Below are 144,179 nucleotides of genomic sequence, written 5' to 3'. Positions count from 1 at the left end.
TCAGACAAATAAGATAGAAAGGATACACCAGTAATTAAGTCTTAAACTGCCTTCTCAAATCTGCTTCACTTCCAGTGTCAGACATTTACTTGTCTTTTCTAGTTCAGGCTTTATTCTTGGGAGGATGACCTGCCTCTGATATTGGAGCTCATACAATCTTAAACAATTCTTCTGACTTACCCACCCTTGCTTCACACCCACTTTCAATTCAATTCTCCCCCTCCCTACCTTTCAAAATATTTAATAGAAGCGTTTAACAGAGGTTGTTATCTGATTTAGTAGAGTCATAAATGTAACAGATAACAATTGGCTTATCCATCTTCCTTGCATTTAAAAATGAGATATTCTTAGACAGTAAATTCCCTTCCTGTTTAAAAATGTATATTGTTAAGACATTAATAATAAAAAATATTATCAAAATATATAATGTAATGTATATATATAAATTATATCAAAATATATAAATAATTTTCTGTTGTAACTGTTAATTACTGGAGAAATATACCTTATTCTTCTTTTTCTTTTTATATGGGGTTACTATTTTTTGCCTGATTTTAATGGCCATTTGCCTTTACTGATGCCTTACCTCCCCATTTATCCAGGCTTGGAAATGGCTGCAAAATAGACTCTGGGGTGCTGGAGAAATATACCTCTTTGGGTTTTATGGGACTGAATTAAAGTTAACACCAGGAAAAGCACTCATAGGAAAGCAGAAAGCCACCGGATGTTCCAGGCCAAAAAGACGGGAACTGTCTTGTATACACTATAACATCTGCTCCTTCCTGTCCTGGATCTACATAACCTCATTTTTTCATTTCTGGACTCATTTGCTCCAAATACGATTGCTGCATAATTCTGAACTGGTGTACTGGTGCATGTTCAGAGGCATTTTGTCTCACCAAGACAACCTATGATAACAAATAAATAAGGATTTCCTCTCAAGGACCCCAAAACTTCTTTTACCACTGTTCAGTGTTTTGTTTACAACTGTTAGATTCAATAAGCAAAAAACTGTGATGTGGTATGTAATTGAGACTCATCTAATTGAAATCAAAACAAACATATTCAGTATTGTGGTTTATGAATATAATGTTACACTCATGTTTATTAAACGTTGTGAACTGGGACCCGAACACAGGCAGACGGACATCATAGTTTCACCACACACCGTTTATTTACAAGAATATGTACAATTTGGCTCACGTGAACCCCTAGTGCCTCTGCACCGTTCCCCCAACTGTCCAGGCCACACAGTCTCTATGCCTCTCTCCTGGCCGCCTCCCGTCCTCTCTCCAGCTCTGTCCTCTTCCACCCGACATCCACTGCTGACTGGAGGGAGACGGCCCCTTATATGGGAACCCGGATGGGCTCCAGCTGCTTCCCGGCAATCAGTCATATCCACACCCCAGTGTGGCGGAAGTGCCGGCTGTGCACCCGGAAGCCGTCCGGGTGTCCCCTGTCGTCTTCCCCCCAGCACTTCCTGGTGTGGCGGAAGTGCTGGGCTCCAGGGATATGCAGGCATTGGGGCGCCGCCTGGCGGTGGCCACGGTCCCTACAGGGCTGGGCTTCCAAGCCCTGTACCCGAGGCCCCCAACATAACCAGGACGGACGCCCCCTCGCAGTCTGGAGGAGGCACAAGCCCTCCTCCGGTCCTCCTGGAGCCCGGCCAGGGACCACAAAGTAAATAGATTTTTATTCTAACAGTGATAGAATCTTTAATATCAAATAATGTATATTTTATTAGAAAGCATATAAAGCTTACATTATAATTTTTAAACTAACCTTTGTTCTGCAGTGGTGTGAAAAACTATTTGCCCCCTTCCTGATTTCTTATTCTTTTGCATGTTTGTCACACAAAATGTTTCTGATCATCAAAAACATTTAACCATTAGTCAAATATAATACAAGTAAAAACAAAATGCAGTTTTTAAATGATGTTTTTTATTATTTAGGGAGAAAAAAAATCCAAACCTACATGGCCCTGTGTGAAAAAGTAATTGCCCCCTTGTTAAAAAATAACCTAACTGTTGCAGCACCCAAGATCGCTTCAGCTTGAGTTGACGAACAGATGGCCGGACATTCTCCTTCAGGATTTTTTGGTAGACAGTAGAATTCATGGTTCCATCTATCACAGCAAGCCTTCCAGGTCCTGAAGCAGCAAAACAACCCCAGACCATCACACTACCACCACCATATTTTACTGTTGGTATGATGTTCTTTTTCTGAAATGCTGAGTTCCTTTTACGCCAGGTGTAACGGGACATTTGCCTTCCAAAAAGTTCAACTTTTGTCTCATCAGTCCACAAGGTATTTTTCCAAAAGTCTTGGCAATCATTGAGATGTTTCTTAGCAAAATTGAGATGAGCCCTAATGTTCTTTTTGCTTAACAGTGGTTTGCGTCTTGGAAATCTGCCATGCAGGCCGTTTTTGCCCAGTCTTTTTCTTATGGTGGAGTCGTGAACACTGACCTTAATTGAGGCAAGTGAGGCCTGCAGTTCTTTAGACGTTGTCCTGGGGTCTTTTGTGACCTCTCGGATGAGTCGTCTCTGCGCTCTTGGGGTAATTTTGGTCGGCCGGCCACTCCTGGGAAGGTTCATCACTGTTCCATGTTTTTGCCATTTGTGGATAATGGCTCTCACTGTGGTTCGCTGGAGTCCCAAAGCTTTAGAAATGGCTTTATAACCTTTACCAGACTGATAGATCTCAATTACTTCTGTTCTCATTTGTTCCTGAATTTCTTTGGATCTTGGCATGATGTCTAGCTTTTGAGGTGCTTTTGGTCTACTTCTCTGTGTCAGGCAGCTCCTATTTAAGTGATTTCTTGATTGAAACAGGTGTGGCAGTAATCAGGCCTGGGGGGGGCTACGGAAATTGAACTCAGGTGTGATACACCACAGTTAGGTTATTTTTAACAAGGGGCAATTACTTTTCACACAGGGCCATGTAGGTTTGGATTTTTTTTCTCCCTAAATAATAAAAACCATCATTTAAAAACTGCATTTTGTGTTTACTTGTGTTATATTTGACTAATGGTTAAATGTGTTTGATGATCAGAAACATTTTGTGTGACAAACATGCAAAAGAATAAGAAATCAGGAAGGGGGCAAATAGTTTTTCACACCACTGTATGTAAACTTGTTATATCCATCTTCTTTTAAATCACAATTTTGGGGAGCTTAATGTAGAAACTTGTCAAGCACAGCACATATTTCATATTAGAAATGAAAGGCTTAAATGGTCCAGATTTAAAAAATGTATGCATAGTGATAGCAGTTCTGTACCGCTGCAGAACAGAGCACGGATTAACACATACTGTATCTTCAACCATAGTTCATTACCTAAAGCTTCTAATCACAGCACCTGCATGCCACAGATAATCTGTGGGGACTTTTTACTTAAATGTAATTTTACTGTTAAACTGAGGAAAAATATTTAAGTGACTAGATTTTGATTCTTAATATTTTTAAACATTTCCAATATTTTTTAGCTCTAGTTACTCCACCAATCATATACAGTATATAAGCATAAATATATCCTACTGTGAAGTGTGAACCATAAAAGAATTTTGTCAGTTTCTATAGGATATTTGTGTACAAAATATGTATGTGAATTTCCCCTTGGGATTAAAAAAATATCTATCTATCAATCAAAAGATCTTAATTAGATGCATTTAATTGTTTTAATTGTAGAACAGCTATGTCAGTAACCCAGCATGACATTAATTTAGTGAAGAAATTATAAATCAATAAATATAGACATGAAAATAAAACATACATATATAATTTAGGGCACCATGGTGTCAGATAGTGCTTACAGTATATCAAGACTGCATGAGGCTATTTGCAGATGTTTTGTTATGTTGACATGAGTTTTCTCTTGATTTCTCCATTGCCTCTTCCATCTAAAAAAACACGACACTTAAGTTGATTTTCAACTTTGAATAATTGTAGTATGAGAGAGTATAGGTGTGCCAGTTGGTGTCCGCTATGATTAGCTGATACCCACTTTACAGCTTGTTTCTGCCTTGTGCCAAATACTGTTTGGAAAGTGGGGTTTAAAAAAAGGGAAATGACCTGTGAAATACTAAGAGACAAAAGTTAATAAGTACATACATGCTGTTGTAGTTTACTGTTTCTCAAAAATTAGGATCTTTATTTACTGTATATAAGCTGCTAACCCTTTTGTGTTCACATGTTAGAAAAACCCATCTTTGGCATATAATTTCTTCATAAAATCATCATCAATGTTGGAGCAATGATGATCAGATTTAAATTACCTATACAGTTTTATTTTTATACTGTGTCAGTCACTTTTTTGCACCTGAGAGAAGGCTCCCAGTCCAAAGGTTTCCAGAAAACCAACATTATTTCAATCAAGGCAGGAACAGTAAGGGTATTTATTCAAACGGGATCTGCTACTTCAATATGCACAGACAAAGCAAATAAGCAGTGAAGGCCAGAACAGTGAGCAGGTAGGAATGTTTCCGACATCAACCATCAGGCAACAGACATGTTACACAGGGAGTCTGCAAACTTGCAGAACCCGCGGTTGCCTTGGCAACAGACAAGCAACACTCGACAGGCACATCAACCGTGTTTCGGTGTGCAGCACAGCTGGGGAGTGTCTCAAAAGAGCTTTAAAATCTCATAACATGGACATGTCAATATTGCTGCACACTGCCAGATATTTGATAGCAAATGAACTGAAGCACAGCCATCAGAAGGAATGGTTTTACCTAATCGTACCCACTTTCATTAAACTCATTTTGGACCTAAGCAGTTATGAAAGCAATTGCAAATGTTATTATGTTAATCTGGGGTACATTTCAGATAAAGTACAAGGCATTTTGCTTTCTTTACTTACATTGGGTACTATAATCATTTAAAATGTCATATTGCCATTGTTGTTAGCTGTGATGTTGCTTTCAAAATGATGATGAGTAAAATATCATGTTTGTATATTAAACTAGGTAAGGTCAGAGAAGAGTCACCACAAAGGGCTTGAATTCAGATCCTTCTGTCCAATTCAGATATGCAAATTGTTTCTAATAGTACTGTACAGAAAACAATTTTTCTTCATGTTTTTCTTTTGGGGCCCTTAAAGGAAATAGGATTTTAAAGAGTATAAAAAACTGACAGTTTTGCATTTGTGCGTCATGTTGAAGATTCCATAAAAGTTATATTTAGGCCTAATTGTTTGCTTGCTTATAGCAGTCGTTAACAATAATGACTGTGATATTGAACCTTTATTGGTGCGAACCCGACACAGACTGACACCAGAGGCATGGGAAAAATTAACAAAAAGTCTTTATTTTCTTCAGCCGTGAGACATGTCTTCCCGTGTCCCACTGGCCCTACACAGTCCCGAAACACAAATAAAACACCCCAAATTACACTCTTATTTCTTCCACTCCTTCCAGGGCAGCTTCGTCCTCCTCCTCCTCCAGACTCTGGCACCCTGAGTTGTGGCTGCAGGCTCCCTTTATAGCCCACCCGGAAGTGCTTCAGGTGGTAATTAACCTCAGTTAAGCTACACTTCCGGGTGTGGCTGTGTTGCCGCCCACATGGGCTCAGGAAGCCTTGCAGCTCCCCCTGGTGGTGGCCACAGAACCCAACCAGGATGAGCTCCGGTGTTCCATATTACTGGCCCCAATGCAACCCAGGGGGCCTGCCACCAAGTGTTCTGAGGGACGTAGCATGCATCCCATGGCTGCTCCCCCGATCCAGTGTTAAAGGGGCATCCCGGCTGGGCATGGGTCCCGCCCGTCAACCACATGACATTACTTCCCTTCTCAAATTAGAACCTGGTGGTTAAACCAACATACGTAGATGGAAAGGCCAATGCATGACCCACAACATTTTTTCATATGGGTTGATGTAGGCCACATCAGTAAAAGATGCCACTGTTGCATTATTGTGCACTTTTTCCCTTCTTTCTGTTCAGTTTCTGAATAACTCCTCGTGTAGGTGCATTTTACCATAAGGGATGGCAGAATGCCACTTGTGTCTGACCTCAGCTAGGAATTCCGGCTAGATCCACACAGTTTCATAAGGGTATTCACGTGGTCCTTTTCTAGGCCTCAAACACTGTACCACCCCATGTCTCAGGTTTGCATAAAGATAGAGAGAGGTTTTTTGTTGATCTATCAAGACTATGAGTCTTTAACAGTTGAAAATTCAAATTTCTCAGGTTTCAGGTGCCATATTGCTTTTCTGTGTATGCAGCTGAGCTCCTTGTGTGTGAGACTTAAAAGAGAGTCAGGATGCTCACCCTATTTTGCTATTGATATGTTTTACTTTGAAATGTGTTTTATCATGGAAAGGTGTTGGAGCAACCCCTTGTAAAACATAAATCCCTTGTCTAAAACTGTAGACTCTTCCTGTAGACCCACAATTACGTAAATGTTGTCTTCCTACTCTCATTGTCTGGCCTAATAAAGCTGGCTTCAGGTGTGGTCCTACCCTGAGACAACACACTTATCTCCTTTATTATTAATTGTATTATTTGTGATCTGTTTGGATCTAAGCCATGATTCTCATGAGTCATGCAGTAGTCGCTGTTATATTACCATGTTTGGTGTTTGTATAACTAGGTAGATATACATGCTGGTTAAGCAATTCTACTAAATCAGCTTTTTTTAACTGTTCTTACCATAACAAAATACTCAAGTGGTAATAACTCTACAAAATCATAAAATACATTAGCAGTGAGGGCTTATTTCTGTATGTCCTACTTAATACTAGGGCGGAATGGTTGCTCTGAGGTAGGGATCTGTACTGGTAATCGGAAGTTTGCCGGTTCAAATCCCATAGACACCTGAAGTGACTCTACTCTGTTGGGCCCCTGAGCAAGGCCCTTAACCTGCAATTGCTCTGTCCTGGGTATGACGTTAATCTGTATCCAGCCCTGCATGTAGGCCCTCCAACCTGCAAGGAAAAAACCTGGGGTTTTGTGGCAGAATTGGCACTCCAGCCAACATAAAAAACCTCACACTGTTCCATTCCATCTGAACTAGTGTGGTTCTGAGGTGTCACCCAATGCATGGCCCTAATCTGGGAATCCTAAATTGGTTTGTCATGTGGTGGGTGCAGCAATGCACAGTGTGTGCTCCTAACCTCCTCTACTTAATACAAACTAATTGTCTTAATACGTTTAACATTGTAAATCTGAAAGGAAAGATATTGTATTCTCCAAGAAAATGAAACAAAAAAATAATCTGGTATGAAAGAAAGGCTAATGGTAAATTAGGTTTTGAATGTTGCTGATAATGATAGTGGCAATGAAAGAGTGACTGCTATAATACTTGTTGTAAGACTGAAGAATATTGAAGGTCTTCTAAAATGTATTTTATAAGCTCCCCAGCCATGAGTTTTTATAGTGAAAAGGAGGTTTAATGAATAGGCTGAGGCTGAGGTTTCATGAACTATTATCATATTCAGTGAAGCATCTCCTAATTAACCTCTTCAAAATACAAAAGTTAGGACTTAAAAGTTAGGTCTTCAGTAATATTTCATAAGAGCAATCCTGATTCCCAGACTAAAGAAAGTAAAGCTCAATATGCATAATATTTTGATGTGACAGACACCAAATGTATATGAATATACAATATATTGATATTCTAAAAGAAAATTTAAAAATTGTGGAATCAATTAATTTCGATTTATGAATGAACAGAAGGTAATGCACCTTAGCAAAAGGGAATGCTGGAGTCTTAGCCAAGGACCATACATAGTTCATTGGCAAAAATTCAGTGAGTTCACTACTAAAGAGTTTCACAAGATTAGCATTTGAGATGAGAAAAGAGAAGCAGAAGCTGATCCCCAATTGGCAGGAAAACTGCTAAACAAAATAATATAGTTGCCAATTTATTTTTAGTTGTCTGACTATGCAAACAAAACAGTGTGGAAGCAACTTCTGGCTTGTTTCTACTGCAACAACAATGAATACAAATATAGACACTAAGAGCCTACTGACATGTGAAGGTAAATGGAAACTGAGACAGGCACATGCATAGCCATCAGGGTTTAGCATCACTGGAACAACATCAGATATCGTTGCTGCCTTAGATGAGCAACTGAAGAAAAACATAAACCTTCTGCAAAACACTCAGCTAAGCTAACAGAAATGGGCAGTTGTCACTTAAAAACACGCATTGCCCAAAGTAGGCACAGATACATTTTAGGTGGCAAGAATAAAAAAGCACAAGCTACAAACATGTCACTAAGCCTCCTAATTTTTATAATGATAGGGAGACTCAAGAAATTGGCTGAGCCTGAGGTATACCAAACTATTATCATATTCAATGAAGTATCTTCTAATTAACCTCTCCAATAATACATAAGAGAGGGCCAAGGTCTTCACTAATAATCCATAACAGTAACATACAAATTTTAAACCTACCTCTTTTTTGAAGGACACAATGCTAATAAAAAGTATTTGCATAATCTCCCCTGACTATTCTCTTAATGAGATTATCTATAAGAAAAGCAACCTTCATAGCCTAAAGAAGGACAATGAAAACAGATTTTTCAACAGCTATTTCTGATGAGCTGTACTAGAGCAATGCAAATATATTAACTGGTGCTTTGGTAAAAGTCATATTTGCTGGGCAGTAAAAAAAAGGCTGTTGTTTTAACTGTTAGCCCCAAGGAGTGGGTGTTTTACTAAGAGTGGCCTAAAGTTAAGCAGGAATTGTTACCAGTAATAATTTTCAGAAACAATAAATCATGAAGTGCACTTGGGATCAAAACTAGAATCAAACCTAGAAGTTCATGTTATAGAGCAGAAATTACAGAACTCTAAATATGGAGAGGTGCCAGGTAAAAATCAGGAATTCTTTTAAAAATATGACATATAAGGAACAATGGTCTTCTAAGATCAGTTGTCCAAAAAATTCCACCTTTATTTTGTCACTACCATTAAAGAAAACTCTGCCTGGACAGAGAAAAGACAGCCAGTATCTAAACGAGGGACAAGAGAGAAAAGAGCAAATACCACCATCCACCTGGAAAGAGCAAGATGCAGTTCTTCTAAATTTAATACATGGACAAAAATAAATAGCTTCCTTTTGCTTTATAAACGTGAACAGAAAACAGGATGGCCAGCTGGAGGAGGGCAACATCTGCTTTTATTTAACAAATCTATGCATAAAACTGTCTGATCTTTGCCATCAAAGAAAAAATATATTTTCTCTTATAAGCAAAAAATAAAAGAAATATAAATTCAATCCAGTACCTTGTAGTTTTGGACTATTCATTATATGGAATTTTCTTTTCCTCTTGAAGTTTTAGAATATTGGTTTCCTAAGTTTTACTTTTTTCTGCCTAAGACTTGGACGTGTTTATCTTATTATTTTTCTTAAGTACCTATTACATACAACTTATAATACTGATAATAGTTACATTAAAGTGGTACAATAGATGCACATGCTGTCATGAGGTGAATTAAAGCACTACCATTTTAAGAGAAGGTATAATTTCCATTTCATTGTTAGGATCCAGGGTTACTTAAACACATTAATTAGCTGGTTTCACTGGGGTTTTCTTCATTGAAACAGCTGGGATCATTCCTAGAAAGAAAATTTAGATAATCCAGGATCTCAGGACAAATTCTGGCTTACTCTAGCACAATTTCACACCGGCAGATTAGCTGGTTCCAGGATACAGGATTTCAATTTGCTCAAACAATTCCGGATAGGCTGATCTGGATTTTTGCACATTCATGGCAAAATTTACAAGTCCCTATGAAATGAGCACTGAACAGCCATTCAACCACAGACTGCAAGTCTGAGAAACTGAAAGAACAGCATTTACAATAGATGAGCAAGAGGTACTGGAGGCAGTGCATGAACATAATTGGCATATCTGACAAAACAGGAGCAGCACAATGGCAGCAAACCAAAAGTTAGTTATTTCCATGTACAAATCTGCAACTGAAGACTCACAGTATACACACTCTTAAAATGATAACTTACCCTGTTTAAACCTGAGACGCTCGATATTTGACTTAAAAATTTGTACAGTAATTATGTGTGTGGTATCTCCTATTATTTTAAGAACGGATAGGAGAACATATTGATAGTTGTACTGAGTATTTGATATGCATACTTGCACTTCAGTCACAAAAAACCATCAGCCAAATTCACTATAGTATAATGAAGAATGAATTATGTTGCCTAATTCCATTTCAAATCCCAGAAGTGAAACTGCATTACTAAGCATATTGGGCATAGGTATCTGCTGAACAAGAGAGTCTTTAAAGGTGTTTCTTTGAAAATCAAGGGACTCCTCAGAAGGGACGATGGTGGCAGCTTGTTCCTCAAATCAGTCTGTTATCAGTTATTATTGCTCAGAAATGCATAGTTGTTTAAATTCCCTACCTGTAACTCTTTGGAATTCCTCTTTAATGGTGGCTGTTTATTTCTCTTTCAGGAAGACAGTCTATGTGTCTCAGCATGTGTGTTTGTGTGTGTGACTGTGTGCAGATGTCGCTTTAAAATTTGGTACACTTTTTTGATCACTTTATGTGTGCGATATTCAATGTTGTTGAGAAACCTGATTACTTTTCTTCAGGCTGAATTTGGCAAAAGAGTTGTACTTCTGCTTCATTGTTTGTTCAAGAAGGGGCAAGACATTTTCAACATTTCACTAAGTTTTTTCTGCTTCTTAAAAAATGCATCTGGTATAAACATTGGTGATACAACATTTACAACCTTTGATCTTATGACTGGATGCTCTGCTCTTTAATTATTGAGCTTGCTAAGTATTAATAACTCATGCTAAACTTCCTTTTTTCAAGTGAGTTTCAAAGTATTGGTTGCACCATTAACTGAGCCAAATAAGATCTTTCTTTCTGGAACAAGCAAAACTAGATCCCGTTCCAAAAAGCCAGATTAACAGGTTATCAGTATCTTTGGCACCACAGATCACATAATTCTGGCTTAATCTGTTCTAGAAATGCAGGTTTGGCTAAATCCAGGTTTTCTGGCACAGATTTAGCCCGATTTAAGCCTTATTTAAGTACTAAGTTTGCTGCTCACAATGTCCCATATGATAAGTTATTTTACTTACAAAAAAGTAATATTCACCGGAAAGAGCAATTAATATTGTTTTTCATGTTGTTGTTCAAATATGTTATCATTGATGGGGCCTTATTGTTTCATCTAGTAAGGGTTGTTCCTACGGTGTGACCACCCTGTGACATGCGTGACATTAATGGATTTCTGCTATAAAGTTATGGTGTCCATTATTGTTGGTATTCTTCAGTTGACCAAAGAAACATCCCAAAAAAAGCTTCTGTGTCAATTAGGTGAAAAAATCCGAAGTCAGTGCTAGTTCTTTTGGGAAATTTTATTTTGTTTTGACTTTTGAATTCAAGATTTGTTTTGAAATTTTGTATCTGATGATCTTGTCCCTCTGGACTTTTCTGGTTTTAACCTTTATCCTTTTAATTAAATAATCTTGTCCAATCTTTTAAAATACCCTTTGTTCATCTCCCGACCAGATGTTCTACTAGCGGCATGGAAATGTGCACTAATGTGTAAAATCATATGTGCCATTTTTATATAATCAAGTGTCAAGTATACTCACATCAAGATCTTTGAAATGAGAGGTGCATGATTTAATATTTGGCTTTTGCCTTTGGCTTTCTTGTGTTTATACATGTCAGTTCCATCAATTTATTTTTGGTTCAGAAGTTGGAGTGATGTTATGCTTTAGCCAAAGTTCTTTCCCTGGCTTATATTTATATTCCTCTATCTTATCTTTATATTCATATTTCAGTTTGAATCATTTATTATGATTATTTCTGTTAACATTATTGATGCTTTTCCAAAAAGGCGAGCAGTCTTTTTAACTCTTTCAGGGCTGCTGTCGACTTTTGTCAAAATTCAGGTGTAGAGGACAGGAATCAGCTGTAAACTGCAACAGAACTCGCCCTTACATTTTATTTCGAAGGAAAGTTACATAGCTTTGCTGATTTGACCTCGATACCAAACGCATGCATGAGCAGCGAAGAGCAAACAACCTCTAAAATGGCATCGATATCTGGCGAGAGACCAAAGCAAATGTGCAAAGCCTGGATGTTTTATGTCATTTCTTTGAATAGGACTCTGACTTGTCGGACTCCAAGTTTGATGCAAGAGATCAGGAGATGGATATCGAAAACGAAAGTGAGGTACCAGCATCAGTCCCCAGGTGATCGTGGTGCTGAACACTTTTGTGTAACTGATGCGCCTACAGCAGCGTTTGCCTGGGTGGACCACCACTTATGATGACAAGAGGTACAAACCATATTGCGTTACACTGCGACCACCACTGCCACCCTCCTGCTGTGCGAAGTTAGCCAGACAGCCAGCCAGCCCACCGTGCATTTCTGCTGACCATCGTGGTCCCTCTGTGCAGACACTGCCGCCAGAGATGCCATACGCGCACCAACAACAGCCATGGCACATAGCAACAGTCTTTTTATGTTCATTTATGTGTGAAAACATTGTTTTGTGTGCTTTTCAGAAAACTGCGGTTTTTGGAAAAAATATTCAGCCCTTAAAGAGTTAAGGACAGCAAGTCGCCTCAAGGCATCATGTAAAGAGTAGAGAATCCATCCATTGTGGAGCTCTGCGCCAACTCCTCATTGGTGTCAGAAGCAGGTAGAGAAGACTTACAGTCCAAATGAGCAGAGTGTCGAGTACCTTGGAGACCAAATATAGACCTGCTTGGCTCTTCAGAGGAGTTGCTTGAGAGTCTTGAGGCTTAAATCCATAATGTGTAGCGCCGTTTGCAGCAGCTGTATAGCTGAGAGACTGCAATCTCAGCAGTTCCACCACTGCTTCTCTTCAGCTAAGGTTCATTATCCTGGATGCGTGGATGTTGGTGGAGCTTCAGGCTCATGGAGATAAGGAAAAGTGTGGCAGGTTTAATTGCCACTGACCCCAAGTGAGCTGTGAGAAGCTGGTCTGGTGGTGAAAGTGATAAAAGTTCACAGGCAAAGGACAAGGCAAATCATAGTGGCGTTGTCAAACGGTGGTGGTGGGAGAGTCCCAAAGCTAAGGTACAGACCTGGAATGCAGTTTACTGCTCCAGTTCAGAGAAGGAAAAGAGCCAAGAAACTGGTACATCTGAATCTCCACCAAAAGAGGTTTGCCTGCTTGCTTACAACTGACCATTGTTGCACGCCACTGCTGCAATGCATGTCAGCACAGCACTGATCAAACCAGCTGTTTTATTTGAAATCACAGTCCTCATGCTGCCTGCTGATGTGCCCTCGTCACCATCTGCACAACTGAAGCGAGAGAGAAGACCATGCTTCTGTTTCGGGAGGGCCACGTAATGGCGCTGATGAGCAACATCAGCCAGAGATGAGTCAACCATGTCACCTAAGTATGAGCTGGCATAACATCAACACTAGAAGGGGTGCCTATATAAATGGCAAGCCTGCAAAATCACATGCTTTTCTAACTTGTGTGGCAAAGAATGAACAGTCCTTTTAAAGACAGCAAGCCACCTCAAAGAGCCATGTAAAGAACAAATTATCCATCGATTTCAGCGCGCAGCACTGATGCCACATTGTTTTTATTATGTTTACAACTGTTTATGTACTGCTTCGCTATATGTCTTTATGTTCCCTCTGTTTTGGTGGTGAAACCCCAAAAGGTTGTTCCAAACCTTGCATCGCTACATAAAGGGAAGGATGGGAAGTGAAGTCTCTTGTGGTTCAATGAATGCTCATGACTGCTTTGCTCCTTTTGAACATTTTGTTATATTTTTTCTGATTTTGTGCATAAATACTCCTCATATAAAGAATTATTTATCACTGGTCTCCTTACAAGCCAGTGGTTTACTGTAATCCCTTCCCTTCAAGGATATTTGGATTATATTTTGGAACTTTGCTTGTATGTTTTTAAACTTTTACAGCCAAAGCCCACTTGGCCTGGAGGAGGCTGAAGCCAGCCAATTGAGTATTCACTCTACAAAGTAATTAATCTTTTTGAGGTTAGTTAGGCAGGTTACTGGCCTGCTTTTGGAGGTTTTACACCACTTTGACCGTTTCATGTGCTTTACAAATAACAAACGAAGGCTAGACAGCAAAGGCAAAAAATACATACTGGTAGTGTGAGTGTATAAGGAAAAGCAACAGATATACAGGGGGTCCTCAGGTTATGACACAGTTCCGTTCCTACAACAGCGATGTAACCCGAATTTTGGTGTATGTCAAAACACACCCTAGTCTAAGTCACTTACTTATCCTAACACATTAGCAAAATCATAATCTATGAAATAAAAACACAACTAAGCCACAGAAAAAGGAAAAGGACATAAATATACTGTACTGTACACTGTATTATAGTAAAAGAAAAAATGAGTGTAAAAAAAAATCCTTACTTTTATTCCTCACATTTCAATTTTTTAAAAGCTTTTATAGGAGTGAACGTTGTAAACTTGAAAATGTTGTATGTCGAGACATTGTAACCCGAGGATCCCCTGTAGGGACTGGTGACCTTTAATTACAACAGTGTTCATAGGAGTGGTTCAATGAGAGTTGTGACATATCTAGAAGTGTGTGGCTATAATGTTGCAACAAAATACACTGAAGTAGAGGGCTCAATTGAAGTGTAAGTGGCATAAACAGAAACTGGTGGCTTAACTGAAGAGCTAGTAGTCATTGGAAGGTATAACTTCATGGGGTCATCAGCAAAAAACTAAGGTTGGTGGCTTAACAGAGGCAGCTACATAAGCAGTAGTGGATGGCTTAATAGTCTAAGACTTGGACATGGGTTTGAGGATTGAAAAGTGGAGATTCAAAGAAAGCAAACTTGAGACAGGAATAAAACTGTGGCTGAACTATAAGAAATTGTAGCAGTAGTATTGCTAAGTCTACAGAGTACAGTGAACTTCTTACTTGTACATCCAACTAACATGCAACACATAGACACTCTCTGGTGGTCTACTACATTATGACAGTCATCACTTTAGTAAAATATTGACTTAAGCTGTTCAGCTTATTAGCATCAGACATAAAGCACCTGCAAACAGTAACTGTTTTGACCTGCAGAGTACAATACCAAGCAATGTGATAACATCTGACTTTCCTACATGGGATCAACAGTAAAAAGATGAAGCAGTATCCGTTTTTTATAAACATGATCTACTAAATAAAAACGAGATATAATTAAAACAATGTTGTGTGACACATTTGTGAATAAACTGCAAAGATTTCCAGTTGATGAAGAAATCACTCATTCACCTGGCTTAAAAATTTACAGTAGACAGACAAAAAACAATGATAATACTTTCATTAAGCCTAACAGACCAGCAAGAAGGACAACCTTTTTATTAACGCAATATGATTTACTCATAGGGTCACTCCTCTCCATTCTCATTATTTCTGTGATTACAAAAAAACTATTCACATACTCAAACATATTGCTAGCTTGAACATTTTGTGGACTCAGTATCATATTATTTCTTAATAGGTGAAGCCAAGAAAGTCTGCAACATTTATGCTGCATATTTAATAATTCATAGCCAAAAGCTTTGCTGCTTGTGTATTTATCAAAAATAAATTGTAGCATGGTACAATTACCTCTAACCACTTTAGCAATGCCTTCTTTCTATGTAAAAAAGGGTCACTGCCCCAGTACTGATTGTTTCTCATGTGATAATATGTATAATAATATTTGACATGTCCTTGATTAAAACTGCAATTTAAATTTGCAGCCCTCCAGATTGGATATCAGAGTGTTTCATGGTTTCAGCATGCTGGATTTGAATTCTGCACCTGCTTTCTTCTTCTTGTCTCATGCTGCCAGGATAGGCTATGGCTTCTTGTAACCCTGAATTGGATAAATTCATTACATATAAAGTGTTCATAATGTCAGTATTCATGTCTGCTACAAGCATTGCATACTTTAAATGAGGGTAAATTTCCATATAGAAGCTTAACTGGTGTTTCAGGCTACACAGATGAATAGCTATCACCGTGGCAACAAGCATGACAGGTAAGACATAACAGCTAATACCGCGTGTTCCAATAACAGACACAACTTACACGATGTGGGATTGGCCATCTCTACAACAGAACGGAGCAGCAGCTTGTTTGTTTGTTTGGCTCACTGCACAGAAAAAATTATACATATGAAACACAGCTTCTAGATTATGTTAACATAAGATAAGATGAGACAGATATATGAAATGCATAAGTCAAAAATAAAATCTGATAGGTTGCAAGATATTCGACGTTAATGTCAGATGCTTAAAGATTTGTTGAGGAGTCCTGCAGACAAAGCACAAGGAGGGGACAAGAAATGGGATTCAGGATTTTGTTGTTTGAGGGAACATTTTTGTCCCGTGTTTGTGTCTTAAAATCTTATGTATTGTTTAATCTTCATTTTTGTCCTTTTGTTATTTTCCATTGGTGTTTTGGACCTTTATAGCCTTGCATATCAATGATATTATTATTATGGCTGTATTTCCCACATGCACATAATATCACACATAGCATTACTGTACACACATTTAATTGTTACTGTGGTCACTGGCTGCTTGCACACGCATGGGACAGGAGTCCTCGTGTGGCAAGTCTAGCTAGGCACAAGTAGAACCAATGCATAATTCTCCCTTCTCCCAATGATTTAAGTCATAACAGATAAGTTAAATGATCTTACTTAACATAAAAGTACAAAATGGAAGCAAAGAAAACAGGGTTACCTGAATTAAGTACCCTGAGGCATGTAAGCCATGGTGGACAGAGCAAACAAACAAGAAAGATTCATTGCTGGAGAAAAAGCTCCTTTCCAGTTGTCCAGTAGATAAACTGAACATACAGTATAAAGCTCCATGAAAGTGCCTGCTTTTAGTCAGCAAAAGGCTCTTTAAAAGTATATATACTTTTGCAAATGAGCTGAGCTCTTCGTAAAACTGTCAGAAAAAAAACGGCAACTGAACATAAAGTTCCATGAAAGCATCCATGTCAACAACTCAACTAAGAGAAAGCTCAGTTTTTACACACACAGTAACTGAGAGAACTCTTTTTTGAAAAAAGTACAATTAAAATGAAGTCCCACTCTCTCTCTCCCACTTTGTACTCAAAATGTGCACATGGCTTACTTGTTTCCTTCTTGTCAACAGAGTGTGACATGACATTTATCAGTTTCTCAAAACACAAAAATGTTACTCAATCATTATCAAAAGCTCAAAATTATTTTCCCATTGGAATCAAAACCTGCATTTTCTAACTAAGCAAAATACTATGAATCCTGCTTTGCCTTTCAGCTTTCCCAAAGTATACTTTACTCCTGATCAGCTTGGAAGGCTCCTTATTTTAAATTTGTCAACTGAAAATGCTAAAGAATTTCTAATACAGTTAGCTGAATATTTGTCACAGCGAGATTCAGCGAGAATGCACTGGTACAATGAATTGCCGCACTCACTGCACAACAAAACAGCTCAGAATCCTGATTGGCAACCCCCCATGTAGACACGTGATCCAGTCCACCGCCCCCCCAGCCGGAAATGACTATCATACTACCTCAGCCTGATGTTATGTGGGCAACCCCTTGGGCCAGCTGTTCAGGTCCTGCGAGCCAGAACATTTTCGGGAATCGCTTCATATGACCATTGTGCCGTAACTGACGTTCCTTCACAATGCAGGTAATTTGCCTCATTCAGGACTCCATGAGCAACTATTCATTCAACACAAAGTCAAACCAGCGATACCCATGGATTCTCTGAAGAGACACAGTACTGAAGTAGTCCTGTCTTTGTCTTAGGTCACTGTCTCACAACCATATAGCAAAACAGGAAGCACCAGGAATCTAACGACTATGACCTTCATCCTTTTGCAGAGATGTCAGGAGCACCACACATCCCTTTTCAGCAACTTCATGACCCCCCATCCCCCATGCTCTCTCAATATGTCTGCTGACTTCATAGGAAGAGTTAGCAGAGACATGAATGTTGAAATTCTCTCTACTGTCAGACACACTGCTGATGGCTGAGCCTAAGAGGTCATTAAAGGCCTAGATCTAGAAGAGACTGTTTTTTTATCCAGGACACTGGCAAGCCCAAACACTCAGACTCCTTGCTCAGTCTCTCAAGAGCCCCGATCAGATCCTCTACTGACTCCGCAAAGATCACAGCATTGTTGGCAAAGTCAAAATCGGTGAATCTTTCATCACCAACAAATGTCCCACAACCACTAGACCCCACAACCGTGCCCAAGACCCAGTCCATGCAAGCATTAAACAGAAAAGGAACAAGAACACACCCTTGACACACACCAGAATTAACTGGCAAAAATTCTGAGGTTATGATTCCACTCTGCACAGCACTCACAGTACCAGCGTACAGGCTAGCCACGATATTCAGCAACTTTATGGAAATCCAGCAAAGTCTCAGAATGTCCCACAGAGACAGCTCTCTTCCCCACCTCACAATTATAATGTGACGTCCAAGTTAAGAAACCCTGACTTTAATAATTTTTGTGTTTCTTACATGACTCATCAAATTGCACACGGGTAAGAAACCACCCCTTGGCCCCATGATGCTGCCACCACATCCTGGTTTTGTCAGCAGGCATGTCCATTCACATGCATTGTCACAGTGTTAGCGCTAGTAAGCCAGTCTTTCAATACCACAAATGAAGGACATGCTCTTGTTGTTCAACTTCTCACCCTAATGATTCATATTGGTTTAATTTCCTATTTCATTTTCAGGCCCTCTTTCTCTTCAAATCTGAAAGAGTATTATTTCCACAAATTCCTGTGCAAAGCATTTGTGTTTCTTCCCAGCCATAGCCTGCCAATTATTGCACCAAGAGCTTCAACTAAACTGTGATGCTGCATAAAAAAAGATTATTTAAAAATGAATACATTTACAATTTTATAATTACAAAGAGCATCGATACATTTACTTTATTTGAAAAATTTTAACAGCCACTTTTTTGCACATTATGAACCCAATAAGCTTCTAAGGGTTCAAAAAGGAAAATAAATAACTTATGATAACAGCCAATGAATCAGGTACATTTAGGATTAAGTATTAGGAAGTGATTAAAAATGGTGTGTATAGTGGCTTTGTAGGACAAAGTGGGCATTGCCCATTCTAGTAAATTTTAGTGCCAGATAAGGTCTGGTTTGCTAAGATAAAGTGATTTTTAATCTAATCATCAGAACTTATGCCTTTATTTAAAACTAGCTGCATTCATTACTTTTCTCTCTCTGAAACCTAAAAGTTCATGAGCCATTTTTTTTGGGAGAGCTAAACACTGATTATCTGTTCTCTCAGAGCTGGACACCCTGAACTAGCTACTCAAGTCTTCTAAACCAAGCTCTGTGCCAGTGGCTGAGCCCTGTCTGAGAAGACTAAGAAGCAGTCATTACTTCAAGAAAGGAACTTGTGCCACACAGAGTAACACCATCATCAAGTCCTTCCATGAAAACCCTAAATACAAAGAGGACTGTTTGATTTATGTTAGGTAGATTGCCCAGAGGGGACTGGGCGGTCTCCTGGTCTGGAATCCCTACAGATTTTATTTTTTTTCTCCAGCCTTTGGAGTTTTTTTTTTTTTTGTTTTTTCTGTCCACCCTGGCCATCGGACCTTACTTATTCTATGTTAATTAATGTTGACTTATGTTTATTTTTTATTGTGTCTTCTATTTTTCTATTCTTCATTTTGTAAAGCACTTTGAGCTACATTTTTTGTATGAAAATGTGCTATATAAATAAATGTTGATTGATTGAACACTTTTTACTATGAAGTTGGAGAGGGTGCAACAAAAAGCCTAACAGTTAACTGAGGTAGGCAGCATCACAGCAAACTACACCACACTATAGACAAAGGACCATGTGGTCAACAGCAAGAGTGCACTCTGACACAAGAACAGTCTTCCAGTTGTGCCAAGAGCAACAACAGCAACAATTTCATACAACATCAGACATCATCCATAAAGACTTGGTATCATAAAACTGTTTATTTGTGTCAAGATAAATTAGAACTCTAAACAGCCATCTTCTTCTGTGTTAAACGTTTGCCTGTCTTGTGTCCCATTTTGTATTGTAATATATTTGCATTTATCATATTTTTTATAATCCTTGTGTTTATAAATTAACGGTATTCTGTTTCTTAAAATGAGTATGCTTCAGTTATTTTGATGTACAGTAAGTTTAACAGTTGGAGACACCATCCAGAAAGGAAGGGTAAGGAAAATAAAGTGGGAGTCTTACCAAGTTATTTAATTAAATATTGGCACCGCCAAAGCCAAGACTAAAAATTATTTAACCAAGTGATCAACTCAATTCTTTACCATCATCTTGCTGACCAATGAATACTGACAATTTTATTCTATTACTTCAAGTGCAGACAGTTTTCAGTTTGTCTGCTTAATATTACCAAAGTATACCATAAAAACACATAATTGTCCTTCTATCTATCTATCTATCTATCTATCTATCTATCTGAGAAAAATAACCTGCAAATCTTTGGATAGTAAGGAAAAGGCTAACAAAGCATCTTTATGAATGCAAGAATTTATTTAGATATAACAAAAAGAACAAAAAAGGCAAAAAGCACTTGCCTTAAAGGGCAATGCAAGGTGAATAAAGATCAAAAATTAACAATAACAATAAATTACAATAAATATATGAAAAAAAATATTTTTTGTTAACTTTAAACAGCAAATCAGAAATTGAATACAAGAGAATAAACCCTGGATGTAATATAATAATACCAATAATTATATTATTTGCCATGGCAAAATCTAGCCAGCCAAGCAGCACAACACACCCGCAAGAACTCAAGAAGTCAAATCTTAGGAGTCTATTTAACAAGCACCACTTTCTCTAAGACAGTTTTAAATTCTGTGAGAAGACTGTCTTATGGATTTATACAGAACAAATTAAGAAAAATATATTCTAAGAAATGCATAATAAGAGTGCTTGTTTTAAAATGTATTTCTATTATCAGAATATTTTGCATTTCCAAAGAAAGGCAATGTGATTTGTTTTCACTCATCTGCAATAGATGGGAAGTATACTGCCTAACAGTATCAAAATCAGAAAAAAGCACAGATTTTAATATGTGGAAAGTGCCTGAAGGGAATAATAAACCACTGCAAGGTACCTTTGAGCTCACCCTAAATGTAATCATAATGGAGACCTCATTACTTTGTAATATGCTTTCTAATTGTGCTCAGTGTGAAAGGTGATACATAAAATGCAATTACTTGATTGAGGTGAATTCAGGTGAGAGAATATCACGTATACTGGTGTTTATCATATAACCGGTTTAAAGATCATCCTGAACAAAGACAATAAACACATTCTCAGTCATAGTGGAATATGTCAGATATATTTACAGTGTAAAATGATGCTATATAGTGCCCGACGAGACACAGACTGAATACGGGAGGCACATGGAAAATAAATAAACTATTTATTTTCTTCCCATGTGGGTGCATGTCTTCCCCGTGTCCCACAGGCAATACACAGTCCCAAGCACAATAAATCACAGCAAGCACTTTCTTCTTTCTTCACCACCACTCCCCCCAGGCAACCTTGTCCTCCTCCACCCAACTCTGGCTTCTGAGTGGTGGTTGCTGGCTCCCTTTTCTTGGGTACCCGGCGAAACCAGTGCCCAAAAGGGGCCAGCAGCTCCTGCTGCAGCACCCCCTGCTGCAGCACCCCCTGGTGGCGTCTGCGGAACCCCACAGACCTGCACAGAATTCCAACCCCCATGCAGCCCTGGGGGAATCTGAGGCACCGCTGCAACTCAGGGAGGCTGCCATCTAGTGTCCAGGGGGAGATACTGGGCTTCCTACCCTTGACCCAGATGGCCAGATGTGGTGAAGGGGTGTCCCAGCCAGGCATGTACCCCAGCCACCTGTCACAACAGACAAAAGACTTATACTTCTTAGGAATTCATTTAACTGAAATCTGCATTATGTAGAAAACATGAATTCTATTCCTTGAAAATGAATGTTAAAAAACACATTATAAGTAATTCAATCAGAATAAGGCAGTTAAATATTAAATAACTTTAACTTAATGATTTTTGTTGGCCTGAACCAAGTGATTGGCTAAAAGAAATAGTCAGAAATTACTGATAGGAGATGCATTAGTGCACTGTAACCTGGACTCACGCCACAAGCCATCTCAGTTTACCAATTTGCACTGTGGTAACTGCCAGTGGCCAGCGCTAAATCTGCAACGTCTGGCTTACAACAACCTTCAGGAGCAGACTCTTATCCACCTGAGCTAATAGGAGACTCCCAGCATTGGCCGAGAAGATACGGCGTCTAAACACTGTGAGCAGAGCCCTTTCTGGTGACATCAGCTGAGCTCTCTTACTGTCTCCCTCAGTCCCCACCTTCCTGCACAGCGCCACCTTGCTAGCAAGTTTGACTAGATTAATATACTGATCTACATGTGAATGATTTGTGGGGTGTAAAATAACATTTTTATCTCCTTTTGCATTTTTGTATGTATAATATTTAAAAATACAAGCAAATAAATGTGTTCAGGTATTGTCAAATGTATGTGCATAGGACACAACTTAAGGGCTCTGGTAATTATGATTTCCTAATGCTCCACAGATTAGCACTATGTCCTAACACATTTTCTCTTCCTCCCTCTGCAGACCAGAAGACTGTCAGCTGTAACACCACTGATGTTACTTCTGGTGTCCATCCACCTGGACTCATCTCTTCCTCTCGGAAGGATCTAAGACTAAAAAGATCCATCTTCTTGATGTAGGGTTGCCCTGAACACAACAATGGTTGTGAGTTTTCTTCTATTTGTTTTCGCTTTAATTATACTGGGTTACAAGACTTGTACCTCAACTCTTTATCGTTCTCTTAAAGTATATAAATGTTGTATGGTTTCATATTTGTCACTTCATCCTTGAAACTCAATGTCAGCATTTTAAGCTTGTCTTCTGAGATGATTATTATAGACAGTAACACAGGCAGGCAGTGTGGGATGGTGGATAAGGCACTGACCTCTAAACAAGTATGCTGTGTGGTGTAGCGGGTCCACAGCTCACGTCAAAAAGGCCACTTTTTAAATAAAAAAAAATGCTGCCCTTGCATCTTAGAGAGGGGGCGTGGTAGTGTGGCGGGAGCGGTTCCTGGGGGAATTTGTGATACAGGCGGTCCTCATTTAAGTGCACAGCATCCGTAATTGTTGCCGGGAGCCACTAATTGCCACACCTGATCCACGTCCCAGTAATAAATACAAGGACGAGGCGGCTAGGAAGAAAGAGAAAAAAACGGACGAAGGTTGAGAAGAAGAGAAGGCATGAAATAGGGAGGAGAAAGCCAGTGAATGAGTGAGCGAGTGAAGGTGCTCGTAATTGAGAACACCTGCAGCTGAATGGTGTGCCTGGGTGTTTGGCCGGCACCTCGGGAGCAGGCGGTATTGGTCTCTCCCGCTAAGCATTATTGAGGAGCGGGAGTGACTGGAAGGAGGATGGCTTGCTGCATAAGGCCGGGAAGGCAGCAGGAGTTGGGACTTGGTATGTAAAAGCCCCAGCGTGAGCACCCTGGTCGTTGGGGAGCTCAAGTCAAGGTCAGGTGAAGCCAACCGGTGTTTAAAGGCATTTTTTTAATAAACATAGAGAGAAGAAACACTGCAGTAGCGCAAATCTATCTACCAATATATATAAAATCCAACATCTGTCTGTCTGAATGTCCTTCAGCTATTCATGAGAGAACTACTTAACAGATTTAGATCGGGTTTTTCTATAATTTGCTTGAACATTACAGTTAATTTTGTGACTTCTGTCATCGCGCTAAACATCATAGTTCACTTTGGGCAACAATTTATTTGTGCAAATACAAGAGAGAGGCTGAAGGCCAAAGGGAGGGGGGCATGGCCCTCTTAACTTACACACCAGCCTTCTGTTTGAGTCGCTTTTCCTTTTGCCACATGTTGGAGCGTACTTTGCCTCTGCTTAGCTAGCAATACTTGTTTATTCAGCAGACATTATCATCTACAGATTATTAAGAAGTAATGTTTGACATTTTTGAGAGAAAGATCAGAGCTATGTGTGTTTTTTAGAGGGTAGCTGCTGATTGCCAGAGATTTCACTGCCACTTGCTTTTCTCCACACGCGGGGGGACACTGTCCTATCAGAGCTGAACATGATCAAATACAGTGCCAACATTTGACATTTGGGCGAATTATATATATTTTTTTATTGATTTTTGAAGTTTATCCTGTTTCACTACTGTGTGGGCGGAGCCACAGGGGACAGCTAGTGGCTCTATGAAGTTTATCTCAAAATGGAATTTTATTCCATCAGAACAATGATTATGAAGTTAAAGAATTCCTAAACTATCACACTAAAATGAATCAAAAGGTTGTCCCTTATAATTAGATTTTAGATTAAACTATCCATTGTGAGAGCCAGTCTGAACACCATCAGGCAATCACCACCACTTTACAAAACGCACGTTTATTATAAGTGAAAGTCCCACACAGCACACGGTGCTCCCACACCAATCACTCCCACACGGGCCGCCTTTCTTCCTCCTGTTACTGGAGCTTCGTCCTGCTCCATCTCCTGACTATAGCTCCCCAACTGTAGGAAGGTGGCCCCTTTTATTTTCACCTGGATGTGCTCCAGGTGCTTGCTGATGACCTTCTGGTAGCATTTCCTGGTGTGGCAGAAGAGTGGCACTAGCACCCAGAAGCACTCTGGGTATCCCTGGAAGGTTCTTCCTCTACCTACTCAGGTGTGGCGGAAATGCAGGTTTCCCGGGCTCTATGACACTTGGGGCGTCCCCTGGCGGCAGCCACGGGCCCCAGTGGGTTTGAGCCTCCTGGCTCCATCCCCGTGGTCCCCTCCTTATCCAGGGCGGTTGCCCCCTTGTGGCCCGGGGAACATATAAATTGCCTCCCGGTCCTTCCAAGCGTCTCTGCTGGGTCTGCCCCCCAGCCTCCTGCCACACCATATACTGTATGTCCATATTACGTAGCCTTGTGCAGGCACCAAGTAGGTTATACATAAAAATTGTAACTGTTTAATATACTTATAGAAAGGTGTTATATTAAAAAATGGTAGTTTTGAGAAGAATACAATGATTCAAAAGATTGTTTGTTTAATATTAGAAGAGCATGCTAATTGAGAAATTTACATTGCCTTTGTGTGAGAGTATATGCAATGTGATGGTCTGGCACCAATGCCGAAACTGACAGGTTCTAGAAATAATTAAATTTTTTGCATTTTTATTTATGGAACAAGCAAGGCCCTTATCCTGAAAATTGCTGCAGAGACGCTGTACTCTGACCTCCAAAGGTCAAGGAAAAAAACAATTCCCCCATGAATTATTAAATACATCAAAATAAAAAAAAGCTGCCCAAATTCACCCATTCTACAGAGTCCCTTGGCTTTTATAGAAAAACCTTTGAAGACTCACCTCTTCTACAAGTACCTACATACTTATTCATGTAATTTCAATTCAGGTTTCTGTAATGGAATTAGGCAATGATATTACTACTGAACTGAAGTAATCCATCTCCCTTTCCTTGGCAGCAACTGCTGCTGTATTGCTCCTCTTTTAGCAGTTATACTTAAAATCTTCATGCATTTTCACCAGCACCTCTTGCTGTGCAGTTTTAAAGGAGGGTTGTTGCCCTCTGTTCTTTAGACTCATAGTTCATGATTGATCATTTTGCCATTGATTTTTGTAATTCCATACCTACCAATCTGGGATTGCATTGACTCTGCTGCAATCTGCCATTTTGGCACCGGATAATCAGATGGCACAAAATTACACAATAGGAAGACAGAATTCATTTCAAGATCCAGGAATATCTAAACTGTCTTTCCGGAACAGAACCCTGCTGTTTTTCTCTCTTCGAAAACATTAAAGCTTTTTCTCATGACATCACTCAAGAATGCATGATTTAGTCTTATTAAACTTAGGGTTGCCAACCATCCTTATTTTCTTTGACATGTTTTCAGTTTAAGTCAAAGAAAAGGACAGTCTGGGATGAATTTCTAAGATGTTCATAATTTTGTCAATTAAAATTTGAAAACTTTCTGAACCTTACCATTGATAAAATTTGCAATGCATCTGTTTGTCAGTATTTGTCAGCATTGCTTTGTACTGTATAATGTGACTGTAGAATGTCATTAAATGTGATTTACTATTTTATTTATAGTCACAGCATAGTGTGTTCATATTACAGTTCAGTTACTTACTGATTGGGGTAGCGAGCCCTTTAAATATGGAGTGAGCCGTAGGGCTGTAGGTTTTTATTCTAGTAAAATTGCTTCATGATTCATTTTACTGTAGTTCTGTCACTTGTTTGAACCCTGTAACAAAACATGCAAAGATAAAGTCAAAGGGTTGGGGACTGTCCCCATTTAGCATTGTTGACTGACGAAATGAATAGGTCTTTACAGACTAGAGTCCAGAAGAGATCTGACTAATACAGAATTCTTTGACATATATATAACTAGCCATCCCCCGTGGCTTCACCCATGTAGAAGTGAAACAGGGCAGCGTGGAGGGCCCTGCCTGGGTCCCTACTCCTGACGTCACGCTTCCCCTTCCCCTCGGCCCATAGCCTCTGTTTCAGATTAGTGCGAATATATATCACTCCTGCCAATGAACTATGATTCTTAGTGCGATGAGAGAAGTCGCAAAATCAAATGGAATGTTCAAGCAAATTCTAAAAAAAAGCCCTATCTAAATCTGTTAAGTAGTTCTCTCATTCGCTAGCTAAGTGGATGTAAGATACGCATTGAGGCTGGTGCATGAGTGAGGAAGGCCCCTCCCGTCGGCCTGCTGCATCTCTCTCTGATTCCCACAAATAAATTGGTACTGCATACAAACTATGATACTTAGCATGATGAGAGAGGTTGCAAAATCAGCTGGAATGTTCAAGCAAATTACAGAAAAAAACCCAATCTAAATCCGTTAAGTAGTTCTCTCGGACAGACATACAGTGGACAGACATACAGACAGACGTTGGATTTTATATATATATAGAGATGAAACAGCAGGAAGTGATGTAACAAGAAAGTGACCTTCTGGGATTGGAGTGACATTATCTGGAGGTGGGACCTTGAGGTGTGGAACCGGAAGTGACATCATAAGGTGTTCCTTTAGCTGGAAGTGATTCTTGGACTGGTTCTTCAGTTGTTCTGCAGATAAAAGAGGAGAAAGAGTTAGAGTACAGTGCCAACCCCTGGTCTGGTGGGAACATACAATTATTTGAGCCCAACGTATGCGACAACCCTCAATTGCTTATTTTAGTCTTCAAAAGTTAATGTATTGATTGCTCCTCATTAGCAAATCACAAAGGAAGTAACAGTTCTCCATCTAGCTTGTTTTTATTTACACCAGAGTATATTCATTATGTACTATTTGGCTTAATAAAGTACTCTGAAGGAAACTGAAGAGAAATTAAAAAACTGAAAATTATGCATCTGTTTTAGGCTTCAAATCAATAGAAAGGAAAAAATCTATGATGTAAGTATGATCTGACATTGCAGATTTAAAACATTAACAAGTCATATTATTAAATAAGAACTGCAAGGATTGCTCTCTAATTAAGTAACTGTGGTGGAAAAAAAAACCTGCAGCTACTGTCGACCCCCAAGACTGACATCGATCAGCCTTGGTTTAGGAAATAAAGAGTGCTCTTTGTATTATGAGGGTGTCAATTTTTAACGGTTTGTATGTAGCGTCTTTTTTTGTAGCCAGTAAAAAACAATTTATTTTTTATATTGACTGCACTATGTCACTGTATACATTAGGTTGCCTGCTTGGCAAAGCTAATCCTTTTCTGAAAAACACCCTTGTAAGATGTATTTTTGTAACACGAACACATAATTACCATTAATAATTAAAATAAATTAAGCATTTATGGTGCCAAAAAATAAACACCATTTTTCTTTAAATGACACCTAAATGCATAAAAATTGTCAGAACTAGTTTAATACTGTTTTTCTTCAAAACCAATCACTTCAAGTTTCGCATCGAAAGGAATGTCCTTTCGGTCTTGTTTGGTCTTTTCCAACTATTTTAGTATCTTTTTTTCGAGCCTGGATGGTGGTCTGTATACTTTTTGGTATTTGAAATTTCATTTTTGAAGCAAAAACAAAAAACGAAAATGAATAGGAATTTTCACATTTATATTTTTGATTAAAGAATAAAATGAGGGAAAATAAGGTATCTTTTTAATTCTATGTTAACAAATAGCAGTCATAAACTTAAAATTACAAATACTTTTTTGGATTTATTTGTGATTCAAATAATGAAAGTGTAATATCTCAAAAACAACAGAACAGACACATTTTCGTTGTCTGAAGCTGGAAGTACTTCTTCTTCTGCATGATTTTTGACGACGTTACGTTGTTTTTCGGAACAGTAAAAGAGTGACACTCTGGGACGAGGACATGACTGCAGAAAAAGTCACATTTTTCAGGTAAAAATACAAGCTTTGCAAACTTTGCTTCGTTGATGTAGCAGTTCTTTTATGAATGTTATTGTTGTTACTTACTGCGAAGTAAAGGGCGTTTTCTCGTTTCTTGCATTTTTCTTTTCTGATGTACTAAAGAACAAAAGGAAAAAAGTTATTGTTTTGCGTTTTTCATTTTTCCCATTTAAGTTGAAATGCAAATAATTGTCTCTTTTTCTTTTTAAATGATATTTTCTAAAACAAAATTTCAAATACCAAAAAGTACATGGACTTTTGGTATTTGAAATTTCATTTTAAAAGCAAAAACGAAAAAACGAAAATGAAAGGAATTTTCAGATTTAGATTTTTGATTAAAGAATAAAATGAGGGAAAATAAGGTATTTTTTAATTCTGTGGTAACAAATAGCAGTCATAAACTTAAAATTACACATACTTTTCTGGATTTGTTTGTGATTCAAATAATGAAAGTGTAATAGCTGAAAAACAACAAAACAGACGCATTTTCGTTGTCTGAAACCGGAGGTACTTCTCCTTCTCTCGCGATTTTTGATGACACGTGCGAACCTCCCAATGTATTCCTCACAACACATCGATCTACGGCCTTGAAGTTACACTGCATGGCATCAGCAGAGGATGGACCGTTACGTTGTTTTTCAGAACAGTAAAAGAGTGACACTCCAGAACGAGGACACTGAGTCGCATCTTTCAGGTAAAAATACAAGCTTTGCAGACTTTGCTTCATTGATGTAGCAGTTCTTTTATGAACGTTATTGTTGTTACTGTGAAACAGCTAACATTTGGTGATTTCATTTACTAATACTAAGTCTGGCAATTTTTAGAGTGCTAGCAATTTGAATGGTAGTAAACGTTTCGAGTATTAACAGCGTGCACAAGTAGGAGAGCAACGTGATTTACAGAAAGTTTTCTTAACATGTGTTACACTTGTCAATGAGCAACCAGTCACACATTTAAACGTATTCAAATTGCTAGCCCTATAAAAATTTCCAGACTTAGTGTTAGTAAATGAAATCACCAAATGTTAGCTGTTTCACAGTAAGTAACAACAATAACGTTCATATAAGAGCTGTTACATCAATGAAGCAAAGTCTGCAAAGCTTCTATTTTTACTGGAAAGATGCGACTCAGTTTTTCTGCAGTCATGTCCTCGTCCCGGAGTGTCACTCTTTTACTGTTCTGGAAAACAACGTAATGGTCCATCCTCTGCTGATGCCATGCAGTGTAACTTGAAGGCCGTCGATCGATGTGTTGTGAGGAGGACTGTTCGCACGTGTCGTCAAAAATCGCAAGAGAAGAAGAAGTACCTCCGGTTTCAGACAACGAAAATGCGTCTGTTTTGTTGTTTTTCAGCTATTACACTTTCATTATTTGAATCACAAACAAATCCAGAAAAGTATGTGTAATTTTAAGTTTATGACTGCTATTTGTTACCAAAGAATTAAAAAATACCTTATTTTCCCTCATTTTATTCTTTAATCAAAAAATCTTTTGTTTTTGCTTCTAAAATGAAATTTCAAATACCAAAAAGTACATGGACCGATGGTAATGCCAGAAACAAACATGAACAACACAAGTGACAAGATGACTAAATCACTGAACAAATCATTACAATAAACACCTATCTTAGCCATACAGCCACACAACAAACGCACAGCCTGCTCCATGGCACAGACTGCAGCAAGGTGCATTTAGAATGACTGTGCACATAGCTTTATTAGCGTGCGTTTCAACATCGTCCAAAACTTGGACTTCACAACCATGTAAAAATCATTGTGGTTTGTTAAAATGAAACATGGTATTTACAAGCATTTACAAAAGTAGCAAGTAAAACGTATGTCTGATTATACCCCACAATGGACCAGCACACCATTCCCACCACATCTCTGAAGAAGTTCAAGTTCGATTAGTGATTTCAAATTGGCCCAGAATGTGTATGGATGTATGTATGAACGGGTCCTGTGCTAAACTGCTGTTCTTTCTGGGGTGGGTTCCTGTCTTGCACCTGATACTCTTAGGAATAGTCTGTTGCCCCCTACGTCCCTTCCTGGAGCAAGATTAACCAGGCTTGCAACTGTTATGTTGTAAGTTGCCAAGATATATGACTAGAATAACAGATTGTCATAACCACTGCAAGAGCATTGTTTAATGAGCTATATTTACACTTGGCCAAAGAAGCAAAAAAGAAGCATTAAACACTTTACATTGTCATTCCATACCCGTAACAGTGAATCCTTAATGAACATAATAAAATCAATTTAATTCTGACAGCTTTGCTCATGTAGGCTGTAATTATTCTTAAACATTTATGTATAAAGCTACAAAAGCAAATTCTTTAAACCAGGAAATTCAAACTTAAGGCATAAAGCAATAAAACAAATTAACATACAGTACTACAGGTGCAATCTGCATTTAAAATCTGAAAACAAATCTGTTTTCTTACACATTAAATGCACAGAGTAATGAAGCATTGCTTAAAACAAACTGCTGGGTAGATGGCAGTTTGCTTAAGCTAGCGGTGGAAACTGAGTTCTGCAGATTTTAGGATAACATGACTGTTAAATCTTTCTCAGTGTCTCCTCTAACTCAGAGGATTGTAGTTTTTATGTACCGTGTCCACTGTATTGTGATTTGTATTTAGTTTTCGTTATTGTGTTTGTAAATGACGTTGGCTCAGCATGTCTAATTTTAAGTGTACAATATGTGAATAAAGGAATTAACTGAAAAATTTCCATTAACCTTTCCTGTGTGGAAACCTAGATATTGGACTGCAGAAAGTGGTACAATTAAAGTACACAAAAATGAATTATAGTTCACAACTGAAAGTAAACGTAAAGAGAGAGTAGTATACTAGAAGTGATGTGTTGACAAACATGAAAACCAGAAATGAGCCTTTGCTTTTTCCAGTGAGCTTGAAGACATTTATCTAATATGATAAAACTTACCCACATGTTTTCCAGAAAGGGCACAGGTTTCTGTTGCATTACATAAAGACAGGACTCTCATATTTACTGTAAAAGTGTATCGTGACAAACACTAGACTGAATCAATGCAACACACAGGATTTTCATGAAGTCCCAAGGGCACTTTCCCCTGAAGTCTGGATCCTCGCAGTCCTGCTGGTTGAGGCTGTAGTAGACATCTTTTTTGGTAGGCATTTTGATAATTTATGATAATTTTACGCCTGTCCCTGCCCTCTCCTACTATGCTCTTGGTCTCCACCTCTGGCCCTCTCATCTTTCCTTCAGACATCCTTCACAAGACCACACATCAGGCACTAAGCTGCCAGTTTTTCTTCACTCTATGATATCATCCCTGGGCACAGGACTCAAGTATTTCCACATCTTCTGTGCATTTGGTTGACACATTGCAATATTTTATAGAATAACTTTTCCTAATTGCTAAGACAATATAAAAATTAGGTTCTGATAATTTAGCAGAAATTATTATTCGTACTGTATATTTCTGCTTATACTCAGTGAATAAAAAAAAAAATGAAAATCAGTCTTGAGTGAAAACCTCATTCAGTCCTAATCCCATGAATCCTATTAGATCCTAAAAGAAAGAAACAGGCAGGCCATGCCAATAAATATTATCCTTATCACCAAAGGAGGCCTGTATTTCCCATGTGTTATGCGAATTATCATTATTTACAGAATGGATGTTGCCAAGTGCAGTATCAGACCAAGAGAAAATCAAATATGACTGTGTCAGCATATGAACTCTCGATATTACGGAGCTCATCACACACATGGCAGCAGAGGAAAGCTGACAGTTTGATAATCGTGTACTGTATGCTATGCTACAACACAACTGATATGAGCAAATACTGGTGGCAGCTATATAACTGGAGCCAATGTAAGAATTCAGCTGAGCACAGAGTAGCAGAGTAAGGGTTAGCACTGCAGGGAGTTCTTTATTTGTGCAGAAAAAAGTAGAATAATGAAGTCAGCCTCTGAATGATGATTCATTGTTAGATACAAGGCTGTGCTGCTCCGCAGCGAGCAATACAAGTTGAGGCCCATGATAAATTGAATGAAAAGGCCATAACTTTTGCTTATTATGCTTTGAAACATCTGAAAGAGGGATTATTCTTTTAAACTAGGGATGAACACATAAAACACTGAAATTGCAAAATGTAGTATGACAAAACTGCTACAAAAATGCTTGACAATCCAGCTTCTTACATGTTCACCCACATATAACTCAAATACATTCCTGCACATGCTTATATAACAATGTCATTAAGTCAACATATGAATCTATCATTTTGCCACTTATTTATCACAATCGTAATTCCCACAATCAGCTTATTTGCAAAAAACTAGTAGCTGCAGAAAAAGTCTCATAAAACTTCAGATTTCATTTGGAATAGATCACACTTTAGAATTGGAGCTCTCTAAAACTCGACTGTTTTGTTAGTTTAAATTAATCTTGCATGTGGTTACAGCTAACTGAAGTCATTATTGAATGATGACCTTTCGTGAACTGCTTAGTTGCTACATTTACAAGCAAAAAATAGTTTGAATTTTACTCCCAACTGCTTGGGCAAAATGAGACATCCTCCTCATTTTAGCAAGCTTCAACATGAGCACAAACAGATATTAGAAGATGTCAAAATTGCTGGTTTATCATTTTATCAGACTACCTGTGACAGGCGCTTTACATGAAAGATACCTACTAACCTCTAAGACTCTGTTTCCTAACGGGGGAGGAAACGAAATGTCAATACCCAATACAATTGTTATCTGTACCCCTTACCTGTACCTTGTGTATTGAACCCAAGGGACCTTGACCAGCATGTTGCTTCATTGACTGGGACTGTCTTTTATTTTCACTCCTTTACTTCAATCCAATGTTGCAAAAGCATCGTTTTTAGCCCTTAAGAGACCACAGCTAGACAAGAAATGATCAGTCGTAGTTCTCGGCTTGCTAGTAATCAATCAGACAGAGATTGGCTTCAAGGTTTTACTTAAAGATCATATATATTTGAATAAAAAATAGCAGAAAATACAAATACAAAATAGCAAGCAATACAAAGAATTATACAACCTGCACTCTTATAAATACTGGTTCTTTAATGGTACTTTAGGATTCTTTACTGGGTTGCATGATTACTCATAGCTCCATTGCTTGACAAAGCACCATTTCATTCTGGGATGGGTTCTTTACATATGATGTGCTTTGAAACATTTACTAATACTAAGGGGCTCTGCCAACCTGATCGCTTTGCTCGCCTACCCCCGTGTTTGGTTTACCGGATATACAATACAATACAATTTATTTTTTGTATAACTCAAATTCACACAAGAAGTGCCGCATTGGGTGTTTAACAGGCCCTGCTTCCTGACAGCCTCCCAGCCTTGACCCTCTAAGAAGAGCAGAAAAAACTCCCCAAAAAAACCCTTGTAGGGAAAAAATCAAAGAAACCTTGGGAAAGGCAGTTCAAAGAGAGACTCCTTTCCATGTAGGTTGGGCGTGCAGTGGGTGTCAAAAAGAAGGGGTCAATACAATACAATACAGTACAATGCAAGGAACAGAATAAATCCTCAATACACTATAAAAATAAAAATTCTAGAAGTACTGAGTAGAATTTCACATGAGATGATATCACATAATATGATTTGGATTTGTTTTAAGCCCTGGAGACCTCATTCATCAAGCTGCCTCTCCCATTTTGCCATTCCACATCTGAAATAGCACTAATCCAATGAAAGGACCCCTCTTTCCCACGATTCCTGCGATCCTCCATCAGGGATGACTTTACCTTAGGCAGACAATATACAATTTAAAGAGATTGTTATTTTCTTGGGAATTGTTACATATACATTATTTTCACTTTTACTTTAAAAACCTTTGTAAAAACAATACTTGTCTTGGCGGCACGGTGGAGCAGTGGTAGCGCCGCTGCCTCGCAGTTAGGAGACTCAGGTTTGATTCCCGGGTCCTCCCTGCGTGGAGTTTGCATGTTCTCCCCGTGTCTGCGTGGATTTCCTCCGGGCGCTCCGGTTTCCTCCCACAGTCCAAAGACATGCAGGTTAGGTGGATTGGCGATTCTAAATTGGCTCTAGTGTGTGGTTGGTGTGTGGGTGTGTTTGTGTGTGTCCTGTGGTGGGTTGGCACCCTGCCCAGGATTGGTTCCTGCCTTGTGCCCTGTGTTGGCTGGGATTTGCTCCAGCAGACCCCTGTGACCCTGTGTTCGGATTCAGCGGGTTAGAAAATAGATGGATGGATGGATACTTGTCTTTTATTTCCGGCCCTGTGCGTGGTTACATCTCTTTCTTGCCAGACGTATAATGCTGCTCGTGTTGTGAAGTGTTTGGCGGCTGAACGCACGCTAAGGATATGCCTTTGGATCATTTGCTGTCTTTTTGCTGCTTGCGAGCTGCCTCTTCTGCTTGTCGCATGTCATTGTTTTAAGAGCTGGGAGCACATGATGCTTGTCTGGCAAAAGCAATCCAACAACTGCTAGGTTAGATGTCTGTGGACTTGTTTGAAATGATGGCTCACTGCCTGGTCTCGCGTGACATTGTAAAAACAATTCTTGTCCTTTATTTTCGGCCCCGGGCGAGGTTAAATTATTTCTTGCAGGACGTATAGCGATGCGTGCATTGTCGGGGAGGGGCTGCCCTCATGCTGCCCTTCGATCTTTTTAAAGCCTGTCCAGCCGCTGTCCTTTTTGCTACTTTGTGTCTCTACTGCTCACGTTGTGGTTGCTTCTCTGTGATCATAAATATACACCTGACCAAATTGTGTTTTCTTTGAAATTAAAGCTGTTGTTGCTTTAAATGTTGCGGGTCCACAGATTGTCATAGTGTATGTTCCATTATTGTGTAAATCTACGTTTTGTGCATTGAATGATGCGAATGCAAAAAGACTTTTCTGCTTTTTTCCTTTTATTTCTGACCTCGTTTTGTCCTGCTATTTTTTCAATTACACCTGGTCCTGATGATTAATTTCCTTTTTGTTTGCGCTAATGCGATCTTTTATTCATCGACGTTTCATTTATAACGTATTGTCCTTTATATGCTTTATATGCACTGAGACACCTGTATCTGTGTGTGCTGCTTCCCTTTACACTACTGATTTTTTTTTTTTGCCCATTCTCTTTCGTCTCGCGGTTCTTTTATTTGTCTTTCGGGATCTTAACGTGAAGGTCACGTATTGTCTAAGTCATTCATTCCACAGGATTTTTTTTATAATAGAGACATGTGGGAAAACAACTGAAATCATTAATGTATTGTAAGCTACCAAGCAGGTCACTAATATTACAAAAACCTGCACTTGGCCTGTTATTGTATGCAGCAAGAGTCTTTTTAAAATCATGACTCACTGGAATTTCCCAAATCTGCTACTATCTATTCTTGGTTATTTACTGTAAGGAGCCTGTTTTGGATCTAAATAGATAAATGCTCTTTCTGTAACCTTCATTTGTTTGGGTCTTTTGGGAACCAAAAATGTCTTCCCTATGGCATCACTCTGACACTTTTATTTTTAAGAGTGTGGGTGGATTCATGCAATCTTCATTCAGTCCCAGATGACAGTTCCCAAATGGCTCACTTCCTTAGTTACAGATTTTATATCCTTAATCAAAAATTTTGCCACAGCTCTTTTTCTGGTATACATAAAAGTGTCCATAGCTCCTCTCAAAAGTGTACATGTTAGCATTGAAGTTAATAAACATTTCACAAAGAAACTGAAAGCTCTATTAATTGCATCATATCACAAACTGAACTCAGTGTATGAACTGAGAGAACTCTTTTTGAAAGAACTATAAAAAAGGCAGCAACTCACTCTATCAACTTCTATCCCAAATAAGCATGCATACCTGGTTTCTTTTCACAAGCAGAGCAGACAGATTTATCACACAAGCTCATTTTCTAAGGGAATCAAAAGCTGCTCAAAGTTGTAAAGTAGCTGGTATGATAGGAAGCACCTTTGGGCTGGTATCCCTTCTACAATGGGTAATTTATCCATTAAATGGCCGGGATGCCAGGATAAAGAGAGGGCAGAACAATTCCTGTCTTTGGCCGGGAGTTGCCAGAAGATGCCAACAATATGATGAGTAGGTTGGCATCCCAGCTAGGATGGAACAAAGATTTTTATCAGGCCAGGAAACCAATACAATGGAGGACAGGGGGAGACAACTGATTGTAGTTTTAGTCTCCCTCAATATGCGTGATAGCGATATCCTTGGGCTTTGGGACCCCATATGGACTCTTGCAGTGTGTCCTGGGAACTTTAGTGCCGTGTAACAGCCTTTTTGGGTTCTGTGGGTGCTGTATGGTTCCCTTTTTTGCAAGACTTTCCTCCTGACCTGGAAGTGCTTCCTATAGGCAATGCCCTGGCACTGAAAGTACTTCCTGGTCTTCCATAAAAGGAGCTGCTTTGCCTCAACCAGGAGAGTTGGAGTTGGGTGTGGAGTGTGGACAAATCTCACTGGGAGGAAGGGATGGAGAGGAAAGGAAGAAGAGTGAACTGTATGGTACTTGTGCAATTGTTAAAGGGAAGCCTGTGTAAGATATTTTATTGTATCAAAGCCTGCATTTAAACTTGTATCTATGCTGTTGTGTCTGGTCCTGCTTCACTTTCTAGCCATATAAATTATTTTGAACCCAGCTTTACCTTTCAACTTTTTCAAAAAATACTTTGCAGTTCTGTTCAGAATGTAAAATCAATCGGCTGCTCAGGTTAAAGTAATGGTATTTTAAAATTTTATGAAGTTGTTTTTACCTTCTGAGGCTTGATTAAATTGTCTTGATTAAATATGTTTTCACTTTAGAAACAATCATTGTCTATAGGGAAGCTATTATATGGTGTTTGCTGAGTAACAAAAAAAACACAGGCAGACATTGAAGGAGATATGGTCTGAAAGCAACTGTACCTTTATAAGAAGGAATAAGTCAAAAGGTTTAGAACTGTTTACTTTGTTTTATCTTGGACAGCTGGCAAAGCTGTTTGCACCCATCTTAAAGAAATGGTTCCGCTGCAGTAGCAGGAGCTACAATTAAACCTCACTGTCTTTTTATAATGTAGCATACATTTTCATTATCTCTTTCCTGTCTTGACATCTTAAAAAACAGAGTTTCATTTATGAGGCAGTTAGGTAGATCTGTATCTTTTTCCATATAGTCTGAATAGCGATTATCACAAGCTCATGTCAGCCTGCAGTCCACAATTTGCTGCTTCTTCTTAATGTGCCCCCGCTACAATATAGTTTTTGAGCTCTCTGTAGTTTCCAAAACATAACTGAGAGCATAATGTTCAAAATGACCTTATATAGTTTAAGATATGCAGTGTACCACTTTCTTAAATATGTGGCACCTGATCAACGTGTTTGTATTCCAACGTATTTGTATTTTGCCAAACAGATTTAATATTACCAATAAATAACAGTCAGTCAGTCATTGTCCAACCCGCTATATCCTAACACACGGTCACGGGGGTCTGCTGGAGCCAATCCCAGCCAACACAGGGTGCAAGGCAGGAACAAATCCCTGGGCAGGGTGCCAGTCCACCCACACACAGACACACACCAAGCACACACTAAGGACAATTTAGGATCGGCAATGCACCTAACCTGCATGTCTTTGGACTGTGGGAGAAAACCTGAGCACCAGGAGGAAATCCACGCAAACGCGGGGAGAACATGCAAAACTCCACACAGGGAGGACCCGGGAAGCGAACCCAGGTCTCCTTACTGCAAGGCAGCAGCGCTACCACTGTGCCGCCCCCAATAAATAACACAATCACAAAAAATAACCAAATAAAATGTACAGTTTTCTATTTTACAGGAGGCATATTATTCATAAATCTGATCATTTCTCTGAAGTGCATGAAATAATGTTACAGGGAAACTATAAAATAGCAATGCTTCATTACATATTAAAAAAAATTATTGAAATAAATGTTTATATGCTGAACAGCTGGTTATCTATTGTAATACCTCAATTAACAAAATAGATGCACTTCAAGACTTTAGCCCATTATAAGAAACTTTATTACCAGAAATAAAATTATGTAACATAGGATATATATAGATATATATATTGTAACAGAAAGAACGGACAAGCATTTCAGACACTGTTGGTTGTATGTGTCTCTTAAAAAGACCATTGTGCATTGCATTGTCAAAACTACTGTCATCTTCCCTGGCTGACCACCAACACTGATGTCATTGTCCCAGTCTTCCATGGCTCCTTCAATGCAACTCCTCTTTTTCTCTGCCATCTGCCTGGACCATTGCATGTTCATGCCATCAGAACTGCCTCATATCTTCCTTGAGGTCAAAGGCATTAACTCCTTGTGATGATCCAAGCCAGGTTCCTTAAGGAAGCCCCTATGCGCTGGTTCCTTTCATGACTGGATGCTAATACGAATGACCCTGCTATGTGGTATTTTTTTCCTTCAGCTTCTGCACCCTTTAAAATCTTCATTTTAGTTTTCTAAAGATATTGTTTTAAGTGCTTTTAACATTCTGAGTAAATGTATTACATTATAAATATATTAACTTAACTATACTACACATGAAATAACTAAGCACTACCATATAATTAACTTGTGGTTTGCAGTGTAACTTCCATGGCACCATAACAGACAGGTAGGTGCATGCTATGACAACTTTGTTATGAAGAGGTTTCATTCTCAGGTTATTTGTTAACTGAGGTATTAATTTAGTTTAGTTTATATTTGCTTAAACACACCATAAAACAAAGCAGTTCCAAATTGATTAACCTAAATGGAATCTTGCAATACCTGTCTATTAACATTGTAATTGATTTATGGCCAGATAACAGTGGAGGAGAGGAAAACAAAAACTGTTGTCAGCAACATCTCTGGAAAAAATAAACCTCTAGACATCCGCAGTCAGTTATATCAGACAAAGTCAAAAGTTAGACTCAGTCACAGTCCCAGAGACCTTTTGCAAATGCCTGCCCATCTCATCCTGGGCTTTCAACAATATAAGTACGTGATTGATTGTGTGGTAATAGAACCCTTTCATTCTTAGATTCCAAGGCTCCCAGTATCTCTGGTGTCTTTTTCATATAACCAGGTTATTGAAACTGCTCAATTTTGTTAACAAACAGAAACACATGTACACACAAACCCTATCTACTTAGATTGAGCATGCATCACTTATAGCTAGAACTTATTACTCCTCACTCCTAGTATGAACTGCTCACAGGTATTCCTGGATATAAATTATACCAGGGGTCCCCAATTCTGGTCCTGGAGGGCCACAGTGGCTACAGGTTTTCATTCTAACCCTTTAATTGATTAGCGATCCATTTTTGCTGCTAACGTCTTTTGAATTAATTTTATTGACTTGCTCTTGAAGACCCAGTCTCCTTAATTTTTTCTTTTTCTTTAATTAGCAGGTAAACAATATTGAGATACAAAATGAGCCAAAACATGACCAGCAAACTGTGACCATCATACAATATCTGAAGAAAGATGAAGGTCTCAGGAATGTTGATCTGCTCAGGTCCCCAAAAATTTTTTAATAGTGCTCTTAGAAAAGAGAAAATCAACAATTTTGGAAAAGTATGCTATTACACAATGAGAGCAGCAACAGGCCATGGAATTAAAGAACGAGTTTAATTAACAATGAGAATTGGCAACTAATTAAATAGCTGGTTGGAGTAAAATTAATTGGTGTTTGAGGCCCTGACTTAGTTTGTCTTCTGTTGGCTCACTCACTTCACATTTCATTTCTGTTTGGATATCATTTAAGAAAAGAAATGTAACAATTCAGAGGAATGATGAAAAAATTCAGGGGAACAAATCTTAAAAAACAAGTGAATTAAAATTAATTGAAAAGCAGTTAATGAACAGGTCACTAATTAAGAAAAGGGTTAGAATGAAAACCTGCAGCCATGCAGGACTGTAGTTGGGGACCTCTGACCTGCACCTAAAGGCTACCTTGGTCCCTGACAATGGCCTAGACACATAAAGGCATACACATCTTCAAAGTATCCCAAAATATACAGTAACCTAAACCTAAAATACTAACACACTTTGATCCCCAAAAATAACCTAGACACATAGAGGCTGATACACCTTGGGCAATGCCACTTACCAGCTAATCATGTTTAAATCCCTCCTTTGGGACATCTCCATAAGCCTGCTTACCCTGACAAGACAAAGTGGCAATTTCGCAACACTGGGTTCCCCATGTTTACTTAGCAGTTAATTCTATCAAGATATGCAGACAAAGAATAAAAATTTAAAAGCTAAGCAATATTGATTAAGAATAGAATACTAGCAAATTAGCTAAATAAAATAAATGATAGAAAATAGTGGATAAAAGTAGAGTCTGGATATAAAGCCCTGAAACAGCCTTGCTTAAAAATCAGAAAACATGAATAATACTTTCCATAAAGATAAAGGTAACATTTGTGTCAGAAGAGGAGTTACATTCAGCAGTAGGGCAGATGCATGGATAGCGTCTTCAACGTTCAGGTGAATGAAACCCCTCTGAAGAAATGGAGAGTCTCTCTTTAATGTCAATGTGTCTGTTTTTGTCTCTTTCACAGACCCTTTTTATGCCATAAAAGGAACACGGATAACTAACTGGCTATGCTAATGATGGGCAGCTCAATCTAAAATCTTTGATCACAAAAGTATGTGAAAAACACTTTATTTTGTCAAATGTGCTTTATCTGACTTTTTTTTTCTCCAGTTGCCTTGATGTTTCTTTTTAGTCGGTCTAATCTGTCATTCTTGATCCTATTGTAGACAACAATTAAAGAAGCCTTAAAAAGAAAATATAGACAATGAATTGAATAAAACTGTTTTTCTTATAATGCCACTCACAGCTTTTCTCTTCACTGAATTTTACAGTACTGTTGTGTGTCCAGAGAGTTCAGATCATTGCAATCCATTTGAGCACAAACTTGTAAATTAAGGATTGTGCAGCTTGCTTTTAATATATCCATGATAAAAATAAACTGCAGAAATGAAAAAGGCAGATTACACGACATAGCTAAACCATGAGAAAACAGATTACAGCTCCACAAAAAGTTATCAACTTTTATAGGGCATGTTGCTTTGCTTTGTTTAGGATATAGTAATAAAATGTTTCTTCTTGCTAGACTGGAGGGCACCTTTAGATTTGTCTACAATCTTCATCACAAGTAGTGACTGTCAATGAGTGGGTATGACATTTTTTTGATGAGTGTTGTCTAGCTATCTATAGAATAGAGACAACAATTAATACCTGGGCAGCAGCTTTCAATAATTTTAAATATATCAGTGGCAGTAGAAGAATCCCTGATGTTAAATGGATATGATAGAGGAAACTATGCCTATGGGACTGAAAGGTGGCCACAGTGGAAGATGATGAGTGATGTGGAGTGCTGGTCTTCTTTTAAAATGCCTGTATTTACAATTTTTTTCCTATAATGACAATGATACACTGTTTTCCAGTACGTTTGCAATTTCAAGACAAGGATCGATACTCGATAACATTCCAGGCTTGAAAAAATTATGCATTCAGTAATATTGTGCATTTTTATATTTGATTTATTTAGATTTTTACACCACTCTGTTACAGAATTTACAGAATACCTGTGACTGCAAAGGAAAGAAATGTGATCAAACTTTATCTCGCATGACTGTCAGTATGTAAAGGCAGCAGGCCAAAAATCAAACAAGAGAGTAGGAATTGCAAGATGAAGCAAAGAATGTGGTCTGTGATGAGCAAGTGTTAAAAGACAGAAAATTTAAAAGAAACCAAATGCACCAATGCCCAGTTCAAAATTCAAAAATGAAAGTACATGCAATCTCCTGTCTCCCTAAATAGCTTTTTCACTAGGTAATCACAAAAAAAGTTTATTTTGTTTGATACTAAAATTTTCTCCACAACTCATTGTGTGTCATTGTTTAAAAGTCTTCAATAAGATGGCATCTGTTCTGCCTGAATGAATGTTGTACCAGTCGCCAAAAAATATGAAGCGACTTGGCTGAATTGCAATATGGACACTACAGTAAATACCTGCCTTTGTATCTCCAGCTGAGCCCCTTCGAAATGTCTTTGGAATAAAAAAGACAGAAGGAGAGAGCAACTATTAAAATATTTGTGTGTGTCTTTTCACAATGAAACTTAAAACCAAAACAGGTTTCTGAAGAGACAATGATTTACTTTGAAAAAAAGAACACTAGACTGTTATTGTACTCGGATATGAATGACAAGGAGTCATTGACTAGTACTACTATTCAGCTGGAACCAAATCACTAAGACACAGTTAACCGAGTTTTGTACAATACAAATTGTAAAATAGAATATCAGAACCTAAATCACTAAGTCACGTTTGCACTCATATCAAATCCATAATCTTGGACAAAGAGCTACAGGGTACTGTGCTGAAATTTATAAATAAGTCTTTGTGAAGCAAATCATGGTGCCTCTTGAAAGGCAGATCTAAGCAATCCGACAAGATCTCCTTGCAACCTATTATACATCCACAGACATACTAAAATAGTTGTATGATGCACTTAAAAATGAAAGAGAATAAAACAAAATCATTCTCCGGCAATGTCATAAAAGTAAGACACACATGAAAATAAAGCCTCAACATTCACCTTTCAAAACATTAAGCTCTCATTAACTGAAAAAAATGGGACTTTTCTTATTCCTAAGAATGAAAATGCAAAAAAAAAGTAAAGTCCTCATTCAAACAAAAATTTGCAAAAACAAAATTTACAAATCAAAACAATTTGGTGTCATTAAATAAGACCCAGTCCTAATGACAGACACACAGAGCAAAAAAATAATAAAAATAACAAAGAGCAAATACTGTATTTATAAAAATGCAGTCCTTTCTATTTATCCTGTGCCAGCCAAAAATCAGGATAGGAAAAGAAAAATAATTATAAAATTCCATAATTAAAAACACTATTTACAAAATTAGAACTTTATCTTCTTCCTCTTTCCTCAAAAGCAATAATCAAGGGGAAAGAATAAAAAATATATACAGTGTATACAGAACAAATGTCCTTCTTTCGTCTCCCTTTTTAAATGATCAGTTAAAAGTATTCAAAAGCTATTTACATTAAAAGAAAAAAACAATGCTAAAGTCCCCTGTCGATATACAAGGGCTTTAACACTCGCTCACTACTCTATCTTCTCTCTTTGCTTTGGTCTGAAGGTTAGCCAGACACCCAGCCCAGTCAAAGGACAACCTCTAGTGTCCATTCTCCAGATTTACATGTTAAAGGCGGGATTTTGACACCCAATCTCAGCCAATGCACTCTCATTTCTCCAATCAGGGAGTATGTAGCAATGATGCACACGCTGTGCTTCCTCCTCTTCCTGGAACTCTGCCATTTACCAAGGCATTTGCCAGTATAAGGAACTGCCTCTATCTCTCTTTCTGTCTCTCATGCAGTGGCACTCACTTGTAAGTACTACTTCACTCTATAAAGTTTTGCTAAGCTCTTACGGCTTCTTTTTAACTAAGCAATGCACCCCACTTTTCCCTTTTTCAAGAGTGGCAGAGTGATACAGGCAGCAGACCTTGCCCATCCAGATGTTATCTGATTCCCACAAAGCTGTGTGAATCAGACACACATGCTGTGGGCACATAACTTCTCCCTCAGGGTAAGATTGCCCATTTTAAAAACATAGGTAATGCTATAAATAGGTATACTGTGACAAGCAATCATCACTTTCTGTGGTGAGGTGCACCACACACCATAATTAATGTTGAGTGTTTTTTTTCTTTAATATGCAGACACTTTTTTTCTTTTCTACTAATAATACTCCACCACTGCCGAGATTTAGTAGTGTTTAATAATTAACATGTGAAATGTGCTAAGGCCTATTTCTGTTTTGTACTGCAAAGTTGAATGACTGCTGCTGCAGGAGATAAGAACGTAAGTACCTCCAAACTAAAGTATGTCAATATAGATTAATGGTTTGTTTGCTGGCAGCACTTGATGAGCTTCATTTCTTCTGTTGCAACAGTGAACAAATGAAATCCTCAATGCCACCTCCCATACTTTAGGGAAAAAAATGATTGCATCGGTGTGTAACTAAGCAGAAAATGAAAATAAAGGTTAGAATTTCACATGTGGCTGCTTCAACTGCTGTTAGATAACTAAAAAACAAAAACAAAAAAAAATAACCTGAATTCTGCCTTGTATTTGGAGGGGCAAAGGATATATTTTAAATACCCTACCCTACCCGCAGACGAGTCCACCATATCTGTATATGCAGCATGTATAAAAAATGTCAATTGAAAATATAAAAGCATTGCGTTAAAAGTAAAAGTATTCCTTATTCAGAAACTTCAGATTTACTGTCAGTTATGTAGAACACAGGAGATTATAAACTTATAAGATTAGCCAAGTGCAAGGAACAGAATACACAAAAGGTAGAAGTCTACTGTTGATGAGACAAAAAAAATTGGAGACTGTCTACTCACACAAATGTCTAAACTCACTCCCAGAAGGGTTCTATGGCGTTACAATTCAGTTTTAAAATTTAGGATGCTGGAATGAAAGAGGAAACTTGTTTTGTCTTATTACTGTCCTAGGATAACCCTATTCCCTTTTAATCTCTTATTATGAAGACCTTAAAAGAATGCCTCGAGCCCATACTCTTACCACTGTAAGGTACTGTAGTTCAGCAGTCCCCTCTTCCTTTTACATCTGTAACACCAGGAAATTACTCAAAGCACCCAAACAGGAAGGAGAGAAAATGTGTGTTTATGTATTATAGAAATAAGCCCAGGGTCCTAGAAACCATTGATTCGATTTACTGACATGCAATGCATTAGTGGCGGGAGGAAAAGTAAAAGGGATAACACTTTGCAGATGTTAGCGGCTAAGCAACGTTGTCTTTCTTCTGAGGTTTCATTTTGCTAACGTGCTCGCCCCACTTTTGTTATTAGCGGCTAAGCAAGTTTTCTGTTTCCTCACAGGTGGAGCCCTTACCCTGACTCCACCTCTCACTTCTGAGCCAGACAGACACACACACTTCCACGCGTAGACGTTTATATATAAGATATCTCCAAAATATAAGCAGATGTCAAAAGAGTGTTGCCAAAATAATAATAATACAACCTGGGCAATAAGCAGTTCATCTTGCTTAGACTACCAGGTGGCTCTTATATTCTGGTCCGGCTTGGTCCTTGATTGACCATGCCGTCTGCATAGGGTCAAGTGGCGTACCCTGTCTGAATATGGCTGCCAAGAGAACAATTGTCTTCTTCTCCTACCAATTGATGGAAATGACAGATAGCAGGGCCTTCTACATGGACGACAAATACAAGACTGAGCTTCTTTGTTACTTCTGTCTTTATCTTAGTCTAGCTTCCTTGATGAGCCTTCCAGGCCAATGGGACATCATAGCACAAAATAACTCTCTACTTAATTCTATTATTTTTTGAGCACAACTCAGCTCTATTCCATTTCCAGCCAGACTGCCCTTTTATGTCAGCCCACATGTATTCCCCAGACTAGCAGACTTGCCAGTTTCTGAGATTTCATTAGTTTAAACCTGTAGTAAATTCTGAAATTCTTTTCCCCAAGTACAGGTGAACCATCACTAATCTGGCGTTGTGGGGGTTAGTGGGGTGCTGGATTAATGAGTTTCCTGCAACATCAGTGGTTAGATTTGCACATACTGTTTACCCAAACACTATAAAAATTCTATATATTGGAGTACATTTCCAAAACAAAGCCATTTCATCAGCACAGCAGACCTGCTCAGGACTTAATTTTTCATCAGAAACTACTTGGCGATATGCTAGCAACTGCTTCATTTCTGCTGAAATTTATTTGCCACAAACTGCATGAAACTTTTAAGCCACAGCACGGTTTGAAATGCTGAAACCAACATTCCCTATAATAATGCAGGCAATCTGGTACTAGTTCCAGTGGCATAGCTAACTGTGGGTGGAGGGTACGGTCCACCCCGGGCGGCACATTTTTGGGGGTGGCATTATTGGCCAAAAGGCTCAGTACAATTCGTGTGTAAGCACCAGGGTTTGGAAAAATATCACTCATGAATGAAAAAAGTAAAATTCTCTGATTTGTATCCACAAATGCTTCAAAAATAACTTTCAGACTGTCCTTCTGTGACAGCATCAGACACAGCAGTTGAAATTTTTGAGGCTAACAAATATAAACATAAACATTACAAAGATAATAATTTCTAGGAAGATGAACAACTAATTTATAATTTATAATTTAATCATCTATCCAAATGCGTTCTTGCTTTGCGCAGAAAACATCCCCACCTATCACTTGTACACTACACTGGTTCTAGTTTTTGCAGCGTAATTATATTAAACTAATAATTAGAACACAGCTTATCAGTGCTTCTGTACTATATTGTTGTCTAGATGATGCTTATAAATAATTATATGTGAAAAATTATTATTTCTCTATATATGAATAAATCTATGCAAAATGTATCTTAATTTTTCTCTATATGTTATTTTAATTTTCTATTTAAATGGGTTAACTTATTCAGATATGTTGGAGGGCGGCAAATTGAAGCACCACTCCACCCCAAGCAGCTCAAACTCTAGCCTAGCCAATGCCTAGATCTTCATGAAAGATTGTAGCTTGTTCCTTCACCAGATCCCCAGACAGCTGAACACCTTCACTTGTGCAGAGTTCAAACCACATTATCAGCACTTTATCCTGAACTTTTTCCTTCTTTCATCATTTTCCTTATGCCCATCTATTTCTTTGAATCACTGTTAGCAAAGAACTGGAATAGTTTTTCTTTCTGCTTCTTTTTGTCACACATTGTTCAAGAGCCAGTGTTCTATAATTCACAGACACACAGATAATGAGTTTTTTCAGAAGTTCATCTTTATCTGTTATGGACAAAGTACAGTGTTTGCACTTTACACTATGAGAAAAATTTACTTTATGCACTGGAACCATGGCTGGGGCGTAATGTGAGCAAGTTATAATAATACATGCAGAACTACAAGTAGGAATGGCTAGCCAGTGTTTGCAAGCTAATGTTGCAACCAAAGCCACCAAAACAGTAGCTGCAGGTTGGTGCGCCAACCAAGAAATGTTAAAATTATACTCAAGGAAAATTTGCCTGAATTAACAGTTGAACAGGATTGGCGATGATTGACCTGTACATATTTTTAACATATTATTATTACACTGTCCTCATTTGAATCTAAAGTACTAGTCAATAGTAAACAGAAGATCTAAACCAAAAATTCCAAACATTCAAAATCAGCAGACAGAGCATACATACACAATAGTCAACTCTTGTGAGTTGCCACATTACACAGATTAGATAAGAGCAAAGCCTGTCACCCAGGGTGGGAATCAGGCAGATGCACAGTAATCCAAAATGTAGGTGTTATGACCAGCAAGCCCAATCATAAAAAATTACAAAACATGTCACTGAAGCACTAAGTTTTTAGGCTGCAGAGGAACACAAAACACAGAAAAGTGTGCATGATATAAAAGACCCAAACAAGCTAAAAGAGCAGCAAGTAAGGGTTTGCCCCCAGGCTCTGTGCAGTCAGAGGTGCACCTTCTATTTAAACTAAACTGTAATGGGCATAAACACCTTAGTATTGAAACAAAAGTTAATTTTCCTCAAATAAATAGAAGAATATAAATGCTTTAAAAAACAGAGAGAAAATAACATCCAGAATTTGAAGGTACAGATGGTAAATGTGCTTAAATATTTTGAGTAAATGTTGGTATGTGAGTGCTTTGGGAAAACAAACAGCACACAAAATTCTGAACAGACTGTCTCGAAAAAGCAGAGATGTCTTTAATCAAAAACTCCAAAGTATACACATGCAAATAGTAATTTATTTCAAGGAATAAAACAGAATCCTAGGCTCTTTTCGCCCAGTCCACATAAAGAATCCTGAGGATAAAACATAGTTATGGGGATTTCATAGCTTTTTTTATTCTTCTGACTTAGGTAAAAGATTTAGGAACTGCTTTCATAGGGTCATAAAAGGGCCAACAAGACCAGACAACCATACCTGAATGAGATAACACATCCTTAACCACACCTTGTAAAATCATGACGAGGAGTACATTTTGGACCCCTGAAAAACAGCAAGAGATTGCCAGTCAACAAAACAAGAACAAAGTGAATTTCAATAATAGAAAAGACACCTAATGATGCAAAAAACACACTCATCAGCTGATAGTAGCAGCTCCTGATTGACATCAAAGTAGTATGATAAAAGGAGGGGGTACACAGGAACCTCTGATAAACACAAACTATTAAGTCTTTCAGGGCTGATGTCGACTTTTATCAAAAGGAAGAGTTGATGAAATGTAAACAGTGGCAAAACCAACCGTTCTCTTTTAGTTGGACTCTCATTGCTAGAAGGAAAATGAGCTTCATTGGTTTGACTGAGATTTCCTGCACTCGTGTGAGTAGCACGGCGCAAACAACGGCAAAAATGGCCCTGACATAATGGCGAGAGATCAAAGCGAATGCAACAATGCACGCTACAAACCGATCACTGTAAACAGAAGTGAAATGGAGGTTAAAATCCAACCGAAAAAGTCTTCATTAAATACAACGAGGTTAAAACAATGCTCGGATCTGTCTCTTTAAAAACAAGCCTGGTGCATTCTTTAACTGCCTTCTCTGCCTTATGCGTCCAGCCATCTCTCTCTCGCGTGCGTGTGTGTGTGTGTGTGTGTCTCTCTCTCTCTTGCGCGTGCGTGTATGTGTATGTCTCTCTCTCGTGTGCCTGTGTGTGTGTGTGTGTGTCTCTCTCTCATGCACCTGTGTGTGTGTCTCTCTTGCGTGCTTGTGTGTGTGTCTCTCTCGCATGTTGTGTGTGTGTCTGTCTCTCTCTCTCTCTCACTCTCTCTCTCTGCACAGGGAATGCACAGGGAGAGACTGAACATGTGTGGAAATTATCGGCGTGCACAAACCGAAAGGGAAACTGGTTTGTTTGTTTACCGAGTCTGTGGTCGTGAACAGATACAAAAGTTTGGCAAACTTTTTGGTCGTAAACCGATTTGTACATGTTCCGAGATGTTCGTGAACCGAGGTTCCACTGTACCTCACGGAAAGAGCAGAAAAAATAATAAAAAGCTAAGCTCATAGCAACATTTTAGCAAAATATGTTAACAGCAGTCTCCAATGCAGCAAACAGAAAACACAAAACAAAAAAAAATCATAAACCAAACAACTAGCTCAAAAATATGCACCCAATATCCTGATGGCACTAGTCTGTTTCTGCAAAGCTTTCAGTTCATTCCTATCACTATTACAGTAGGTTTGCACCCTAGGAACCAAGTTGCCCAAACTATTCTATAACATTTCAGTAATTATTTAACACTCTGATGTTGATCTTTCTGGTCATAAAATAGGTCATTATGATAGAAATTGATGAGAAGAATTCATGATTAATTGCAGAATTATGGTCTTTGGCATAATTCTCATGATATTATCAATAAATAATTTGATGGATCCTTTAGAGTACCTCTTTCTTTGCATGACATGGCTCAAAAACTAATCAGCACATTACATCACATAACAGGCTTAAGTTTCGAGTTTGGTATTTTTCCATCCAGCCATTCTAACTCTAGACTGTCCTCAAGAAACTGTGACACACAGACTCACACCCATCATCAAGATATTGATGTTTTCATTATCAGTGACTCTAAAACGTTGAGATTCATTGAAAACCAGAGATCGAATTTTTTGACAAATATAAATCTTTCATTTCTCCCCCATAGATGATAGCCTATAGTGGTGGAGGGTGCACAGAAAAAGACACTTATTAAAATGTTTATGTAATAATATAGAGCTTAGGGCTGAGAGGACCAGAATGAGTGCATTAGCTGTTTGTGAGATGTAACCTCTTCAGTAAAATGAGCTGGTTTGTGCTAGATGGGTACTTGAAGTGAAAAAAACACGAGACAGATAGCCACATTTCGTGGTTACACTATCATACAAAGGGCATTTAATGATTTATCTACTTCAATAGGAAACAAAAGAGTTTTCAAAAAATGTTTGTTTTATTTTTCAATAAAGTCCCCTGATAGTTCTATAGACTTCACTTACTTTTCATGCAATGACTTTAACCCCTTTGAAAAAAAAGTTTCTGTTTAACCCTCAAACCAGGATGTCACAGTCCACTGACAAATTTCGTCAAAACTCAGAACAGGAAATAATCTGAGGGAGCCAGCTCAGGACTGTAGCGTAGATTGTTCAGCACTGGAACCTACATTCTTGGACGGCAGCCTGTGATTGACGTGACATGTGAACCAGTGCATTGTGAATAGACAACACGCATGCTGTAAGTTTTTCTCATCTTTTCTCCTTGATTGACTCCTGCAAAGCAATCATTATGTTGGCGTAACTCTACCTGGTTATGGTTGTCTTGTGTGGCATGAGCTCCTTAACCAAAAGTCCTTCAATATCTCAGAAAACAGTTGCCATGACTTTGCCTGCAGGATCTCATCTCCAGTCACCAAACGATGAAAAAAATTCACTTGGTCTTCATGGAGCATCTCCAAGTTCTCTTGACAGCACTGGAGCCTTGTGCTAAAATACCTAAACAATAACTATAATCGTAATAAATGAACAATAAAACAACGGAGAAGCATGGATTAAGTAAAAAGTCTGTAGTTATCAGTAGGGAGACGTGAATCCCGTGGCGAAGCAAGGAAGGGAATGTAGAGATTGGAGCGACAGACGGCCTTACATAGGCAGGCAGCCAGCCAACAACGTGGGAGGCGTTGGGATGGGGGACCCAATGCCGCCTCACATGGTGACCGAGCTGCAAGCTATGGACGTATATATGTACGTAAGTAGGATTCAGTTAGCGTTGGGAACCTGCGTACCAAATTTCTTGAAGATGGGCCCATAAGTAACAAAGACCGTTGAAAAGTTCAATATGGCGGCTGACAGTGGAGTCATACCACCAAAATAAGTATGTACATTGGTTTCGGTTAGCGCAGGGAAGCCGCCTACCAAATTTCGTGAAGATGGGGCCATGAATAAGAAAGTTCAACATGGCGGACATTGTTGAACGTTATGACCGTTACACATTGAATTTCGAAATGAAACCTGCTTAACTTTTGTAAGTAAGCCGTAAGGAATGAGCCTGCCAAATTTCAGCCTTCTACCTACACGGAAAGTTGGAGAATTAGTGACATTGGAAACTTCAATATGGCGGCTGACAGTGGCATCATACCACTGAAATAAGTATGTACATCGGTTTCAGTTAGCGCAGGGAAGCTGCCTACAAAATTTCGAGAAGATGGGGCCATAAATAAGAAAGTTCAATATGGCGGACGTTGTTAACCGTTATGACCGCTACGCGTAGAATTTCAAAATGAAAACTGCTTAACTTTTGTAAGTAAGATGTAAGGAATGAGCCTGCTAAATTTCAGCCTTCTACCTACATTTGAAGTTGCAGAATTAGTGACGTTGGAAAGTTCAATATGACGTCCGACAGTGGTTTCATACCACCGAAATAAGTATGTACATTGGTTTCGGTTAGTGCAGGGAAGCCGCCTACCAAATTTCATGAAGATGGGGCCATGAATAAGAAAGTTCAACATGGCGGACATTGTTGAACGTTATGACCGTTACACATTGAATTTCGAAATGAAACCTGCTTAACTTTTGTAAGTAAGCCGTAAGGAATGAGCCTGCCAAATTTCAGCCTTCTACCTACACGGGAAGTTGGAGAATTAGTGACATTGGAAACCTCAATATGGCGGCTGACAGTGGCATCATACCACTGAAATAAGTATGTACATTGGTTTTAGTTAGCGCAGGGAAGCCACCTACCAAATTTCGTGAAGATGGGGCCATAAATAAGAAAGTTCAACATGGCGAACGTTTTCAAACGTTAAGACCATTACGCGTAGAATTTCGAAATGAAACCTGCTTAACTTTTATAAGTAAGCTGTAAGGAATGAGCCTGCCATATTTCAGCCTTCTACCTACATGGGAAGTTGGAGAATTAGTGACGTTGGAAAGTTCAATATGGCGGCTGACAGTGGCGTCATACCACCGAAATAAGTATGTACATTGGTTTCAGTTAGCGCAGGGAAGCTGCCTACAAAATTTCTAGAAGATGGGGCCATGAATAAGAAAGTTCAATATGGCGGACGTTGTTAACCGTTATGACCGCTACGCGTAGAATTTCAAAATGAAAACTGCTTAACTTTTGTAAGTAAGATGTAAGGAATGAGCCTGCCAAATTTCAGCCTTCTACCTACATTTGAAGTTGCAGAATTAGTGACGTTGGAAAGTTCAATATGACGGCCGACAGTGGTTTCATACCACCGAAATAAGTACGTACATTGGTTTTGGTTAGTGCAGGGAAGCCACCTACCAATTTTCGTGAAGATGGGTTCAGCCTTCTACCTACACGGGAAGTTGGAAAATTAGTGACGTTGGAAAGTTCAATATGGCGGCTGACAGTGGCGTCATACCATCGAAATAAGTACATAAATCGATTCCGGGTAGCGCAGGGAAGCTGCCTACCAAATTTCGTGAAGATGGGGCCATAAATAAGAAAGTTCAACATGGCGGACGTTGTCGACCGTTATGACCGTTACGTGTAGAATTTCGAAATGAAACCTGCTTAACTTTTGTAAGTAAGCTGTAAGGAATAAGCCTGCCAAATTTCAGCCTTCTACCTACATGGGAAGTTGAAGAATTAGTGATGAGTGAGTGAGTGAATGAGTGAGTGAGTCAGTGAGTGAGTGAGTCCGTGAGGGCTTTGCCTTTTATTAGTATAGATATATAAAAAACAGTTTTAGGGATCTTTGGAAACTGCCCACATTTCTACCTCTCTGGGTAGCAAGTGCAATGTTTTCTTTTTTTTTTTGACTGCGTGCCATGATGCCATCAACCTGCCTCATAAGTATGCAGTAGTTCAGGAAGGAGCGCTTACCATAGATACTCGCGTATTAGTCGATCTCGCAGATAAGTCAAGTGTTATTTTTAAGACGAAAATTACAAAATTTGTTATGACCCGTGTATAAGTCGAGGGTAAAACTTGGGTTTTTTCATGGCCCGTTGTCTTAATAAGTACGGTCTTCTCACCAATACCTGCTACTTTTCGATTCCCCGGCGATTTTTGTTCGCTGATAAAGGCACAGCCCATATCTGTTCATAAACCGCGTACACCAGCCAGCCAATGCTTGAAATTCCAACAAAGGCTTATGTGGCGTTATGGGTCCAAAGCTCTCTTAGCAAAGGCCATTTTAGTTTTTAAATAAATAATCACCGCGCTCGCGACTTAGCGAGCCGCAGGGCGATCTGCGGTGTGGGCGTTTCTCACCTAGTGCACAGGTGAGGGACTGCCCACATCTGTGATTGTTCCTGTGGCTAATGTGCTGCAGCTGCTATGTCCTCTCTGCATACTGTATAAAGAGAAGTGTGAGTCAGTTTGAGAGGAAGGAAAAACGGAGTTAGATAGTAGATAGATAGATAGATAGATAGATACTTTACTAATCCCAAGGGGAAATTAACATATAGTAAAATAGTAAAAATGTGTAAAAAGTGTCCAGGGAGCAATTCCACATAAAAGAAAGTGGTAGAAGTGATCAGTGAGATAGAGAAAAATAGAGATAAAAAGGTAAAAAGATAAAGTCGTATACGGAGCTGCTGGAAAGGCTGCCACTCGGATGCGGCGCCGGAAATGAAATCCAGTTAAAAAAGTTAAAAAAAAAAAAACAGCAAGGAAGAGAAAGAAAGACAGAGGTGGCTGGAGAAAGCAGGAGAGAGAGAAAGAGGGTGTGCGAACGAGGGAACGAACGCTCACAGGCAGCTGTGTGGAAGCCAATACAATACAATACAGTTTATTTTTGTATAGCCCAAAATCACACAGGAAGTGCCGCAATGGGCTTTAACAGGCCCTGCCTTTTGACAGCCCCCCAGCCTTGACTCTCTGAGAAGACAAGGAAAAACTCCCAATAAAACCTTGTAGGAAAAATGGAAGAAACCTCGGGAAAGGCAGTTCAAAGAGAGACCCCTTTCCAGGTAGGTTGGGCGTGCAGTGGGTGTCAAAAGTAGGGGGTCAATACAATACAATATACAGAACAGAACAATTCCTTAAGACAGCATAATAATAAAAATTTTAGAAGTACGATTTAACAGTAGATGATATGACATAATTAGGTTTGGATATTTTTAGAGTCCTGGAGACCTCATCCATCTAGCTGCCTCCCCATTTGGCCATGCCACGGCTGAAACGTTGCTCCGATGAAAGGATCCCTCTTTCTCATGATTCCTGTGATCCTCCATCAGGGATGACTTTACCATAGGCAGGCAAACAACTTGGCAGGAGGGCAGTAGCACCAATTGCCACATTTGGGTACCGAGAAAAGAAACAGAATAGGTGAGGGTTAGTATTCAAATATAATTATCATGTTACTTATGTTATAGTGCTAATGACTAACAACAGAGATGCAGTATGTACAGTTAATCAGCAGCTCTAGTCAGGATATGCTAAACTGAAGTAGTGAGTCTTCAGCCGGGATTTAAAGGCTGAGACTGAAGGGGCATCTCTTATGGAAGCAGGAAGACCATTCCACAGTTTAGGGGCCCTGTAACTAAAAGCTCGACCTCCCACTGTTATTTTATTAATCCTTGGAATCCTAAGCAGACCGGCATCTTGAGATCTTAATGTGCTCAGGTTTGTAAGTCATGATAAGTTCAGACAAGTAAGCGGACCTTGGCCATTTAATGCTTTATATGTTAAAAGGAGGATTTTGAAATCTGCCCTGAACTTAACTGGGAGCCAGTGTAAAGATTTAAGAACTGGGGTTATGTGTTCATATTTTCTTGTTCTTGTAATAATTCTTGCAGCGCATTTTGGATTAACTGGAGGCTGTATAGAGAACAGTTTGAACAGCCAGTGAACACTGCATTGCAGTAGTCAATCCTACTAGAGATAAATGCATGAATTAATTTCTCACAATCCTGTTTATTTAGAAAGCGCCTTAATTTCCTAACATTTTTAAGATGGAAAAAACATGTTTTGGACGACTTTGTAATATGCGCTTTAAATGACATGCTAGAGTCAAAGATAACTCCTAGATTGCGGGCTGATTCAGTAAAATTAATTGGGATTCCAACTGAGTTAAATGACGACAAAATATTGCTGTGATCAGTGTCATTCCCTCCAACAATTAACATCTCTGTTTTATCTGTATTTAAAGACAAGTAGTTCTCATTCATCCATTCCTTTAATTCACTAACACAACTAATTAAAGACATCGGAGAAACTTCATTTGATTTAAATGAAAGGTATAACTGGGTGTCATCTGCATACAAGTGAAAATTAACATTATGTTTCCTAATGAGAGATCCCAGTGGAAGCATGTAAAGTGAAAACAGTAAAGGTCCCAGTACTGAGCCCTGCGGGACACCATATTGAACTTCTGTGTATAATGATGGAGTACTGTCAGCACATTTCTGTACATGCTGGAATCGATTTAATAAATAAGAACTAAACCAAGCGAGCACGGGGCCTGTAAGCCCAACATCGTTTTCTAGCCTGTGCAGCTAAATAGAATGGTCAATGGTGTCAAATGCTGCACTTAAGTCCAACAACATAATTACAGTGGAAAAACAGAGTAAAAAAAAAATAAAAACAAAGCAAGAGAAAGAAAGATGGAGGGAGCTGGAGAAAGCAGGAGAGAGAGGCGTGCGAGTGGGCAAGCTAGCGAACGAGCGTTCGCAGGCAGCTGTGTGGAGCCTGGGTGCTTGGCCGGGTTTTTAAAGGATTGTTTTTCTATTTTATTGATTTTTAAACCTCCACGTTTGCTTTATGGATTATTTATTTAATGAAGAGTTCTTTTGAATCACTACACTGTTTACTTTGAACACTGATTTTGATTGACTGTTTTAAATAAAAGCACTGTGCACTGTGCCATTACCCAAATTCTATGGAATATTGTGTTGCCCCACAGATAAGTCGACCCTGTTTTTTTGAATGAATTTTAAGGCATAGATTTTTCGACTTATACTTGAGTATCTACGGTATTTTCAGTTTGTTTGTTAGTTACATCATTTGCTGTTTTAAAGTTTGGCAATTGTTTTTAGTGACTACTCATGCTGCAATTTGTCAGTTTGCCTTTGTCCAACCAGCAACATTTCTTTGCCTGTTCAGCTGCCCATTTGACCATCTCTGCCTTATCTGTGCCAATTACTGCTCACTCCGGCCCTATTTGTTTGAGACAGCTCATCAATTCCATCTTAATGTCATTTGCCTTGAGTGTCTCCCATCTCAATATATTCCCACTGTTATATTTCGGCTCATATATGTTCTTTTTTTCTCTCAAGTTCTTTTTTTATGTCTTTGTTGTTTAAATTTAGGTATTTTTTATGTTTATTATGCTAATTTATGTTTTATTTAAAATGTTTAATAGTAATAACGTATACGTTATTAAAATTCCTTTTAGAAAAAAAAAAAAAATGTTTAATAGTATGCAGTTTGGTTGCTATATGTGGTCACATGTTCAATTATGTTCCTTGTACTTTGTGGATGGAGCACCAAAAGGCTGGACCATCTTGATGTCACTGCTGAATGATGACCCTCGGCTTTTGTCTTTAGAGTTTGATAGCAAATCCTTTAGTGGTTCGTTGAAGTTCTTTCATATAATGGGATTTTTTTTGTTCTATTCTTTGTTTTTGATATTTGGATTGTGTATTGGTATTTGTTCACTTAGCTTTTCTACCATTTTGAGATTTTGTAAATATTCTCTTTTATAAAAATTCAGTTCCACGACTAGTCCTTTTTCGCCAAAGGTTTTACGCTTACTTTCCATAGAAGGACAGTTTTTTGGGTATTTTATAGTTTAGGGATATTATTTTTAAACTTTGAAAGACAGTTTTTTTTATTTTCAGCCTAAGTAGGCCAAAGCCTCCCCATGGATTTGAGAGCTCTGACTGAGGTGAGGCCAATTCTAGGCAGGTTGTGAAGGCCTGGACTAGGTTGCACAACCTTAAGGATGCTTCACACCCTTTATGCTTTAGAATGACACTTGAATCATAACAGCAATGTTGCCAAAGCCTGAAGATGAGTTTGGGAGAAATAGTATTTTTGGTTCTTCCTTTATAAAAAGATTTTTGATTCACTGGACACAACTCACAGTTTGATTTTGATATTCATCATGATGAATGTTGATGAACTTGATCTTAGGTGCTTGAAAAATAACACGAATTATTCATCTTCAATAAGGAAAATATGCAATGCTGCCTCCATTTGTATGGGTGCTAAGTGGTTTGCCTATCTGTTTCAACCACTCTGTAATTTTTTGTTTGTTTTGTTTGGTATTTTATAATTTTCTCTATTTTTTTGTGTTTTGGAATATGCTAATTTAATTGACACGCACAATGCATAACATCTCAGGTGCCAATATCATAGATATATAAAGCTTTATTCTTCTTGTTGTAAATGCCTCTCTTTCACCTTTTAATACAGCCATCCATCCATTATCCAATCTGCTATATCCTAACTACAGGGTCACGGGGGTCTGCTAGAGCCAGTCCCAGCCAGCACAGGGCGCAAGGCAGGAAACAAACCCTGGGCAGGGCGCCAGCCCACCACAGGACACACACTCACCCCACACACTAGGGACAATTTAGGATTGCCAATGCACCTAACCTGCATGTCTTTGAACTGTGGGAGGAAACCCACACAGACCCTGGGGGAACATGCAAACTCCATGCAGGAAGGACCTGGGAAGTGAACCCGGGTCACCTTACTACCACAGAGCCACCGTGCCACCCCCTTTTAATACAATCAAACAGTATTACTCTGTTTAAGAAAAAGACTTGCGGGTTTTAGGTGATCAGACAGAAATACATTTGGATTGTGGCTCTAAAAGACACAAATATACTCTCCTGTTACAGTCACTTGTTGCTTGTTAAAAATATTAGTAAAGCATTAGCCATCACATTGTTAAAGAACAATACACTATCTTTAAAAGTTGTGTTTTATCTTACTGTTAAATCCCTTGTGAAGTGCACCTAATGTAAAAGGCACCTACTAACCTTGTGTATTCTTTTCTTAATGGAGAATAGGAAGAAACATCAAAACTAGCTGTACAACTGTTGCCAGGAACCTCTTACCAGACCCAGTCCACATATTTTATCCCTTGTATTTAATCTTTGGGACCTTATCAGCAGGCTGCTTTGCTGACAGGGGCTGTCTTTTATTTTCACTCCTTTACTTCAACTCAGTTTACCACCAATAGAGGACCTCACATTGTGCCCTTTGTACCTGTAAGGGTCTACAAGTAAGAATTTAACTGTACTCTTTACATGTGAAAATAATAACACTGTACTAAATATTAAAAATCAAAATTGGTCACCAATTCAAGGATTAGTTTAAAAAAATAACCTGCTGCCTTCTTTATTAATAGAGCAAGAAAAGAATGAAATATTTAGAAAAATCCCTTCAAATATTATAAAGTACTGTTATCTGTTGAGCTTTCTTTTTTAATTAAAAAATTTTAAAAACAACTAAGTATGCCATAGCTTTGACTTACGTTAATAAATTTACTTAAATGCAAACATGTAATGTATCCAATATAATTTACTTTAAACAGTTCAGTTCATTCAGGAAAAGTAAGAAGGCCATAACAACCTCTGACACTTGTCCAGATTGCACAATAAATACTGCAGAGAAGTCTCCTCAAGCAATCTGGATCTGTACACTTCTAATAGCAATTTTGGCAGACAGTCATTCACAAATTGTCTCTTCTTATTAAGCGTAGCATTTCTTTATGACCATCTCTTGGGGAACTCTCATAATTTAATCCACCTATTCAAGATCCTCAAACAAATTTCATCACTTTAACTATCGGCAAGGTTATTTTTTTAAGCTGTGTCACGCACGAGCGCATCGGGAACAACTGAACGACTCGACGCGCACCACAATAAACCCGGCTGGGGGACAAAGACAACGTACTAACCTCTCTCTCCTTTCTCTCACAGAAAAGATGAAGCCACGTCGCCATAAAGCCCGGAGCACGCGACGGTCTTCACTTCCGGGGTCCTTTCTTCCCTCTGGTCCCCCAAAGATGACATCAACCTCCCACAATCCATCACGCCTTCCCAGCAGCCATCACGTTTGATTTCTGGTCCTTCCCGATATATTGTCCCCCTAAACCCGCCATCTTTGTCTTATAGTTTTGCTCTTTTGTGTCAAACGAAGACCTATTTCTGTTACAGTACAAGGGGTACAAACTCCCCAGATCTTTATGCTTGTGTCCTTCTCTTCCTTTTACAGTGGCGTAGCCGGCAGGATTGAAAGTCCGAAGAAAGATGACTGAAGGGCAGGATCTGAATACCGTGCTGAACACCCTGGCCATGGAGTTGCAGGCGCTCAAGGTAGAGCACGCTACCACGAGGGCGGAGCTGGCGGACGGCAGAAGACGATTGAGCGCGGCTGAACTGGTAAAGCCGGAGTCCTCGCAGCCGCCGCCTCCTTTGATTGTGCCGCTAACCGATGTGGACGACATTGAGTCGTACCTCGCTATATTCGAGCGGACAGCCACCCGTAATCAGTGGCCGCGTGCGGAGTGGGCCACAATTTTGGCCCCATACCTAAACGGCCCGGCGCAGCGGGCTTATCATGACCTCCCTGAGGAGGAAGCCGCCCAGTACACTCTCCTTAAGGCCGAGATCTTTAAACGCTACGGCGTGACCTCCGACCAGCAGGCGAGGGAATGGCGGCATTGGTGTTTTGACCCCAACGGTCCCCCTAGGGCCCAGGCGTTCGAGTTCTGGAGTAAGATCGGGCGCTGGCTACGGCCAGACGTAAACCAGGCTCGACAAGTGGTGGAGTTGGTGGTGTGTGAGGCGTTCCTGTACAAAATGCCGGACTATCTCGCACAGCAGGTCCAGAGATACACATTTAAGAGCATGGACAGTCTTTTGGAGGTACTCGGGGAGGCGGAAAGGTCAGCTCGCGGGCCTCGACAGGAACGTGTGGCCATTCCTGAGGCCACCTGCCGCGGTCTGGAGGCTCCGGCTAGACCACGTGAACGACAACCCTTCTTGCCGCGCTGTTTCAAGTGCGGTGAGCCGGGGCACAACGTTAGCTCCTGATGGACTGCAGCTGGATTCGGGGTGAGAGGTACTGTGCACTGTCGAATCCCCTGGCGGTAAAAAATACGGGAGTGGTGTTACTTAATGGGCACTCGGTGGTCGCGTTGTTTGATTCCGGGAGTAACATTACCATTGTTGCTCGCCGTTATGTCTTGCCGCGACAGTGGGCTGCTCCGAATACGAAAGTCACTTGTATACATGGGAAGACCAGGTCGTATAGGTCCGCCAACTGTTGCATAACCTGGAAAGGGGAACCGAAACGAATGTTTGTTGCTGTGCTACCCGATCCTTCCTTTCCGGTTATATTAGGACACGACTGGTCGGAAAGCATACGCGGTGAAACATACTCCACTCCTGAGACCGGGTTGGGTCTGATCATGGAGGGGGAGGGTCCCCTCCCAGCTGTTCCCACGCCGTGCACGTCGGCAAATATTGATAACGCAGGTGAGACCTCCTCAAAGGCGGACCTTCCCCCGATTGTAATAGAGGAGGAGGCTCCGCCTCCAGAGGACGTGGCTCCCGATCCCCTCGCGGTGTGGAGTATCAGTTTCGATACACGCCCGCATCCTTAAAGAGAGAACAGTGAAACGATGATTCCCTTAAGTTTGCCCGGAATGCAATCGTATTCGCGAACGACATGCCGTTAGCTGGTTCCACGCCACTGGGACCCCACTTTGTACTAGAAAACGAATTGTTGTATCGGGTGGCGGAACACGAAGGGGAGGTACGGAAGTTGTTGCTAGTCCCACGGACCTACCGGCGGCAAGTGTGTGAACTAGTACACGCCCATCTCCTAGGCGCCCACCTCGGGGCCGAAAAAATACTGGAAAGAATTAAACTCCGGTTTTACTGACCTGGGATCAATGAGGAGGTCCGGCGTTTCTGTCAGTCCTGCCCGGTCTTTCAGCTGCGCCAGATTCCCAGAAGGGACCGAGCCCCTCTCATCCCTATCGATCTGGTGGGACCCCTAGAACCTTCGAAACGAGGCCATAAATACATTTTAGTTATGGTTGATTATGCCACCCGATACCCGGAAGCGGTTCCCTTGCGAGCCGCCATTTCGAAAAGTATCGCGCGGGAGCTGGTAGCCCTCTTTGCACGGGTGGGTATACCCAAAGAAGTCCTCATGGACCAGGGGACCCCCTTTACTTTGGGTATGTTCAGGGAGATCGCCAAGTTACTCCACATTAAACATCTCAAGACGTCTGTGTATCACCCCCAGATAGATGGGTTGGTGGAACATTTCAACCAGACCTTGAAACAGATGCTCCGCAAGGTAGTCAGCGCAGACGGTCGGGACTGGGACCAACTTTTACCCTTGGTTCTTTTCGTGTATCGGGAGGTGCCTCAGGCTTCTCCTGGGTTTTCCCCTTTTGAACTTTTATATGGACGCCAACCTCGAGGTATTTTGGATGTAGTAAAAGAAGGGGCGGCCCTCTCCCTTTTCTCAGGAAAAGATGACCTTAACCTCGGCCCAAATTTGACTCCCCAACAACGACAGGAGCTCTTGGGAGCCATCCGGTCGGTCCCGGAAGTGGTCAGCGAGACGCCAGGGCAGACTGCACTGATTAAGCACGACATAGTGACAGACCCAGGGGTGGTAGTCAGGGAAAGACCTTATCGACAGATGTTGGACTTGGACAGTATCGAATAAAGCCATAGCCCCTGGTCCAGCCCGATCGTCCTCGTTTCCAAGCTGGACGGCTCCTGGAGATTCTGTAACGACTTCAGACGTCTCAATCAGGTCTCCAAGTTTGATGCCTACCCCATGCCCCGGATAGACGAGCTTCTTGAAAGGCTGGGGATGGCCTATTATTTGACTACCCTGGATATGACGAAAGGGTACTGGCAAATTCCCTTAACGGCATCCGCAAAAGAGAAGACAGCCTTTAGTACCCCTAGTGGACACTGGCAATACAAGGTCCTCCCATTTGGGCAGCACGAAGCACCGGCGACCTTCCAACGTCTGGTAGATAGAGTGCTACGGCCCCACCAGTCCTACTGTGCCGCCTACCTGGATGACGTGGTCATCTTTTCCGGCACCTGGAAGGAATATGTATTACAGGTATATACGGTTCTCCTGACACTAGCGAAAGCCGGCCTTCACATAAACCCTCGCAAGTGTTATTTTGGTTTAAGTGAGGCCAAGTACTTGGGCTACCTGGTGGGGGGAGGACTTGTGAAACCCCAGTGTAATAAAGTTAAAGCCATTTTAGATTGGCCCTGCCCGATGGTCAAGAAACAGGTGCAAGCCTTCCTGGGACTTTTTATTTAATATTTATTATCGTCGGTTTGTGCCTCGTTTTTCTGAGAGGGCAGCACCCTTGACAGAGTTAACAAAGAAGCGGGCCCCTGTCCAAGTGGTGTGGAATCAGGACGCGGAATGGGCATTCAGTGACTTGAAAAATGCCCTTAGCTCGGCACCTGTTTTGAGGACACCTGACTTTTCTTGTCCTTTCTTCCTCCAGACCGATGCTTCGGACACAGGTCTTGGCGCCGTGATGAGCCAGAGCATCGATGGTGTCGAACACCCCGTCATGTACCTGAGCCGGAAACTGCTGGACCGGGAGACCAGATACGCAGCGGTCGAGCGGGAGGCCTTGGCCATAAAGTGGGCGGTAAAGTATCTGAGGTATTACCTCCTGGGTCGGGAGTTCACCTTGATTACGGACCATGCCGCTCTCCAGTGGATGCCGCTGCATCGGGAGTTGAATCCCCGGGTCACGAGGTGGTTTTTGGACCTGCAGCCCTACAGGTTCACTGTCACTTATCGCCGAGGTGGCCTACAGGCCAATGCTGATGCTCTCTCCAGGGTACACGACCTCTCGGTTCAGTCCGTCCGACCCAATGGGTCTGGGCTAAGGGGGGGGTCATGTCACGCACGAGCGCATCGGGAACAACTGAACGACTCGACGCGCACCACAATAGACCCGGCCAGGGGACAAAGACAACGTACTAACCTCTCTCTCCTTTCTCTCACAGAAAAGACGAAGCCACGTCGCCATAAAGCCCGGAGCACGTGACGGTCTTCACTTCCGGGGTCCTTTCTTCCCTCTGGTCCCCCAAAGATGACATCAACCTCCCACAATCCATCACGCCTTCCCAGCAGCCATCACGTTTGATTTCCGGTCCTTCCCGATATATTGTCCCCCTAAACCCGCCATCTTTGTCTTATAGTTTTGCTGTTTTGTATCAAACAAAGACCTATTTCTGTTACAGTACAAGGGGTACAAACTCTCCAAATCTTTATACTTGTGTCCTTCTCTTCCTTTTACAGCTGGTAATACAAAAATATGCATAACAGTTAAATCTTCTGATAGATCATAGACTATATCAATAGAGAAACTGACACCATCTGTATAAAATGAAAACGCACAATTCAAATAAATGTAGGCTTCATTAATTACTAATTTATGACTATCAATAAAAAAGCTTAAGTGTACTCATCATATCCCCTTTCTGTTTAATACCAGAATATGAGTTTTTTTTCTCTTTATTAACTAAAGTGTGACTATTTTATGATAGAACTGACAAACACATACAAAAGCTCTCATTTTGATTATGGTTTATATGTGAGATGGTTGAATAGCTAAATCTGTCCAAGAAATAAGACTAGGCACATCTATGCTTCTGCAGGCAAATTAAATATCATATGCGCATTCACGTGAATGTGGTGAGGTGGTGGGGGTGGGTGGCCTATGGGAGTATTTGTAGGGGTTCAGTCAGTCAGTCATTTTCCAACCCTCTATATCCTAACACAGGATCATGGGGGTCTGCTGAAGCCAGTCCCAGCCAACGAAGGGCGCAAGGTAGGAACAAATCCCCGGGCGCTGAGCCAGCCCATTGCAGGGCACACCAACACAGACACCCACCATACACTAGGGATAATTTATAATTGCCAACGCACCTAACCTGTATGTCTTTGGACTGTGGGAGGAAACTGGCGCACCCGGAGGAAACCCACGTAGACACGGGGAGAACATGCAAACTCCACTCAGGGAGGACCCGGGAAGCAAACGCAGGTCTCCTTACTGCGAGGCAGCAGCGCTACCACTGCACTACCGTGCTGCCCGCAGGGGTTCATAATTTGGTAAAACAACTGTTATATCAGACTCCTCTGAAAAACTTACATAGTGACTGCAAATTGTCTGTGTAAGTAAGCAGGTTAATTTCATGACTTCAGCTATTCCTTACCTTCAGAAATAGATTAATGCATAGAGATTTCTCTATTCACTGTAATAATCATTTATCTTGGTTGAGTCTGTCTCATTGTACATTGTAAGACAAAGTGGACATTGCCCATTCTGTTAGGCTTAGGCTGTTAGTGGCACACCAGGCCTTATAAGAAAACAGATTTAACAGGGATGCAGGCATCCAATTGTACCTTCCCCCACTTGCATTTCAAACTAAGTGACTGAACTCCAGCTTGTACCAGGACCTGTCTGGACTTCATATGATGACAAAGGTTTAAATCAGAGTTGCACTGACATTTCTCTAGGGCCACTCTGTAGACCTCTTAAGCCAGAAGGAACGAAATGGACTCAAGCAAGAACAAAAAGGAATGACAACTCTGATGGACAGAAGAACTCGCCTATGAGAACACATTGACTTTGTAACTGGAAATTACTTTAATTCAATCAGTTATATATTCCCTTAAAACTAGTTACACTCATTCCATCTGAGATATTTCTATAGGGACACTCTCACTGAACTCCCTGGGGATTATTTTATGGCAGCCCCTCTGGGATTCCCTGAGGAAGGGGGAAATCAGCAAAATAAACTTCTCTTTGAAACTAAAATCTGACGAGTCATTCTGGCAGAGAACTGAAAATCTCTTTCACTATGTGGATCAGATCTAACAGTCCATGATAACAGTGAGACTATTTCATAACTGGCTTTATTAACACTCAGTTCTACCGATATAGCAAAGAAATTTCTATTTCATGTTAACTTACATGGGATAAAAGATTAGACCATAATCTAAGTAACTAGGAGAAACTGATTTGTTATTGAAATTAGGTGGAGACTATGTGAATTTGATATTTAACATTAGCTTTCTACAATTGGCTCTTACACTACCTTTTTTGTGCACTCACCTTTGATTTTATGTATGGCATTTGTTTGAATTTTCCGACATTCCCCTTATTTTGCATGACATCTTATTTTGAGTGAGTCACATTTTATTTTGTGGGAAGCACTTATTATTTTGTATGCATCAGATGTTTTCATTTTTTGGCTCTTGCTCTTCGGGGCCACTGTATGTTTGTGTACGTATGTGCACATATGAGTGAGTAACATAGAGAGTTGATCAAGCCTGTAAAGAGATTGTTTTGCCTGGGTACACCACTGCCAGCAATCTTAGGAATCTTGGGATGGATTCTGGCTTGGATTTACTGATAGAGTTAAGTGAAATTTGTGAGGCAGAGCTTGTGAGATGTCTGATCCAGCTGTGGATGTTATAACAGCGTTGGTGGACATCCGAGGAGCAGGACAGTCTCCAGTAAACCTCGCTCAAAGGTGAAAGGAACGGATACTGTGTTTCCCAATACACTAGACTATTAGCACCAGTGAGAATATACTTTTAGTCAAATAATGCCAAAAATATCACATAAAGTGAAGATCTATCAACATATTTTCTGATAAAGTATGACCACCAAAGGACAGTATTAAAAAAAACTCAACATGAAATACTCAACACCAAGGCAGAAGTACAAATTAATATTCACAAATGTCCTAATTTTGTTTAATGGGCAAAAGGGTAATTCTTATTATACATAACTAATCGATATGATTCATATAACAACAAAGAAGTTAATCACTTAACGGGGCTCTATCTTTTAGGCCACAAGTAGGAATTTCTAAGAATGGTTGCATATGTACACACATGGGCAATGGTATGACTAGAACAAAGCAGGAAACAAGCTAGCAGTGCTAGTCAGAAAACATATTTCACATACTAGAAAAAGAAATTTTTCTAGATAAGAATATGAATTGAAAAAAACTGGAAAAATTTCTTTATTATGACTAAGTTGACTTTACCTTAAATTGTTAGGCAGTATTTGAAATAATAAAGATGATTTTATTACTTGTTTAATTTTTACAGGACAGCCGTGTTAGGAGATGGAGGGGTCAGTGCCCCAGTTGCCCACAATGGAGAGACACCACTACATGAAAATAGGATTTTGAAAAGTTCAGTTTACTATTCTCTGCTTATCTGATTCACTTAAATTAGATAGATGTTCTGTTCAAGAGAATGTTTGTCTCCATATTTAATATCTGAAATGAAAATGTGAAAACCAATGGGTGTTAGCTCTGATCAATATGTTAATACTATATAGAGAAAGCTATTTAAGAAGTGATTTTACCATCCGTGGCATGGGCAGATTGTTGAAGGTATATTGTTTCCAACAGAAACAAAATAGCATTTTAGGCTTAATTATCACTGACAATCTCCAATAAAGTTAAGTACAGTGTGAGATATTTATTCCTCAATGTGCAATCTTTTGAGACATTAACCTCATAAACATGAAGATTGCACACATTTGCATTAGGTTGGTTTTTTACTTAAAAATAACTTCAGTTGTGTCTCTTGCACATATGTTCCATCAAAGACACACTGACTCTATTTGAGGGGTTTACTGGGTAAGGTATAGCATTAGTGTGGGTAAAAAGACACTCTATTATTGTTTATCCAGAAATAATACTTGAACTCTGGATAGGCAAAGGGTTAAAAATAATAGCATTACATTTCCCTTCTTAATCTTCTTAGTTTTTCAGCCTTTGTTACTACAGAATCACAGTAATGCAGTTATTACTCAAGTTCGTTTTTTACGGCTCATTGTTTTTAATTGCTTTGTTTTGTATCTATAACCACAATCTAGCTTCACCACATCTGCTTTTCCAAGCTTTGTAGTACAGCACGAGCAATATAGCATGCAAATTGTGGAAACAAAACATTAAGGTGACACCTGCTGGAGGTTAACATACTGCAATTAGTTTAATTGGTTTATTTGTGCTTAGATATAATATCAAATGGCATTTTATTTGACTAGGAAGCTGAAGAACACAAAGTGCCTCCAACAAAGATGATCAAGGGCAAAAATAGAACTGGGTATAATCTTATCTGTCCTTCATTTATATCCCCAAGGCAGCTGTCACACTGCATAGAAAGTGAAAGCTGGTATCTTTCATTGTCAGTTCCCAAAGTAAGTCAGCTGTTGAATTTTTAGGAGGCAAAATTAAAGTGACCTGCCAGAAAGATCTTATGAAATGAATATACTGTGCTGTCTAGTAAGATAAGTACAAATAAGTATTGAAGATAGTTGATTGTAAATTGCTTTTAAAAATATAGTATACTTAATTACATAAACATGATAGCTATTAAATGTTGAACAGATATTGTAGTTATTTTATACAGTTATTAATATTTATATTTAAAATATTTATTTAATACAGCAAAAACATGCAACAACACAGTGCAACCAAAAACACTTTCATATAAATAATAGAGCAATACAGTCATCGTGTTCCAAAAAAAAATATTAGTCATATTGAATATGCTGTGTTCGCTGTTGACTGTGTTCATCAAATATTTTCCTGGAAAATTTTCCCATGCAGCTGGCAAAGGTCTAGCGTGACATCACAGAGCTGCAGATCCTACTAGTTGGCTAATGGAAAACTTGTGAATACATTTAAACACAAAATGTGCACACAGAAGGAAACTGGAAATGTGTTAGTGTATTTATTTCTTAAAGGTGATGTCTTTTCGTATGGAGTTATATGTGACCCATATGAAAAAGCTGAGTCTATCCCTTTCATACTTTTACCTAGAGTGCTGTGCAGTTGATGCAAACAGGAAGGAGTGAAGAATACACTTGCTTCAGAATTGGGTTTATTTGGTATGAAGTGGCACTGAACTAGAAAAGTCATCAGGAAAAAAAAAACCCAAACTGTACTTTTTGATTCTAGAGAGATGAATACTTGCTATCAAATCTTTTGAGGGCAATCGTTCATGAATTCATTCTTACTGTCTGCAAGAAATATTAACACTGTGCTAATCATTTCTGTTAATTTTGTCTCATGGAGGTGGCACAGTGGTTAGCTCTGCTGCCTCACAGCTCAAGTCACATTTGTGTCCACAATAATCAGCCCAGTACAACAGGCATATTTAAAAGACCATTGTGCCATTATAATCTATTCAAGACTAACTGAGATTCACCTACTCTGTATGCTTCAATGCATTTTGCCAAATGTGGCAAACATTTCCATGATTTTGCTAAATTCGAGGTGAAGCAAATTTCAGAATTGTAAATCCTTATTAAGTTAGAAATGAGAAATCCTACATCGTGTAAGCCTTGTAAATTAAGTATCAATTTTTTTATATAGCATTCTTCACTGAGTGTAGGCTCAAGTGCAAATGACTAACAAACAGATCTGTAATATAAACAGCTCCGATCAGTACACCGCTAGAAGTAACTAATGAGTCTGGAGCTTGGATTTAATTGGTATCAGAGTTAACGTGTAATATGCACGTGTGATTCAGTAAAACTAATATTCTACCAATAAATATAACTTTAATGCCTACTTAGGAACAGTGATGTTGTCATATTGTTTTTTGTATTGTTTCCACTAATTATTATTTTGTTTTTGTCATACATTCTTTTAATTGATTGACACAATTAAGGACCTAATAAAAGAATTACAATTACAGCTTGCAGAATATGCAGTCACCAAAGAGGAGGATTGTCCAAAAGTACAGAAACAAGTAATGTAGCAGCTGTTGATTACATACAACCATTGTCTTGGAGACAAAAAGAGCAGGATTGTTCAGCAACATGCTTACAGGAAAAAAAACACACATTCAAAGGGAATAAGGGCAACTGAGAGGAGCAAACCAGCTGTAGCTTTGTATGATGAACAGCTAAACATGACTAACACAGCTGTTGTTTCGGTGAACTATCTGCCTGACAGGAAGAATAAATTATATAAAATTAAAAAAAAAGCTCTGCACTAGACATTACTTGTAGTTTTTCCAGTCCAGATGGGAAGGTTCTTTGTACACAGAATAAAAAAACAGGCAAAAATATAAAATAAACTTAGAGTCAAAAACTATTAAAAACACCATGCATATCACCCAAATTTATAAAATATTTCCATCTCATCTCTTCATTTATGGAAACTTATCCAAATTTTGTGGCAGTAAAGCACCTCCACACCATCACAGATAGCACTACTATGTTTGACTGTTGGTATCATGCTCTTACTGTAAATTGCTGTATTTGCTTCACACTGTACAACAGCATTTCTCAACCTTTAAGTATTTGCGACCCTAGTTTTCATAACAGTTTTAATCGCACCCCCCCTAATATTTTTTTGAAATGTAGATGCATATTTTATTATACCTACTTAACATTTAGCGACATTTATCTAACTCTATATTTATTGGTCTAGTATCAGAATGTAGTTTAAGTTAATTTGTTTTGGTTTCAACAGATGTTTTTTTCATATTTTTGATTCTTTTTTTTTTTTTCACATCTTCGCGCCCCCCTTTTTGTTACTTTGCGCCCCCCCTAGGGGTGCCTGCCCCACAGGTTGAGAACCACTGCTGTACATACTATAATGGGGATTGATATTGTTCAGAACTTCTACATTTGTCTGATCTGTCCATATAACATTCTGATTGTGGAGTTATGTACAGATAGGTCCATAAATATTTGGACAGAGACAACTTTTTTCAATTTTTGGTTCTGTACATTACCACAATGAATTTAAATTAAACAACTCAGATATAGTTGAAGTGCAGACTTTCAGCTTTAATTCAGTGGGTTGAACAAAACGATTGCATAAAAATGTGAGGCAACTAAAGCATTTTTTAACACAATCCCTTTATTTCAGGGGCTCAAAAGTAATTGGACAAATTAAATAACTGGAAATAAAATGTTCATTTCTAATACTTGGTTGAAAACCCTTTGCTGACAATGACAGCCTGAAGTCTTGAACTCATGGACATCACCAGATGCTGAGTTTCCTCCTTTTTAATGCTCTGCCAGGCCTTTACTGCGGTGGCTTTCAGTTGCTGCTTGTTTTGGGGCCTTTCTGTCTGAAGTTTAGTCTTCAACAAGTGAAATGCATGCTCAATTGAGTTAAGATCAGGTGACTGACTTGGCCATTCATGAATTTTCCACTTCTTTGCTTTAATAAACTCCTGGGTTGCTTTGGCTGTATTTTTTGGGTCATTGTCCATCTGTATCATGAAACGCCGCCCAATCAATTTGACTGCATTTAGCTGGATTTGAGCAGACTCATGTCTCTGAACACCTCAGAATTCATTCAGCTGCTTCTGTCCTGTGTCACATCATCAATAAACACTAGTGTCCCAGTGCCACTGGCAGCCATGCTTAAGAAGCTTAAGAAGGACAGGTTAGAGATGGCTCTAAAATTTTCAAAAGCAGAGGGGTCAAGATTATTTTTCTTGAGCAGGGGTTTAACTACAGCAGTCTTAAGACAGTCTGGGAAGACCCCCGTATCTAATGATGAATTTACTATGTTAAGAATATTACCAGTTAGCACGCCTGATACTTCTTTGAAAAACCTTGCTGGTATTGGGTCAAGGATGCAGGTGGAGGGTTTCAGTTGAGATATTATTCTATGTAATTCAGGTAAATCTATCCTGGTGAAAGAATTTAATTTGTTTATAACGGAGTACTGGGGCTAAGGAGGTTCTGCAGTATTGGGGAGATATACTATGTTATCTCTAATATCATTCATTTTTTGATTGAAAAATACAGCAATGTTCTCACAGGTTTCACTGGAAGTATTCTGGGGGCATTCCTTTGTGTTACCTGGGTTTAAATTGTAGAAAATAAGACTCTGGGATTACTAGCATTGTTATTTATAATCTTAGAGACATAGCAGCGCCTCTTAAGACGGACAGTGTTATTGTATTCTGTTATTTTAACCTTCAATATCTCATAATGGATAGTTAGTTTAGTTTTCCTCCATTTACGTTCAGCTCTACGACATGTTCTTTTTAAATCAGACACTCTTTGGGTCTTCCATGGAATAACAATGCTAGAAGATTTTTTAACTATCTTTTCAGGTGCAACTATGCTCAAGCCCGAATGAGAAAGGAGTGTTTATTGTCGGGTTAGTAACCAGGCCCACTACAAACTTTACTACTACGGAAACAAGAAGAAACCAAAGATTTAGTAACAACAACAGCCCTCCTCAAATCACACCAAAATTACTAAAATGAACAAAGAAACTTCTGACTTGGCTAAATATAATAAAGGTGAAGTCACAGCAACAGTAAGGGATTATGTAGGTGTAGTGCTGTTGGTATAAATGAGCCGCAGTTGTGTTTCATGACACACTTCTGCTGAACAATTCATTGGCTGAAAGTACTCCGTGTTATGTGTCAGAGCACAGCATTGTTCATAATAGCACTCAGTTTTGTCTTCTTTCTTACTATGACCTACAGGAGGGGTTGAGAGTGCCAGCCATAATTGAGCCAGCTTGTTTTAATTCAGCTGATTGATTTTGTTAGCCTCTCTTAAAGTGATGTTATTGGCCTAGCACACCATAGCATTGAAAATCACACTGGCTATCACAGAACTGTAGAACAAGTAAAGGATGTCACTATCCATATTAAAGGAGTGCAGTCTACAAAGAACAAAAGGTCTGCTCTGCCCTTTCTTACATAGTTTCTATGTGTTATGAGATGAGTCCAACCTATTCATTAATGTGGACTCCCAAGAACTTGCAGCAGTGCACCACATCCACATCCACCCCTTGACTAGGGACTTCTTGTAGACTTTGGTGTGACGGAAGTCAATAACCACTTCCTTGGCTTTGCTGATTTTAAGTTGTAGACAATTTTCTTGGCAGCAAGAAACAAATTTCTCCACCCAACTCTTATGCTGTGTCTCATCCACATTATCAATACACCCAATTAGTGAAGAACAATATGAGAATTTCTGCCAGCTTTGTCCAGGTGAGAATATGCCTTGTGGAGCAGATGGATAGTTGCATCTTGCACTCTAATCTTTATCTGATAGGCGCACTGCAGTGGGTTCAAGTTGCTTATCATGGGATGACTTGTATAGTCAAGGACAAGCCTCTGAAAAGTGCTCGTGATGTGTGTAATAAGTGCCACTGTTCCGCAGTTATGAAGTGAAGAGGCACCTGCCTTCTTTGGAACAGGAATAATGCAGGATATTTTCCACAACAGCAGCAATTTATGGATAACCAAAAGTCAATAATAAGTTAAGAGTTTTTTTTTCCCAAAAGAATAAGTATCTTATTTTCTATAACAAATACACTCAGAATCTACTTCATAAATACAGATTTACAATGCAATTGTTTACATATATCTTTTTACAAATTGATCATAAGGCATTCAGTCGTCTGGTTCAAAATTTGCACAAAGAGCCATTGAGAGGGATTGGACTTGTGGTCCTTTGGTTTACAGGTCAGGGATATAGCCACTGTGCCACGCCACATTACCTTAAAGCAGTTTTTAAAAAATAGGCATATATTTGTAAACTTCAAGAGTGCTTTCAGCTAAAAGAAAAAAAGAATGATGTGACTTTTTATTTCTGATATAAGTCAAACACGTTTATGGTATGTATGTAAATCTGTCGATTTTTTTTACTTTTATAGTACACTATGTACATAAGGCAATATTATTCACACACTAGTTTATTTAAGGAGAAAGTAAAAAAGCTGAATTAAGTTTGCGTTATCTTCCATTCCCTTTAATTTATGATTACATTGCTGGCATGAATCTTAAATCCAGTAAATATGTTTTACACCATGTTTGTAATGCAATTATCTTGAATGGATTTTATCAACTACTTTAATTGAAAATACACTTTTTTGCATATTCATAATTTCTCACATTTACCTGCTGTGTTTATTTGTTCTATGTGTCTGCTGTTGAAACCAATAAAGAAGGCAGCCTGGGCACTGAACATGAATCCCAGAAAGGTAAGCTGCATAAAATAATCATTCTAGATGAGACAGAGCAAAAAAGGCCATTGGCTGTATGAGGATAACAGTAAGATGTAGTAAGCAGGAATTAGTGACGAAAGCAGAAGAGTCATTATTGGCATGAAAATTCTGACCTGGGATAGAGATGGTGTCAGAAGTGGCAGAGCCATCCTGAGAAGTCATGCAGAGGGGTTGTATGTGTGTGAGAGAGAAAGAAATAGAGAAAGATGATCAAGCACTACAACAGAAGAACATACAAGACCAGCTCCTGTGCTTTAATACATTGGGCAAGGTACATGGTTGTGGATGATTTTGGAAAGCATCTTGGCTTCAATCCGCTCTAGGAAATGGCAAAAGTGAGTACAGATGGTGTGACCTCTGATAACAAGTGGGCCATCTGAGGTGAAGCCGGCAGTGATAATGTACTGGCAGTGGATGTGGCAGAGAAAAGATGATTGGAGCCACGTAGAAGAAGCTGTGGAAGAATGTATTAGAGGATGTCTGAGAAAGGATGTGGTCTCCAGGTAAACCTCACATGAAGAAGTAAGGCAGTGCAATGTTATGGAGATGGAAACAAGTCACAGTAAATAAGTCTCCACAACCATGAGTTGTGAAAAAACCTGTACTAAAGATTATTAAAATAAGTACACAAAAAAGCTGCAGTTTACTTGTGTTGAAATCTTTGCTGATATGAACTTTGCAACTTTTACTTTATTATTTATCAGCCTGAGGTAAATAAAGTTTGGCATGGTCAGCAACCTAGGAAAAGAACAGTTTTTCAATATCAACATGACCAGTGGTTTTAATATCATCATGTATTTATTATTCTTAACCCCACATGAGAAGAGGCCTTTAAATTTGGGATGCATGTTGCACAGAAGACAGAAAATATTCAACGCCACCTTGACAAAACATCTACAAACTGAAACTGGCAAGATAAAAGACCGCTTTGCACCCAGGCATCATTTGTATCCTTGAAGAAAGTATGTTCTAAAATATGAGTTTTCTAAAATATGCTTCCTACTTTTTGCTACTACTGATTTTAAAATGTTTTATTAATTTTACTTTATTTCAACAGTAAACACATATTGTTTATTTGGATCAAGGTAAAAATGCTAAAAGTGGTGTGGGTGATTGTCATATTTCCACAGCAGTTGAGTGGCTCAGTGGCTGAGAAGGCACACCTTCAGTAGGAAGCAATGCGGTCAGTGGGCACCTGCTTTGGTAAGTGGCGCAGTTGTTGAATGACTCTTTTGGTATGAAGAAGACTGTTTGGATTGCTCATGCTAAGCTAGTAAGCCTTTCTGCTTTCAGCAGCTGTCCACATGGGATGCTTTACAGCAGCTATACATAGCATTCACACATAAACACACACCACACCTATGTGTACTGAAATATTGAACAAGTAAACTTCCTTGATAATACAGTTTTTCCTCAATGCATTAGGCTACCAGCACCAGTGATGATAAAATGTCATAACAAAACCATTCAATATGAAGATCCATCTGGATATTATCTTGTCATACAATTAAATAGATAATATTATCTCAATATCAACATCATATACTCATCACCAAACATAAATAAATATTTATAAACTTCCAATTTTTGTTCAATGGGCAAAGTGTACATAATTATCTTACATGATTCAGTAAATGCTGATGACAACTACATCAAATACGAGAGATGTGCAAGATCATACATATTTAAATTGTGTCACAAAAAATCAATTGATAGGTTGCTTTAAGGGCTCTAGCCTTCAAGCCCCAAGGCAGAACAGACATGTTTAGGCTGCACATTCGCATACCTGCTGCTCGCATTGTGAAGATGGGAGCTGAGCGCACCCCAAGGAGACACAGTCATTCCTCCGAAACCCCCTCTTCAATGGTGATACAATGGGAAACAAATTCGTTTTTTTTTTTACCTCCTCTTTGCTCGATCACCTGCTGGCTTGCTGCTGCTGCATGCCGTGTGATCTGCATCTTGTGTGATACTTCGAACATTTAAAAGCCTGTACAGAAGCTGTCCTACTCTTTGTCGTTTATTTCTGGCCTTGGGCATTGTTAAATCTCTTGGCACAAAGTCTCGTCTCGTGGGACGTGAGTTCTTGATATTTTTTAGTTCATAGCTTAAAAATGGAATAAGAATCTGAAAATATAACAACATCACATTAAAGTTTGATAAAGTCTGAAAAGAATGATACCAAGTATCTATCTATCTCTATCTATCTCTATCTACCAATCATATATACTGTATGTAGGTTTTAAAATAAGCCTGATTTGAAGCATGAGAAAAAACGTGACATGAAAGCATAACATAAAATTTGTTGCAGGCTTAGGATTTTATATATATAGAGTAGATTTATGACTCTTTGGGAAACTATCAAGATGCAAATTTTTTAATTTTGTGATTGCCATTAAGGCACAACATCAAACATACTGGTGTGATTGGTTTACTTAAAAACTATGAAATGCAGCTACCTAGCCTATAGCATAACTGAAGATGTTACAGCAGAAGAAATGATTTTGGGTGTGTGATGTTAGACTGTGTATAAAAAAAGCAGAATACTGTAAACTGCTCATTAATTGTCAATGTGACATCTCATGGTCACATCTGCAGCTATTTTCATAGTTTTGATTAGTTCTGGCAAAACTAAATGCATAAAATCACTACTGCTTTGAGTTACGCAAATCGGAATCAAGCCAATTCTTTTTTGTAGTTGCACTTGAGGCTGGTCAGGAGGCAAGTCGTTGTGCAGTTATATGTAAAGGTGTATATTTTTATCCCCTTTTGGTTATTTTTTTAAATTGCAGATTACTAAGGTTAATTAAAACATAAAACGAATTTTATTATTATAAGTGCACATCTTCTAATGTAACTCACAGACCAGCACTCATTTTGGGTGTTTTCATGTGCAGCATAATTATCAGATTTGTTAATAAAATAACAAGTACATTGTTAATGTATGATTACAAAATAAAACTTTTCTCTACTACTCCCATCTTCAGAAATGCTTAAAAAGTACCAACGTAATGCTACATCATGAGGTCTGCTGGAAAATAACTTTCGGATTACTGTTGAAATCTGTATCAATGCTGCTTCAGTTTTCAGAGATCAGTTTTCCAGCATAACCTTAGTGAGCTCCAATGGCAGGCTGCTCGCTGAGTGAAACTGTCTTTTATGTCCACTCTTTTACTTCAACACAGTTTCATGGCCAATAGAGGGCAGTACAAGAGCATCCTCAAGTGCTGTTGAGGGACTGAAGTTAGACAAGAAATGGTTAACCTAAACTCTCTGCTCTCTGGAAAATAATTAGACAAAGGTACTGACTTTTAAGATTTTACTTGTAAATTATATTTTTTTGGTTTAAAACCAGTAACAGCAGATATAAGGCGATACACAGAACCATACAGCCTGGGTGCTTTAAATCTTCATTCAGTTCTAGTAGAAGTAGTAAGATGCTAATGACCATTCAACTTCCAGTTGTCCTCTTTTCTGTAGGTTATGTGTTCTCAAGCAAATCAAGGATATACTGAGTGAGAGATGGCTCATTACCAGTTTTTAAAACAGCAGCTGAGAGCAGAGGAGGAAGAGGAACCCCTCCAATATCAGCTCCTCCCTTCTTGCTCAAACAGTAAAATGCACTTACCGGTAGCAGAGCATGTTGACTTTATCTTTTGCAGTTTCTCACAGTACAGCGAATGCTTTGGAAATTGTTATCAATTCAGGGTCAATTCTCTGTGATATCCAGCTAACTAAGCAAAAGTATGCAATGTGGAAGTAACCCCGAGGAAGACAGGAATAGTTCAATCAATCAGTCTTTATTCAGGCAGCGGTAAGTACATAGGATTCATGCGTTGCAAAGCAGAAGTGTGAAATTCCACTTTTTAGTCGGCTTTTTTATATTTTCTCTCTCCCCCTACCCATAATTAAAAAAAAGGATTAATATTGTTTACCCAAACATTTCATCTTGTATTACACAAATGGGCCAACCGTTTCTGTTTTGTGTATGTGTCAGAGGGGCCCTAAAGAAAGAAAGGTCATCTTTCTAACAGATGCGTTTCTAAAGAGGAAGTTGTCCTAGGTCAGCTTACTGCAACCTGTCTTATGACAAATGCCTGTATGAATATCCTGCCCTTATAGCAAAACAGCTTTGTCAGCTTTTAACCCTTAGTAGCTTGCAAACAGTTAAATTTTCTTTCACAACAATAATAAAAAAAAAAAAATACTCTAAAATCCTTCTTCACATTTCAACTTTCCCAGCACGTACTGCACTTCTATTCACCTTGACAAAACTCACACTAAGAAACCAAAAGGCTTCTTAACCTGAACAGTTTAAAGCTTTACCTTATACAATGTCCGACCTCATACTTTTAAGAAGTGTGTTGTGGTCAGTTTAACAAGATGGGCCCATTTTTCATTTAATAGAAAAACTAATTTTCATTAATGTTAGGACTGCAGTCCAGTTGTACCATCTTTTTGTTCTGTATTGATAAAAAAATTTCACAACACAAAATGTAATAGTCCATTTTTTGCAATTAATATTTAATTTTTACTGTAAAAATAAGGCTATCGACTTTTTTCTTAATTGTAAATGGAAATTAGTACCTGATTGCAGATACAAAAATATAGAAATTTAGCTAAAATAATTAAATGATAAAAATGAATGCTTCATAGTATTTCAAATAAAAAAAAAATATTTTCATTAGCCATTCTGATTTCCAGGAGGTATAAGTGTGAAGTTGTTGTGTAAGGTTTACATTTTGTTTTGTTAATTTAAGCATTAAATTGTTAGGTCCAGATGGTGATTCAGTGTTTAGAAGTAGTGGTTTACAGCTAGAAAAGCCCACAGATTTGAGGTTTAGCTTCATCACTGTCAGAGTGACGTTTGCCCTACTTGTACATGAATTTTCTCCTGCCAAATTTTGGGTCCATCCAATATCTTAAGATATGAGCTGGTAACTTTGAATTGACATAGTTTAAGTGAGTGTCTGTTGTCTGTGTGCCCTGACAACAAATCCAGTTATTTTAATACCCAAGTTGTGCCTATGCTTAGAAACTTAGGGAAAGCATTAAACTATTCACTTCTTTTAATTTTGATTTCATAGAATGAATTATTAGTTCAGCTAGCTGTTAAGAATTAGAGACACAAACATGGTGACAGAGAAGTGAAGCATCCCAAAAGAACTAAAGAACAGGCAAGGACCTTCACCAGCTTGCCCAGATAAGACTTCACCCAGGGCAGTCAGCCCCCAACTACTAATGGAGACCTGACTTAAATGTTCAAAATACTTCTAAATAGTCCCAAAAATGCCAAAAATCCTCTCTATGGAGAGGAATTATAAAAACTATGGCTAAGAGATACTACGTTAAATCTTTACAAATCAGGAATTTTATGAACATGAACAAGACATAAAACAAGCAAAAAGGGTTTTCCTAGAAAGGCTATAGTCAAACAGAAATGAAACCACCCAGTAAACCAAAAGAAATAAAAGAAAGCAACCCTGCCACAAGAACTTTGACAAACACAATGAACCTCTGCTGGGGCTTTCTTTCTGACCTAAATATAAAGGCAGATGATGGACTAAACAGTAGTGACATGAAAGTGGTCTTGCCTCCTATGGTTCCACCCAAAAAAATCACAGATTGGTGGAACATTTAAAGATAAAATAATTTTCTGTTATGCTGTTTAGTCACACAGTTTATATAAACTCCAGTGTGGTGGCTCTCTCTTCCACCAACTATTTTGCTACAGCATCAGTTTTGTCAAGGCAAAAGTTATTGATAGACAGGCTTTCACCAATTTTTCATTCTTTCTTTATTCTTGATAAGAACGGGAAATGAGTAGATTAGGCCCTCTGGAAAGTCATCAAAATTTCATTCTAAAACTCCCCTGGAGACAAACCCACCCTCCGGAGTACAATATCAGATGTCTCACATGTGGTCAGAGATTGCTTTGAGGGCAAACATTGCACCAGACAGTTTCTGTGCTTTGATTACAGCAGCCCTCTGCTGTTGAACAATGGTGATGAATTCTGCTTTGAGCCAGGCATCATCCTTAACAGCCTTATAGGCACCATATTTTGACTTGAACTTTTACTTTTCGATGGCAAACATCAGGGTACTGAGTAGAGGAGTGGTTGTTCCAGATTATTACATTTTTCACTTCATCTGATAGGACACCAGTTTTATTTGCAACTTGAGATCGTGCTCTGTTGTGATCCAGACAAGTCAGGCAAGAGATACTCTCTTTTGGGAGGGATGGAAAATACTTCAGTAAAAAATTCACTACCAAAGTATGACAGTAATAAATAAACTTAACAGGAACTACACAGAAACATGAAAAACAGTAATTCAAAGCAAAAGCAACAATAAAACAGAAAATACGCATAAGCCTTGGAATTAAACCTGGCTGAAACATAACACAAGCTAAGGTTTAGTTGAACCTAAATTTTACTTATCTGCCATCCATTTTTTAAATTAAACATGTTGTGTCTATTTTGTCTTTTTGTAAGTAAATTCTACATGGTACCTCTAGTGGTGCTGTTCAACTTCTTTTATTATGTTAATCCATGTTGCAGATCATGAAAGGTATTCATTTATCTTTTACTTCAAAGAAATGAAATATTTTATTATAAATTATTAAGTGTTTTAGAAGTGTTTGCTGATAGATGTTTTAACATGAATAAAATATGGAAATTAGATTGTGTTTTCATCTTTTCTCAGATATAGCAAACCATTTTATACAAAACATTAATGAATGTACTGTACTGTATGAACTCTGAATAAGAGTAATCACTGGGCATAAAAACATGCTCAAGAGCACTCGATGCCCAAAACAACAAATGACAAACATCTGAGGCGCTTTACATTCAAGTTTAAAGAGACACTCATGAGATGAAGAAAATAAACTGTAAATAGAACAAAGGATAATAAAATATTTTAGAATCTGAAGAACTATCAAGTGTAGAGAGATTTATATTTTCTTGGCTTTCACCACTCTTGGGTTGTGCATTTAGTGTGGTACTTTCCTTTGATGTAAAGGGCTTCATGTTGCAAAGCCTACTTATTGTAGCTCTTTACAATGTTACTCAATTTATAAATAAATTATATGGCAAAGTACATTGAACAGTTAAATATGTGCGTTTCATAGTAATTTAGAGATACTGTCTATTGGCAAAATAAACCCCTATAGATACAATGTTTGACATAACGACTATCAACTCAACTTGGTCAAAGAAACTTCTCAGTTTAGGGCTATACACATACAAAATACCTAGCAAAACACAAAACCATACGTAATTCAGTATGTACAGCACATAAAAACAAAGAAAAATATTCATCCACCAGTAGTGTATAGCAAATGGACTTACATGGTATGCATTAAATAGACATGATTTTTGGCTACGCATCCATTGTTTACACCCATATTAAGCTTGTCCATGCTCTACACTAATATAAGTATAAATAAAAAATATTTAGCTTTTACTACACTTTATAGAGTATAAAATAAAGATTCTTTTTAAAATGTAAATACACAGGGACAAGTTAAAAAACTAAATACAGATGAAGATCAAAGAATCTTTTAAATAATAAAAAACATAGTGGAATATTTTGAATACAGAGAGAAAAGAAGAGGCATGTATAAAAAAGATTTCATTGATGGTAACCACCTATCACACAGTGCTGCTATGGTCTATTTTTCTCTGGGTTTTTTGCAATGGGTATTCTGAAAGTTCTTTTCAGTTTTTGAGTGTTTTTGGATTGCATTAAGTCAGCTGGATGGAGCCGAATAGTGAAAGGCTCAGCAACTAATACATTTTCCTATCTTCCTGTTATACCATACACTCTTTCTTTCTTTGTCTTTTTCTCAAAGACTAGAACAAATAATAGCATACAGTGACAATCGTTTACTTCAAATGAAATACAATAAAACCAAACAACAATAGAAAACAAACAAAAACAAAGCTAAATGAGACTCATGCTCCCCAACCCAAAAACAGACAAGTTTCTCATCACTGTGCTTGCTTGTATGTGCAAAATTAAACCTGAATTAAAATTTAAGTGAAAACTTTTTTGTTGCTAAACTTTCAGTGTGTCGTCTTTCTCCAACTAATTTAAGGGGTTTGTTTTTCTCCAGGGTTTAGCATTCAGCTGCAAGGTAAAACAAATTGTTTTTGCAGAATACAACATCCATTTTCTGAACCCTTTTATTCCACTTCATTCTTATAGATATTTGGCATGTGAAGTGTGTTTCTATGTATTTTATTATTTTAAAGCTTATTATTTTAAGTTTAAAGCTGCCCACTATAAACATACTCCATTATGTCACAAGTACATACACATGACAAATAGGATTTTGTTATTGTAATGAGGTGAGTAAAGCAAGCCCTTGTGGTCTCAATCTTAAGACTTGCATTTAACTCCTTTTCTTTGGGCTAAATGTTTAGGACTTCTTATTATTTAACAATATATACTGTTTTTAGTCTTTGTTGTTACCATAATAGGTGATGATTCAGTGGTATATTTAAGTGTCTTCAGAATATTAATTTTGTTATTACTTGTGCCTGCTAATCATGATAGTACATGGTTGGAACTTATTTCTGTAGAATCAGGCACAAGGCAAGAATCAATCATAAGTGAGTTTGCATCTCCTATCATTGACCTATGAAGTCATTTTAAGGTTACTGATAATCTTACACTCAACCCCAAAATACAGACCGTGTTGCAGTGTGGTGGTGCAGGTTTGCTCCATGCACCCTGTACCATTTCAGAGCCTCTAGAACCCGCCATTGTCAATAGTCACACCAAAGATGAGCCGGGCAAATGAGGACACAAATATCCAGCCAAAGAACTGGTGCAAAAGTCACAGTGCTTTTATTAAACATCCATCAAAACAAAAGTATTCAACAAGTAGTTCAGTGCAGTTTTCTTAATAAGTAAATTATCCAAGAAAACAGTAAAGGTGCGTGGAGGTTAAAACCAAGTCAAATAAATATATACGATCCATTAAAAACAAGATTAAAATTTCATGGCAGGAAGCTGTTCTTAAAATCTCAGTCCTTGGTGTGGCCCTTTAAAACTGACATCTCCTCTGCTTACCCTGCATTAGAAACAGCAACAGAGCAGACCCATAACTAACAGGCACAGCCAACCTTCCTATTTAGGCCCGGGTCTCTGCAATCACTATGGCTTCCTGCAGGGCTCCCAATCTGAGCCTGACTGTGCTCAATCCATCTCCCACTGCCTCTCCTCAGATTTACACGGGAGTGAACTCTGAGTTGCTCCAGCTCCCTAAGCCACTCGGCCAGTGTGGCCCCCTTCATCCACTGAGCATTGGCCTCACACTCCCCCAATGGCTTCTCCTACCAACTGCCTGCCTCCTCTCACTCATACTGGCTCTCTCTTGTTCCTGCCTTCTTCTCCCATCATGTATCCCCTATCTACATTCTTTTTTCTTTCTCTGCCTCTTTCTTTTCATCTGCCTTTTTCTCCTATCTGTTCTCTGTCCGATCTTGTTCCCCTCTCTACCCTACAGGCTCCTTTTTAGTGCTCAAGTGTAATTTGGGTAAAGCTTTGACAAGCCTCTACCTCCACGGAACAAATGAGGTGCCGGACCAATCCGCCCACCTACCCATGTGTATGTGGTGAGATTGGCCAAGAACCCCAATCAGCCACAGAGCGAATCTTCCTTGCACATACCCGCACCCGAATGGAGCGCCGTACCTGATTATTACTTTAACGTATTTACTAACACCATGGACTACTCATCAGATGGAGACCCTTTAAAACTAGAGGCCTGGTAGTGATTTTAACCTGCTGTCCTGGTGCTTTGAGACAGCAGCACTAAACACTATCTGATTAGGTACTGTGGAGAGTGTAATTCAACTCTTTTTGATTTGTTGGTGAGATGTGAGTTTCTTTCAGAAGAGTCATAAAATACAGCACAGTAATGGACTGATTATTAAAACAGAAAAATGATTTGTTATGCATTCCCCTGTCCTCTAACAGATGAAATTACATAATTCTGTAAATGGCCCTGACTACGAACCTGAAGTGGGTTTGAGCAAACTGTGTTATTTACTGTATAGTCATGCATTTGTGGACGAAAATTTTTATTTTTTAATATAAAGTAAAGGTTATTGCTGCTCTTTTGATTTCAGAAATAAACTTGAAAAATTACAAATATTTTTAGTGATATTTGCTCTCAGCAGTCAATCTTTTTGTAGGCTACTTTTACACTAAATTTTCTCTTAGCTAGCATAACGGTGAATACCACAATCTGGTACTAAGTTAGTGATGTGCTCCCCATGGTTTCCTCTGACTGAATTTTGAGTATACAGTGATCCCTCGCTATATCTCGCTTCGACTTTCGCGGCTTCACTCCATCGCAGATTTTAATTGTAAGCATATCTAAATATATATCACGGATTTTTCGCTGGTTCGTGGATTTCTGCGGACAATGTGTTTTTTAATTTATGGTACATGCTTCCTCAGTTTGTTTGCCCAGTTGATTTCATACAAGGGACACTATTGGCGGATGGCTTAGAAGCTACCCAATCAGAGCATGTATTACATATTAAATAAAACTCCTCAATTATATATGATATGCTTCCCGCGCGGTGCTTGATTGTTTGCTTTTCTCTGTCTCTCTCACTGTCTCTGCCTGACGGAGGGGGTGTGAGCAGAGGGGCTGTTTGCACAGAGGCTGTTTGCCTAGAGGATACGGACGCTCCTCTACAAAATGCTGCTTTATCGCGGTGCTTCAGCATAATTAAAAGCACGTATTGATTTTTTGATTGTTTGCATTTTCTCTCGCGCTCTCTCTCTGACATTCTCTGCTCCTGACATGCATTCTTTGAAGAGGAAGATATGTTTGCATTCTTTTAATTGTGAGAAAGAACTGTCATCTCTGTCTTGTCAGCACAGTTTAAACTTTTGACTAAAGGGTGTTATTTCATGTCTAGAGGGCTCTAATAATATTAACAGTGTGGGAGAGTTTATAAGGGCTTAAAATATATAAAAATAACCATACAAACATATGGTTTCTACTTCGCGGATTTTCATCTATCGCGGGGGTTGCGTTCCAGAACGAAGGAATCGAGGAGGGATTACTGTATAGGGATTAACACCAGACCCTGTAGTCCTAGAATCCCATTCCAGATGTGGTGCAGTTTCTCATACAGTTGTTGCAATCTAGCTATGAACAGGACACCTCTGGCACAATAAGTTAATCTCTCTTGCTCTGAAAAGTTTTCCTGTTTTAGTTTTGTTAATTTTTTCCTTGTGTTTTAAAGCTCAATACCAATAATAGACTATAAAAAGTATCTATCTATCTATCTACTTTTATAAGAAATAATATTAAAGAGAATAGTTTGCATTTTGTGATTTCTCTCCTTAAGTTAAGTTTGAATAGTATAGGTAATGCTGTAGGAAAGGCCTCAAATGGATTCAACAGTGCTGTTTTTTGGCCTCACTAGAATGTAACATCAGAAGTTATTTAATGTGGACTGTTTTTGATAAACAATGTTTTGTTTTTTTTGCTTATTTTATACCACAAGCACTTTATTAATGCTTTCAAAAATGGCTCTTAAGAGTATGTTCTATAAGCAACAAAGTGACAATTTAGTGCCTTGTGGTCACGAGAAACCCCTCAATTGAAATATTTTTTAAAAGAAAAGTGCAATGTATGACAATAACGCACAATTAGATTTTTAGTAAGGTGACTTCATAGATCTTTTTTTTCATTTAGTGTTTTTGTGCACTGCGCAGGTACCCAAAAGCATTCAAACAATGAAATGCATTATTTATTTATTAGTTGCATGCTACCGCAGTACATTATCACAGCTATGTACTAAATGCCGTGTATTGAGACTTTTTAAAGGTTTAAATAGCAGGACAAAGGAGAATGCCAAACTGCCACATAAGTTATGAGTAAAAGGGACATTATGTGGTAGTGTTTACTAAACCTACAGAGATTCAAAAATAAAAGTACACCTCTTTCAGGGTAATAACAGTCATCTAATCATTCATGGTCTAAAATGTGACTGTTGCAGTTATGTATTAAAATGTGTTTGTTTTTTTATTGTTATTTTTGAGTTATTGTGTGTCATATTTTTATGTATTTCACATTATTCCCATTATATACTTCTTTTTAAAGGTAACTCTGTGCCATATTCTTTGTGAGTGAAGCCTGAGGAGGTGGGGCCACTGTTATGTCACCACTCCTGAGCTCTCCGTCTGGCTAGTTAAGTCAGCTGAGACAGCCACGAACAACAGATCATTTTGTTTATTGTGGATTTTCCATAAGTATTGCTTTCTATTTAGATTTACTGGTTTTTATGAAATTCTTGCCTTGTTTTCTTTGATTCTATCTATGGATTGTGTTTTTGGACTTTTGTGTATTTGCAAATCCTTTTTGTCTCCTTTTCCTCTGTTGAGGATTTTAATATGTTTTTCCATTTTTAATAAGCAAACCTTTGATGTATAAAGCTAGTTTGTTGTACACAGGCTGGGGGATGATGGTTATCTTCCCATCTGTGAAACATTTTGTTATATCTGGGGGCATTTTGTGTTGTTTTCCAGCTTCTTATTTTTAGGTCCTGGTCCAACTAAAGTAAGCAGGTAGTCTTTGGGATCTGGCTGAGTGGTTCCTCTCTGTAGATTAGTCAAGGTACTGGCTCTCATATCCATTTTGAAAACTCCATTTCATAACAGTTACCTCCCTTTTAATGAAAGCAATAAAAAAGGATTGCGACTCATAATATCCAGAAGCAAAACAAAATTTTCTTGCAAAATCACTTTTACAAAGATATGACAAACCAACTCTGTCTGACACCTGCTTTTATATACAGTCGCACATATGACATTACACACATGTGGACTATTCTGTTTGTGTCATAAACACAGTACAACATATGCACAAAAATATAAAAAAGATAGAATAACCAAATAAAATATCAAAAAATAGGGCAAGATGGAAGTAAACAGTGTGAAAACACAGAACCTAACGTACACTTAATTTGATTTCTGGACTTAACTTTTTTTGTGTAGTAAGGAGAAAAATTGGAGTCCACTTTACATGGCTTTTCTGGTGTAGGCTGCTAATGTAGCTTTTACAAACTGCATTATCACTATAGAGACATTCTGTGAAATAAAAAGAACATTTAATTCTTCTATTTTCTGATTCTGTCATATTGTTATAAAAGTGAATTAAGGGTTTAACTTATTTTTCCAATGACGGTGGTATTGCTTTTTCATAAATATAGGTGCCTCAAGGATTGACTTCCTGAGTGTAAAAGTCTTTAATACTTTAATTTGTCTGGGAGTGCAATTTATTGAAAAAGTTGGCTCCTATATTTGACTAACTGCCAGGCCAAAAATTGCACTCGATTTACCATTGATTAGCTGAACTTCCAGGTCCTCTGGTGGCATACTCAGCAAGCTTTACATTCCAGCCCCTTTCCCCTATAATGACAGAAAGCTAGGAGCTGCAAGAATGTTGGCAGCTATTTTCTTATTTAACAGCTTTTAATCCAGAATATCTCCAGCTGCAAGCTTAACACAGTCATTGTTAATAGAAATGTTGTGTTAGCCTTCTTTATTGTTGAGCATATGGTAAGGGGTTCAAGGAAATGGAAAATATTGAAAGGCTTGTCTCGAATTGAAGTGCTTTTTGAAAGATTGCTCATCCAGAGGCACTCTTCATCTAATGTAGGGACATCACATTTGGACTTTAAAGGACTATAGTGGTTACAAGTTTTCATTCTAGTCAGTGTCTTTATTGTTACCAATTATTGCTGCTGTTAAATACATCTTTTGACTTAATTTTATAGTTTATTTGCTTTTAAATATCCAGACCAGTAATGAGGTGCAAAGCAAGCCTGTCTGTGGTAGATATGCAAGTAAGAATTACATTGTATTATATACACATGACAATACATTTGAAATTGAACTTATAACCTTTATAATGTCTTTTCTGTTATATATCTGATGGAGGCTACTTGGTGTACTACAGCTCAGGCCAAAGTAATGTAGCACTGAACATAGTTTTCAAGTTTTTTCCTTCTTTTGGATCGCTGTGTCTTGTTAAAGACCCTATATGTGCTCAGCTATACTCTTCGGTATCTGCCTCAGGGAACTAGTATCTAGGAGCAGCTGGGTTTGACAACTAGCTTACTATGCCTAGCAATGTTTTCAGTTCTACTTTATCCTTGTGATGATTTGGGTTGGTTAAGGGGTTGATGAGGACACTTTTCCAGTTGATTCATGCCTACTAACTTAAAGGATCACCATAATATTACAGGGATATTGCTGTCATGTTACTGTCTGTACAATACATTGTAATGCATTATCAATGTAACTGCATCAATTGCTTCTAACAAATTGTCAGTTTTCCATTAGAACTCTTTGTGAAAAGAGATTCAATACAAAGGCAGATGAATAATTCAGAAGTGTCTAAACAATTTGTTTAATGTAATTTTCTCAAATGACTTTTAGATAAATGTCTTGGCTCGTGATATGGCTTCCACAACCTGAATGACAATCTAGCTTGGTAAATAAAAACAATATTTTCTATATATTGCTGTTACATTTGAGAAGCAGACAAAAGCAACATAAGTCTGTCTTTCCAAGAAGGGAATACAGAATTTTAAATAAATGGATGTGCCTGCATCAGCACCAGAATTTTAATTTTATGGAGCTCTTTGTTGCCACCTGTGGAACAGCAGGTAGAGAACCAACAATGCAAACCCTACTATTATGAGACAAAGGAGAGGCAATAGAGAGACAGGTAATTTAAAAGGAATACAGCTACACATAAAGACAAGAACAACCTTTTGAGTAGGTTTGTATTTTGCTACGCCAAGAAAAGATCATTACCATCATGGTAGACAAGTGTATCTAACAGGAAGCAGTATGTCATTGGGAATTTAATTCTTTGAAATAATAAGCAAGTTAAAAAATAATAATCTCCCCCATCTCAATGGATAATGAAAAGTAAAATGTAATTAAAGGATTGCCTTAATTTGGTTTAATGCTTATATTTTGTTTATGATTTGTTTTCTTAGGTAGGATTCATAAGAAACATAGCAGAGCTGGCAAAGTAGGAGGAGTTTTCAAATCACAGCATGCTGCATGTAAAAAAAAGAAAAATATTCAGATGAAAAGATGTCATGTTTGAGTGGTCAGAAAAAGGTGATAATCATGTAGAAGTGCAATTATCATGCAGAGGTACAACAGATAAAAGCTTCTCTGTTTTAGCTTTTTTAGCCTCTCAAACCTACACAGTATTTAATGTTTAGAAAACATCTGGAATTAAAACACTTAACACTTAGCTGATGTCTTTGCATCTTATTAACAATTATGCTTCAGATTTAATTTCCAATCAACACAATTTTTCCAGTACATTCAAATCAGAAACTTTGCTAAAAGTATCCTGCTCAGTTTTAATCACCTCCCACCTATTTCTGTTCCACAAGAAATTTTGATCGGTCTTGAAGACTCAGACAGCATCTCAGTAATAATATAAAAACATTTTAAAGTCCCTTCCTTTCAAAGATTCAAGGTACGGTGGGGATCCATATGCATAAAGGATTCAATAATTTAACTTAAAATCTTTTATCAAGCACATTTATATCATTTAAAATTGTCTAAAATGTATCCAAGCTAAGATCCCACCTGCGAGCGTTGCAGTCTAACTCTAGCCTCACTGGGTCACATGTTCTGGGTAGGTACCAAAATTAACATCATTTTGGACAAAAATCTTCGAATGCCTATCAGACAGCCTTGGTGTCACAATCACTCCTAAGCCATTAACAGCCCTCGGATGGGCTTAAAGTGGAGAAGGAAAAATTGATTGTAATTGTCTGTACCACACTACTACCATGTAGACTTATCTTCCTCCCCTGGAAGAATGACAGCCCACCTGTTATAAATCCTTGGGTAACTGATGTTTTATACTATTTGACAGTGAAAAAAAAATTAAATTCTCACTTCGAGGATATGTTCAGAACATTTTAAAATATGGCAAGATCAAATTAATAAAATTGTAGAATAAATATATATATTGGTGAAAAGGATATTCTCCCCTCTTTGCTGTTTTTAAAGATTTGGTCTTGTCCTTGGCTCTATTCTCTTTCTCTTGGGTATGGATTTGTTAAGTTTGACTTTATTGTATGTAATGTTATTTTCTTCAAATAAAATCAATAAATGTAAAAAAAGAAAAGATGCCATGTGTAGCTGCATTTTCCCAAAATTACCAAAGTTCAGCAGCTTCAACTCAAAAAAATGGGATTCAACAAAAGCCTGACGCTCAGAAATGATTCCACAGACAAAATGTCTTCATTTTTAAAAGTTTAGTTAAGTTTCAAACTAAAACAGTTCACACAAAAGAGAACATTAAAAAAGAAAAAATGAATGTTAAGAAAAGTTCAGTTCAAGCTGAAATCTTGTTACATCTCAAATCGTTACTATTTACTTAACATTTCTGAACCATTTCAAAATGGTCAGAAAACTATGCTTATCCCATCTCTGAGTAGAAAATGGGTCTTTCAAGTCCCTCTTTACTGGGACCTGTTCCTTCCACAACTAAGCTTATTATTACACTGTTTTTCAGTTATAGTAAGAAGGTTCTATCTCTTACTAACTTATAGGGGGAAAAGACTATACCATAAGTTATGACTATGAAAGAAGTTTATATTCTATTCAAATTAAGCAAACATTAATATGAGTTTAACTCAGAACTAACTTTCTAAGATTGGCTCTTACATCATGTTAACAGAGTGTTTCTGTTATTTTTTAAATGTACACTTAAGACGTAACAGGCCAGTTGTGTAACATTAGAGACTGTCATTTAATGACCTGTTGCTTTCATAACTCATATAAATAACCTTTTTCTGTTTTTATTTTTTTATTCTTTTTGTGTGTATATTATAATTTAGGTTAAGTAGCTTCCAATCAACATTCATTTACTTCCAACAGCACCATCTAGAATTTCCCTTTTTTTCTCAATGGAGCATATATGTCCTGCCTTCACTGTGATTATGTTATACTGCCACGTGTGGCAGTTGGTGCCAATTGGACCTTTGTACTCAGTGTAAACACCTTCTGCAGCCATTACAGTTTGGGCAACCTTGTTAATAGTCATTATTTTCCTGTATAAATCGTTGGCTGTTACGATAAAAAATGTCAGTTAAATATATCACATAGGAGACACACACAGTGATATTTGAGAAGAGAAATGAAGTTTATTGGATTTACAGAAAGTGTGCAATAATAGTTCAAACAAAATCAGGCAGGTGCATAAATTTGGGCACCGTTGTCATTTTATTGATTCCAAAACTTTTAGAACTAATTATTGGAACTCAAATTGGCTTGGTAAGCTCAGTGACCCCTGACCTACATACACAAGTGAATCATATAATGAGAAAGAGTATTTAAGGGGGTCAATTGTAAGTTTCCCTCCTCCTTTAATTTTCTCTGAAGAGTAGCAACATGGGGGTCACAAAACAACTCTCAAATGACCTGAAGACAAAGATTGTTCACCATCATGGTTTAGGGGAAGGATACAGAAAGCTGTCCCAGAGATTTAAGCTGTCTGTTTCCACAGTTAGGAACATAGTGAGGAAATGGAAGACCACAGGCTCAGTTCAAGTTAAGGCTCGAAGTGGCAGACCAAGAAAGATTTCGGATAGACAGAAGCGACGAATGGTGAGAACAGTCAGAGTCAACCCACAGACCAGCACCAAAGACCTACAACATCATCTTGCAGCAGATGGAGTCACTGTGCATCGTTCAACCATTCCGTGCACTTTACACAAGGAGATGCTGTATGCGAGAGTGATGCAGAGGAAGCCTTTTCTCTGCCCACAGCACAAACAGAGCCGCTTGAGGTATGCTCAAGCACATTTGGACAAGCCAGCTTCATTTTGGAATAAGGTGCTGTGGACTGATGAAACTAAAATTGAGTTATTTGGGCATAACAAGGGCGTTATGCATGGAGGAAAAAAACACAGCATTCCAAGAAAACACCTGCTACCTACAGTAAAATATGGTGGTGGTTCCATCATGCTGTGGAGCTGTGTGGCCAGTGCAGGGACTGGGAATCTTGTCAGAGTTGAGGGACGCATGGATTCCACTCAGTATCAGCAGATTCTGGAGACCAATGTCCAGGAATCAGTGACAAAGCTGAAGCTGCGCCGGGCTGGATCTTTCAACAAGACAACGACCAAACACTGCTCAAAATCCACTAAGGCATTCATGCAGAGGAACAAGTACAACGTTCTGGAATGGCCATCTCAGTCCCCAGACCTGAATATAATTGAAAATCTGTGGTGTGAGTTAAAGAGAGCTGTCCATGCTCAGAAGCCATCAAACCTGAATGAACTAGAGACGTTTTGTAAAGAGGAATGGTCCAAAATACCTTCAACCACAATCCAGACTCTCATTGGAACCTACAGGAAGGCGGATCTACTAAATATTGATTTCATTTCTTTTTTGTGGTGCCCAAATTTATGCACCTGCCTGATTTTGTTTGAACAATTATTGCACACTTTCTGTAAATCCAATAAACTTCATTTCACTTCTCAAATATCACTGTGTGTGTCTCCTATATGATATATTTAACTGACATTTTTTATTGTAACAACCAACGATATATATAGGAAAATAATGACTATTAACAAGGTTGCCCAAACTTTTGCATCCCACTGTATATGCTTATGGACGTTTGTAGGCAAGGTGTGACATGGAGTCTTTACATGCAGCAAGTCAGAATGACATCAACCTTCACTGAATTTGTACAAGACAGGACACCCCTTAGCTGATAACCGTTCCAGAGCTTTCATACTCTTTTAAATATTAAAACCACATTGTTTTTGGCTTGATTTATACAGTTGTTGTTATTCCAGTCTTGGTCACCTTTACACTCATTCTACTAACACAACATTTTTTTAATGTTGAACATGTCACCTCCCTTCACATCAATATCTTTTATTAGTGACTGTGGGAAACAACCACTTCAAGGGGTTACATATGGGTCAGCAACGAAGTGTAAAACTGGCCCAAAAGTCACTTGTGAGAGAAAGGATGATTACATTGCTGTGTGTACTTGATAGAGACGTATGAACGAATGATGACAAAAAAATGAATATGCAAGAAATACAGTACGTCTCTGTAGTTTATTCAATAAAATAGTAGTTTTATTCCTCAGAACAAAGATGACCTTCCAGTCAGTTAACTTTATAGAGCTGAAAATTAGCAAACAAAAGAAAGATTGTTACACACGTATTATTTATTCTTTTCCCAGACTGTGCATTTGTCTCATTTGAGTATGTTTTGTGTTACCATTTTTTTTGTGCATTTTTTTTCTAATTCAGTGTATTCCTAGTTAATAAATAGATCTTTATCATAATAGATGTGTTTTGTTGCAAAAACCATATGCATGAACATAAAAACAATTTTATAATGTAGATTTAATGACGGGCTGGTGGAATTGCAAAGGTGAAAGACAAGATTTTTCTTATGTCTAGAAACACTTCTTAACCACAGTTCAGTTGGACTGGAAATATTCAAATCCTTGTCATGTTTACATAATCTGACAACATTTCCCACAACCTAGTGACAGGAGCACCATACTAAAAAAAGGCAAAAGTACAACACCATATATTGAGTGAATCAAGTACACAGTTATACATTTATCCATCCATCCATTATCCAACCCGCTATATCCTAACTACAGGGTCACGGGGGTCTGTTGGAGCCAATCCCAGCTAACACAGGGCGCAAGGCAAGAAACAAACCCCGGACAGGGTGCCAGCCCACCACAGGGTGTGCAAACACACTAGGAACACTTTAGGATCGCCAATGCACCTAACCTGCATGTCTTTGGACTGTGGAAGGAAACTGGAGCACTCGGAGGCAACCCACGCAAATACAGGGAGAACATGCAAACTCCACGCAGGGAGGACCCAGGAAGCGAACCCAGGTCTTCTTACAGCGAGGCAGTAGCGCTACCCACTGCACCACCGTGCCACCGTATACATTTATATATGTATGATATTGTAAAAAAGAAAACAAGGAGAGAGTACCAGCTGGGGATAACAGGGGAATTACCCCAGCTGCATATTTTCGTGGGTACCGGTTCCTTGTGCTTCACATAAAGGAGGCAGGGTAGAAAACAAAAAAAAAAACTAATAAACAGCAAAATAAAACAAGCAAACTTAACAATAATCAATACACAGAATATAAACAAAACAAGAACATAATTCACCATATAATATTCAAAATCATATTTGAAAAACAACAAAAAGATTATGATCATAAAATAAACAACCCTGGCTAAAATATAGTTGGTGAGCATAGAGAATGAAGTGCCATGGTGTTCTTTGATATTTTATATGACAATAACATTTCAATCTTGTGCCTGAAAAAGTAAGATAATAAATTCTCTTGGGTACAATAGTATTCTTTCTTAGTCACAACATTACAATTAACCTGAAAATGTAAAGTTAACAAAAGTAATTTGCCTTTGGCCCTGCCATTAGAGCAAAAGGTACAGATGTGAATATTCAGAGATGGCATACAGTTACTGACTTGTATTTAGTAACAAATGGACACAGATCTTGTCAGACTTTGAGGACTTTTAGCTTAGTCAACACCATTTTAGACGAAATAAATGGCACAAAGATGTGTTGATCAATGACATGGCAGACAGCAGTCAAATTCATCCCCTGCAGAAGCAGGGCCATCATTATGAATGCCAAGATTCATTTTTTTTTTCTTTACTTTTGCCGTAGTTGCAGAAATAGTTTGGGAATTGGCTACTGATCAAAACTGTTGGCAGTATATTACTGCCAGCCATTATGCATACAATATCTCAAGGCAAAAGCCAAAGCCGATTGAATGCTGAGCAGCAAATGGAAAGAAATGTGACCTGTCACTGCAGATAGCATTGTACAATAAGAATTGTATGTTTCACTGAACTACATTGTGGAAATGAAATTTGTTTATCTGGGATATTGTACATGGTGCAAGAGCAAAGAGGCAGACTATTTGAAAGGTGGAGGTATTAGTGTAGTGCAATAAAAAGATATCCAGAATTTAAATGGCATAATGCACAATCACAGACACACATGCTAGGTTGATTGATGTATAAGTAAATGTGTTACTAAGTGGAAATGTGGTTCTAAAATATAATAAGTAGGTTTGCAAAAATGAACAATTTCTTTCATGCATACATCTGGCCAGATGGATAATCTACAGTATATTTTGAACACTATGAAAGAGTTCACATTTATAAAACATTTTAACATGCAGAAATAATCAGAACTTTGAAACATGTGCAATAACGTTTTGGCATATGCTGCCCCAAGGTGTCAAATTAGGTATGAAACTTTTCAGTAAAGCTGCCGTCAGTCTATTGTTGTAGTCAAACATTTGGGTGGAAATCACAATTTCGCCTCTCAAAAGTAAAAGACAAGAAAAATGGATTATCATTTATATCAGTAATTGCCTATTAGCAATTATTATAATTAAACAATACAAAATTAAAATTTAAAATCTGAAAGTTCAAAGGAACTTGTAAAAATATTAGTAAATTAGCCTAATGTTATTTCATTTTGCTCCAAAATAGGAAGAGGTAAAAAGGTGTCCTTTTAAGGGATATTGCAAATAGTGGAATTCAGTAGACTTCTTGTACTTGATGATGAATGCCTTATGACCAAATATAGTTATCCCAGAGCTATTATTATAAAATTATGTCAGCAGATACTATAAATCAAGTCCTAGAAGGGCTTATGAACAACTGTACAACTGCATGTTCTCTCAGTGCTTGAATTTCTGGAAACTGGAACAGGCATAAAATCCATATTTAATTGTATAGAGTTTGAGGTTTCTGTTACTTACTGACTTTTAACACAGGATCAAACCGCAAAAGAAGTTGGAATTCAGACAAAATTTCCAAATTCAACTGGCACCTCACTTTTGACAAATAACCATTGTCACACACGTGCGCATGGGAGGCAGCTAAAGGGCTTGAGTAAGGGCAATTCCGATTCAGACCAGGATGACAGAGTGTACTGACTCTTTTTCTCCCTTTCCAGCAGACCAGTCACGGGAGATTCCACCTGGTCCTCTTGACATCACTTCCAGGACTGAGCCTATGGAAGAAGACCTTGCTGGCACCGGCCCCTGTGATGTCATGTCCGGGTTCGAGCCTATGGTTGAAGACCCTCATGATCCCAACCCCTTTGACCTCATTTCCTGTCTTACCCTTTAAAAGCCTGCACCTTTTCACTATTCCCTCAGTTCTGTTTTGGACTCTGTTTTGTGCACATCAGTGCTGTATTCATTTTTATGACATTGCAGCCAGGATACCAATTATACGGGTGGCTGCCCCAAACCTTGCTATGGCTCTGTGTGGAGTTTGTAACACTGGCGTAGTCGCCAGGATGGAAAGGTCCCAGAAGAGAGGGGGACAGGACTTGCACTATACCCAGGTGGGAGCGTACCGGGGCCGAGTTTTCAGGCAGGAGGGGTGTCCTGCGATTCTGAAAGACCTGGTGCAGGCTCCGCTCCTGACTCACTTTACTGGACAACCCAGGCGGGCCAGGGGGTGTGCGAGAGGGGCTCACAGACTTGGGCTACCCCAGAGGACGGAGGCGAAGGGGGCTTATTATGCTCTCCTGGAGGAGAGTGCCCGTCTCCCTGTGAAGGCAGAACACTGAGTTTCACCTAGAGGTACCCCAGGCTGGCAGGAGAATGAAATAAGAAAGTGGAGGTTCGACCCAGAGCGGCCAACACACAAGCAAGCCTGTTCATTATGGGCTCTGTTAGGGCACTGTTTACGGCCAGGTGAAAACAAGCCCTACCAAATAATGGAGCAGGTGGATTGCTACCAGTTTCTAAAGGCACTACCCAGTGGTTTCGCCCAGCCAGTCTGGGGTAAAGACTTTCAAAATATGAAAGAGTCAATTGACCTCACTGACACACAGGGGACGGCCTCGCAACCTTGGGGGCAGAACTGTCTCAGCCGCTGTACGTCCCTAGACCTAGTCCCGTTCCCCACTTGGGAGCGAGGAGGAATGCAAGTGGAGGGGGGGAGGGGTTGATGTTCTCTGACTAACCCGTTGGCGGTCCCACACACTGGTGTGTGTTGCCCGCCGGTTTGTGCTACCGCGACAGTGGTCAAAATTTAAGACCAGTATAACCTGTGTCCACGGAGAAATCTACTGGTACAGGTCTGCAATCTGTGTCATCAGTTACGGAAGATAGGTTCAAAAATTAACCATGGTAGTCCTCCCACATCCTCCACACCCGGTGATACTAGGGAGGGACTGGTCTAAAATTAAAAGCGGTGAGACACATGCAACTCCTGGTGTTGACTTATGCCTAGATGTAGCTGGAGATGAGCCATTTCAAGCGGCCTCCATGCCGTGTAACCAGCTGGCAGAGAGAGACGAAGCTGCCTCCCAGAGTGATGTAACAACTCCCGGACCATCGCGAGCTGATACATCATCCTCCAGTGCCGAGACGGAACGGGAGGAAACCACACCCCTTGAGGTTGGCCAGGACCCTCTCTCCCTCTTAGAGAAGCGGCAGATTAATTTAGAAGGGAACAGTGGAATGACGATTCCCTTAAATCTGCTAAAAATGCAGTAGTCCTTGTCAATGGCCAGCGCACTTACCATTCCATGCCACAGGGTCCTTACTTTGTCTTAGAGAATGACCTTCTGTATCGTGTAGCTGAGCATGAGGGACAGGAGAGACGGCTACTGCTAATCCCGCGGACCTTCCGGCGGCAGGTCTGTGAGTTAGCACATGCCCACCTCCTAGGTGGCCATTTCAGCACCGAGAAAACCCTGGAGCGGATCAAGCTCCGCTTTCATTTTCCATGAATCAATGAGGAGGTTTGTCGCTTTTGTACTTCCTGCCCAGAGTGTCAACTGCGACAAATTCCTAGGAAGGACCGTGCTCCTCTTATTCCTATTCCCCTAATTGATATTCCCTTTCACAGATTTGGGGTTGATTTAGTCGGACCCCTAGAGCCCTCCACCTCAGGACACAAGTACATTTTAGTCCACGTGGATTATGCTACCATATACCCTAAAGCTTTTCCATTGCGCTCAGCTACTTCTAAAGCCATCACACGGGAATTACTGGGGGTCTTTGCGCATTCAGCATCCCTAAGGAAGTCCTGACAGACCAAGGGATGCCTTTTACCTTGGCAATGTTCAAGGAGACTGCCAAGTTACTTAAAATAAAGCATCTAAAGACTGCGGTATATCATCCTTAAACTGACGGTTTGGTAGAGAGATTTAATCAGACTGTCAAACAAATGCTCCTCCCCCTCATCCTTATTGCCTATCGGGAAATCTCTCAAGCCTCCACGGGGTTCTTCCCTTTTGAATTATTGTATGGGTGGCAACCCCGGGCCTATTAGATATCTTAAAAGAAGGATGGGAAGAAGAGGCTCTTTCCTCTACAAATATATTGGAGTATATCGCATAATTATGCGATAGATTTGGTAAAATTCGGCCCCTTAAAAGAGGCACAAGCAGCACAAGTCTGATATTATGACCGTGGCACGTCTCTCTGGGAGTTCCACCCGGGAGATCGCATCCTGGTCCTGGTACCTACCTCCCACACTAAGTTACTGACCCATTGGCAAGGCCCCTACAAAGTTAAGGAGAGGAAAGGACTCGTCGATTATTTGGTGAGTCAAATAAATTGTCAGCCAAGGGAGCGGGTTTACCATGTAAATCTGCTGAAACCGTGGAAAGACAGGGATCCTGATCCCTCCTCTGGTCAGCCCTACTCACTCTTTGCTCACACGGCTAGCCTTTACTTCTGTGCAGATTTAAGTCCCAGACTTAAGTCCTGTCCATCCCAGAGGTCCATCCATCCATTCTTTTCCGCTTATCCGAGATCAGGTCGCAGGGGCAGCAGCTTGGGCAGAGATGCCCAGACTTCCCTATCCCCGGCCACTTCTTCTAGCTCTTCTGGAGGAATCCCGAGGCTTTCCCAGGCCAGCCGGGAGACATAGTCCCTCCATCGTGTCCTGGGTCTTCCCCGGGGCCTCCTCTCAGTTAGACGTGCCCGGAACACCTCACCAGGGAGGCATCCAGGAGGCATTCTGATCAGATGCCCGAGCCATCTCATCTCACTCCTCTCGATGCGGAGGAGCCGAGGCTCTACTCTGAGCCCCTCCCGAATGACTGAGCTTCTCACCCTATCTTTAAGGGAAAGCCCAGACACCCTGCAGAGGAAACTCATTTCAGCCGCTTGTATTGGCGATCTCGTTCTTTTGGTCACTACCCATAGCTCATGACCATACTGTAGGTGAGGGTAGGAATGTAGATTCACTGGTAAATTGAGAGCTTTTCCTTACGGCTCAGCCCCCTTTTCACCATGACAGACTGATGCAGAGCCCGCAACACTGCGGACGCCACACCGATCCACCTGTCGATCTCATGCTCCATTTTTCCCTTACTCATGAACAAGACCCTGAGATACTTGAACTCCTCCACTTGGGGCAGGATCTCGCTCCCAACCCTAAGAGGGCACTCCATCCTTTTCCGGCTGAGGACCATAGTCTCGGATTTGGAGGTGCTGATTCCCATCCCAGCCGCTTCGCACTCAGCTGCGAACCGATCCAGAGAGAGCTGAAGATCACGGCCTGATGAAGCAAACAGGACAACATCATCTGCAAAAAGCAGTGACCCAATCCTGAGTCCACCAAACCGGACCCTCTCAATGCCCTGGCTGCGCCTATAAATTCTGTCCATAAAATTTAGGAACAGAATCGATAACAAAGGGCAGCCCTGGCAGAGTTTAAGTCGCACTGGAAATGGGTTCGACTTACTGTCGGCAACTACTGACACTGGTTGTATAGGGACCGAACAGCCCTTATCGGGGGTCTGGTACCCCATACTCCCGGAGCACCCCACGATAGTATTCTCCGAGGGACACGGTTGAACACCTTTTCCAAGTCAACAAAACACATGTAGACTGGTTGGGCAAACTCCCATGCACCCTTCAGGACCCTACTAAGGGTGTAGAGCTGGTCTTCCTGAATTCGAGGTTCGACTATCTGATGGACCCTCCTCTCCGAGACCCGTGTCCGGGTGAGGGAAAACACCATCCAAATTTTTTGTTCTTCACAGGAGGTTATGTTGCACCGCTCTTTGTCTCATCCCTCACCTAGGACCAGTTTGCCTTGGTTGGCCCTACCAGGGCCATAAAGCCCCAGACAACAGAGCTCCTAGGATCATTGGGACGTGCAAACCCCTCCACCACGATAAGGTGGCGGGTCGAGGAGGGGCATCCCGGAGGTAGTGAGTGAAAACCCTGAAAGGACCTCCCTGATTGAGCATTGTGACACACCCCGGGGTTATAGTCAGAGAACGTCCGTGCTGTCTTCTCGAGGCAAAAAGATCTGAAGTGGAACTTGAGATCAAGCACATGCTGGAACCAGGAGTAATTGAGAAAAGTCATAGTCCCTGGTCCAGTCCCATTGTATTGGTCGCTAAGCCTGATGGGAGTTGGAGGTTTGGCAACGACTTCCATTGACTTAATCAAGTCTCCCAATTTGATGTTTATCCAATGCCACGAGTGGACGACCTCCTTGAGAGGTTTGGACAGGCTCAATATTTGACCATGTTGGACATGACAAAGGGGTAGTGGCAGGTTCTTTTAATGGACTCCGGAAAGGTTAAGACCGCGTTTAGCACCCCTAGCGGACACTGGCAGTATTGTGTCCTTCCATTTGGGTTACACGGGGCTCCAGCAACCTTTCAGCATCTGGTGGACAATATGCTCAGGCTCCATAACTTATACAGTGCTGCCTACCTAGATGACGTGGTCATCTATTCCAGCACATTGATGGAACACCTACAGCAGGTAAAAGCAGTATTGCGGACACTTGGTGAGGCCTGGTTTCAGATTAATCCCAAGAAATGTTTGTTTGGGTTGAGCGAAGCCAAGTATTTAGGCTACCTGGTGGGTTGGGGTACTATGAAGCCACAGTGCTCTAAAATAGATGCCATTTTGGAGTGGCCCTGTCCGTGAACCAAGTGGTGGCAGGTCCAAGCTTTTCTCAGGTTAGCGGGGTACTACCGCCGGTTTACACCTTTACTCCCTGCACAAGGAGTCGACTCTGTGATTTCTTGACCTACAGCCGTACAAGTTTTTGGTCATTCATCGTCGGTGCTCTCTTCACACCAACTCCGATGCTCTTTCTTGGATTCACGACCTCTCAGTTAGGATTGCCGGTACTGAAGGTCTGGGCTTGCCTTGTCACACACATGCATATGAGAAGCAGCTAAAGGGCTTGAGTAAAGGCAATTCCGATTCAGACCAGAATGTGACAGAGTGCACTGACTCTTTTTCTCCCTTTCGGGCAGACCATGCATGGGAGATTCCACCTGGTCCTTTCGACATCACTTCTGGGACTGAGCCTATGGAAGACCTTGCCAGCTCCGGCCCCTGTGATGTCACGTCCGGGCTCGAACCTATGGTTGAAGACCCTCATGAGCTCAGCCCCTTTGACCTCACGTCCTGTCTTCTCCTTTAAAAGCCTGCACATTTTCCCTATTTCCTCAGTTCTGTTTTGGACTCGGTTTTGTGCACATCAGTGCTGTATTCATTTTTACAACATTGCAGCCAGGATACCAATTATATGGGTGGCTGCCCCAAACTTTGCTATGGCTCTGTGTGGAGTTTGTAACACCATACAGCTACTACTATAGGTAAAAGAATATGCATAGATTTTCAGAAAAACGTTATTGTTCTTTTAATGTACAGTACAATACCACCATGTAACTGCACTATCCAATGTAGCTGCCCAAAAGAACACTCCTTACTGCTTTCTTTCTGTGGAACAGCTAGGTGGAGCAATGCCTTGAAGAAGGTGCTTAAAGGAGCAGTCAGTACTTTGAAGAGGACTAGAAAAGCACAATAATTGTGTTGAGTTTAGCATAATTAGAAAGATTACAACATATTACATGAAGCAGAAATGTTGCTGCCTTATAGATGCAGATCACTCACCCTATCAAAAGTTTGTATGATATTATGAACATTCTTTCTGTGTGTCGATTTTTTACCACTCCGGTTATTCATTCCACATGCCTATGCTCATTCATACTGGGTCAATTTATAGTCCCAAGTCAGTCTACCCTTCAAAAAACACACCAGAAACATATTGACAATGTGTAAACTCCACACAGACATTGCCCTGGGGTTGATTCAAGCAGACAGTAGTTAAACAATGGTCAGTTAATTTTTAGGGATGATCGAGTAGAACACCTTTCTACAGGTGACAATGGTTTCCATTAGTGAATCATTATGAACAAAAACCTCCACCTCTATAGCTCTCCAGGTCCTGCGTTAGTTATTGCTAGTCTAGGAATGCTTAGTTTCACTGTGTTCAAGTCTCTGATCTAAATTCCTTCATTCCGTTCCTGGAAATATTTATATTATCATGCTAATATGTTTATCGCTCTGTAACTGATCTATAATAGCAGTACAGTTCCTGCTGCCATATGAATATAATGTCTAACCAGAGTTTAAATAAACGTAAAAATATCAAAGCTGTCCATTGGGCCTGACTAAGCACAGGCATTTGTTAATATCTCACTGATTGAGTGTCATATGCAAGTCCAACTTCAAAGGCACTCCCACTCATTATGTCCCCTCTCTCTTCTTTATACCCCTTATGGAGGTTCACCCCCGAACACAGACAGACAAACATCAGATGTCCAAAAAACACACATGTTTAATATTTTTTCAGTGTATACAGCACCTTACAATGCCCTTCTCTACACACTCAGTCCCTTTCTCTTTCTTCTCCTTCTTCTCTGTCACCCTCACTCCTCCTCTCACAAGCTCTGTCTTCTTCTTGCTCCTGACTCCAGCTCCACTAATTGAGTAAAGTGACCCCTTTTATAACACCCTGGATGTGCTCCACAATGACCATCAAGCAACACTTCCTGGTGTAGCAGAAGTGTCTCATGACCACCCGGAAGCACCGGGTATGCCTGGAATTTCTTCCAGCAGCACTTCCGGTTATAGTGGAAGTGCTGCAGTCCAGGGCTCCATAATCCTCTAGGTGCCCCCTAGCTGTGACCACAGTCCCCAACAGGGCTGAGCCTCCAAGCTCTGATCCCGTGGCCCCAACACAGACCAGGGTGGCTGCCCTCTCATGGTCCAGGATAGCTATTTTCCCTGTTTCGATCCAAACAGGTGTCCTTGTTGGTTAGGGTCGCCAGCCATCCACCACACCCTGACTGTAGGGCTGCTGTGCTAATGATTCTTTAATTCTTAAATTAATGAATTACATTTATTTAGTGCCTTTCTAGCTGCCCAAAGTGCTTTACATAGTGAGTGGGAAGCCACTTCAACCATCTCCAATGCGTCACAATGACCTGAATAATGCAATGCCTGCCATTGTTGCACCACTACACTCACCACACATTAGAGATCATAGATATATTGCAAAAGATTTTTTCATTCTGACAATTGCTGTGACCCTTAATACTTTCTTTATTTATAGCTGTCTTTCAAATTATCTATGTTGCCTACAACTGGCAAGGTAGCAGGACCCAAGTTGTTCCAACTGTGGCTGCTCTTCTGTAGTCAGATGATTTTAAGAAACAATGTTGTTTGCCTCATAGTCTCTTGTGTCCACTCACTGTCACCAGCAGAATTGACTTCTGTGGTACCCTTTGTCTTTCTAAGGCAGCCTCTATATACTGAGACCATTTGATCATATGCCTAAATATTCCTCTTGCCCGTGGAAAATAAATGCAAACTGGGTAACCAATAAATTTAAATTTAATAATCAGACTAAAGGCAAGATTATTAGAGGTACAATGTAAGTCTCATGAGAAATCATTTTTATTCTATGAAAGTGACAGCAGAAGAGTATGATAAATGGTGAGCTCCTGTTGACTAGGAGCAGTTTTGCACTACTAACATTCAAATAAATAAATGGGGCTGAGATACAGTAGAGACAGGTGGGTCTGGAAGGCACCAAGACCTGGTAGTCCTGACATTGTTTAAGGCATAGCCTCCTTCTGAAAGTAATTAACGGATTTTTTTCAAAAAAACCCCAATGGAATGTAAATGGATGTTCTCTAAATGGGGTGCACTTTGAGGATGTACTCTTTATGCTGAACTGGGGCATTAACTTCCTGAAAGGAAGGAAGTGCAACCAGGGGAGTCCATTAGTTTAGCTATTTTATTGCTGCATGCAACATAGAGGATAGAGTTGTTTTTTTTTTTCTTTTTTTGTGTTTTGCACCTGACCTCACTAAACCAACTAAACCAGTGATCATAGGGTCCATAATGTGAAGGACTCCGTACAGTCATTAATGAACCCATTTTTTTAACATGATTTTCTCATAGCTACATTTTAGTGTATTCGTGTTAAGCTATACAGTATATGCATTGAATTATCATTTTCATCAAGGATCTGCAATCCGTACTAGTCCCTACTATTCTGCTGTTCTTTTTCCGGTTTTCTGTGGTGACGTTCTGTGCTACCACCACCTGATCAAAGCACCGTGCAGTCACCACATTGATGAATTGAAGGCCAGAGGTCCACATGACCATCATCATCTAATTCTTCCACGTGAAGCCTGAAAGCCGTAAGGACTGATTTAGATCATTTATGTTAAGTAGAATGCCCAATGGGGGCTGTGTGATTTCGTGGCCTTGGAACCCCTGCAGATTTTTTTTTTCTCCAGCCCATCTGGAGTTTTTTTTGCTGTTGTTTTTTCTGTCCTCCTGGACCTCTGACCTAACTTTATTTATTGTTACTTAGTATTGCCTAATCTTGTTTATGTTTTATATAAACTTCTCTTTCTTCATCTTGTAAAGCAGTTTGAGCTACACCATTTATATGAAAATCTATACTAATAAAAGGCAAAGCCCTCACTCACTCACTCACTCATCACTAATTCTCCAACTTCCCGTGTAGGTAGAAGGCTGAAATTTGGCAGGCTTATTCCTTACAGCTTACAAAAGTTAAGCAGGTTTCATTTCGAAATTCTACACGTAACGGTCATAACGGTCGACAACGTCCGCCATGTTGAACTTTCTTATTTATGGCCCCATCTTTACGAAATTTGGTAGGCGGCTTCCCTGCGCTAACTGAAACCAATGTACTTACTTATTTCGGTGGTATGACGCCACTGTCAGCCGCCATATTGAACTTTCCAACGTCACTAATTCTCTAACTTCCCGTGTAGGTAGAAGGCTGAAATTTTGCAGGCTCATTCCTTATAGCTTACTTACAAAAGTTAAGCAGGTTTCATTTCGAAATTCTACGCGTAACGGTCAGAACGGTCAACAACGTCCGCCATGTTGAACTTTCTTATTTATGGCCCCATCTTCACGAAATTTGGTAGGCGGCTTCCCTGCGCTAACTGAAACCAATATACGTACTTATTTCGGTGGTATGACGCCACTGTCAGCCGCCATATTGAACTTTCCAATGTCACTAATTCTCTAAATTCCCGTGTAGGTAGAAGGCTGAAATTTGGTACTTATTTCAGTGGTATGATGCCACTGTCGGCCGCCATATTGAACTTTTCAACAGTCTTTGTTACTTATGGGCCCATCTTCAAGAAATTTGGTACACGGGTTCCCAACGCTAACTGAATCCTACTTACGTACATATATACGTCCATAGCCTGCAACTCAGTCACCGTGTGAGGCGGCATTGGGTCCCCCATCCCAACACCTCCCACGTTGTTGGCTGCCTGCCTATATAAGGCCGCCAATCGTTCCAGTCTCTAAATTCCCTTCCTTGCTTTGCCACGGGATTCATGTCACCCTTCTGATAACTAAAGCCTTTTTATTTAATCCACGGCTTCTCCGCTGTTTTATTGTTCATTTATTACGATTATAGTTATTGTGTAGGTATTTTAGACTTACTTTACATTGTTCAGGTACCCATTTCCTTTATCATTCTAACCGTACCCGCATTAGCATGTCTATCGAGGTGATCACGATCGATCAAAGAACTGTCACTTACCGAGTGGTTTCCATGCCCGGAAATGGCACCTATCTTTTCCATTCTCTTTGTTACATATTGCACGGCCATATCAGGCTCACTCTTGATATCTGGAGAAACATTGTACCTTATGTAGTGAATGACTGGGACAGGTTCAAGGTGTGGACTGATGACGGTACAGGAGATAATTATACTACACAGGAGCACTATAAGAGTGAAATGCTTAAGCCCTTCACCTATGCATCTGCATGTGAGTTGATGGCTGCTGCTGAATTGTTCGGTTGTCGCTTTCAAGTGTACCGAAATGGCCAAATATTTTACACCTTTGGACAACCGCCAATGCCTCTTAAACATCTTAGATTCACAGCTGACGATTTCAGTAGTGGACACTTTGATGTTTATGAATGTTTAAACTCTCAAAAGCTGGATCTGAAGTTATCGATAAAACTGGTTGTATACTTACAATGCTTGACAGATGCCGAATGTCACTTCAACACAAGTCCTGCAAATACTGTCGTAATTGAAACAAACCATGACACTCAAACCGATTATGACAGCAGCAATCCAAGCTGTGAGATTTGAAACAAGATTACTGTTCACATGGCCAACTGTACGTTGCATGCTCAAGAGTAAGCTCAGTGCACAGCTTGGTCATATTACAACCGGAGGGCCAACTCACAATGTGGTATACAAAGAGATCCTTAACAAATAATTATTGGTATATTTTCCCTCAGTTTAAAAAGGTTTAATTTCTTCTTAATAAAACTTAAAAGGCAGTACTCGCCGCTGCGAAGCATGGCTATTTTGCTATATATATATATATATATATATATATATATATATATAGATATATATATAGATATAGATATAGATATAATGTGTGTGTGTATGTGTATACACATATATATATATAGATATATAGATATATAGATATACAGATAGATATAGATATATATACTGTATATATAATGTGTGTTTATGTATGTATGTATGTGTGTGTATATATATATATATATATATATATATATATATATATATATATATATATATATGAAAGCAACACTCATAACAGTGACAAAACAATTACATTGACGATCATGTTACGTTATTGTCAAGATGTTTCCTTTTCTTTTTCATTACTTCTTTAACACACTACTTCTCCGCTGCAAAGCGCGGGTATTTTGCTAGTGTGTTATATAAATAAATGTTGTTATTGCTGTTGTTCAGCATTGACTTTGATGATTCTGTCACGCAATATCCAACAGCTGAGCACAGACTTAAATGTGTTGACTCGGTTCTCAATAAAATCTAAACAGTAACATTTATTTCTATATTATATTTTCATACAAAGGTTGTTGCTCAAAGTGGTTTATAAGATGTCAAAGAAAAAGTTGCAAGAAAAAACAAAACATTAGAAACAGATAAGAATAAATGCATTGCATAACAACCTATATTAGATACCAGTAACGGTGGACTGCACGATAACGTGCAGTGAATACACTTGACTTGAGCATTCATATTTTTCATACTCTTTCCCTGTACGTTCAGGATTCATTTGGTCAGAGGTTGACGTGCTTACTGATTTCTGAGCAGCTCTTCTTTTCTCCACCCTTGCGGCCCGCTTCTTCTCTTCTTTCGTCGGCATCTTTTCACGTTTAAACTGATTAAGTCAGTGTTTGTGTTGCAATTATTTAGTACGTTTTCCTTAATTTTTTACTTAAGTTGGCACTTAAATCATTCTTGTGGCAGATTGAAGAATTAAGATATGAAGAGGTAGGGGAAGTGATGACGAAGGTGGTAGGGATAAGAACGGTGCCCGTACTCATGAGCTGCACGGCCTGCCTGCTGCCGAGAGTTGATTCTACAATAAAGTAAAGAATAAACAAAGTATAACCTTGGAGGTCAATCATCACCCAGAAGCAGATAGTAGACACCATGTAGTATATGGGTGCCAAATTTCAGGGCAATATGTCAAACAGTTTGCCAGCTATAGGTGATTTAAAATCCTGGACAGACAACCGGACAGCAACGGTAGCGTATTATATAAGAAGAGTATGTCAAGCAACTTAGAAACTATGCATATATAAGTACTAGAAAAACTAGCTTCCTTATACTGTATATAGATTAATTTTTAAGTCTCTAATGATAAGTCTGATACTATCTTCGGAGGAGTCCGGGGAGTTCAAAAACAACTAACTACTAAAAAGGTGAACACATTAAATTTGATGATTTGTGAGACATTACGCTTTTTAAACTAAGATCCAAAGTTAAATGACAGGTAGTCATAGCCAGAACAGTGTGGGTACACGACAGCATATCATTCAAGCACTACTGTTAGGCATCCATGACAAGTTATCATTTGGGTTATTCAATAATGCAGTTTTTGGCAAATAGCAAACCTTTATGCCACCTTAAATTGTAAATGACTGAGCCTTTTGTAGATTCTCCTTTAATACCAGAGCAGTATAGAGATACCTCTTCAGGACATTTCATGAACTTTCTGACAGTGTTCACAGCCTTGCATTGCTCAGTCTCACTGTTTTTGGATCATGATGCAAACTCCATATTTGGAATGAGTGTGTTTTGACAAAAAACAGCGAGGTTACTATGGGAGAACATCTTCTCATTTAACTTTTTCAATTTAATACAGGTCAAAAAAGTTTTTAAAAATCACTACATTTTGTTTTTTGTTAGCTTTTTACAAATGTCAAACTTTTTGAAACTAAGGTTTTACAGCTTTTAGATTTCATTCTTAAACTGCAGAAGGACATTTTAAGTCTGAACAAAGAATAAGACAAATGTCTTTTTTCAAACAGCAGTAAGAATCTGTGTAGAAACAGATGACCTATAGATTTTGAATGCCAAGTTCCCTCAGGTGACAAAATCTGAATGCTTCAGCAGTAAGCAATTAAATGCAAGTTGTATATTTTGCAATTTGTTTTTATTATGAAAATGTTCCAAGAAAATGAATCTCAGTCTTATGTCACCCTTTGTTAAACCTGCATGATATGTTATTTACTTGTCAGCTAGTCATTCTGGTATAAGAATAATTCGGTTATATTTTGTTATTATCATATACCACGGTGGCTGTGTACTTAACATAATTGCCGTGCAGATTTAATGTCTGAATATTGTGCCTGATTGTTATCAGTGTGCACATTCACGCTCTGTCTACATCAATGTTCCTTCAAGTACTCCAGTTCTCTTCTCACATTAGCAAAGATTTTTGTGGTAGTGGATTGCTGCCTCTAAAGTAACCCCAGGGTGAGGACGTTTGGATGTGTGTGCCCTGTAATAGACTGGTGCTTCATCCAGGTTTATTTCCTGCTTTGGACGGAGTGCTAAACACACTTTATTCTTGAACATGAGTTCCTGGAAATTAAAAGAATTCAAAGGCTTCTTCAACTGAGGTATTAAGTCGCAGAGGGAGTGGATGTGAAGGTCCATGAACTGACTGCAAGACAGAAAAGCCAGCCAGGGAGTGAAATGCTTGTATTCAACAATTAATCAAATGTGAAGGAGACTTGTGCCAAACTGCAGTTGATTCCACATTTAACAAACCTATCTGCAAGTGTGTTTTCTCTGTAATTCAGTCAGCTCTAAAAAGCCAGAGCTCAGCCCAGTTTGTCATAGTATGTATGTGTGTGTTGTTGTTATATTGCTTCTTAATGGACTCATTCACATTTTGTTTTTAAACAGCATAAACAGCACCCCTGCAATGTCTTTAAAGTCTGCTGCATACCTTCGAAGTTACTTTGTTAATTCTGACTATTTAGAATCATTAAATCATTCTAATACAGTTGCTTTTATCCACCTACTGGTAAGATGCTTCTCTGTAGAGTGTTCTGTTTACACTAGTAAAATTAAATCTTTCTCTATGAAGTTTCAATACCTTTGATCTTCCATTGTATTTACCTATTATATTAGGTTCATGGAATGAAACTGCGGTTGCAAGCTAACTAGCATGATGACCAAGACAATAACAATTATTTTGTGCATGACATAACCCTCTGCATTAAACACAGTGTAACACACAATACCCGATAACATATTTACTGTCAGCTGCTAATAAACTTTAAAAGGTGCAAATTTGGTCTTACAAATTAATGTGTGAGCAAAGAGTTATACCATAAAATGTCTCATAATTGTTTTATTGTTTTATTAATTTTATTGTTTATGCTTATATTAATATAATTGGTAATGGCAATCTGCCTTTTTTAGTTAGTTTTTTTTTTTAAGTAGATTATTCTGTTTGCAATTATCTACTGTATATCAAAAAAGCTTTTAAAGCAATTACTGTAATTATCAAATATCTATAACAACAAAAATAAAGAAAAAAATTATAAAAAAAAAATAAAAAATAAGCAGTGGCATTGAATATATGTGTCAGGTTTTGGTCCAAAATGGGGAAGTTGCTTCACGCCACACTGCAGAATTTAGTCCTAAGGAGTCTCCCCGGCAGCGTTTGTCTAAAAATGTATTGAAATCTATTGTTTGAGTGCATAAAAGAGAGAATCTCCACGAGGGTTGAGTGACAACACAATATCGGTTATTATCTATACTAATAAAAGGCAAAGCCCTCACTGACTGACTCACTCATTCACTCGCTCACTCATCACTAATTCTCCAACTTCCCCAATAATGTTACTGAAAAACTTACAGCCACCGAAACTTTGTAACGGCACAAGACTTCAGGTCACGTGTCTGCAAAAGAACCTAATTGAGGCAACTATTTTTACTGGCAGTTGCTCAGGGGAGAGAGTTTTTATTACTCGCATCCCCGTTATGCCCTCTGATCTCCCATTTCAATTCAAATGCCTCAAATTTCCAGTAAGGCTCTGTTTCGCGATGACAATTAATAAGTCTCAGGGACAGACCCTACAAAAGGTTGCCATTGATTTGAGGCAAGATTGCTTTTCACATGGCCAACTATACGTTGCATGCTCAAGAGTAAGCTTGCACAGCTTGGTCATATTACAACCGGAGTGCCGAACTGACAACGTGGTATACAAAGAGATCCTTAACAAATAGTTATTGGTATATTTTCCCTCAGTTTAAAAAGGTTTACTTTTCTTCTTAATAAAAATTTAAAAGCAGTACTTTGCCGCTGCGAAGTGCGGGTATTTTGCTAGTGTGCAATAAAGCCTTTTGGTGATATTCAGTTTTGAGGGATGTATTTTTTTGATCACACACCCATTCAAAATCTAAAGACTTCATCCTATATGGTGTCATAAGAATAAACAGAAGACATCAAAAGGTCTAAGGAACCAACCTGTATGTTTTGCCCTGGCTGCAAAATGAGCTTGTTTTAAGAGGAGTTTTGTTCATGTTCAAGTCCAAAACAGAACTGATTTAAGGCTGTAAAGATGGTAGCTTTAAAGGCTGAGACAGGAAGGGACGTCATTGGGACCGGTAGTGACATCATAATGTGTGCTGGAAACGGAAGTGACAGCATCATTGGCACCGGAACCGTCTGGATGGTCTGCAAAGGATTGAGAGACAAAGTCAGTGAACTTTGCCACACCCTGGTCTGGCATGGAACTACCATTATTCAGGACCTTTAGCTGCCTCCCAATCGCACATGTGTAACAATTGTTAAAAACAGAACTTTTCCACTCTTTAGTATCGTAAGTATGGTACAAGTAGTAGAAGATTAAAGTCACATTGCGGAAGTGGGGAATATATGCTTTTCTGTTCCGGGCTCAAACACACACACAACCTCTATGAACCTTCTCAGCCTACAGATTTGCACTGTGGTAACTATTGATGGCTAGCTGCAAACCATCTAAATCAGAAGTGGGCAACGTCAGTCCTGAATACGATGTTAAACTAGCTTGCTACTGGTCATATATCTGTAATGCATTTCAAGATATCACAAAATACATTTCTGTGCATCTCACGATATCTGACATTTCAGTGTATTTTAAAATAGGTGTTCCAGTTTCCTTCTACTTTCCTAAGAACACATTGCAGTGTATACAGTGATTTTCATTTCTTTCCACTGTGCTGTGCTGTAGATATGTTTATTCTGCAAAACATACTGTGTTGATTCAGCCTTCCACCTTAATGTGCCTTCTTCTCTGAATTATTTTTATGCAGACATACTATGTAAGATAAAAGGAATACCAATCCCTCCCTTTTATTTGCAAAGTTATAGGGGGACCAGTATTGTAGTTTAGACTGGATTTTGAATGTAGTTAAGCAGTGAATCATGCGGCACCAACTATAAAATTAAATGTGCATGTGGTTTGAATGGTACCTTTGTGATTTTGTTCATATCATCCTTCATCTGATCTTTTTTTATTCCAATGGAGCTATCAATTCAGTTGTATGAACTAGTGTAGCCATAGTTTAATCCAAGAGGAATGGTGCCATAGTCTAACTTAACTGTTATTTTCATTTTGAAAGTAATTTCTAATTTAAGCACTACTGTGCTTATTGCAGCTTCTAGAATAGTATTTACAATAATAGTGTTGTGACTTAAAACAGATTGTATGACATCAAGACATGCGCATTCATACACTCTATCCAGCATTATGTAATTTGACCATTTGTCTTATTTAAAACCAAAGTTTGCCCTCTGCTGGTGAAAGTATTTTCAGTATATTACTAGTGGCAAGCGAAATAGTTTGCATGACATTGAATTCACAGCAGTGTTTTTCTCCACAAAAAATTCTGCAAAATAAATTCCTTTCCACTTCCAGTAAAATTCATTCCACACAAGTAGAAACGTGTTTAGGGATAGGCTTCATGCATTAATTCTGCATGTGTCTGCCTGTCATTTAGTTCTTAAATAAACATCTAGTGGGGGGTAAAAAAATCACCAGAAGTGTGGATTTCATCAAGGAGGATGGTGATGGGGGTGAAGGGGCATTTAAGGGGTGACTTTCTAAGAAATTAATTTTTCTGTGGAGAAGTAATGTGCATGGTGGGGCATTTTAATGTGATTTCATGTGGGAATTATTCAGTGTGTCACTTTTTAAAAAAATGTAATGTGAATGTGAGGTATAAATAATATACTGTAGATTTTACCAGTAAGTTACAAATTACATGCTTTACAGTTGGAGAAAAGAACACACGTAGCCATGGGAGTGTCAATAAGTCTTTACAGACCAGTATTCCTTGTTTTCTACTTAAAAAATAAATGTAGTCAGTTTTCACTTTTTTAATGATAAAATCACATATGAAACAAATATTATTGTCAGTTTTGCAAAACTGTATGCAAATTGAAACTTGCCTATTTTTGTTCATCACAATATATATTACAGCAGTAAAATGACAGACTGCATGAGTATGCCCATGGTAGGTTTTGTTTGCAGTTTCACAAGTTGGGAAAAAATGTATATCAATGTTTGCAATGCAATTCCTCACTGGCAGCAGGATTTTAGTGAGCTGAAAAGTACTATCCACAAAACACACAACTGGAAAAGGGTAACTGTAAATTAAAAATTGTACATTGTGCTCATCTCTTCTACTTTCAAAATGCATGTATGGTTAAATCCAGCCTGCAAGAAATGTGAGTGAGCTCCAGTCTAGCTTTGATGCCTGTGCTAACGTTGTGCCTAATTCAAAATCTATCGATCTATCTAATCAATTTATTCTTGGTGACTTCACTACCTTTTCACACATTTGAAAGTAAAGCAAGACTGAACCCCTTTGCTCAGTGTTCAGTTTAACCTAATTGCTTTGTTGTTTGTATATGTTTTTATAATTTTACTTATCTGACATGTTCTACAGTGATCTGGCACTTTATCCAGGATCAGTTCCTACCTTTTGTCAATTTCTCCCGGTGTTGTCCCTGGTTCCACATGACAGTGAGCTAGATAAACATGTTAAAAAATTAAAGGATTGATGGAAAACTCCTTTATCACCCTTTATCTCACAATGGCACAAGGAAGTGTTTTTGCAATAAACATTGTGACCATTAGGGAGCATTTGGTAGATCTAGGCTCAATAAAGTATAATAGTGTTTTTTTTTCCACAATCAAATATGCTGGCATGTTTATTGTTGGGTTTCTCTGATTGAGTACATGCCTGTAAGGCATTTTGGGATATGTGAAACAGCCTCTCTGACAAAGTTACTTTTTTTCTTCTGAAGGATAGAAGTTTCTCACTCACAACTTTCGGAACCCTTTTATGCAGTTTTCTTGCCTCCTCTTAGACCTTTCTACTCCCTTAAATTTTGGATCATTATTCTGGAGTTTTTCAAGGCTGATGCACTTTCAGTTCTAATTTGAAAAGAGAGCTGAACAAGTTTGAAGACATCCCAAGTTTCTCAGAATCTTATGTCATGGTCCCTCTAGTGGTCCCTCCAGTGCTCACAGCACATTTTGGAAGTGGAGGAAGTGACAGTTTGTTAACACCAGTTTATAATTTATTTAGTGTTCTGCAATTAGTTGTAATAAAGTGGATTAGTTAAGTCAGTTTTCTGGCAGTATTTTTGTGTGTTCATCGCCTTGAACTGAATAAGTAGGTTAAAACACTGGAGGAATGGATAGATGTGTGTGCATGGCCTGACAATTAAATAAATCTGAGATGTGCACTTTTCTGCTTCCAAAATTATAAACACTATACAGTAGGTTCATATTAGAGTGGGCAGCATCGTCAAACATTAGGGTTAGGGTTAGGGTCAAAAATCTATATAAGTGTATAATTGAAATATATGACTGCCTGTACCAGTATCTGTACCATTATAATGTCTTTTTAACACATAATACATCTACTACTGATTAACTGTGCACACAGGCACACCCTTGCCAATCAAAACACTTGTTAAAGCTCTGCTAATTGGATAAATTCAATTGCAGGCATTCATCTCTCTTGAACCAATAAAAATGTTTTCTGTATTGCTCGCTCAATCTCTTGTTCATTCACTCACACTACCACCGCTGCCAAGAAAACACAGCTCAAGACATGGCATCTTCTTGTGTATAGTGTCTATAAAAGACATTCACCCCCTTTATTATTTTTTTTTTAACATTAAAAATGTAATTTTAATATTGACATTTCTTTAGAAAGATTAAAATAAAGTGGAGAAAAATTACAATCCAAGATAAGCAAAATGACGGATTCAAAGATAAATGCTATAATTAGGCAAGACAATGAAATTGTTATCCGAATGTGGCTGAAGAAAAAAAAATGCATTAGTTGCCACCTCTGACCACATTCTGCAGTTGTCAATACTCTTTTTTTTCTTTCTTTATTAATTTTATTGCAATCCATACAAATCAATCAAGATTTTTACAAAAAGAAAAACTGAGTTAAGGACAGATCGATCCCCACCCCTAAGAGAGAGAGCAAGCCAAACGGCGTAAAATTTAAGGCTTGTAAACATACCTAAATTAATAAATTCTCTGTGCTTTATGAGCTTATTTTTAAATATTACTGATTAGATCCTGCCATGTTTTGAAAAAAGTCTTTACAGATCCTCTGAGTATTTGATTTTTTCCAATTTCAAATAGTATAACACATCGGTTTCCCACTGACTTAAATGAGGAGAGTTTGGGTTCTTCTAGTTTATCAGAATAAGTCTGCGTGCCAAGAGTGTAGTGAATGCAATCACAATTTGTTTGTCTTTCTCCACTTTAAACCCCTCTGGAAGAACACCAAACACAGCTGTTAATGGGTTAGGAGGGATTGTGAGTCCAAGGCTGTCTGAAAGGTAATTAAAAATATTTGTCCAGAATAATGTTAATTTGGTGCAGGCCCAGAACATGTGACCCAGTGAGGCTGGGACTTGGTTGCAGTGTTCGCAGGTTGTATCATGCCCTGGAAACATTTTGGAGAGTTTTAGTCGAGACAGATGTGCTCGATATATAATTTTGAGTTGTATAATTGTATGCTTTGCACATATGGAGCTCGAGTGAATTCCCTGCATTGCTGCTTTCCACTCCTTTTCTGATATATTAATTGAGAGATCTTTTTCCCAGTGTCCTCTTGGATCTTTCAAAGGGAGGGATTGTAAAATGGTTTTATATATTGTAGAGATGGTGTCTAAGTCCTTGAGATTGAGCAATATTTTTTCTAGCATGGATGAGGGTGCAAGATGAGGAAAATCTGAAAGGTTCTATTTAACAAAGTTCCTGATTTGAAGATAGTGAAAGAAATGTGCAGCTGGAATGTTAAATTTGGAATGTAATTGTTCATAGGATGCAAAGACGTTGTCTATATAAAGATCTCTAAGCAAGTTAATTCCAAATTGTTTCAGACATTAAAAACTGCATATGTTTGTGAAGGTTGAAAGAGGTGGTTCTCTTGCAGAGGTGCCACAGATAGAAGCTTCTCCGTCTTAAAATGCTTTCTACATTGGTTCCAGATTCTAAATGAGTGGAGCACAATTGGGTTATTTGTATATTGCCGATAACGTGTGTTTATTGGAGCACAGAGCAAGGAATACAAAGAAGTACTGCAGGATTTTACTTCTATTGCGGTCCAAGCCAGTGTATGTTCTTCTATTTGTGTCCAGGTTCTTATCGCCTGTATATCTGCTGCCCAGTAATAAAACTGGAAGTTAGGTAGAGCCATGCCGCCTTCTGCCTTTTGTTTTTGTAGGGTCGCTAAAGACCCCCTTTATTATTATACAGTGTTTCAACACTGTGGATTTAATTTGCATATTTCAACATCGGTGAACAGAAAAGGATTCTTTAATGTCAAAGACAAAATAGATTTTGGCAAAGTGTTCTAAATTAATTCCAAATAGAAAACACAAAATAGTTGACCACATAAGTATTTACCCCCTTCAAGTCAGTATTTAGTAGAAATAACTTTATCAGCATTTTTGAGCCTTTACTAGGAATTTAGCCCTCTAAGGACCTTTATCAGTGGGCGAAAAATGACAAATTTCAATTACAATCAAGAATATTTAGACATTAAACATTTAAATTGAAGCACACGTTAATATTTCAAATATCTTACGCAACTATTCTTGTTTTATGATATACTTCATCCTCATGAAGTAAATCATTACATTTCTTAGGAACCCCCTGAATTAGAACAGTTTACATTAATTAAGAAAATGTTTCTATATATATTTCTTTAATTTTAAATCAAAAATGTTTTGGGGTCTTTTATTTCTGTTTTCTTCTCTTTTTTCAGAAGTGGACATATGACTATTGCTTAAATGACATGTACTACATTGCATTATACTGCTTTCAAAAACTCAAAACATGTCTATAAAAAATAAACATACTAAAATACATGAGCTCTTTGAGAATCTTTAAACAATGCCTTTGGTGATATTTCAAAAAGACCTGATTATAGGCAATGACATAGTAAAGCATACAAAAAAAATTGTACGTTTTTGGTTCATTAAACATATTCTTTGCAAGATTTGTGGCAATTATAATGTTACACCCAGACATTTGTGCCTCAGGTAAATAGAGAGTGATTTGTATTAGAGTGATTAAAAAGAGGAAGAGACAGAAAGAATTTCACTTGTCAGCTCATCAGCATTAGCGTTGTGTGACCTTGCTGTAAGGATGAATCGAGGTATATTACCCTGAGCAATACAGCATGTCCCCAGCTAATAAGTAAGCAGTATTCAGGAGGAGTAACATTTCAATTCATCAGCAGTTTTGTGACATTCCAGGAATGTGAAATTGCTCCAGTGGTTCAAATTAGCAAAGGGTTTTGATTTAGGCAAAGAATAAAACATAGAGAGAGGCACATAAACAGTTTATTTTGTGGATTCAGTAATTAAATTTGTTTATCAATGTATTAAATGTTTCCTGTTCAGTATCTATAAATGTTATTCCCTGGCTTTATTATGATGCAATTTACAGTTAATATTGTATTACTTGTCAAACACTATCTTTTATAATTAATTATCAAATTAAAGAAATGAAGGAATATTTTGCAATGTAAAAAAACTTCACGTACGTGAAATTAAGAATCTGAAACAAAACATATAAACATTGAAATTTACAAATAAAATATAAGAAGATGATGAAAGTGAAAATCCAAAGTATGAAAGCAAAAAATCATCCCTTATGTGCAGCATAGGATGAGACTGTTTTAAGTTTCACATTTACATTTATTTGCTTGGCAGATGCTTTTAACCAAAGTGGACTTATCAATCAGGCGGGTGGCTTATCCACTTGCCTACCTCAAAAGCCATGCATGAGGCACCAGATAGTCCTTTTCATCCCACTTATTCTCTCGCTGTCCTATATTCCGGATGCACGAACTCCCTGCTGGTTCAGCTCCCATTCCATCTGAACTTCTAACTCCAAGCTCTACAATATGTTTTCAGAGAGTGGTGTTTCAATTCCACTAGGGGCTGCTCCTCAGTTATTTCCTAGATTCTCCTTGAAAGTCTTAGGGCTGTCCCATCAGTGGACCCCATGGCATCTACAGATGCACTACTGATAGCTCCCATACAGTAAGGTTCAACCTTGCTTCCACCTAAGAAACCTATGCTGCCACCTTGAGAAGAGTAGTCCTGGTTTCTGACCACCCCCTGTAATATCTTTTTCACTTCAGTGCAGTTGTCTACCCACAGTAGTACAGTTAACAGTGGAGGTTTTCTTGTGCCATGACAACCCAATCCTTAACTAACAATCTGTTAAAAGTATGGAGAAAATTCTTTGCACAATTAATCTGATATTTTCTGGTAAAAAATCTTATTTACTAGAATTTACTTTTTCTGTCAAGTTCAGATAACAATTTTCTAACAAATCTAATATTTCTAAATGAAAACAACAAAATTTATGTTATGTTAGAAATAAGATGAAGATAAATTTTAATAGATTAATAGATTAATAGATAGATAATTAAAGAAGTTAATAGTGCTGCTGTTTCAAAGCTTCTGTAGCTGTGATTTCTGGCTGGTACAATGTCTGTGTGATGCATGCATAGTCTAATATTCTGTTTTTTTTCTTTTACTGGGTAAATATTATCATGCATGTGTGCTTAGGGATCAGCTGTTAGGCTATGGACTATTTATCTTGATTTGCATATTCAGATTTGCAAAATTCTGGGAGGAGTCGGGGTGGGACAGAAAGCACATGCATGCGTGTTACATTTCACGCTGACTGGGATTTATGGAGTGAAGCACGAACGGTTTCGTGTATCTGAATTTTTTGTGCGGACTCACATTTCCTCTTTTGTCAGTATGCCATGTTTTAGTGTGACTTCTACGCACAACGTTATACATGAGGCCCCATTATTAGCCACAATAGTTGGTCCAGCATAGTTGACACATACTTTCCTAGTCTTCTGGGACACTTAAAAGACCACTGCACCATTATAGGCCACTTAAAACTAGTTCAATTCTTCTTTCTCCATTGACTTTAATGCATTTTAATAGAGTTCCGCAAAGTTCCTGAACATTTCCACATTTCCATGGGGTTCATTCATCAGTATTAATAATAATAATTCATTACATTTATATAGCGCTTTTCTCGGTACTGAAAGCGCTATCCACACAGGGAGGTATTCATGCGTGAGACTCAAAGGTTTATTCAATAATTCATTCCTTCATTCTCCAGACCCAGTACTGGAAACAAGGCAGAAACCAAAGTAGACTGGCTGGGCAGTCCATGGCTCACCAAGCAAACCCACATTCAGTCATCATGGAGAGGAAACTCATGTATAATGTTGACAGTGAAAAAATTGCTAATTCTAATTTCTTTTTTAATGTACTTGTTATTTTTTGAGCCAAGAATTCTCTCATTTGTATGTCCATGATGTTTGAGATCTAGTATGGTGGTGCACTTAATATTCCTAAGGTTATAGAATAATTATAAAAGTAAGTAATCTTTACAGAAAGAAATTTAGGAATAAACGAAAAGTACTTTACTTGTCCCAGGGGATGGTTAGCTTTTACAGACGCTCAAGAAATATCATAACAATATCATAACAAACAGCAAGCCCACACAAATGCACACTAGAATTACAAAAAAGAGAAAATTGATTTTGATTTTGGGAAATATTTTGCTGCTGATTTATTTTTTCTGTTTAAGTAATTTGCAAGCAAACAATTAGACATAATATGTTGTCCATTGAAAACAGCTCTGTGTGTGCAATGATTTACATGATTTTCATGTAACTCAACTGAGCATGAAATTGTAAATCTTCCATTTATAGAAGTGAAGTTATATCTTTTTTTCTAATCTTCAACCTCTATCCATTTCCATGCTTGTAGAAGTGAGGTCTAATAACTAACAATTATAAATAGTAGTTACAGCAAGAAATCCCCTGGAGTAGACATTAAAAAATCAATTAAATTACTGTTTATTTTGTTTTATTTATGCCTCAATATTAGATAAAAACAAGCCCACAAAAATAATTGATTACAGAGATAATTACAAATATTAAGTATTTATAAAGATTTATTCCATTATTTTGTGAGTAGAAACATAAAGACTTTAAACACGATTGTAGTAAGTCACAGTCTAGAAGAGCGTATCTAAGACAAAACATTAAGGACACCATCTTTTTATCATACTCTGCCTCAAATTTACTGTATATCTCACACATAGATGGCAAACAATGAACATGTTTATGAGTACTTGTGAGCTGATATTTACAAAAAAAACTATATGTGCATTTCCTTGGATTACACATTTGGTTAATTATTGTAGTGAGAAGTCAAGCAAAATGACACCTTTTATTGGCTAACTAAAAAGATTACAATATGCAAGCTTTCGAGGCAACTCAGGCCCCTTCTTCAGGCAAGATGTAATTACGGTGAGAAGGGCTCCCTTATAGTGGGTAGAAACGACTACACAAAAGCAAAGCACTTGCTACAGTAAGACGGCTTTTACATTCAACTCTTTAATCTTCAATTAAAAGGTTTCTGTGTTCTGGTAATTACAACATGGATTACTGTATGACCTCTAGTATTAGGCTGTACCTACAATAGTTTGTTCATTTGAGGTGTATTGTGTTCATTGCTGAAATAAAGTAGTGACTGTAAAGGACATCAGGCAGACACAGGAAGAACATGAAATTACACATAGTATGCATCAAACTTTAGCTACGACATGTATCTCTATAGCACGTTTTTATGCAATGGACATAGCTCAAAATGATTTACAACATGCAGTATCAGAGAAGTAGTTGCAGGCAAAGAAAATCAAATCACTTATATAAGACAGATATATACATAATTAAGAGAAATAGAATCTTTAAATAAAAAAGTTTCTATATGACAGTCTGATGATAAGGTCAGCTGGACAGGGTGGACAGAAAAAATTGTGAATTTCTTGCTCAGGAATGAGACTGGAATCTATGCACTGTGAAGTGTCAATGCTGCCATCTGAGACATTGTGCTTCTCTAAAATCTAATTACCCAGTGTACTGTGCTTCATCTATCACATGACTGAATACTTAAAGGTTTTATTTATACATTTAAAAATGTTATTTCTATAGCTGCTTTTGAAGCCCACCAGATCCATTTGCATCATCATCAAGCCTTTGCGCCTCACATTCAGAATCTACAGTTATTTATTTTCATTAAATCACAGCTTTTTCATTCCCTTCATGCTGAATTCTAATAAACAGCTTTACGTTAGCAATGTTTTATTTCAGTATACTTCTTGGCATAGGATATTTCAAGGAATGCTGTGAATGTCGTGATTCACCTCATAAAAGAAGATTAAGACTCAGTATTCTTTATTTTCTGATTTTGTGTCTGTTTTCACTAGAATGGCTCATAACAGAGATCATTGTTATTGTGCACTTGTCTCCATTAGACTTTACTACCGGTCAGGGGCTCCACCTACTAACCCTCTCCGACATTGTTCATGTAATGCAAATGTTACCTTTAAATAGGAAGAATAGCTTGCATTTTGATGGTAAGTTTATTAAACTGAACAACCATTTGCTAGGTTTACTTCATCCTCTCACAGAAAAGCAAAAACTGTAATTTACTGGGACTTGATCTGCTCACAGGTCATATACAGTACCAAGACCACATGGCTGAGAAATGGAGCACTCATGGTCCTTGGTGTGAGTAATTTCAATAGATCAATGTGATTTCTTTAGTGTCTGTGACTGTGTGTTTGTTCACACATCTTTTAAATGACAGTTCATTTGTAAATTCCAAGGATGGCATACTGACAGAAATGGGGCTTCTGTGTATCCAGATGGCATGCGTTTCCATTTCTGTGGCAAGTTTTGATTGATTTCATGCTCTCCCTTTTTAATTTTGATACTTCACGCTGTCACCTCTCACATTTTATACTTAATTTCATGCTCTGGATTCTGAATATTAACTTCACACTCAGTTTTTAAAGCTGATTTTATGCTGTCATTTTTTTGTTAATTTCACACTCACTTTTTATTGTTAATTTTACACTCTGGATTTTTAATTTTTAATTTCACACTCTCAATTTTTAATGCTGATTTCACACTCACTTTTTTGTGTCAGTTTCACGCTCTCACTTTTTTATTGTGAATTTCTTGCTGTCGATTTTTATTGCTAATTTTACACTCCAGATTTTTAATGTCAATTTTATCCTCTCACTTTTTGTTCATTTTACACTCTTACTTGTTAATGTCAATTTTACTGTCACAGTTTTTTATTTTTTTTTATTTCATGCTGTCACTTTTTAAAGTGAATTTGACACTCTCACTTGTTAAGGTTCATTTTGCACTCTTTTTCTTTTTTGTTTTTGCACTTTGCCTTTTAAGGCCACCATAGCTCTCACCTGTGGTGGCACAGTTTTTAGTGCAGATGCTTTATAATTGTAGGGATGTGAGGGATCATTGCAAGTTCTCCTTGTGATCAGGTGAGTTTTCTCTGGTTCCACCCGACAAAAATATGAAGGTTGTCACCCGCAAATTGATCAGACCTAAGTTAGTGTGCCCAGTGATGAGCTGGATCCTATCTTGTATTCAATGTTGCCTATGTACACTTTGATTCTTTGTCACACTGTATTGGAATAAAGAGGTTTAGAACATAAATGAGTGAGCAACTAAATGCATATTTTCCCAAATAAACGTTTAGTAAAAACTAATGAATAATTAAGCATTAAAACAATGTAGCAATTTAAAACATCCTATAAAGGGTGCCTACAAGCTTTAACAACAAAAATAGGAGTGTCATACTACAATAGAAACTTTTTCCATGCTCAATGAAAAAGTGAAGTTTTAAAAGTATGCATTTTCCCAATAAGCTGTCTATGCCAGAAGAAGAGATAGATAGATAGATAGATAGATAGCTATAGACCATAAATATTTGTCTTCCTCAGAATAAGGAAGCAAGCTTTCTATATTATGAAATCTCTTAAATTACCCAGAATAATGTAGGCATGGGTGGTTTTGTGGATCCTATTTGTATAAGAGTGTACTTTTTCCAGTTTTCCACTTTCCTCCTATGTCAAAAATAGGAAGTTTTAATTATTTTTTAAAGATATTTTTATTATGGTCTGGCGAGCTAGGATGGTAGCTGTGTGACGCTACTGGCACTCGTGGTCAGATAGGTAGCTGGTTGTTGATTTTGCCAATTGTACAGGTTATCTTCATTAAGGCTATACAATGATCAAAAACACTGGTAAATACTAATGTTAATTTACAGGGTACACATGAACTATTCTTATAGAATGGTATATATATCCAGATTTATCGACAAACTTTAGTCTAAATACAATTTTCAAACAACATGCTAATAGTAAAAGATAACTTCTTTTTCTTTTTCCCCAAGGGGGAAATTTGGCTTTTTGCAGAAGCTCTTTAAATAAATAAATACATAAATAGTTAGATATATATACACACGTACAGTACTATGATCTGTACACACACCAGAATGAGTAAAAAGGACCAAAAATGTAAAAGATTTGCCAAGAGAGCAATTGTTCTAGATATACTTTAACAGAAAATTACTTTATGCTTTTTTTTTCCAGAACTCTTGTGCAAGGAGCCATTTACTGAGAGCAGCCACAATGATCAAAGAAGAAATCCTCTAAAAATTATGTTGTATGTGGCAGCTGAAGAGTCCAGCAGTGTAATACCAACGTTAGGTCTGGCCATCAATTGCCGTTTAGACTACACAGCCCTTTAAATAAAAGAAAGTGAACTGAGCAGAGCTGCATTGTGCCCAGGGGACAACAGATGACAATATAGCATAATAGCCTCTGCTACCTCTTACATCAGAAAGAAAAATCTATAAATGTCCCAGTTATGCTTCCAGGAATTGGGTATAAACTGCTCCATTCCTGGAGTCAATTGGGCGTACATTCAGGAGCTCAGTTAGGCAGACGGTCTGTAGTACTGAATAAATGTGGTTAAGGTGCTGAATGCAAACAAGTGCTTCCTTCTTTTTATTCTAAAAGATATTATAATAATGTTGTAGCTGCATTTCACATAGTTTTCATTAATTATACGGCTACTAAGATGTTCAACCATTGTGACTGGTGTGTAATAAAAAAATTCACAGTCCAATTAACTACATTTGTAATTTTACTAACGTTTTAAAAATAAAAAAAAATGGTAACTAACAAAAAAAAGACAACACAAAGAAGCTGTTACAATTTTAGACTTCTATATCTGAATTACGTTCTCAGTTTTGAGTGTCAGTAATGGTCAGAAAACCCCATTCACAAAAAAAATCATAATCTATTTCACTATCTGTAGCAAGATTTTAGCGAGGTATTAGGCCAGACTGTTCTATAGGTATGTTAGCTTGGAGGAGAGCCATTCTAAGCTATCAATAATAACAACTTGGACTTATCTTTTTAACTGTATGTTCTAAAGTGAATTGTATCTCTCCAAACTAATGGCATAGCTATTTGTATAGTGGGTAGCATGAGCATAAGAATGAGTCTAATGGGAGTGTTTAAGACAAACGTTTCTTTCACTGGTCACCTAGATTTTAGTGCAAATTCATTAAAACCTAAGGGATTCTTCGGAGACATCAATATTCATTTCATGTCTTCAGTATAAACTTTGTATAACATCCTTCATCTTCTTGGTACTGCTAGTCAAAACACCTTCACACTCAGTAGTTATCCTAAAATGACTGCCCCCAAAAGGCCTTCATGACCACTGGCCAAGTCCAGAAAGAGAAATGTGGATTATGTAAAGAACAACAATTCTTCTCAGTATCTCAGGAATAGTAGTGAGTTGAGATTTAGACATCCAGGCCTTCATTTTTTTCCCCTGTGTGTAAAGGGTTTGAAAGTAGCACAGCTGTGCATGTATTGGAGTCCGTAACTGAACTGAGGATGGTTGGAAAAGATGGTGGTTTTAAATGTCCAAACAGTAAGTGGCATAGTGAACCCAGAAGTGTGCATCTGGGATTGAGGGACATGCTTTTGGTTGCCGGAACTGGAAGTGACATCTTTAGAGTTGGATCAGACAGGTTTACTCGGTTTTTGTCTGCAGAGACAACAGAACAAAGGTTAGTGCACCCTGCCACCCCCTGGCCTGGCATGGAATTACCCTAACTTGGTCCATAAAGCTCCCTCCCATTCACTTGTGTGTGACACCCTCAAAGTATAAACATGTATTTCCCTTTATTTTAAAAGATGGTGATGGTGGTACATAATCCATTACCTAAACTTCTGGGTAAGGTCCTTTTAATTAAGACACATAAAGAAACATTAGAAAGGTGATTAAATTACATATTAAGGTGTACATACAGATGCTATAAAAAGAACCAAAAATATTTCTTAGGTCAATTGAATTTGTAATTAAAAGTACCATTAAGGCTGTAAGGTTATCCCCATGATGCTGAACTAGAAAAGCAGGTGTAAAAAAATGGATGAATGGTTACTATTATACTATTAACTACCTACACACACACAAAAGTGATCTGAACAAGCAAAATTACAAGTAAATTATATTGCCCTCCACCAAATTGCTGCAGGATGGTTACCATCCATGGCCAGCAATACAGAAACAATGTTCTGTTTTTATATCATTTGATGAGTAGTGAAGGATTCAGTTAGCATGGTTCTCAATTTTAATTAACCAAATTTAGAAATATGAAATCCATTACATTCAAGTTAAAGAGAAGGACTCAATCTACTTCACTACTGTAAATGTACAAAATATATCTTACTGTCCTTGCAGTTTTTAATTATGGTTGAAATTGACCTCAACAATTGACAAATATATCTAAAATGTCTTCATGCATGATGTGTAGCCATTTCCATATATTTTCCCCCCAACTCAGAAATATTAATGAATGTTAGGTAATCCAGTCACAAAAATTTCATACAATTATGTTTTTAAAGAATAGCTCACTACTGTTCTTGTCTGACTTTTGTTTGAAACAGGAAACACAAATCACAGAAACGTTTCCAAGAAAATGTCAGAGGTTACATATTACTTGGATAAAATTAAGATTACTAGAGGCAGGTAGCAGAAAAATTAATTTTATTGTGAGAGTTAAGTGGTTGGGTAAATATTGATGTTATTGAGCCTGATGTGTATGTCTGTAATTCAGTCATTTTTAATCTCATTGTAGGTAAACCTAACGATCAATATGACATTCATTCTAGATCAGTGATTTAACTAGAATTTGAAAACAAAATAAACTAGGTCCCCCTTTACTGGAAATGCATTTAGGGTATCATATTATGAGGTATGCATACATTTTTTAAGATACATTTTTACCCCTTTCATTTTGCCTCTTTTATTCTTTTTGTCAAGCTAAAAGTTATTTAGCTGGTGATGTGTACCCTGGAAGTCATAATCTCTTTAGGAAAATGAAGCAGTTAAAAATAAAGCAATGAAGTTGAATATCATGGCTTTTCAACAGCTTAACGTTAATAGTGGTAAATATTGTTCTGTGAAAAATGACATATATAATAATCCAAAATAGGATTTTAGAGTTACACTCACAACGTAAATTTATCTTTCTTTTTCTAGAATGCATTTTCTTCCCTGATATGTCATTCTTTAGCATAACACTGTCATATCAGATTAATGGTGTTTATCCCAGTGGTTTGTTAGCTTGCTCTAAAATAAAATAAAACAGCATCTGTTTATAATAAATAAATAAATATTTTTAAAGATATGTATATAATTATTTTGCGAAGAATGCAAGTGTGGGTAACAACACTGAGGTCTCTGGGACAAATAGAACATAAAGCTGACCTTAACCTGATATTCAAAGAAGCAGAAATACTAAATTATCCATACTTAATGTCATAAAGGATTGTATAAAACATAAGCTGTGAAGTCTAGAGACATAAAACTGCATCCCTACAGAATAAGTCAGTGTTATTGTTCCCTTTTTAGTCTGCCACAGAGACACATCTGGTGCACCATTGCCTGCTCACTGATGCAAGATACACTAAATTCTCTACATTCTGGGATTATAATTGACTTCAAAGGCCATGCGTGGCATGAAGCAATCTGTTTTAATATATCTCTCTGCCTGAGTGTTGTGGTACAAAGATAAAATATCCCAGGATTATGATATGGCACAATGACCTTATTTGATTTTTGTCTAGCTGAAAATTATCAAAATGAGGTATGGCCGCTCTAGTCTTCCAAATCTGCTGTGTAAGTGATCAAAAATGAGTTTTGGAAAATTGAAAAGCATACTTTAATACCATGAGTAATAAATAACCAACAACAAAAATCTTAAACTGACATTAAAAAGAGCAACCCTTGGTTTTGCCAATCTAATATGAATATTAAATGCCACTTTTTGTAAAAAGGCCCCTTTGGTCAGAGTCTGGCCAAATATATACAGTATACTGTATATAAAGATATATAAAGAGAGCATATATACACAAGACCTCTGAAGGTGTCCTGTGGTCTCTAGCACCAAGACATTTAGCTGCAGATCCTTTAAGTACTGTAAGTTGTGAGATGGGGCCTCCATGGATCAGACTTATTTTTCCAGCACTTCTCACAGATGCTCGATCAAACTAAGATCTGAGGAATTTGGAGGCCAAGTCAACACCTTGACCTCTTTGTCATGTTTCTCAAACTGTTCCTGAACAATTTTTGCAGTGTTGGGGGCATGCGCTGCTTTGAGTGCATTGCCGCACCCGGATTGAGATCTGAGTGCAACCGTGCAACGGGTGACACCTCAGCACCACACTGAACAGTGTGAGGTTTTTTTACAGTGGCTGGAGTACCAAGGCAGTATGTATTATTCTGCCGGAAGAGGTCACTACCATCAGGGAATAACACAATGGGGTGCGCATGTATTGCAACAATCTTTAGGTAGGTGATACACATCAAAGCAGTATACACATGAATGACAAGATCCAAGGTTTCCCAACAGAAAAATGCCCTTAGCATCACCCTGCTTCTGCCGGCTTGCCTTCTTCCCTTAGTGCATCCTGCTGTTGTCTCTTTAACAGGTAAATGATGCGCACACACACCCAGCTGTCAACCTGATCTAAAAGAAAACATGATTCATCAGACCAAGTCACCTTCTTCTAGTTCTGACAATCACATGCCCATCTGTAGGTGCTTTTGACAGGGGACAAGGGTCAGCATTGACACTGATCATTGGCACTCTACACAGCCCTATACTAAGCCACTAGTGTGTTCTGATACCTTTCTCTCATGTCCAGCATTAGGTTTTTTTTCAGCAATTTATGCTACAGCAGCTGTCCTGTGGGATTGGACCAGACAGGCTACTCTTTGCTCCCCACACACATCGATGAACCTTAGGCACCCATGACCCTGAAGCTGGTTCAAAAGCTGTTCTTTCTTGAACCACTTTTGGTAGGTACTAACAACTGCATACTGGGAACACCCCACAAGACATGTCAATATGGAGATGTTCTGATACCAGTCGTCTATCATTCACAATCTTACCCTTGTCAGACTCCTTCAGATCCTTAAACTTGCTTCTAACACATCACCTTCAAGAACTGACTGCTCTCTTGCTGCCTGACATATCCCACCCCTTGATGGGTGCCATTGTAGCAAGATGATCAATGTTATTCACTTCACCTATCAGTGATTTTAATGTTGTGCCTAACTATATTTTGTATATACGAGGGACACTGAAAAAGTTTCCACACTTTTGTATTTTCATTGGAAACAGTGAAGGCGGGAGGAGTAGTAATTGGGCATTAAAAAGTTGGTACGACGCTGGGAAATCATCTTTGCATCTCAAAGGAAGATGTCTATGTAGAAAAGTAATTTGTTCTTGAAATTCTTAATAAATTGAGTTAAAAAAAAGTGCGGAAACTTTTTGAACATCCCTCGTATATATCTGTGTATATGTGTGCACGTTCATTTGTGTGTATTTTCTGTTTCTTTTGCTCTGCCATATACTGTATATATATATATATATATGGTATATTGAATTTTCCAATGCATATCCCAAACAGGAACATGTTTGAGCATAAAATTTCATTATCATATTTCAGGTCATATGTCAATAATACTTGCTCCAAATATTATTTGAGTCATATTGTTGGCTACATTTGTTTGAATTGGCAAGATTTTTAAAATTCTGTTTGTAAATGAATAGCCTGCTCCTTCTTCATGACTAATCCAATTGACATTTCCAGCACTTCCAGATGAGGTCTGTGCTACATCAACTTGGGATCAGCTGCGGCATAACATTTGCAAAGATGCATAAAAAAATCTGTTAATATTTAGCCTGCAGTAGGTAGTCAAGGATAAAGAAATTCCTTTTGATTATTCCAGTATACTCTAAAAGATATTCAATTTTATATCATTTACTAAAACTTCAACTGTAGTACTAGGGTGTTGCACCGTGTTAGCCATTACAGATGTAGTGAGAAGTCAAGCAAAAATTCACTTTTAATTGTCATCTGGCCTGAAGAAGGGGCCCAAATGGCCTATTCTGATCTTTTTAGTTAGCTAATAAAAGGTGTCATTTTGCTGGACTTCTCACTAATTGAACTGAAAAACTGAGATACTATAAACATTGTTTTCAACAATACTATTTTAATATATCCTGTACATTATTCTTGTACATCCATAATTATCATCTTATAATAAAACAGTAAAGAATATTTTGTTATTTTCAAGGAATTTTCAGGGACAGAAGCAGCGCTACGGTAACTCAGTGCATAGAATGTCCTAAAAGAGGCCAGAGAGAATGAGTTAAGGATAAATTAATGGATACTGACATTAGAAAAACACTTTACATGCCATTGTGAGCAGACAGGAATCACCTATTGGCAGTAATCTTTTGTCGGTGATATGCATTTTCGCATATCACTGCAAACATAAGTATGCAAAACCTTGACAAATAACCTTTAAATGGGAATTGTTTTGCTTTTATTTAGCAAAAAAATCTGCCTAATGCAGTAAGAAAATTTTACTTGATAAGATTTCTTAAAGTAAACGAAATAATCGAAAATACAAATTTTTTGATAAGTCAATAATTCTAACAATAGGGAAAACAAGATTTAGTGTTATGATATGAATACTTTCACTTGCTTAGATTACATTTTTTGCAGTGAAGGAAGGAAATCTTCATTACAGAGGAACAGAGGCATTGGCTGGTAGTGAGGTATAGTGTTAAGGCACTGAACTTTAAACAAAAAGGTCTCCAGTTCAATTTCTGCCTCTCCTGCAGTGTGTGACACTGACCAAGTCAGTTGACCTGCTTGTGTTTGTGAAAGAAAAATGGAAACAATTGTAATGTATTCTAATCTCGTAAGCCACTTTGAATAAAGTGTCTGCTAGATATATAATAATAATCAAAAACTGATATTGTTGCACTGTAAAGAGTAGAAAAGTGCTTTCTTGTTAACGATAAAACAGTTGGAAACGCACTACAGTCTCAGGTACTCTCAACTTCTAATAGAGTGGGCCCTGAGGACCAACAGGAACGCAACTCTGCGGGAGAAGAAGAGGCAGCTTGTTGACCAACTCAGAGTAAGTAAACGAGAAGCTGCCTTTGAAGATTTCGTTCTTTAAATGTTGGTAAGGGTGCTGGAATGCAATTCATCTGGGACTGCTAGAGACTTATTTGCCGTAATTGTCCCCAGTCCTGAAAGAGTCAGAAACATTATCCAAACCTACCCTGGAATGAGGTTTAAAGGCTCCCAGCCACAGAAACATTTAGTCAAGAGTTGGGAACTCAGTTCAGCAAACATCCATTGGTGTGTGGTATAAAAAAAGGCTAAGTTGGGAAACTACCCCTACTCACAGACTGAGCTAAGCCTGTTTAGTTGTGTCCAGTAATGGTAGCTGGGCAGTTTTGCATTTTAAAGGTTCTTAAAAATATCCCTTTGCCACTGAAATAGTCATGTTCAATGGCCAATAGGCAATAAATAATTAAACGTGACTATAATGAGTCTCTGCGGTGGGCTGGCACCCTGCCCGGGGTTTGTTTCCTGCCTTGTGCCCTGTGTTGCCTGGGATTGGCTCCAGCAGACCCCCATGACCCTGTAGTTAGGATATAACGGGTTGGATAATGGATGGATGGATATAATGAGACTTTTTCCAGTAAGGATCACATTTAGAAGATATTTTAGGATTTCATATACATTATTGAGAAATCATTCAATGTTTGTACCTACATAATGCCTGTGTTTTTAGGATGGGCCTTGGCCTTGTGAGGCAGAACAGGTTTAAGCAGGTTTCATAATGGATAGATGGGACTCACAGGGAAAACAAAGTTTTGCCACAAAATGAAGTATTGAAAATTTCATGATCTCTGAACAAGTCCCATTAAGTGAATAAAGCAAAGTAGCTTTGATTGAAGATTCACACCCTTGCTTCCATGAGCATATTAGCAATAACACTTTTTCAACAATTCTTGCATCCCATCTGTTCCCTAGCTTTGAACACCTGTCTCCCAGATTGCAAGGGCATCTGCATAGAAAAGCTTTCAGGATGAAGAGGAACTGAAGGAGACCTTGTGGGATACCTTTCAGAAAAGTTATTTCTGAAATTTATGAAATGTGCTTTTTATTGGGTTATATACACAGAGTAGTGATCAGAATACTTTGTAGTCCAAGCAAATATAAGAATGTTATTGGGTATTGTAGTTAAAAATATATTCCTAGCTGGAAGTTAGTTGAAATGGAGTGTATGGAATATAAGGGAAGATATTCTTCCTGAAACTGATATTAAGAAGCAAAAGGACAGAACAATTAAAGTAGAATATGAGCTTAATAATATTACTTACTTCATATTTTTGATTTGTTTCACTATTATCTATTTTGTCGCCTGTCAAAAAGTACTTTACATTAAAATATTGTATTACCATTATTGAAATGAGTGCTGTTCTCTTAATGCTGTAGACATCAAGGGTCAGTACCCAGCCTGCACTTTATCTGTGTGGGGTGTGCACACTCTGCTGTCAGAAGGCACAAAGCTATTCAGAGAAACCATGTAGAGGATGTGTGTGTTTGCATTTGGGAGAAATAAAGCACCGAGCATTTCAAGTGCAGTACTTACAAGATCTGCTTCTCTGCTTAAATCCATTAGCTTGGGTACATGGCCACCAGAGTGTCTGGGGCAGAATCCTGGCTTGAAATGACTCAGAACTGGGAAAAGTGAGCACAGACGTGCACAGACATTTTGGTGGGCAGAGTCTCACAAAGCAGAAAAGAGACATATTACAGGAGAGGATTTCTTATATTTTAATTTCAGGACATATATTGTGGTCGAAATTTAACATCTTATTAAAGAGAGAAATGTCCTGTAACAGGACAATTCAGTACTCACGCAGGAGAAAAGCTGCTCATTGTGTCTTTTAATGACTCCTTAGCAAAATGCCTTGGAGGGAGCATTCTTCAAGAGCAGTGTGTTACAGCATGGTCAGAATGGTCTAAGAAACACAGAATAGAGGTTCATTTTATAAACTACTGAATTTACATACAGTGTCAATCAATGCATACATTTTGCTCTGGTTGGTCCTTTAGTTTACACCCAAATGATTTATATAAAATAAAAGTCTTATATTATATTCTGGTTCTTCTTATACCTCTGGGTTTCACCACCATCCTTGAAATTTCTGTGCATATAACAACTGTCCACTCTCGTTTATAGGACATCTGCTGATTTCTTAGTCATCCTTCAGTGCATTTTGTATATTACATCAGCCTTTCTTCTGGTACATTATTTATTTACTTGACCATCTCAGTATTTTTCCTAAACCAATTCTTATATTTCAGTGCACATTTTGTTGTTCACTTGACCTTTATCTTGTTTCCGACATTTATTAACCCTTTATGCTATTTCTTAAAGATGAATGCTATGCTACCCAAAAATTATTTTTCCACAATATTCATACCTACATTTATTTCTGTGTTTTTGTAGTTTCACTGAAAATGCGGATGTAATATCAGGGGGATTACAATGTTCACAGCCTTGCCAAAATTATTAAAAGATTATCAGATCAAATATACTACACCCCCTCTGCTGCACATGTACTGGACTTCATTTTCTTAATATAGCACATCTTAAGAAGATGAAAGAGCAAATCATTTAAATGAAATACCAAGCAGACTTTAACAGCAAGAGTTTATATCATAGCACATCACTATAACTTAAATGTGATGTATTAACACTTTAGAGAATTCATCCATCCATTTACCAACCCGCTGAATCCGAACACAGGGTCACGGGGGTCTGCTGGAGCCAATCCCAGCCAACACAGGAACCAATCCCGGGCAGGGTGCCAACCCACCGCTGGACACACACAAACACCAAGCACACACTAGGGCCAATTTAGAATCGCCAATCCACCTAACCTGCATGTCTTTGGACTGTGGGAGGAAACCGGAGCGCCTGGAGGAAACCCACGCAGACATGGGGAGAACATGCAAACTCCACGCAGGGAGGACCCAGGAAGTGAACCCGGGCCTCCTAACTGTGAGGAAGCAGCGCTACCACTGCGCCACCGTGCTGCCCTACTTTAGAGAATTTCAGTACTTAATTATTTCAGAAAATTATACATTGATGCCACTGTGTAACTGTAATAACAAATGTGCTTACTGCTTTGTGTGTGGCTATCATTAATGGAAAGAGAAAACATAATTAGTAACACCAGACCTCATCTACATCTACATTGTACTGCTTACTCTGAACAAATACTTTAATAATCTTGTCAGCCTTCCAGAAGTTTGCTTCAGTTTTTACATCTCACAAAGAAATTACACAAGCAATATCTATGTAACTCGTCTTATTATAATCGGTAGCTATGCACTATATTAAATATCTGCTATCTCATCTACTTGCAAAAAAAATATGTTTTGACCCCATCCTAGATCTTCTAAAGATGAAACAATTCAATGATTTTGTGTGGGCTGTAACATGCCAGAATTCTAGAAAACACAGATGACAAAATGAGCTGTCAAGATGTGAACAGGTTTTGCAAAACAATTCTGAACAATTTCTAAAGTTGCCCTTATTGATAAGATTTTCACTCTCATCATGTCCTCTGGTCGCTGGAAGCAAAGCTGTGATTCTAGATAGATAGATAGATAGATAGATAGATAGATAATTAATCCCAAGGGGAAATTCACATAATCCAGCAGCAGTATACTGATACAAAAAAAAACAAAAAAAAAAACAATATTAAATTAAATAGTAATAAAAATAAAAAGCAGACAATAACTTTGAGTAATGTTAGCATTTACTCCCCCGGGTGGAATTGAAGAGTCGCATAGTGTGGGGGAGGAGCGATCTCCTCAGTCTGTCAGTGGAGCAGGACAGTGACAAAAGTCTGTCACTGAAGCTACTCCTCTACCTGGAAATGACACTGTTCAGTGGACGCAGTGGATTCTTCATGATTGACTGGAGTTTGCTTAGTGCCCGTCGCTCTGCCACAGATGTTAAACTGTCCAACTTTACTCCTACAATAGAGCCTGCCTTCTTAACAAGTTTGTCCAGGCGTGAGGCGTCTTTCATCTTTATGCTGCATCCCCAGCACACCACCGCGTAGAAGAGGGCACTCGCCACAACCGTCTGGTCTCCTATCCTGCTTCATTTTTTTTTTCCTCAAAGTTACAGGATTTCTCTAATCTTCAGTCCACAGCATTTGCATTTTCTCATCCAACCATAGCCCACTAACTACTTGATGCAGGGTCTAACTGTGCATTGTTAATTTTAATTTCCACACAACGACAATGGAGTTTTTTTTAATGTATTGTTTAATCTGTAATGTGCTTAAGACTGGGGTGAAATCTCACCCTGAAACATACAGGACACATTTTTTGTGCCATAGCAATGTTTTTTACTTTAATAATGAAAAAACGTCTCACACAAAAAATTTAAACCAAATATTTCAACAACAGAAAAAAACATATGCACATAATTATTGAAACATATTTAGCATGAGACAGATTACCAGTTTTATAAAATTTGTGAAAGACTTGCGAACTTTCAGCTCTTTGCTAAACAACAGTCCTGTAAATGTTCCTCACAGTTATACAGAGAAACTCGGGAGAACCAAAGAGGCACCACAAAGAAAGGCAGCATATTTTCCCAATTATTCAATAAACTAGTTCTTTTTTTATTTCCCTCTTTTCCTCTTCCCACCTCCTCCTCTCTGTTTCATAAAAAGCTGATGATTGGAATTCTTTCTTAGTCATCTCCTTTTCCATCCCCTTATCCTTATAAAGGTAGAAGACCTTGGCTGGGCAGTAAATGTATTTGCCAGGGCGCCCTGGAAATGCCACATGCATATGAGGGCTGTTAGGACCCTGCTTGAGCTGCAACTGGCAAAATCAACAGATGCGACCCCGAGGCTGCGGATCAGGCCTTTTCCATTTCTGTTGTCCTTTTTCTTCTACTCTCTTCCTTGTGGCATTTAGTTCCTGCTGAAAGAACTCAGTTTCTGCAAAATCTTTAAATTACATTTTCGGATCTGTCAGTCCCTCTGATTCATACATTTTAAAAACTTTATTAGAAGAATAGAAATGAACTCATTTTCGTATCTTGATTTTGGCTGACCACATGAAACAATCAGAGCATTGTGTAATTGTGTTCTTTCTCACAATTAAAAGAATGCAAACATATCTTCCTCTTCAAGGCGCGCGTCAGGAGCGGAGAATGTCAGAAAGAGAGAGTAAAGTAAACAATCAAAAATCAACAGGGCTGTTGCGCTTTTAAGTATCCAAGCACCGTGATAAAGCGGCCACAATGAAGGGATCAATGTGAAGGTAGCCTTTCAGCATTTTGTAGAGGAGCGTCCGTATCTTCTAAGCAAACAGCCACTGTGCAAACAGCTCCTCTGCTCACACCCCCTCCGTCAGGAGCAGAGAATGTCAGAGAGAGTGAGAGAGACAGAGAAAAGCAAACAATGAAAAATACGGGCTGTTAGAGCTTTTAAGTGTGTGAAACACTGCACGGGAAGCATATCGTATATCATTGAGGAGTTTTATTTAATACGTACGTGCTCTGATTGGGTAGCTTCTCAGCCATCCGCCAATAGCGTCCCTTGTATGAAATCAACTGGGCAAACAAACTGAGGAAGCATGTACCATAAATTGAAAGACCCATTGTCCACGGAAATCCGCGAACCAGTGGAAAATATGTGATATATATTTAGATATGCTTACATTTAAAATCCACGATGGAGTGAAGCCGCGAAAGTCGAAGTGCAATATAGCGAGGGATCACTGTATGTGGTTGTGGACAACCCTGAAGTCATGGCAGAACATAGTTGTTCCTCAGCCTGCCCATCAAGTTGGCATTTTCAGGCTTCCAGATGAATAAGGGGTGAAGCTGAAAGTACTTGGGCGATGGATGTTCAAAAGTGCAGTCTGTCAACTCAGGCTGAGATGGGAAATGCCACAAAGACACCATCTGCATTGGGTGGTGAACAGGGAGGGAGCCGGGCCACAGCCCCATCAATTCCAGCTCTGTTTTCATCCAGACCTTCTGCTGCTGGTAGCAGTTCTACAGACTAATGTCATGATCGTACCCTGGATACTGCAGAGGGGCAGAACCACCTGTAATCCCAAATATAAATATTAATTTTTTCATTGTTAAGGGGTTTTATGTGTATACTGGTAAGTGGAGACACAAAAAGAAGATGGGGACTAAATCCTTGCGAACGTACTCTGAGCCCTGGGTATCGCCTGTTGTGATGCAGCTTGTCCTGTTGTTTGCAGGAGAGGTGAAGACTGTTGAGGCACTGAAGATTCTGAGAAGAAATTCAATAGAAGGTTTTAAGTGCATGTAGATTGACTATGGAATTTTATAGGAAATGGTAACATTTTAAAGCCTATTCTATTTAGAGTTCATACTTACCAGTTGTTTTGGACTTGTGCCTTAATGGAGTCCTAGACACAGTGGCAGTTGTGGAATGTATTGTCCTTGCTGTACAGAGTAGAAAAGAAGTGAAGAACATTACAGGGAAGAAACAAGTAAATTACAACAATAGACAAGCAGAATTTGAGAACTTTGTAAATTATAGTGAACTGGTGACCTACATGTTGACAACACTTCAAGCCGAGTTGCAGTTGACTCCTGAACAAGACACGGCAGCTCTGGAGGAATGGGCACTGGTTGCTTTACAACTGGATCTGTATAGATGCAAAATCACATTTGATTTGCTTAAACTAATGTGTAGGCTTTTATTTTTGTTATAAATTACCAAAAAAGCAGAATCAAGTTTACCACCTAACAGTACTGAATGCACAGAGCTAGGTACTTCATCAGGTGGTTTAGACACAGTCACACATGAAGTGGAATCACCTTGGAGGAAACCAAAAAATAAAGAAACAGCAGTTATCAAAGTTGAAAAAAATGTTTGAAAATTGTCGATGTAAGCTGCCTCATGCGTTGTCTGCTCAATTAAATGTGATAATAAAATTCAGCATGCTATACCCTCATTACAACACGTCTTGTGAATGTCCACAGCTTACTTGAGCAGATAAAGCACTAGAACACTTGAACATGCAAAACAATAAAATAACACTTACCCTTCTCATTGTTTGAAATTAATAATTTTGTTCTTTTGATATTGTTACTGTAACATGAACAAAAAAACTTTATTAGTTGAACATGGTCAGAACATGACCAATATAATAAACTATTGAACGGATAAATTCATCTTTTGGTTGTCAGATCTGAACTTATGCTGAAAACCTTTTTCTTATGTTGGTGGCCCCAGGAGTTGTGGTTCAGCTTCTAAAAATCAAAATGGTGGAAAGTGGTTAGTGGACACCAAAAAAAAAAAAGACTGAAAACATCTAACACTTGTAGTGCTATATGTATCATATTGGTTACCATATTGGGTCAGGAGCAGGAGTAATGAAGGAGGTATGTTTAGCATTGCCTTCTCCAATTCTTCATCGTCATCCATTTCTAAGGGAAAAAACACTAGATTAAAAAATAAATAAATAAATAAATAGGTGTATTGACATAGACAAAAACACAATAAAAATGAAAGACTTGAAATTAAATGTCTATATACAGTATGTGAAATAACGTAGGATTTTAGCATTACTTAGGATACCCACCAGACAGTTTACTTGGATTGGATGGCAAAGATTCAGTAGACTGAGTAGTTGAAGATGGTGTGACTGCAGCCTGGCTTTTCCTCAACAGATACTGTTGCAAACGGTACATTTTTGTACCTACTGCACATTTTTTGCCATGATAAAAGCTGCATAACCATCTGCCCTGCCCTCCCAGATTTGTTTCCAGGTGCTCTTCCCTCTCACACCAAAACCAACAAGGTTTTCATCTTCTGAATATGCTGGAAGAGTTGGTCTCTCTACTTCATAATCCAGAAGAGACTTTATCTCCTGAAGGCTGAGTGCATATTCCTCAAATGACAGAAGACTGTCCTTGCTGTTTCCACCTTCAAAGAAGACTCCTGTGTCTCTTTCCTTCTGAATATTTTGAACGATGTAGACTGCATATCCTACATCATTTTCAAGGAACCACCTAAAGGACTTTTATACTTTCCGAACTGGAGAACATACTCTCTAAGTACCTCCAATTTGTCAGTGGAATCACCCGCTCTTTCCAAGACAATCCTGATGGCATTTCTTCGGACAGTCTCTTGCTTCAGTGGGGCAGACTTGTCCCTCAACTGTGGGTTGTCCTTTAGTGTTTTTGCTTCCTTAGATGCGTCATGGCGCAAAAAGCCTTATGGTCCTTTACGAAAAGTCACTTTCACACGCCCTGGAAAAATACTGTTGGCCTCCTCTGCATTTTGACCTAAGGTGGAGAAAGCTCAAGAAAGTCCAGTAAATATAAACATTCCCTCTCATGGAAAAATGGAAACCATCAAGTAGGTACTATACAAATGATGATTCAAATGAATCTACACATACACATAAACATTTGTATAGATATTGCACACATACACATACATACTATTTATACGTTTATTATAAAAGTAGATAGCACACTAACTAACTATACATGCCAGTGGGCACTTTTAACCAAGAAAACTGGATAAAGAATTATATAAAAAAAAGCTTACCGGGGACTTACTTGTGTGAAATAGCTAATTAAATGATAATGGCAAACTATTTAGCAGAATACATGCTTCACAGAGATTGATCAAGACGTCTTTTTATTTTCAAAAACACTGAAAAAAAAATTATCAAAACTTTCTTAAGCTACTATATAAAAGGCAGAGACAGATCAACAGGGAATTCACTGTATAAGAGGCAGTGAGAGAAGGCGCTATATAAAACATAGAGAAGGCACTAGACAGATATGCTACAGCCTGTTTATTAATCGACAGACACTGCAGTGAGAGTACATGTAGATGTGAAAGGCACTAGAGAGACACTTGGTAACAGTATTAGCTATAAATAATGAAATCATGAATTAATCAACAGAAATAACCGCACGATCGACATTTTAAACTTACTTACTTACTTAATGAGCACGTTTGGAGAGCACTTTGAGTAGTGAGAAAAGCGCTATATAAATGTAAAGAATTATTATTATTAAAGTGCAGTGTTAGAAGATATTTTAGCCTCAACATCATATATTTAACACTGAAAACAGAAAAGGAAATATACATTAATAAATTTCCAGTTTTATCCAATCGGCAATGTGCTAACCTTTTTGTATGTAAGTAATCAGCGTGACTCGTCCTAATAATGCCTTCTCCAAACTATTGAGATGTACAAGTTCATGCACCCTTTAAAATGTGTCATAAAAACTGGTCGTTTGTCACTTAATGGGCTTTAGCCTTCAATTCCAGATTGATAAAAAAAAGGTTCAAACTGCACACACACAAACATGGGCAAAGGTATGCCAAGAACACTACAGGGTCGAAAGCCCTGCCCAAGCAACCAGGAAACTGGATAAGAGAATTTCACATATCCATGCAGAAATATGTTTCTAGATAAGAAATTGCATTGAGCATATTATGGAAAACTGAAAACAACTGAAAACTAAGTTGAGTTTGCTATAAACAATTTAACAATACATTATTGCTTTTGTGCCCTACGCATGCTGGGATAAACTCCAACTTCCATGACGTTGGTTAGAATTAAGCAGGTTTGGAAGATGGATGGTTGAATGGATGGATTAAATTATCAAGGTGTTTTTTACTGTTAATTTAATTTTTACAGAATAGCGATTTTTGCCTGTGGATTGGTGATGGGCACTGCTGTAAATAAAGAGGTGCCACCGATTTTGTAGCAAGTAACATGCCCTTCTGGCATCTGTACTCAAACTAAATAAGACCAAAGAGTTTGACAGATTTAAAAGTAATATATTGATCATTCTAAACAAAATACACATAAAGAATGAAACAGAAAAGAAAAACAAGACACTGCTGCTCCTATTGGTTCTACTTGGTGGGATGGCTTTTCCACCCCTAGACTATAAAGTAAATGTCACAACTTCTCTCTCTTACTACCTTGGCAACTTTTTTTTCTTTTGGTATTGAATATTTCTTCTGTTTTGTTTCACATTCTGAATCTAAACTTAAATATCCTCTAACATGAAGTGGTTTTAGCCCCTCGACTATTATGCCCATGATAAAGAGTTATTGTGCATTAGACCCAAACCAAATCTAAAGGCAAGCATTTGAATTTCTTTGGACAGGCAGTTGTCAATATGATTTTCCAATATGAAATCAAATTAATTAATTCTAAATTAAGTATTTATTATGATAGTTATTTCAGGAAACCACTAACGTCAAAAGATGCAGTAATCAATTAAGCACAAGAATTAAGAAAAATAAATCAAATCTTCACATAAAAACATGTAAGAATTAATGGCAGAAGCCAAAATCTCAGACTCTCAACACTCTCAGATCACTTACAGTCAAGCTTCAGCATCAGGGATCTGAGATCTTCCCCAAGTGTTTCTGCATAATTAACAGTCTCTCTGATAGCATCTAAATTTTATCAATCAAGAACTGTAGGCTGCCCATTAAAAAGACTGTTTGCTTGGGCCTCCCTCTTTTTCGCCTCAACATTAACCTTTAAAGGGTAACATGGACCCAGTATTCTCAGGAAGGGATTGCATGCCGACACCTATGGGCCCAGAAGTTTACCATCTCCATCTCACATTCCTCAATGTCCTTCTTCACTGTGATGTCCCGTTATTTTTAACTTATAAGGCACTACCCTAGTGCTCATGTCTACTGCTCCTTTGTGGGTCCAAATCTTACCTCGCTGGTGTGTAAAAGTGATCTGACACTGCTGGAGTGCTTCTCTCCATCTGTGGAGAATGTCTCTGTGGCAAATCTCTCCTGCGCTATGAGTCCTTATTCCTTCCCAGCTTGGAAACTTTCACAAGGCCAGGATTATGAAAAAGAAGGATTAAAGATGTCAATGAAATCTTCCACTAGGAAAAAAACTGAATATATAAAACATTTACAGTATTAATCGTAGCAGTAATGTAGCAGTAAAAGAGCATGATGTGAAATTTACAGGAAATTACAGATTATGCTTTAATCAGACAAAATACTGAATATTAGCAGGTAAATGTGGACCTTGGTAATTCCACTTTTAAACCCCAAAAGAACAATTATAAAGCAATATTAGTGGGCATGGGTGCATGAGATGGTAATTAGCAGTCACCACCATGGTTAATAACGCTCACACCTGCCACAAGGAGGTCTTTGAAAACTGTATCATCCATTTAAAATGGTTGCCATTTACCTTGAATATGGATAAGTCTTGCTAATTGGTTATGGATGAACAACCAAAAAGTCAGCATGTCCTAATAAACTGATGTATTAGTTAGAAATGAGAAGAGAAATTAACCACCCTTAGTGTTCATGCACAGATACAAGTGTACACTGCCCCATTATTTGAAACCCCTTAGTAACGTGTTCAAAGAATTTTAGCAAAGAAATATACTTTATGAGATTAGTCTGCCCTTTACTGAAGTATTTGTACAGAAAGGGTATGAAATATATTATTTTTAAATATTATTAGGCAATGGAATTTTACATTCCTTTATGGTATTCACAATTTGTATGAAAAAAACAGAACTACTGCCATCTTGTGACAGCAGCATGTTTTAGCAGAGGTGTGCTTTTTATTTAAAGAAAATAACAGAACTAAGGCAGTATTACCCATCCATCCATCCATTGTCCAACCCGCTATATCCTAACTACAGGGTCACAGGGGTCTGCTGGAGCCAATCCCAGCAAACACAGAGCACAAGGCAGGAAACAAACCCTGGGCAGGGCGCCAGCCCACCACAGAAAGGCAGTGTTATTAAAACATAATTACACAAATAAATAATAATAAAATGTGATGTGATATAATGTTATTTATAAAATAAATGCTATTACATTTAAATGTTTACAAAAAACACTTTGTTGCTGAAATTCCCATCATTTATGCTAAAAAGTACTACTATGTAAATCATAATCCACTTTTTAAACTAGCTTATTCCAGTAGAGAAAGTCAAGTGTGTGTCAGCCATGTTGGGTATAAGGCAGAAACAAATATTTATTGGTAGACTAGTCCATCGCGGGCACAACCTTGGACGTTATCATCATCCCTGAAACCAGTCAAATCATCTTTCTCAATATGTGACTTTACTTTAATTAAAAATGACATCTGTTACACATTATTACACAGTACAGAATTTGTGAAATAATGTGAAGAAGTTGAGGTTATCTGAAAGGCAGAACTCTTTCTTTTTTTAAAGTACTTCGTCTGCAATACTGTCATTTGGCTCCAGATCACATCAAGATAGTGTGAGGCACATGGCAAGAGCCACTCACATACATCTGTACTGGGACAGTTTGAAGGTGTCAGATATCCCTAATATGTAAGTCTTTTGGAAAGCACAGAAAGTGAATACGTTTTGTTCTGTGTATTGTATTGTATTGACACCCACTGCATGCCCAGCCTACCTGGAAAGGGGTCTCTCTTTGAACTGCCTTTCCCACAGTTTCTTCCATTTTTTCCCTACTAGGGTTTTTTTTGGGAGTTTTTCCTTGCCTTCTTAGAGAGTCAAGGCTGGGGTTTCTGTCAAAAGCCTGTTAAAGCCCATTGCGGCACTTCTTGTGTGATTTTGGGCTATATAAAAATAAATTGTATTGTATTGTAATATGAATTTAAAGTTCATATAGCTGAAAATAAAAAAATGATTCTTGGAGTAATGGAGCAGCAACACTAATTACTGACCAAATGTCATGCCAAAAATTATACATACTTGAAAAATGAATGTAATCTGCTTTCCCTAACCTCTGTGTCTGAAGAGTCAATATTCATTTAAGAAGCAGAAGAAAAGTCCACAGTCTTTTCTCACAGCTTATACCTCTCAGTCCAGGAATCAGCCTAATCATCAGTTTAGACACAAAAAAATCAAGCTCAGAGGAGACTATTGGACGGTGAAATAAACCCAATAGCCAAATTGTTTGAATATATTTAACCATAGCTTTCATTTCAGTGTGCTATAAAGGAAAAACACAAGCTTTTGGCATGGATGCACCAGGAAGTAAATTAATAATGCAACCATCCAGGCAATGAGGGGGAAGATGAAAAGACTTGTTGAGAAAATTAATTTTAAAGTCATTCCAAAGTCTGGAATGCACTTTTAAAAAATCTAGACTTTGATTTAAATTATTTATATGGAAGTAAAAAGGACAAAATATTTAAAAATTAACATTACAAATATTATAAGCAGAAGGCAGCATGGCAGTAACTGACTTTCATCTAGACTACTGACTTGTGAGTATTGGTAATTTGAGACAATAGAAAGAAGGAAAAAGTGCTGAATATACGCATGTTTGGGCCCAGCCAGTACTTGGATGGGAGACCATCTAGGAAAACCTTGGGTCGCTGCTGGTAGAGATGTGTTGGTGAGGCCAGAAGGGGGGTGCACTTACCCTGTGGTGTGAATGTGAATCTCAATGCCCCAGTGCAGAGATGGGGTCACTGGTTGAGATGTAAAACCAAGGTCCTGAGTATCTATGGTCATTAAAGATCCTTGGGCATCCTTCTTAAAAAGTGTATGGTGTGTCCTGATGTCTTGGCAAAATTGTTCCCCACGGCCCGGTGATTCTGTCCCCCTAATCATCCCCTGTCTCTGATTGGCTAACTATATCCCTCCAATTCACAACCAAACAGCTAATGTGTGGTGAGCGTACTGGCGTAAAATGGCGGCTGTGTAAAGTGCTTTGAGTTCTTTGAAAAGCACTATAAAAATGCAATGAATTCTTATTATTTTTTTAAGAAGTCCTGTCTGTGTGCTGTTCTGTATGCCCAACTCATTAATAATTATCACCACTTAATGAGTGATCAGATACTCTGCTCACATAAAATATTTAAAATAACTAATGAAAAAAACACTTTAAGGAAAAGACATGCTGTCTGCTGCTCCATTACAGGATCATTTGCATTTAAGCTGCCCCTCAATTACAATC

General features: G+C 38.5%; 1 long non-coding RNA gene and 1 pseudogene across 1 annotated transcript; one reads left to right on the top strand and one right to left on the bottom strand.

Annotated features, from left to right (window-relative positions):
* The first annotated feature begins 63,010 nt into the window (after positions 1-63,010).
* On the top strand, positions 63,011-63,748 carry LOC120527680. The gene is made up of 2 exons (XR_005633392.1): positions 63,011-63,133; positions 63,484-63,748. It is a non-coding gene; the product is annotated as an uncharacterized LOC120527680 (long non-coding RNA).
* Positions 63,749-79,193: 15,445 nt separating this feature from the next.
* LOC120528752 lies at positions 79,194-138,361 on the bottom strand (annotated as a pseudogene).
* Positions 138,362-144,179: the final 5,818 nt, after the last annotated feature.

This window comes from Polypterus senegalus, chromosome 4 (assembly GCF_016835505.1).
Source record: "Polypterus senegalus isolate Bchr_013 chromosome 4, ASM1683550v1, whole genome shotgun sequence".
NCBI classification, from domain to species: domain Eukaryota; kingdom Metazoa; phylum Chordata; class Cladistia; order Polypteriformes; family Polypteridae; genus Polypterus; species Polypterus senegalus.
Note: the sequence above shows the minus strand (reverse complement) of the source record. Positions and strands in the feature narration are given on the sequence as shown.